The following is a 144,179-nucleotide window of genomic DNA, read 5'->3' as shown; positions in this document are numbered from 1 at the left end:
AGACTCCATTTTTTAAATTTTGCAGTTCTCTTCTGGTAGATGTGAGTCCGAATAAGCTTTAATTTTCAACATTTTTAAAAAAGCAATTTTATTGCAAAATGTTTGGAAGATTTGAATTGGCTTAAAGTGACGGGACTAGTGAAACCAATGGGTTCAAATATTTTACGTGTTAGAGAAAAAATAGTTTTTTGCAACAGTCGCATTTTCAAATTTGAAATTCCTGAAATCACATATCAATGCATTTTTATAGTATCTCACAATAAACCAAGTAGCGGAATTTTCTTTTTCACTCGAATCACCTTTCTTAATGTTTTCTGATAAGAACTCAACGAAATGAGTTAGACACCAGCTATAAAAATCAAATTTCGCTGATGCTAAAATGGCCGCGCTTCATTACGAAAATATTCCAGTTCGGTTGGTGATTCTATACATTTGCAACATAACAACACAATTCGTCGCTTTGAAACTAAACCGTAGTAGCTAAAAAAAAAATCGAAAAATGAGATATTTGGGTCATTTTGTGTAAAAAAAAATCACCCTTTTGGAAAAACAACGAGTTATCTTCATAAGTTCCATAAAATTAATTTAGAGAGCAGCTAAATCGTTATCGCATTGGCGCGATTCGCCATCTTGAAAAGTTAGAAATCGCTCTCCTGAAAAACTTGCTTTTTTGAGTTATCACGGTTTAGTTTCAAAGCGGCGAATTGTCAACATATTGTGATTTTTTAAGTTTTACACCGGCACCTTTATCATCAGGTGCCTAATCTATGTGGTGTGTAAGAATTGCGGTTACAAAAATGAACTACAACTTATTCCAAAAACAATCCGAGAGTGTTTCTTAGCTACAAGATTACCAGGACCCCATCTCGCCATTAGAAAAAAATCGTAAAGAATTCCTTTCTTTTTCATTCAAGGATACCTACAAAAAAGCTCAACAAATATCTGATACAAAGCCTATTTTCTCAACTCTAAATCTGAGAAATTAATTCAATTAAATTTGGTTCCTTCTCGATTAAGAAATTTATGAAAGTGAAACCCCTATCATAAGGGGAACCATCATATACTTGTCTAATTTTGATCGTAGTAATAGGTTTTATAACCGCTTGTGTGGAAGATGTGGACATTACCGGAGGATTGCTAATTTTCCTCCAATTTACCTTTTCTATTATCTCGGCTTCTTCTCGAAAACTTTCTCATAGATTTTTAAGAAGCCACTTGATATAATATTTTCAACATTGTTTATTAAGCGTTTTTCTGCTAAATCTTTTTTGTCCAGATTTGAAAGATGTCCATTTAAGCAAAGATGACAGTCTTTATATCGATTTTCATTTTTCTTTCTGTCTTTAAAATGTTCCGTAAAAGTTTAAATGTCTTCCTTAAATTTTTTTCTCTGCTGAATCTACTATGCCTAAAAATTCTAAGTTCCATAAATAGGTAATTTTTGCCTCATTTAACGAAAAAATCAGTTGAGAACTATCTCTTTCACTATCTTAAATTTTTCCCATAATAATCGCGACAAAAACACAAGAAATATTTTCCATTTTCTCCGGTAACAAATTTTCCACAACATCTGCTCAATAAAATATGAATTTCATTTGTCTCGTGCTCATGTAAACAAATTTTACTTTTGGAACATGTATCACTGAAAAAAATATTTTTATCTTTTTATTCCGCAATACAATTAATATCTTGAATTCTGAGGACAGTGGCACAGATTTTTTTTCTGAGCCAGAATCTCAATTTTTACATCCTTCCCTTCCTTAACCCTTATAAATTAAGAGAAAAACATTAATGATTAACTTTCCGCACCTCCAAAAACGCCCATGAATTTCGTATGTTATCACGTATCGTTTTTAAATTACATATTGTTCCCTGCGAATTTTAAAACGTAAGATTTCGAAGACGCGGTATCTAAAATAGCTCTCACGATATATTTGAAACCGTTATTCTATATAAACATACACTGAGTGGCCAAATTATTATGGCCACCTCAGAGTTTTATGCAAATGAGTTATTGCGTCACAGCGCTGCCGCTAGAGGGCAAGATAACTATAACACGGGAATGCTGGACAAGTGAGTCATCAGTTATACTGTGTTGCTTGCTCAGATAAGGGAAAGAAAAGTGATTTAACTAAATTTCAACGTGGAATGATTGTGGGTGCGAGATGTGTCGGAACGAGTATCAGCAAAACGACTGCACTTGTGGAGTATTCTAGAGCAGCAGTTGTTAATGTGTACAAAGAATGGACAATCAAGCAAAAAACCGGGTCTCAACGTCAGACTTATGGTCGTCACAGGGTACTGAATGCTCGATCGGAGAGAAGGCTGGCCAGGGTTGTGCAGCGCAACAGGATAGCAACAGTGTGACAAATTGCAAGTGATCTTAATCAAGGAGCAACTGTGAACGTCTCTGAATGGACTGTTCGACGCACATTGCGCCGTACTGAAGGGGTGGTCGTAATAATTTGGCCACTCAGTGTATAATATCTACAAGTAAATTTTTCGAGAGTTTGCTGTTCGCCAAAATAATGTTTTCCATTTCTTTGTTTTTTCCGACGAATTCTGATTCTTTTTTATGATTTGAAGGAAAACACGTGGCTGGAGAATGCCTCCTTCTGCAAAAATTACAAACAACTTTCACTTTGCAGAATCTCGATAAATGTCCTGGATTGAGACATAAATAAAAAATAAACAATTTTCCATTCATTAGAATTATGCAAGAAACCGCAGAAAATGCGCGATTTATTTTTATTTTTATTAAGCAGCAGAGAATACATTTTCTTTGACTTCTTTTTTTTTCTGTTTTGATTTTTCTACCAGCCGTTACATCTATAGTTATGCAAGTTAGAAAGATTATTAACTGAAGTGGCAGATGTGGTTAAATTAATTAATTTCTGTAATAATTTGTCTCTGACATTTTCAAAGTATTTAATTACTTGTTCAATAAACTGAGCAAATTATAAATAGTATAATTTCCCTCTACGAATTCTTTAGTTAAATCGAAAACCAAATCTCGTGAAAATAACTTTAAAAACATGGGGCACACTAAACTACTAAAACTGTCTGGAGACACACCCAATGCTTCTAGACTTCCTAATTGTGTCTGACAATTGTCAAAAAATTTACGAAAACTTTTAACATCAGTGGAACGTTTTAAAAGGTTGAGTTTGCATTAAATATTATAACATATCAAGTATTAAAAAGAACATCTTTACGGGCAAAACGATTTCTCAATAAATCGACAACTTTCTCATAATTTTCAGACGAAGCAGCAAAATCTTCAATTGTTGATAAACTTCCTCTCAAATGAGCTTTTAAATAAAGTAAATTATCAATTAGTTCTAAATGTTCATTTTTATGAATTGCCGTTTTCAAAGAGTTTCAAAATATAAACCGTTGAATTAAATCTCCATAGAATTTTGGAATAGTAAGTTTAAGTAACTTAACTTTCACCGAATCATTTGAATTATTTTCTGCAATAGTTTCAACATTGATTTCCAGGTTTGAATAGTTATTTAAGGTTTCTTATTTCGAATTTACAAGTAATAACAATTCTGCGTAAAGATAGCGAATTTCCTTATTTAGCCGCGAATTTCACTAAAAAAAAATTTCAATTGCTTCATGTTTTTTTTCTACCTCATCAGCTTTAATTAAGAGCTCAATTTGGTTACCAGTAATTTTTAATGATTTATATTTATCCTTTAATATCACAAGGATTTCTTCGGATTCTTCAATAATTACTTTATCCAACTTAAGGTGGCTTCTATTTTTGTCAAAAATTTAGTTTTTGTAGATCTTAAAATAGTTATGTTTTTTTCTTCAAAAAACATCTAATTTTTCATTAATGTCTTTCATATGCCTAATTAAATTCAGTAATAATAATTCTTAGTTCAAACAAAATTAATTAAGTTCAACAGATCATGGAATTTATCAATTCAGATACGCTGTATTTATATATAAACTGTTCATCCCGGTAGGGATGCCAGATTAATTTTTTGTTTTTCAAAACAATAAGAGGCTAAGCAAAACGCTTACCTTGCTTCTACCTCAGGGTTCGCTTGGTACGAACGGCTTTCTTGAAGACAAACTGCTTAAAAACATTCAAGAATAGAATGACTAGACAGCTAAAAACTATTTTTATTAATCATAAACAAATAAACACACATTTAAAACTACACATGGAATGAACAAGGATACAACTAGCACAACCAGATACAACTCTATGGCGCCACAAATCATACTGAAATGAAAAAAAAAATTTTTTTAATTATTTAATAATTTTTTATATGTTCCTTCATTTTTAACAATCAGAAATATGTAATCCTAATTTTATTTATGAAACATATATCAGAAATATATATATTATATAAAACGCTAATACGTACGTACGTATGTATGTATCAATAAAACCGATGATATTTCTTTTTTCGCGCTGGCAACAGTTTTCATTTTTAATTGATTGGATTCGGCGCGCAAGAGCACGTAGTGAGCAACCAGATAACAATAACCAGAGTGAGCATTATCAGGTTGTTCAATTCAGATTCATGCACTAAAAACAAGACAATATTTAATTTAAACTCGATTAGGAATTAATTAATTAATTGAAGTGAGAATGCTTTAAAAGGCCGCTGTTGAATTGATATTTTTCTACTGGGAGCTACCTAAACGTCTAAAAAACGCTTAAGTGTTTGTATTGAATGCATTGGATTTTTTTTATATTTCGCGTTTATTTATGCATTGAATTTTCACGCTTTAAAATGCAGAATATTAGTGAAGCAATATTTGATAATTTATTTTGCTAATATGTTTTTTATTTAGCTAATGTTTTGATTTTTTCACCATGTACAATCTAAATAGCTAATATACTTTTTTAAAAGCCAATAAGAACATTGGTAGAATTCTTCTACATAAGTACAATACTATGTCTTTGATGATAATATATTATGTCTTTGTGCTAGAACATTGTGTTCATTGGCGAGCGAGCGCAGCGAGCCATGGTTCACGGCGTGAACCACATAGGATTGCGTAGCAATTCTCGGAGGTTGGCGAGCGTTAGCGAGCAGGGGGTGGAGCCTCCTAGTATAACACTAATTCTTTTAATTAAAAATGTATCAGAAGTATGTAATACTAATTTTATTTACTAAATATGTATCAGAAATAAAAGCAAGTCTAATTTTATTTATTAAATGTGTAAATGAAAATATGTAATTAAAGAAAACCAAAACCGTCTTCCCTTTACATTTCTGAGAAATTCCATACGCATTGCAAAGACGTTTCGAATAATTTTAAATGTTAAATGGTAGTTTTGCTATCTATGTAATAGTGTAAAAACTAATTAGTTATCGAGTTAATAACACTGGAGAACTTTTTTTCTTCAGTTAAATGAGATTTTTAACTGATTTTGGATGCATTCACGTCAGTTATTTCAAGTCTGCAATCGGATTGTCTCTCCAATTTACAGTTTTTTAATGATGTTTTTAGTCTATTTTTGTCGAAATGTATGAGCTTAAAATTGTTCTATATAACAGGGGGTCGGGTAAATATTGCGTCAAACTTCTAAGAGTTTTAGAGCACATCATTAGAATTAAAATTGTCAGGGAACCCATGGCTGTAAATGTCGTCATATGCCGCTAGGAGCGCTTCTCTATTATAAAGAGTTTCTTCATGTTCTTCTAAATATGTAAATGCACCCTTTCTGGGAATGAGTTCCTATACGATTTTTGTCCTCATGATAGAGAATTTTTCTCCAATTTTTTATATTCCAGAAGTTTGCCGCAACATTTACGTGACCACTTGTTATATTACTAACTTGTACACTTCAAAAAAAAAACGAAGCTAAAAATGCTATTTTTTCAAAACAAATCTATAGCTTTAGAAGAAAAAACTAATATCAGATTTGAAATACTCACTCCAGAATAAAGCAAGATCAAATATTTACATAAATGCAACAAAAAAAAGTTTACCCAGTGTAATTTAATTAATCTATTATAAAGAATGAACATGAAATTTCAAGAAAAATTGCAATTAAATTCCGCTTTGTTAGATCCCAGAATGCATTTTACTAATGAAGAGATATGTTAACATCATAATTTTTCCTCAGCTTCAATTCAAAACCTTATCTCCAGGACCAAAGGGTAAGGTTCGAATCCCTAAAACATGTTAGACATAGATAAAATATTTCTTTAGAAATATTCAATTTTATATATAGATTATTACTTTCTACATACTTCGTCATCTTCAGCGTGCCTAACATCTCAGGAAAAAAAACGGTTCAGCTTTGAACCATAATGCGATAAAAATTTGCTACAACCTTATTAAGATGCTAAATTGAACCACATTTTCACTCTAGTGGAAACACAGTGTTTACACACAGTGTCATGTTATCAAATTTAAAAAGACGAATATGCATGATAATATGGTTTCATTTAGCAACATGATGTGGTTCCTCAAGACAGAGAGCACACGCCACCCAACCATAACCAAGTACCAGTCCCATTTTTACAGCTCTACATTTTAACAACAGGAATACAAAGTGATTTTGATCCTGATCAGATGACATGGGTAGCGCCTAAGCTGATACCTTTTTCTAATAACTTCAACAGCAAAAACAATGAGAGGATCTTGAGCTATGACAGATTTAACGTGTACCTTGTTGCATATACACGCTAGATGCTTAATTGGCTGCCAGGATCGAGCTCACGACCCTAGCTCGCACCAAAGAAGTGATAGTTACCTTTTCCAACTACGCCACCAAATCGTCATCGGATGGAGAGCATTTGCAACTAACTGCAAACACATTGAAAACATTAAAACAACTGTTTACAAAANTGTTCTCAATAAAGTTATATTTGTTTGTTTAAAAAAAAAAAAAAAAAAATACAGGCTGTTTTATACACTGTCAAAAAGTCAAATTCCAGAATATCATCAAAGAAATATTCGCATTATTTTTAAAAAATTATCATACATTTTTTTTAGAGATTGAAAATATCTGTCTAACATATAAATTCTCACTGATTTTGTTTGTTTTAAAACCACGTATAAGCAAAGTTATTTTCCGTGACAAATGTTGTGGTTTTATTATCACCATCGTATTCTGAAATTTACAGGAAATTCCTTTCTCTGAAAGGAATTTCGGTAAATTTAGAGATAATTAAAAGCCGCTTAGACAGAAAAATGATCAAAGAACAAAACAGGCTTGAGCAATAGTTGTAATTTCATTTACTGCCTAAATAGCTCGAAATGTGTCTGAAACAAAGAACGTATTTAATCTGCTGAGATCTTTTAGCCGATAAAATTGGAAAGTGGTGGAATATTTCGGTGACAGTTTCCCCCTAATGATTCTTTCTCATCTCTAACAAAATCCACAGATCTTGACAGTAATTAAAGCCCTAGCGGAAGCAAATATTTCTGTAGATTTTCCGCGATGACATAAAGTAAATGGCTTGCAACTAGTTTAAGCAATCTGAAACATTCTCTGGTCCATTGCGATTTAAATTCATCTTCCGGATCATGAATCTCTATATGGGGTTTAATATACACAACTCTACAATAATAAAATAGACACCTTAAGTTTAGAAATTTTTTTAAATTACTCAATAAATACTTAAAGTATTATTTTAAAATTTAACAAATGTTTAGTTCATGTTTCATACTTAGCAATAAGATTTAAAATTGAGGTTTGAAAGACGTACAAAAAATTACGAAAGGAAACAAGTATTTTTGAACACCCTATGCTAAAAAATATAGCAATAAGTTTATAATTTGTATTGAATGCTTTAGTTCTTATTTTTAATAACTGTATAAAATTTCGTAAACCTAGAATTAATATTTATAGAGGACCTAGAATTATATTATTATGGGCAATTTTATATAAAAAAAATATTTTTCTTGCCTTTTTTTGCTGTAACAGCAAAATATTACAGCAGAAACAGATAATTATTACTCTAAAGTATACGGTATAAAATTTTACGAAAAAATCGATTTTATAGATGATGCACCCCCGGTACCGGTGCTTTTTACAGTAATTTGAACCTGAATTCTTTACAGTATAAGAATTTTTCTGAGCTACATCAATAATGAAATATAGAACCACCTAGCGAAGAGAAATCCCTAATTGCTTTGAAGAAAACAGCAATTATTAAATCAAACGTACACATAGAAGTTAAAAAAAACCACCAGTTCAAAATTAAATCGACATTTTGAAAATAAAAGTAAATTGCATGTATATTGTGATTATTTAAAAGTAGTCTAGTCATGCTTACATAACTGTTAATACATTGTATTTAAAAATACCAAATATTTTAGTTTTTTCTTCACGAATATATTTTAATTTTGTTTCTTCGTGGAAAGAACATTTTAAACATTACTCTCAATATATCAGCTTCATAATTCCTTGCTGTAACAAGATCTTTCTTTGTCACTGAAAAAAATTATTATATCTAACCAAAATTAATCAAGTAAGCTATTTATTTAACAACTTTATATTTTTACCGTAACTATCAAAATACTTAAATGATGTTAATAATTCAGAATGAAAAGTGTTTGGATGAAGCTAACAGACCATGAATTAGTAATTCCAAAATCACAGACACAGTTGAAGTTTTCAAATTACCGTAAACCACAAAATGAGGCAGGTCTTTTGCAGATATGCTCAAACCATTTAACTGGTTGTAACTTAGAAATTAATAATGCGCCATTTCTACATCCGCCTGTATCATTTAGTTATTCCCACACTATTAAAACGTTCCACACTTAAGAGATAATCCTTATAAGAATATTGTAACCGAAATATTGCTGTAGTTTTCAATTTCATCGTTTGAAGTATCGGATTACAATTTATTTTTTAAGTGTATATATTACTGAGAATGACAGGAATTAGTCAGAGTCGACAATTGTCGTTGAATAATACTGACATCATCATTACCGCAACAGCAAATATCCGGAACATTTGTTATGCATCATTATGTAATGTAATGCTTTCTTTTCGAGTTTTTTTTGTAGTACTTTCGAGCCGAGTCTTTCATTTTATCATAATACGGTGAAAGTTCATTTTCTAACAATTATCCCTCCGATTGTTAATTTGCAGTCGTGTTTTGAAAGGATACATCCATCATAATAATTTTTATGAAGCATTTATCGAGGAAAAGAATAAAGAAAAGCTATTTACAAAATTTACATGGAGCAGAGCTCCTGGATACTTATTCACTTTACCATTTCCAAAAGACAGGTGCGCGCTTTTTCCGCATGTACCATATAGTTATTCTTTCATGCCACGTGATCTATAATATCCACCAGACATCTTTGTTAGAATTGACGCCGTAAGATGTAAATCATACGATCGGATGAAAATGAATTAATATCTCAAAATATTTATTAATTTGAATGATTTTCGGCGTCATAAAGTCATTTTACTACGCAGTATGGCCTTATTTTATAAATAAAGATTACATTTCTATTCAATTAACGTTAATATATTCGCGAAGAGCTAAGTTTATTATGTGAAAGAGATTATCTCATCAATCAGAAAGGCTAGTCTGCAATTAAGATATAAGTCTTTTTAAGTTTAGTTTTAAGATCCTTTAAATTTTATAAAGCCATTATTTTTAGATGTTACATATATAACGAGTAGATCAAGTTAACATCTTGCAATGGTCCTTAACCCTAAAAATACTCAGTGTAGGGAAATGCATGACACAATTTCATCTTTTAAAATATTGAATTATATTTTATGTGTCAAGTATATGCATTACTATTTAAGACGGAAGTTATTGAATATCGACTATCTCTGGAGAGCATCGATATGCATTTAGTCTCCTTGATGAATGTCGGGAATATCTCTATCCCCTGAGCCATCACGGCTCAGGGGATAGGGCGTTCGCTTTCTAATGAGGTGAACTGGGTTCGAATCTCAGCGATGACTGGTCGATACGAATTCCGCATCCGACTTCACTGACCACAGCTCTGACGTAAAATTGTCTCAGTGGTAGACGGATCATGAGTTTGAGTCCCTTTTTCGTCAGGCTAACCGTGGGAGGTTCTCGGGTCTTCCTCTCCATGTAACGCAATTGCGGGTTAGTTCCATCAAAAAGTCCTCCACGAAGGCAATAACATATGTATGGAAATAACATATTTAAAAAGTAGCTTAGTTGGCTGTCATAATTTATAACATAAATTGCATTAAAGAGGTAGTACTTAAATCACACAATTTTTTTAATTAAAAAATTATTAATTTAACAAAAAATATACCATATTAAAATAACATAATTAAATTAATGACATTCATTGCAAATTAATTAAAACATGTATTTTAATTTGTCAAGGTTGAATATATCTAAACATATTTATGTTATAAAACAAATATTTCATATGTGGCATAAAATAGTACAGGCATAGAGTCTCTTTGGTGAATGCCCCGATAATTAATTCTATTATTTATATACTATTATTTAGTGCATGCATAATTATATACTATTATTTAGTGCATGTTAAGCAAGAATATACCAGACAACGGTGCTTATCCTTAAAATAACATCAGTGACCTCAACCATAAAAACCTTACAATGGGAAATATCGGATAATGTGGAGAAACGATAATCATTATAGGAATATTGTAGCTAAAACATTGTAGTTTCGTTTGAAATATAAGCTTATATTTTACGTAATAAGTACATATGTTACTGTGAAAAAAACTAAAATTAATATTTCGACACTGAATGATAGACGATTTCTGTGAATATCGACATTTTTTATAGACATTTTTATTTAATGTATGCCGAGCTATAGTATTACGAAAAGGTAACTTCAAGAATTCATCAGTGTAGAAAAGAGATGTTAATGTGATAAATGAGCATTTTTATCCCATTTACCTAAATATATGGTTGTTATTCACAATAAACAGAGCAATAACCTGGCAAAGTTGTGTGGTCTGGTCATATTCTGGCTTTTTCACCCTATTCTAGCCCAATTAAATGTTGTTTATATCCAAATAAATTAATATCAAACGGGATGTAGTAAATTTTTTGGACGCTTACCAAAAACGACAATGTGAATTTTTATACTTACTGGAGAATTTCGACACCCATTGCGTTTCGGACTTTCAAGGCACGTTTGCGTTTAGTTATTGTAATAAAAATCATGTTTTAGAATGCTTCAATTTACCATCAATTTGATTAATATTAGATTGATGTGTTCATATAATTATCATAAATTATTCCATCAAATAATCTTTAGAATAAAAGCATAATAATAATGTGTTGTATGTGAAAGGATATATTAAATGACTTTTTGATTTGAACATATAAAAAATGAATTTAACTTTTTTCTCGCGAAAAAATAGTTAAAACTCTTAATATGTAAGTCGTTTCACATAGTTAGATTTTCAAAATTTTAGATATTCAAGTCAAGATATTGCAGCTTTCCAAGAAATGAAAAACATTTATGAATATTATCTTTTTCTTTCAGGAAAAGAAGCATATTTCTTTGTGTAATTTAACTTACAGACTAGAATTTTAACTTTAATGTCTTCTTGTTCAAAGAAGCTCCCTTAAGAAGCAATCATCATACCAAACATTTGTGGCATTTTATAGCTTCATTTGTCCAAAGTTTCGCATCAAATACTATTCCAATCGCACTGAATCACCCCTATCAATGATTTCGGCTAGTATATATTTGTATCTCTGATTAGCACTTATTTAAATTACTCATCTATCAACATAGGAATTTTTCATAAGATAGTGCAGGTATCAAAGCGTTCATACTTTGATAATGGGTTAAAAAGATATTATTTAAGCCGTTTTAGACCGGTGTTTGATATAGAAATGAATGAGAAAACTTTTACAAGCAGTAGTTACGAGCCTATTGCATTAAAGTGCCTTATTTTTCATTTTTTTTTTTTGAAGAAAAAATAAAAGAGTCGAAGTTTTATAGTGACAATCATTACAAAACATCCTGTATAATATCATTATCTATATCTATTTTATTTATTTTACTTTATTATTACTTACTTTTCATTAACAATTTTCAAGACAATTAACAATTTCATTAACAATTAAGAATTTTGTGAGCATTAAGTAAAGTTTTTTTTTAGCATGAAAATTTTTTAAAGCATAAAACGTACATATGTGTAGTAATAAATATTAAATGTGTTTTTATTTCGGCTTACTTTAAAAGCATATCCTCTAAAAATTTATACTTTTAAATTAGTTACACATTATTATTATTATTAACCATTGGGAAAGTGGATGTTGTTCCAGGATTTCATGCCTGAACACTTTTCTTCTAGATCAACATCAACACCATAACCACAAATAACGAGTAGTAAGAGTCATAAAAAAAAATTCAAGCTAACATAAGCATCAGTAAAAAAAGCAGCACAAGAAGATCAAATAAGTAAAAGCAGACGATAATGTTGGAACTTCTTGGAGTGCATTGTTTTGCTGACTGAGTTTTTTATTTTTGCTTTCACTAGCTAGCATTTTTTACTGTTTTTAACATAATATTAATTTAAATACTCTAATGTTCTTTTTAAGATTAACTTATTCATAACTACGGTCTTGGGATGATTTTAATATAAATATAAATAGAAAGGAAAAGAATTTTGGGTCGTCTTAAAGAAACAGATATTGGCTGGAATTGAAAACCAATCCAGAAGGCAGCAAAAGGGCAAGAATCAATTGATTCAGTTTTTACAAGCCATAACATAAAAAATGGTGGCATTTATAAACGTCTATCCAGATTTTTAAAAAATCACTAATGGATGACCAGTGATCTTAATAATGCGATCGCAATTTTATTTTCTTTTACTTTGTAATAAATCGTAGTGATAAATGATTTTTCTTTATTATTATTTTTATTTTATATCTTTATTACATTGTGTCAATTCGTACACAGCTTAAAGAATCATGAGCACAGATTCTTACTCCAATTGAATTCAATATCCCAGAAATGAATTTACTTTCTTAACACGTCTCAACAAAAAGAGATAAATTTGCACACGTGACTTGTAAGACACCGGATGCAATTGCTGGGTGTCTAGATTGTTGGGTTCTGTTTCAAGAAAAGGCTTATTGCAACTCATGTTTACAAATAGGATTCCTTTTTTTTTTTAATTTTTCCATCATACGACATATTGCTTACATAAATTGGGATAATATTTCACTGAACTATCATGGTGGCTACAAAATTTAATTATTTTTCTGAAAGATACAGAATTTATTACTTAATAACACTTTCAAATAAGATAAAATTAAATCCATACATTATTTTACCAATTAACTTATTTCTTGACAGTACAAGCTTATTTAAAAGATATTCTTCAAGAGTTCTGTTGTCAGAGGAAATAATGAATTTTAGAGAATAGCTTTATGTTATTATTAATAGAAAATTCGAAACAGCTAGACTGTTATTTTAGTTTTATCTACCTCAGCCCCTCAAGTTAATTATAAAAATAGCGTACAATATCATTATCCACAATTTGGTGAATATGAAAAGCTTTTTTATTTGAAAAATTGCTCTAACTTTGCAGTAAAACTCATGAAAGTAATGAAAATTGAATATATTTGCAATAATAAAATTGCAATAATAATCATGAAAATTGCAATTGTTCATGTTTTATGATCTTGATTTTATGATTTCAATTTTTCTCTTTTAAATTTAATATTTTTAATGTTTTATGTTGTAATTAATGTTTGTAAATGTAATTAATGTTTTATGATTTCATGATTTTAATTTTTTCAAAAAAGTTTCATATTTTTTCAAAAAATATTTAAGTGATTTGTAGACTCCAAAGTCCATATAATTCTTTACAGCAAAGCTCGTTTAAAATTGTAGTTTTGATCAAAATTTAAGACTTTTAAATTCTGCTTTTTTATATTCCTTGACGAACTTGAGAAAGAAAAAAACTTCATAATTTTCATCCAAGTAAAACAGCACCGCCAAAGTGGCGGGTTTTCAAAAAATTTATTTATTTATTTTTTAATTTTTAAGCTATTTGTCCACTTTTATGCCCAGACAATTCTTTTCACACAGATAGTATAAAAAGTTTTAAAATTAAAGCTTTGTTTTAAGTGTAAGTAACTCAAACTGTGGCTCTTAGTTTTCTTGGCAGAAAAGCTTCGAAAAACACATTTATAATTGATATATTATAGAGAAGACTCAAGTGAAGAAATGGTGATTTAAAATGAAGAAATGACGAGTGATTCAAATGAAGAAATATCTTTGATATGCACTGATTTTTTATGAGATAACTTGACAAAAATCTATTGTAAAGCCGCCAGTTTAACGTTTGAAAAAGCGATTATGAGTAATTAATGCTCATGGAATTAACTATGAAAAATTTCTTAATCTTTTAATATTGTTTGATGGATTTAAAGGTGATAATTAAAAGATATTTGGTAATATAAGAAGGAAATTTTGAAGGTACTTTGAAGGTAACAGCAAAAAAAAGAAAACGTTTTTAAAATTAAACACGAGGATAAAAACTTTATTTTTTCATAATAAATAATTGATGTTTTTTTTAAAATTATAAACACATACCTATTCTTAAATATAAAAGGCATAAATAAGTAATAAAAATGTCATTTGGAAATACAAATTGTTCTTGCAAATGAAGCATCGATTTAACACTAGGATTTACTGTATTCTCACTTTTAAACAAATTCATGAATATTTTATTTAAACTGTTTCAAATCGAAATTTTATTCCCGCAATTAGTTTCCGAACCTGTTCTATTTGAACGGGAATTAATAGCAGGCTTGAAATAAGCAGCATCAGGAATATTTCCAATTTGTTTCACTAAAATTGCACATTTACTTTCCGAAAGAAACATTACTATAATGTGTTTTTGTCCTATTGCTTAAAGACCCAAGAGATGAAATGGTAAAGCACAATTTGAAACTAAGCCTCGGCTTAAACAGTTTATTTGTGTTGTTATTGGAAAAAGATATTTATTTCGAGTTACAAATAACAAATGAGCCTTATCAGTTCTTGTTACATTTTAGATATTGCTCGTTTTTTTTTTCGTTGGGTTTTTTTTTTTCTGGCTCGTGACTGTATAGTTAATGAAGCTTCTATTTTCTCGTTGGTTGCAATAAAAACTGCATGCGATAAGAAATGCACCATAGAGAATGATTTGAAACAGCAAAATTATAGTTTTCTCTCGCGCTTGCGAGAAACTGTGTTTTGAATATAAAAAGTAATGAGTTTCACAATACGCTTCTATTGGTATTGGGGAAGAAAGATGAATAAAAAACAGTGAATTTTTGAAAGGAATTATTTCTTTTTTCATACTACACATCCAAACCGTAACAAAATGAAAATTTAAAATACAAACGGATTTTTGAATCATCTCCTGCAAAATTAATTACTTTTCTTGAAAAGTAATTTAGCACTGCTTCAGAAATGATTAATGATTATAAGTAAAAATGCTTATTTTTTCTGTCAATTTGAAGCAAATTTCTGAAAGGAATTGTCTAAAAACTATGACGCAAGACTTTGGTTTGAAAACCATCTTGATACTTTTTCAGAGTAGACAAAAATTTAACTTTCATATTAACTTAATACATCATAAATAGAAAATTCTTATCATACCGTTCTCATTCGTCAAAAAAAAATCACATGATATAGTCCGTAATCAACTAAGAAGACCCAGATAGTCTTCTCAGTTTATTATGTCTCATCAGTTCAGCATCACAGGCTACGGTCAGTGTGCGGGTGGGTGACCACCTGGATCAGTCTGCGTAGGGACCGAGGGAGTGCGGTATTGGTCCTCGTTAAACTGTGCTACCGTAAAGTGCTCGACTTCGCGCTCAGGTTGTCGGGCTACCGAAGCGGGAGTGCCATCCCCTCCGCGGAGGATCAAAATTGTGATGGCATGTCTTCGGATCATCCTCCGGGATGTTTCCCACACCGTCGCCAATAGCCCATTGGGCAGCTCTAGTGCGACGCAAATTAACAATAACAACAACAACAGTGCATTATGAACCGTCATCAACATAAAATTAAAAGTTAAAACGGTATTTATGTGTAAATTAGTTATTCATCCATTATTAACTGTAATTTGTACTATTAATATTTATTTATCATCCCATCTTGATATTATTCTCAGTAATTATTTCGGTATTGATTTTGATTGATATTAAAAATAAAATTCTAAAAATAAAATTCTTAAAAGTAAAAGTGTTATTGCTTTATCAGATAATATCAGTATCCCTTACTATGTAAAATTTTATGATACAAATATTTAGTTTTCGTTTTACAATTATCAAACGGTAAATAAGCTGTAAATGTTACAATAAATGTTGTTGTAAAATTCTGTTCAGTGAACTGATGTAATTAAAAACAAACAATGAAAAATAATAAGAAATATTTCAAAAGCAATATTAAGAATTAACTTCTCACACTTTTTCTAAATCATGGCTAACCGTCTGTATACACTAAATACATGCTTGCTCATTACATAACCTTAATTTGTTGCAATATCTCAACTCGATGGATCCTGTGGGTGCTACCAACCTTTAAAAACAAATTAATCTCTCACGTTACGTAACATGTTAATTTACGACAATAAGAAGTGTGCTCCAACGCACGAATTAGAGAAGAATTTAACTAGAACTAAGAATTTAACCTCGAATGCTACTATTAATTTAAATACTATTAATTTCACTTAGTTGATATTTTAATGTTGTGAAGAGAGTTGTTTTCATTGTATATTAGAGATGTTTTCACAGTGAAAAAAAAAAAGATCTGCAATTTGTTTTGTGTGTACTATGCGCTAGACTACATAATGATTCTATGTTAAACAGCATTAGTAGATTTGGATAGGCAAATCGAATATATATGTTGGAAAAAACATTTAAATTATTTATTTTTACTGTTCTTCTTTTTATATATGTTCTTCTTTTTATTTTACTTTTCTTCTTTCTATTTTACTTTTCTTCTTTTTATTTTACTGTTCTTCCTTTTACATTTATTTCAAATTCCTTTTATTATTTGAATTTTTTCATTGATTTTACAATTAAAATAGAGAAGTATAGATTCATAAGTGATTCTTAAGAACATCTCTAACTTATGAAAATGTTAATAGTTTAGATTAACTCTCCGGAGATTTCTTTAAGCTAAATTAAACTAATCTAATAATTCCTAAATATGATAAATTATATTGTATATTTTAAATCAAATGTCTCGTTTTATAAATAAGCTTTGAACAAATATGACCAGAAGTATTGACTAAGTGTAGACAGCTTCACCCACTATTTACATAGAGGGCTGTTGCCTGAGAGACATGGCTTTAGGGACAGTTCATTTTAGTATAATGAGATAACCGGATATGTAACAGTTAGATTGTTGATCTAGTTCTGCTGCCGTTTTACTTATTGCTTAATTATTATGTCTGATAAACTCGTGTTAAATCAACGTGTTTATCATACGAATACGACGTCACCATATTAATAAGTTTAAACCTATCTAAAACCAAGTGTTTTTTTTTATATTAACGACTTGGAAACGTGTTTCTATTGAGTATTTATAAACCACAGAGATGTCAAAGCTGACGTCACTTCACTTATCTGTCCATTGGCTGTCCATCAATAATCAATAAGTTACAGATAGCAACCAATAAGAATACATTTCAAGTGCTATGTTCTCATAAAAAGTATGCACAGCATATTTTCTAACATTTAAAAACTGAATTATTGTCTTATTTAATCCCTTTCTCAGTAAATAAAAATTGTTAATATAAGCGATAAACTTTTTGTTATTTCTCTTGAAAACACAGGATTCAAAACACGTATTGAAGCAGTGGACTGTTATTTTATTTAATTCACACATTTGCCTTTTTTGAGATTATTAATACACTAACTTGTTCTCGTTACTTACACAGAGGGCGCTGCTCGCATACAAAACTGAACATTCCACTCCACATTGCACTTAACACTCCATTGCAGTCATTGTTATACCCAATTAACACAAGTGACTCAATTAATATTCATTTAACACATTACAAAATTAACACTTGCTACTCTCAATTACATAAATCACTAAACGCAAATTAACAACACAGTTCATTATGCAGTAAATATAAAAGTTACTGCATAGTGAATCATTCGAAAGTTATAAATTTTTTTTAAAGAATTTTAGATACACATGATTAACTAACCAATTCCATATCAATAAAAACACCAAATATAACGCATTCAATTAATTATAAATTTAATGATCTGGCATTGACAAATACATATTTTAGTGATAGCTCTTTTATAAGTACTAAGTTGAGTTTTAACTTGAACAACACGATATTTTTTATCATCACCATAGTGCATGTCAACAATGATGCCCAATGTCCGTTTATAGGTTGATAGATTTTCTTCAATTATCATTACCAAATCTCCTATTTTAACATTATTTCTTGTTTGAACATCCATTTGATTCGTTGTTGCAATTGGCTCAGATAGACAATAGACATAGTTGCTGCAATTGACTATAAAATTTCCACATTAATTGAACTACTTTTGTTATTTTTTTCTTCATATTTTAAGATTACTATCCTTACATTTTGCTAATTCTGGCTCTCTTCAATAGAATTTAAAGATCTATGTAATGAAAAGTGTGCGAGGTAAGAACTTCAAAATCGTTATCATTGACTGACAAGGGACATTGCAGCTAGGAATTAATTCCTTTCATTCATACAGTAATCGTATTATGTTCTTCGTAAGTTAAGTTTATCTTATTTACAACTTTTTTTAAATGGTATTTACACGGTTTTATGGCTGCCTCCCAAAACCACCAAAATTGGGAGATATTGGCGGAATGAATTTCCTTCCAATCCCTTCTGCTGCTAAATAACCAGCTAAATGTTCGTCTGGTTTCCTAACCATTTCATGAAGTCTTTTATTCCCATTGCTAGCCCTTACAAAATTTTTAACATAGAACGAAAACAATATTGCACATTTTCCTCTTCGACCCGTAAACCTTTTCAACGTGGCAATGAATGCTTCCGATGTTAAATCAGAAATAACTCGATACTTACAGCCTTAAATACAAAACAAACAAATATACATACATGTATACAAATTTCCCTTACGTTGTCTTTTATTCTTGATGAAAAAAAGACCACTGAAATCAACACCTGAATAATTAAATGGATAATCAGATATAAGCCTTTCCTTGGGCAAGTTGCGCGTTATTTGAGTTGACACTATTGATTTTGCTTTAAGACAAGATGTACAACTGTAGACAATTTTTCTACAAATTGATCGACCTCTTAACGACCAAAATTTTTCACGAATATGATTAAGTAAAGATACAGCACCTACATGCAAATATTTCTTATGAAAATATTCTACTATTATGAAGGTTAATTTATTATTCTTAGGAAAATTACTTGATGCTTTTTATTGAAATTAAATTCTGTATTACTTAAGCGACCACCGCTCTTAGAATTTCATTGTCCTCCAAAAATGGACAATGAGTTTCAAACTTACTGTTTTTAACATGATGGTATACTTCCATATCGTTTAATACTATTTATTTCGAAAGAAAATTCTTGTTCCTGAACTTTTTGTACCTTGAAATTTGTTTATGTTGTACCTTATTTGTACCCTTGTTGTTTATGGATCCGATTATTTCTTCTACGTTTTTACTATTTCCACGAACCAAAAAAGAAAACTCACAACACTTAAGATAGTTGTATAATTATTGCTTAAATTAATTAAGTCATCAATAAAGTTATTAGTAAGGATATTGAGCACAGATGGATAGTCCTCAAATTTTTCACACCAAACGATTCTCTGAAGATTAAGCTAGTTTGGATTAATTAATTCGATACATCATTTTAATATCAGCAATAAAAGCGTATGTCTAAGTTCGAAATTTTAGCAATTGAGTGTATAAATCCTCCTGTATCTCTCCTCTGTTATATTGAATGTCATTAAGGGATATTCCATTATCAGTTACTGAAGAACAATTAAAGACAACACGAAATTTTGTCATAAACTTTTCTGGGCGATAAATTCCATGATCGTAGCATAATATATTACTTCCGGTTCAATTTCATTAGTTCATTTTTTCATATTCTTTTAAAAAATCGCTATATAAATTTAAATAAGTTTCATCTTCAGCTAATTGATTACACAGCGATCTGAGTCGTTGGAGGGCTAAACCTTTTGAATTTCCCAAACAAGAGGGATCTCCGTTTAAGGCATTGAAACAACATCCTTAGTTCTAAAATGCGTATGCGCAAAATGTTCCTCACGAATTAAATTTTCTTTACTTTTCGTTAGTGTTTCCTCTATATTCTCTAATTAATAGAATTTTTCTAACGTTATATTTAAGTTCTCATCTTGCACTAAATCGCAGTGAACCTTTGTTGCGTTTTATTGAAACTAAATTTCCAGGCACTACATACCCAAATACACTTCTGACCAAAAGCAATTGCGAATTTTTTGCTTTAATTCTTTCGGGTTTTAATAACTCAAAAAATATATTTGAACCCATAATAAATCTATTTTTCCCTGAATATTAAAAATATCATCAGCCAATTCCGCGATATTCGGAAAATCAACATATATATTTAAAGTTTTATTTGGAATAAAATCTATGATTTTTTTAACCATATCTAATACTCTTTCGAATGATTTATTTTTATTAGAAATCGCCACTTTAACATTCTTCATCAGAGAAGTATTATTTAAACAAGAGATCAATGTGTTTAGTTTTTCGCTCTCAAGTTGTAATTTATTAGCACATTCATTTGAAATCAGACAGGTTTCACTGTCAGAATCCAGTAACGCTCTCTCAGTATCAGCCATTCTGAATATTTATTCTTTACGAGAATTAATACTATATTTAATAAGCATGTCGCCACAATTTGAGTTGTGTCTACTCTGGGAACGAATGATTNGGGGGAGAGATGAGTGTCCCCGGCATTGCCCGAAAAAATCTGGTCACCCTATGTATAAATCCTCCTGTATCTCTCCTCTGTTATATTGAATGTCATTAAGGGATATTCCATTATCAGTTACTGAAGAACAATTAAATACAACACGAAGTTTTGTCATAGACTTTTCTGGACGATAAATTCCATAATGGATAGCATAATATATTACTTCCGGTTTAATTTCATTAGTTCATTTTTTCATATTCTTTTAAAAAAATCACTATATAAATTTAAATAAGTTTCATCTTTAGCTAAGAGATTCCACAGCGATCTGGGTCGTTAGAGGGCTAAACCTTTCGAATTTCCCAAACAAGAGGGATCTCCGTTTAGGGCATTGAAACAAAATCCGTAGTTCTAAAATGCGTATCCGCAAAATGTTCCTCACGAATTAAATTTTCTTTATTTTTCGTTAGTGTTTCCTCTATATTTTCAAATTAATAGAATTTTTCTAGCGTTTTATTTAAGTCCTCACATCTTGTACTAAACCGCAGTGAACCTTTCTTGTATTTATTGAAACTAAATTTCCGGTCACTACATACCCAAATACACTTCTGACAAAAAGCAATTGCGAATTTTTTATTTTAATTCTTTCGGGTTTTAATAACTCAAAAAATATATTTGCACCCATAATAAATATATTTTTCAGGGAATATTAAAAATATCATCAGCCAATTCCGCGATATTCGGAAAATCAACATATATATTTAAAGTTTTATTTGGAATAAAATCTATGATTTTTTTAACCATATCTAATACTCTTTCGAATGATTTATTTTTATTAGAAATCGCCACTTTAACATTCCCCATCAGAGAAGTATTATTTAAACAAGAGATCAATGTGTTTAGTTTTTCGCTCTCAAGTTGTAATTTATAAGCACATTCATTTGAAATCAGACAGGTTTCACTGTCAGAATCCAGTAACGCTCTCTCAGTATCAGCCATTCTGAATATTTATTCTTTACGAGAATTAATACTATATTTAATAAGCATGTCGCCACAATTTGAGTTGTGTCTACTCTGGGAACGAATGATTCAGCGCTTTTTTTATACATTAAACGCGATTTGTAATTTATTCTGATCTTTAATGGCTCATTGGGGGTGAAGGAATTGTTTTTCATTTCTCTCGGATAGCGTTGAAGTTTGTGATAGGCTTTTTTTTTTTACATCGAAAGCAGTTTTTTCATTCTACATACATTAACTTTACATCTGGGTGGAAAGCACTTAACAGAGTCTATTATTTTTAATAAACTCTAATCTATATTATACAGAAAATCTTTTTAATCGTGGGCAAAATTGTAACGCATGAGACTCAATATTTTTAAGTAATGCACAGTTATCATTTTTTAATTCAGATAATATTATAATAGATAATATTATTTTCTACAATGATTAATATTTCTTCCAGCACTGTTTCATACGAGCTACTAATTCTTTTTCAGTAAATCGTAATCATCAACATCTCAAACCAATTAAATTTTGCCATGATAGCTGTGAATAGAAATTGTGCAATAGGAATAGTGCAAATGATTATCTGTTGACCTCTTCTAATCATTCTGTGCTTTTGGCTTGGTTGCCTTTTTTTATTTTTTTATTTTTTATTTTTAATATACAACTCAACCTGTATGCTCTTGTAACTGTTAACCATATTTTTGTACTGGTTATCATAATCGAGAGAACAGGAAAACAGCGATCTTCTGTAAAAGAGTCTTATTTTTATTTTATTTTTTTCTATTTCATAATAAAATCCACAATGTTTTCTAGTACAACTGATTTTTAGTTCACTAAACAATTTAAAAACGATAGGAATAGGAATAAAAAATATAAATTCTATACAAAAGGGTAAAATCAATGGGGAGAATTATTTGACTGTGATAAACTTAGGCTATTATGATTCCGCCACTGTCAATATCATCAGTTTCGGTTTCCAATGATACTGAGTGTGGTTAATCTTTGCTTTCATGAAATGAACTTAAATTATAGAAAAAAAGGAATTATTTCAACTTTTTCAATTGTGTCGGTATATGCTTCATAATTTTGTACACGATTGCGTAGTGCTGCTATTGATAAACCGTAACGAAGATGTGTACCCTGTAATGTAGATGCGTACCCTGTGACGAAGAACGGATAGGCATCTAGTAATTCATGTAAAAGCCCTCCTGTGACACCGCTTTTCTCCATTTATCAGGAAACTTTAAAGTTCCATTCTTTTCATTAAAACAATTTTAAAATGCTAAAAATAGCGCGATGTAGAGATCATTAATCCTATTTCAAGTTATTTTGAGGAGTGATTGAAGTCTATGCATTAGAAGGCTGTGCAATTTTGAGGAGTTATTGAAGGCTATGCATTCACTCCTGCAGTTTCCTATAATTTTTCCAGATAACATATTTCCATTGCTTAAAAGATTTACTCTTGTCATTAACTTTCAATAATTTTCATATATTCATACCTATCTATTGGCTTCTTTTTTATAAAATCAGCAATGGTAGAAAAATTCAAGGCATATGCATTAAACCATAAGCATTAGTTCTTCAATTCTAAGTTTCTTCCTGTTGGGATAAACTGTTTCAGATCTTTTGAACGGAAGGAGGGATTGCCTGGATTTTTCCTGAAACATAATAACAGACGGAATTTATTTTCGATATCAAAGTTTTAAAACAAAAATGTAAACTTTACTTTTGTAGAAACAAAATGCATTTAAAAACATTTATATGCTTCCTATAAGTCAAACTTTTAAATTTTTTTATTTTTTTTTATTTCACGTTATATTATTAATTCATTTTTCTTCAGTAGTTGAATTCTGTCACTTTTTTGCCTAAAAGTGCCAACAAATTTATTTTAGAAAAAAAATGACATTGTTGGGAACATCAAACAATAGCCTTGGAATCTCATAAAATATCAATATGGAAAATTCCAGGCTATGGCCATTTGTCTTAAAAACAACAGTGTAAGGAAAACTAGGCAACGGCTCTTTAGCTAAAACTAAGTAATAAAAAAACAGTGTAGTAAAAACGATACATTCCCTACATTTCTCCACCTGCAAAAATTATAAAACAATCCACTCATACAAGAGAAGAAAGCTTGGAATTTAAAAACTATGTTACATGGTTGTTGTTTCGTTATTTTGCTTTTGGAAAACCCAATAATTTTTAATTGTTAAAGTGCATAGTGTTTCAATTTAATGCATATTCTAAAAATATATAATAAGAGTGGTCATTGGTCATTAGAAATACATAAGAAACATTATATTTAAAATAACCTCATATTTTTGTTGATCTGCCTTTTAGTAATGTTGTCCATATCGTATTTTTGTGATATTCCATATTATTTTCCCTTTGGCAACCNGAATGTGAAAGTGGCCCTCAAAGTGTTACTTCCCACCCTTATGACATTGGACTTTTTTCAGAAGATATTACATTATGTTTTTAAACTTAAAAATCAAATCAAAATTTAACTAAACAATGTTGTCTAAATAAAAAGTCAAAATTGTCTAACTGTCTAAATTACGGAAATAATAGTGCTTTATTACAGATTCGAATTTCTTTTAGTAGTTTCTGAACACCCCCCTTGAAAAAATTCTGCGTACGCCACTGGTTTCGATTCTGAATCGGCAACGTACACATATCATAAATCCTTCGGCAATAATTTTCACTTAATTTTTATAAAATTCACTCATCCATTGATCGCTCCGGCTCGACCGACCATGTAATTCCCTTTTGAAAACACAGGACTCAAAACACATATTGAAGCAATGGACTATTACTTTGTTTAACTCACACATGATTTCACACACTTGCCTCTTGCGAGATTATTAATGCAATAACTTGTTCTCGTTGCTTACACAGAGGGCGCTGCTCGCACACGAAAATGAACACTTTTGATACCACAACCATGATATGAATGAAGAATAATTCAGAAATTTTAACTACATCTGCCTAACGCATTTCCATAGAGTTCAAAAAATCGTTACATGGTTGGGCTAAGTTTGGATTTTATCAAAATTCGTCATTATTTCTCACACTTTCCTTTCCCCCAACACATTATTAAAGAATGATGAACTATGAGAGGAACGCTACAACTATGGCATTGAGGACTGGTTAGTTTTACATCTGTAAAAGCAGCAGTGTAAGGAAAACTAGGCAATGGCTCTTTAGCTAAAACAAAGTGATAAAAAAGCAGTGTAGTAAAAACGATACATTCCCTACATTTCTCCATCTACAAAAATTATAGAGCAATCCTCTCCGACAAGGGGAAGCTTGGAATTTAAAAACTATGTTGTAGGCTTGTTGTTTCGTTATCTTGCTTCTGGAAAGCCCAATAGTTTGTAATTCTTAAAGTGCATAGTGTTTTAATTTAGTGCATATTCTAAAAATATATAATAAGAGTGGCCATTAGAGATGCATATAAAACATTATATTTCAAATAACCTCACATTTTTGTTGATCTGCCTTTTAATAATGTTGTCCCTATCCTATTTTTGTGATATTCCATATTATTTTCCCTTCGGCAACCTAAAATATTTCTATTTACTATTTTGAATTTTTTAAGAAGAAAATTGAACACATAAGAAAATCTGCTCTACGGCAGAAAAAAGTACTTTTCAAAACTATTTCACAAAATCCATGGATGCTTAATATGTTCGAAAAGAAAATATGTCAACTGTATTTCGCAGGGACATGAAATAATCCTTTAAAAAGATGTTGTTACGACTAGAAGGGAGAAAAAAATAGCGTTTTTCCAATTTTATAAATCTCGAAAAGGAAAAGAAATAGAAGTATGTTGGTGTTAGAGAAATTCTCGCAAGATTTTCCAATCCTCCACAAAACTTCTGAAGGCTGCCGGATTACAAATAATATTTAAGTTGAAGTTAAAAAAAAAAGTTAAAGGTGTTTATGTTATTTTTTAAGTGTTCTCTCGATTTCCCCCCCTCCTTTTTCAATGATTCTTTTCAAAAATATACATTCATTTTAAAATAAGTAAATCAGTATTAAGATTCGACAATCGTAATTGAAGCTTGCATTTACATCTCAATTAGTGTAGAGTAACGTTTGATATTTTTGTCAAATTGTCAAAAAAGTGTATATTTTCCATAACATATTTAAAATCAAAATATTTTTTGTCTATCAGCTAAGTACGCAATGTTGTTAATATTTAACTCACATTTATTATTCTCTGTCCAACTTTCCTAATTAGTGAATTATAAAAACTGATAAATAGTAAAGAAAATTGGTAGGGAGACATGTTCTCTATGCTCGTGCAATTAAAATTCTCTTTAGGCTCTAACGCTAGCATTTTTTAAATTTCTTTTATTATTATTTTGCCAACTCTAAACAAAAAAGAATTAATGACAACAAATTGATAATTGATGCAATTTAAATTATCTTAGGGTTGATGCAATATCTTGTACAAATATAAGTTTCGAATCTTAAAGCAAAATTTGTTAAAATTACAAAGCAAAATTACCTGATACAGCGAGGTTAATTTTCTAACCTTTTGTGAGCTCAATATTCAAAGTTCTTTGAGAAAACAATTTATTTGCAATATTTAAATTAATTGATAAACATAAATTTTCCAGAGCTGAGAAACCTACCCTCTAATCATAATTTCTCTGCATATTTCTCTGTATATTCATAATTTCTCTGTATTTCTCTGTACATACATACAGTTTTATACAATTTTTTAAGTTTCAATATGATTCTGCGAAACAAGCTTTTCATGCTCTTTTTTTTGTAAATATCAATAAATAAAATATTAACACTATAAAGATAAAGTCTTATTCATACTAGCTAAATAAATGCCCATTTTTTATGGGTAGAAAAAATATCGGTTTTGATCAAGAATACGAAAGCTCACACAAAAATGAAATACATATCCCGACACAACTAGTATAGCTAGAACATATCCATTTCTTTTTATTGCATTGGTCTTTGCAGTGTCTACATTCTTAATTAAGCGAAACACGTTCTTAGCAATTCATTCAATCAAAATGAAGATTAACTATTTAGTTTCATTTGTCATGATGCTATTATTTGGAGGTCAAACAAACTCTCTTTAGTCTAAAATTACTATAATCAACTACTTCCTTTGGTACTTAAACTAAATTTGGTGTGGATCGTTTAAAAATTGCGCATTATTATACAACACAAACAAAATACATTTTGATTTATTTATATAGGTTACAGCTAAATAAAATATATCATGTTTTAAAAACATCAATTACATGTGAAGTAAGAATATTTTTAAGTATAAAGAAATAAACGCAATTTAAATTAATACTTTTTTAATTCAGAAAAATTAGTACTATCTAGATAAAATGTGAAATCAAAAAGAAATTTAAACATGGATTTTTCCTTTTAATTAGGTTAGATTACGTCCCAAAATTTAAAAATGTATTAAATTAGAAAACAATTAAGTATACTTTTACTACGATACAATATATCTTTTCATTTCATTCAATTAAAAAAAGAAGCACACAACAGTTGTTTATGCAAAATTAAAATAAATCATAGGTACTAATAATAAAAAGTAAAATTATTTTATGTTATAAAAATTCATATTTTAAAAAGATTGCATTCTTTTCTTATAAAAATGTTAACTAAAAATATAAAAACAAATAAATTTGAAATATAGAAATATGGAGAAATAATAAGTATTAAATGCTCGAATAAAAAGTTTAAAATATGTTTACAAGAAGGTGCGAAAATAATGTTCCCGTGACACCGTATGAGTTCACACCCCGCATGTTCTCTAGGTCAGTAGGTACAAGTTTCGTTAATTTTAATTTCCATTTATTTTCTGAAAAAAATTTATTCTGAAAATTCACACTATTGGTAATATGTATCTAAGTTTATTCGGCCTAAATAGTAACTACTTATTTTCCAAATGAACAAATTAAGCAGTGCTGGTTCCCATGTTAAGAATGGAAAAATTTCGTGAAAACTCAGCGTCTTTTTACTTGAGCCACGAGAGTAGTTTTAGGTTATTAATTAATTTATTTATAATTTTAATTATTATTTATTATTTTAATTTTTATTTATTACTTTAACTTTTATTTATTATTTTAATTTTTATTTATTATTTTGATTTTTATTTACTTATTTATAAAAATATTTTTAAAAAAATTTCTTGCTGTAATGTTTACTAAGAAAATTTTGGTTAGTTTAAGTTAAATCTAAGGCCCACTTCTCGTATCTTATTTGAACGAGGATCTAGAAATCGTGGTTTGTAATCATGCTACGAACAAAAGTGAATATCAATAAAATGTTCAAAATTGAATACGTTTCAATGTATAGTGATTAGTGCATAATTTTAACATGCACTGTATCTAAATAACATAACTCAACATTTAATTCGTTACATTAGCGATCAGTATATAATTTTAACATACACTGTATCGAACTGAAATAATTAAACATTTAGTTGGTTACATCTAAAAGACTTTAACTTGGACCTTACTTTCTGGGTATTTAAAATTTTCATACAAAATGACATATCCACCATACAATATTCTTCAAAAATTATAGAAAAACCCACTTGTTGTACATGTTAAAAAATTAGTAATTTGAATCGTTAACTAGTTAACTTGTTTTGAAATTGTTTGTTTTTTAATTTAGCAAGTAATTTCTGCAGCATCCACATTAAGTTAAAGGGCATTGTTTATTAAGTTATAAACCATTGGATTGGAATTAAAACTGTGCCCATTTAACTACTCAATAAACATCGGTCCTAATTCCTCCAAAACAAGTAATATACTCTTTGATTTATTCAAACACATTTTTTTTAATTAAAAAAGATGCAAAAATAATTTTTGGCCGGTAGTTTATTATATTTTTGCCTCACACTTTTTCCTTTACGTACTTCTGATTGTTTATCTGAATTGATTCTGAAATATGTTTGACTCAGTATTAGATGTATTAGAGAGCGCTGGTGACAGATTAAAAGTTGACTAGATTAGATTTTATTCTTGAATCACATCTCATTTTTTACTCATATATATAAAATATTAAACTGATGTTTAAAAAATAATATTTTATGGATTATTTAATTTAGATTAAAAAGTGAAAAAAAAATGAATTTATTTTTATTCAAACGCTTTTAAGTATAAGCTGTCTGTATAAAAACTGATAAAATTATTATTTCAGACATGAATGCATTAGACAATAGTAATTTTTAACAAATTGGGGATATAGTTAAAAGTGTATTGTACCGAAAATGTTAAATAAAATTTTGTAATGCTATGTAGGTGTTGATCCGAAAAAAGTTGGAAACTTATGATTTAAGAGATTAAATGAGACAGAAATACTAGTTTTCAATTTTATGCACAGGGAGCAAAATAAAAAACGAACCACCCTGAATAACTATTTATCTGTGACTTTTATTTTAAAAATTTTTTTGTTTGGGAATCGATTTCTTACTTCTTTTAGTGCTTTCCAGACTATTATATTGGCATATATAGTTTTGGCTATGCAAATACAGTATAAGAAAGCACTATTTTGGTGAATATAATCGTGTGAGCTATATACGTAAACTCACATTATTTATCCGCAAGACTACAAATTTGGAATCGTGATGGCATGATTATATATTTTCTAACATTCATTAACTTCTAATTTTCGTTTTAAAAATCATTTTCCCTTTTTCTTCTTATCTCTTTGCTTGTTTTCTTTATAGTTTTCTTATTTTAACAATTCCATGCACTTGCAGTTTATGCATAGTTAATCAAACTTAATAAATCTTAAATTCTTAACGTTACTTGAATCTTTTTTCTTTCTTTCTTAATTATTTCCTATATATATAAACACAAATAATAAAATAAAATAATACAAAGAGAAAAATATAATTGGGAACAAACCAATAGTCTTCTTCAAGACACATTTATTGCTATAATTTAATGCGATATTTCTGAATTATCCTAGGGTAATAATCATTTTTTATATGTGTAATTAATTTTATATTTTTTATTTAGACGTTTACAAGCTATCTAAATAAACTTCAGTTAAGTGTCTATGGTAAGGTCTATTTGGGAATTCAATTGATATATTAATTTCATGTGTTATTGCCAATACATAATAATAAAAATCCAGATCATTTTGCTTACTAAATAGATGTCAGTTTAAAAGGGGAAAGTTAAAAAAAAATTTTCCTTTTCCCCCCCAAAATCGTGTTGCAAACTTATTCATGGAACAAACTAATTCTTCCAAATCTTATTTTTACAGTTATTCATTTAATATAATATTACTCATTACATACGTGAATCTATCCGGTTGTGTCACTTAACTAAAAGAAATTTAAAAATAGAAAAAAGCTGAAATTATTGTATATTTTTTCCTTGTTTACTTCAGATAGTAAAGTGACGAAACACAGAAATAAAGACATATTTCTAGGAAGTTTTCTTCTTTCTGCGCTCAGCACATCACATGCAATGTAAGCTAAACATCACGCGCAAGATGGATATTTTTAAAACCTTGTTTGAGGTTTATAGAAAACCTTGAGTGAAACAGAAATAGGTAGCGAAAAGCTGATTTCATCGGCAAGTTTTGTTTATTTTTCATTTCATATTTTCTGCCGTAGATATGGCGCGTGACACAAACTGTGTAAATTTGCTATTCTAATGTTTTAGTTTATTTAAAATAGTATTGATTTCTTTTATGATGTCTGTAAGGAATTTTTATTCAATATTTTTTTAAAAATCTAAATATGATTCTGTTTCTCATAAAATTAGAAGCAACTGTATCTTTTCTCTTTCAGATTTCTAACTTTTGAAAAAGCATAAACTTTCATTCATCAGTGTTGCATATTGACCATTTATTCTCGTTCTTTTATTTATATTTTGTTCTACACTTAAATGCATTAACTTGAAAATTTTTTTGCTTTTCAAACCTACTACTTTCTTTTAACTGATTTTCGTTTATTTGTATGTTCTATAAAAAATTAATTTCATATTATAAATTCTTTAACTATTTATTTTCTAAAACATAAAATTGTACAGTCTCATTGTGAAATTATACTACTTTCTTCCCTATTTTGTTATATATTTGTTCTTCCTCTGGAAAATATATCGGAAATCAGTATTCCAATTATAATGAATTATTCTATTTTCAAAGTACCTTCTATTTGGAGAATTTATTTATTTTTTGAGACAATATACAGTGAAACCCCGATTTTACGTTTTCTGTCGGACTAGCGATAAAAAACGTTCGAAGCGGAATAACGTAAAATCGGGGTTAAGAAAAATCTATGCATATTTTTAAAAGTTGACACCTACCAGTTAAATTAATGGAAAAAATGAGTAATCTTTACTTGCTTTTCGTTTCTAGCTACAATTTCGTATACAGCTCGTTCAATACTAACAATTTTTTTGCAAATTTGCTTCTTGATTTACATTTGCAAGTAAAAATTGTTTTAGAGTTTTATACTTTGTATCGCTTGATCAGCTGTTGGCACGTTTTTCGCACGCATGTTTTTCAATTTAAGGTTTAAATGAGCAGTGCATTGGTCTAGGAATAAAATTATGTTGCGCTTTTGAAAATTCATTTTCTTATCCAGTTTTCGAAGAAAATTTTTAAATAATGCTTGCGTCATCCATGCTTTTTTGTTTGAAGTGTAATCGGTAGGAAAACTTTTGATATTTTTGAAACACCGTGGTTTCTCTGCTCTACCGATCACAAGAGGCGTTAACTTTTGGCTTCCATCGGCATTTGCACAGAGCAAAACAGTCAAGCGCATTTTTGAAAGCTTTCCTCCATGGCAATTTTCACCTTTAATTGTCAATGTCTTGTTTGGCAATGGGTTGAAAATCAATCCCGTTTCGTCCGCATTAAATATGTCACTTGGATTATAGCCCTTTAATAAATTTGGCAGAGTTTCTTCTTTCCACTGTTACACAATTGTCATATCCACACTATCGGATTCGCAACAGATAGATTTGAAGCATAAATTGTTCCCTTTTTTTTTTAATCGATCGATCCAGCCATTTGATGCACTGAAGCCTTGGAGTTTAAGCCTTTCAGCAATTTCAAGCGCCTTTTCTCTCAGGATGGATCCATTTATAGGAATCTTTGCTGCTCTGGCTTCCTTGAACCAGTTCATTAAAATGTTTTCTAACTCATCATACGGAGATGTTTAAAGGGTTTTTCTCATCTTGGCATATTTTCCGAGTTTTTCAGCGTTTAGTTCTACTGAAGCTTCTTGCTTTAAAATCATTTGTAAAGTTGAATAAGCAATACCCAAAGATTTAGCAAGATCAACTTTAGTGCCATGAAATTCTTTAGCTTTTTAGATGATTTCAGCCTTTTCGGCCAGAGAAAAGCATTTTAGTTTCGACATCTTCTTTCGAGAAAAGAACACGATGACTGAGGTTTCGAAAATGAGAAAAAATGCTATAGCTTTCAAACTCAAACAAAACCGACTGAAAATCTCATTTGGTATGCTAGCCCGGAAAAATGAGTAAAACCATTTCGAATAGAATAAAAAAAAAAATTTGATCTGTTTGTAGAAAAACGCATCAAACGGGATTTTCATAAGAGGAGTAACGCAAAATCCGGGATTTTTTAACATTATCGGTATAGACAATTTTCACGGATCAGCAGAAAATGACGTAAGAAGCGGGATAACGTACGAAACGGACAACGTAAAATCAGGGCTCCACTGTATATCCAACTCTTTTATCAATAAAATATTTTGTTTAAACTGTTAAAGAAAAAATATTTAAAAATCTGAGAATATGTAAACTGTGAATTCTTCAATATGTGTTCATTTAATTTTTGTCGTTATTGCTCATTACCTATACGTTACTCCATTAAAAATAAAATTCTGCATCAGTTTTTTTCAATCTGTATAGAGCTAGAGATTGTTCCAAGTGGGGAAGTTTAAAATTATGCTCTTGTTTAAATTGTTAAATTATTAAGTTTTCGGACCTCTCAGAACAAATACTCAAAAGAATTTTTTGTTGTTGTGAAACTAAGACATTAAATTTAAACATTTACTAATTGTTGGAAAATGAAAAGCAAAAAAATTCTTAGGAGCCGCAACATTATTTTTGGGCTTATTATCTACGCACATCAAAGTTTGGTCAAAAACATGTAAAAGTTCCTGCAATTAGAAAACTTTTTGATGAATATAATAATCCCCAGATATGCATAATTTATACAAACGCATGAATGCCACATAGGCAATAGCAGGTATCCTTAAAGTTGTTCTTTTGAAGTTCTTTCATCATATGAAATAAAATAAGGCTTTCTAGCTAATATGCTAGTTTGAAATGTTTTTGAGTTTGTAATAGTCATTCAGGGCTAAAACTTGCTATGTATAGAAATATGCAAAACACCAATATACAGTTAAGAAAAACACCAATATACAGAAAAGAAACAGTTTTTTATTTATTTTTACTAATATGAAAGTTACTCAGTCCTGCATTGTTTAAGCTCTTAAAAATGGTAAAAGGTAAGGGCTACTAATTAATTTTAAGCATTTTCATCGTGGTAGAAAGATCTTGCAAAATTGCCTAATTTTTAAAGGATAAAATAATTTTTTAAAATATGTTAGCTATTTGTCCATTTGAAAGTTTACATTATTCGTCAAGCAAGAAAATTACATATTACTGTTCAAAATTAGTCTTTTACTTCATGTTTAAGGTGCTTCCACTTCGACTTTTTATTTTCTCTTGCTAAAAAACTTTGTGAAAGACCTTTAATAATATTTTTGTATGCTTTTTTACTAAGAAAAGTAAAAGCAAAACAACCTTTAGGTGCCTTTTACTTGAGTTAAAGCTCTACACCATTATTATACAATCTTCCTGTAAAGAATTATCTGAGCTTTCGAATGAACAAATAGCTTAAATATTTTTAAAATTGCTTAGTTGGCAAGATTTTTCCTCCTAAATGATAATTGCCAATATCAATGATTAATTCTTTATTTTTGCAAATATTTATAGGCCTATATAAATATTAGAGTAACTTAACAGCATTAGAGTAACTTTTTTAATTTAGAATTCAATCACAAACCTTTTTCATCTTTTCAAAACTTTGGCTTTTATTCATGGTAGAGTTTTGCGCTTATGAACAGACTTTCAGAATTAGCTTGGACGGCAGGGGCTCAATATAGGTTACACTTGACTTAACAGTTATGCAAATTCGCAGCAGTTTTGAAAATAGCATGTTATTCCTCAAAAAGCATTAAGCTTTTACACCAGGAAAATGCCATGCATTAAGAATGCCAGATATAGCAAACTTTTAATTTTCTTTATGTGCTTTTCCAGTTAGTTTCTATGATATCTTTTTATTATATTAAATGAAAAAGTGTAATATATATTTAATTTCAAGGGATTAATAATTTTTTTTCCCCCTCAGATGCTTTAAAAAGTATGTTGAATTGGTATATTGAAAAGCAAGAGCTTAGATGCACACCATCAATTTTAGATGGATTCGATACTATTAAAGAAGCTAAATGTCGGAAAGAAGGAGCTCGCTTTATCCAGGAACTTGGGAAGCAAATGGGCCTGTATCTTTTTTATTGTTGTATAACTCTCTAGTTTTTATTAATTGCCTTTATTTTCTCGAAAATAAAAACTCTTTTTAAAATGTGTTTTCATGTGTAGTGTAAAGAACTGAATGTGTAGTAGAATGTCGAAACTAAAAAATAGAAACATATTTATTGAAAAGTAATTATAATATTAACTTAAAATAAGGTCTTCCATAAGATCTCAATGATTGCAATATAATTCACATATCAAATACAGCGTATCCGCGCACCTGGAAAGTCATGATTTTCGTTATAGAACAAAAATTTTCATTATTTTAACTATTTTTTTAAAAAAATTCATGGAAAGTCATGAATTTAGGTCGCCAAGAAATCTAATTTTTAAAATAAAATTTACCATTTCATGGTGTTCTGAATATCTGAATTTGTAACAAAATCCCCACTCACAGTCATATTTTATTAAAATATAATATGTTCTTATAATTTTCTTTAAAAAAAATGAAAGAAAAGCATCATTTTTAGAGCGAATTATCTTTTAAACTTATGTGATTTCGGAATTTTTGTTATTATTTTTTTTTATCGATTTAAAATTCTAGCTGAAGCAAGCCAGTCATTGGCAAATTTTTTTTATTCCGAAATGAGAACAGAAAAATCAGGAGTATTTCTTTCCTTTCCGATGAACATGAAAAGTATCTTTACAATATAATCCTGCAGAAAAAGAAAAATATTTGCTTATGCATTTTATTCAGCTATTTTATTGTTTCAATTCTTTCTTTACCCTGATTTTTAAATTTAAAATCTACAAATATGGAGATGCAGAGTATAACAGTTTTGGTTATACCTATCATTTCAATAATGTTGTTATGATGCTTTTTTAAATTTATTGTTGTGTTTTTGTCTGAGAAAATAGTAACTTTGTTAAGTCATGAAAAATTCTTGGAATTAGTTATGAAAAGTCATTAATTTAAAAATCTAAAATGTAGCAGATACCCTGTAAATAATCAGAAATGTCCCTATACTTTTCACTAGTGTTAAACCCTTAACTCTCTAGTGTTAAACCCTTAACTCTCAGACTTCATTACATTAGAGTCAAACTCTGTTAATTTAAAGGGCAATTCCAGGGTAAGGTCAACCAGATGACCATAATTTTAAATTTAATATTTTAAATTTAATATTTTTAACCTAACTGGGTATCTTTTTCAAGGTAAAAAACTAAAGTTTTGGAAACATTGACTTATTAATTTTAGTTTTCAATAAGTTATAGGCTGTTAAATGAACATCATTTGCAATTTTTAACCATTGTAGGGAATTTCTAACACTTACTGTTTCTTTGAAAAATTCAGTCAAATAATAGAAAATGGTTTAAATAATAATTAAAGTAAATTGTATCAAAACAGGTAATCTTGCACAAATGTGTAGAAACATTTCGCATTTCAGGGGTCTGTCCAGACCGAATTTACTACCGTTTAGCGGTAGTTTCACAAATTTAATTTTAGGAAAAATGGTAGTTTCACAAAATACTTTTTCTTAAAATTTTATTTTTTTATTCCTTAAGAAATGATAAATCCATATTCTTGCCATATTTTTGTGTTGGATTTTTAAACACAATTTTTAATTTTTCCCAAATTATGTCTAAATTTTCACAAAATAGGTACCTCTCAGAAAAACCTAGACAGACCCCTGCATTTTGATTTACCAAAAAATTTCCAAGATGTACTTTTGACATTTTACGTCCAACACCAAAATACGTAATTAATTGTAGTGTGCCATTAAGATTTAATATAATAAAATTATTTGTTATGTTTAAAGCAAGTTTCTAAGTCTCATTTCTATAGTCTATTTTAATTCGGGGCTCCTGTGGGTCAGAGAAAACCTGGTATAGTCAGAGAATTTTATTTTAAATTTATAAAATAGGGAAATTTGCAATTTTTTTAAAAAAAATGTGGAAAAATCCTATACTATACCTGGAAAATAACCAGTCTTAAAATTGTCAGTAACAGTAATCAGTTAGTGAGATTCAAGTTAAATGATTCCAATATCTATTACAATAATTTTATAAAATTCCTATTTTTAGAGAAACTTTTCCATCCTTCCGTTCACATTCTATTGTATATTCTTGCCCACAAAATCTAATATTTGACATTTCAATAAAATAAAAAAAATCAGACTTTTCTGATGAAAAATTTTATGGTATAGATAAAATATGGTATGGATTTCAATGCATACAATTCAGTTCATCACAATTCAACGCTTTCAATTCCATCACATGTTAATATTGGTGGCAACGACATAGCAGATAGAGGGCAGTGAGGAAGATATACCCGCTGAGTCATCGCTTACTTATCAGGAACTTTACTCCAATGAAAAATACAGACAAAAATCAATCTGGCAAACTCCACCTCAGCACCAATGGTACACTGCAACATCTCCTGTCACCCTTCTGGGAATCAATTGGGATCAAAGCTCCCAGACTGCCATGGCCAGATTCTCAACTGGTCATCTAAAATGTCTAACATTCAAACGTGGCACAAAAATTTACCCGACTTGTAAAAAATGCTGTATCCAACTAGCCTCGCTGAAACATATACTTGATTGTGTCGGACTGTCTGGGGTGGACTTAATTTCTGATCCCCTTCTCGTCATTGACTTTCTGGCTGTCAACAACTTTTTGGAGTTGATCTGACTGATGTCAGATCTATGAGGATAAGCAACAACATGGATTTCAGTTAAAAACATTAATTTTTGAAATAATCATTTTAGTTATAAGTAGTTTAATATAAGAGTAAAAGGTGTATATTTTTGTTGATTGATTTTTTGTATATATATACAGTTGCAGTTAATGTCTAGATAAAGAATAAACTTTTTGTTTGAATTATCTTATTTTCTGTTTTCTATTGTATGTTTTTAATTTTTTTAAAAAAAGTATCCTTAATTAATTATAAAGAGGGTGTGCCACTATTGCTACTGGTATTGTTTATTTTCAGAGATTTTATTTGTCCTACTCATTTAAAAGTATTTCAAAATATGTAAGTGTATAGCATTTATTTCCTTTTAAAATTATTTATCTAATTTTATGTTAGAATGCACTGAATTTTTGTTTTCTGTTTAAAACTCAGCAGTGCTGAATAAGTAGTTATTTGCTAGCTATATAGTTTCTAAATCTTTTTATTCTTTAATAAATTTATATGAACAAAAATGGAATGTAGATTAAAAATTTTAGAGCTTGTGAGTTTTTAGTTTAAACATGAAATGAAAGATAAAAACTTTTTTTTATCCTGTAATGTAATTTTTAATTAATATCAATCATGTTTCTTGATTGTAAAGCAACCTTCACTATAATTTATGTTTATCTCTTTAATCAGGCTGCTATGCTAACTGTTGTTGGAAACATATTAATTTTTAATCATTTAGTTTTTCAGTTATAAGTTCAAAACTATTTTGTTAACTGTAAAATGTAATGTAATTCCAAATATTTTTTTGATCATATCTTTTAAATTCAAATATAATGTAAATGAATAAAAAAAATGCTTAACTTGTTACTCTTAAATTATTAAAAATATATCTTTAATCTGATTTTAAAATCTTTCAATTTTTTAAAACTGTTTTGTCTTATTCTTGATACATTTCTGTCACACCTTTTAATTCACCTTTTTTTTTATTTACAAAATATCTTTTTTAATTGCTTATAATGAGAATAGAAAGATGATCAAGTTAGCCAATTTTTTATTAACGCATTATTTACCTTGTTATTTGTTGGTGTCAAAAGAAAATAATTATTTTTTGTCACATCATTAACATGAAGAGCATCACTTAATAAACTTCTATCACCACTGAAATTCCTCCCACGTCTTACAAAAGTAGTGTGTTCTATATTTTTTGTTTTAAGTGTAACACAAATGCAATTCTTTTCTCAGTTTTTTTTTAGTCCGCTGATAAAAATTGATTTTTAAAACCTTTTTTTCTTAATCCCAGAGAAGAATTTATATTAATTTAACAAAATTTAGTATAATAGATAGTTCATAAGAATTGAGGAATGTTCAAGATGTTATCAGTATTTTCTGTCATTGGTTACTTTATGTGTGGTTAAAAAAAGTGCTTTTTAGCTTTGTTAATTCAATTTGTTATACTTACTGGAATAGAGAGATTTTAACCATTTTATATTTAGCTAAAATTTACTAAGAAGTTCTAGAGCCTGTAGAATTTCCCATTTTAGTTGCCTTATGTTCTTTCTTTAAGGACTAGGTCAATATAATGCACATTTTTTATGGATGTGTGTAAGCATCCTTCTGTACTCAACTTTTCTTTTTTAAACTTGCTAATTTATATTTGGAAATTAAATTTAATAATTAAAACCTCTTTAATTTTTCATCAGTAGACTCAGTAAGTTTAATAATTTGTAGGTTATTAAACTTGTTAATTGATATTTTTACATTAAATTTAATTATTAAAATTCCTTTAATTTCTTCTTAGTAGCCACATGTCCTTATTCTTACATGCATTTGTAAATTAACCTTGAATGTAACATTTTTGGAACTGTTAATCATGTCAAAGTATTGTATGTTGTGTCTTTATGATAATTTCTTAGTATCCTCTGTTATTACTAATTTTCTTACATACAAAGATACAACTTATTACTTATACTTATTTATTTGCAATTTTTTTGCGTTCTTAGAAACCTTATTGAATTTACTTGAGCCTTGCTAACGAAAAAGTACCATTTAAGTAATAATTTGAGTTTTTTCCTTCTAGAAAATATGTATCTAGAAATAATTGTTTTATTTTAAAAAATGTACTTATTAATTTTTTTTCAAAAAAAAAAAACAGAAACTTATATTTTTATTAAAATTTCAACATAATAGAATTATTGGCAGTGTTCATAAAATTGATTTTTATCTTAAGTGTACATGTGTAATTTTCTTTTAATTATATCAAAATTATCTTTGTTTCAATTCTACCAGACATTTTAATTGAACTAAAAAATCAATTGTAATTTAAAAAATAAGGGAAAATTGTTTTTTTGTATATGGAAATTGTGTGTTTAGACTGAATTTAATATTAAGAATTGAAGAGTTTATAAAAAAAATTCAATGTTAAGTTATTAAATTAGGCTGTATAAGTTGTTAATTACGAAAAGCAATATTTTATTGCAAATCATTATTATATGTATATCATCAGTTAACTGATTGTTTTATTTATTTATTTTTGTTTAGAAAAATTATCAAAAAGTTTTTAATAATTTATTCAGAAAGTTGAATAATTTATTCAGCTGATCTTCCAAGTTTTTTTTAGGGTTTTAATAATTCTTTATTTTTTATTATTTGATAATCATAAGTAGGGTTGCAAGTTTGTCGCGGCACGAATTTTCGCGACCGTTTCCGCGAAATTGAAAGGTTTTTTCAAAAATTCGCGAATTTTTTGAAATTGCGCGATTTGAACGAAAGTTATTCAATTCGCGCGATTTAAATGAAAATTATTCACAATTTGAAGTTATTTTTTAATACCATTTCATCTTTCGTCACTGACAATGCGTCTTACATGAACAAAGCATGGGAAAAAAGTTTGAAAGCAGTTTTCTTGAATGCTGTTCATGTGACTTGCAATGCACATCTTTTAAATCTCCTAGGAGAAATATGGCAAAATCAATTTGAAAAAGTGAATTCTTTTATTGTGCATTTAAAGCGTGCATTCACTGCATGTCCTTCACGTAAGGGTCGATTTCGAGCCTTTTTAGTTGAAAAGGGTAAAAACGCCGCTCTACCACCGGTTCCTGTACAAACCAGATGGAATAGCTGGTTTAAGGCAGCTTTGTTTCACGTAAATTACTTAGCTGAATATGCAGAGTTCTTCGATAAAGAGCAACAAAATAGCAGTAGTTCTTTGATCAGCACGATTTCCGAAGAATGTTGTAACGCAGAATTGAGTGAAGATTCAAGAGAGATTGAAAAATATGCATCTTTAATTTTGAATCTATTAAATTTATATGAAAAACAAAGAATAAGTTTGCATGTTATTTTTAATGAAATGTCTGATCTTGCTGAAGATTTAAAAAGCAAATCTATAACCTGCCAGCACTTGAAATCTAAAAAAGCTTTAAAATCATGCCAGGAAAAAATTCAGGCATACTTTTTTGAAGGCAATATTACAACACACAGATTTCGTCAACCAGCATCAAGCTTTTTTAAAGCATGCAGAGCTTTTGATCCTAGTCAATTCAAATACTTAGATGTTTTCCAAGAAGATGATAGTTCTTTTATTTTTAACTCTATCCCCATGTTTGAGGATGAAGAAGAGTTGAAGAACGAATTTAATGCTTACAAAGCGACAGTTAATGAACTACACGTTGAAAGTAGACAATTAATTCAGTTTTGGAAATCGAAGATGGAACGCTATCCAAAACTGTCTAAAGTGGCAATTCGATGTTTGTCAGTACCAACTAATAGCGTGGATGCCGAACGATCTTTTTCAAAATACAAAAATGTATTGAGTGATGAAAGGAGAAACATTAGCGAGAATAACCTAACCATGTATAATATTTTGTATCAAAATTCTGTACATTTAAGTAACGGCATTAATATTGCTTAAAAATAAAATTTTGTAACTTTTTAATGTTTTTTATTATTTTTAAATTTATTTTCGGTGTAAATATCAGTGCATATGTTATCCGCGAAAATTTCGCGAATTTTTAAAACTTTTGCGCGAATCACCCGCGAATTTATGTCTTTTTTTCCCGCGACAAACTTGCAACCCTAATCATAAGCCATTAATCATTATTTTGTTTGCTTTTTATTATTTATGTGATCTACATATATTTCTTTAAATTGAAATTTTACATAAATAATGTTTTAATATATATTTCTTTTATATTTAATGTGCATGTAATAAATATTTCTTTTTTCTAGTTAGCTGCTTGTTGTTGTCTTTTTCTCTCTGGAAAAGTTGAAGAAACACCTAAAAGAGCCAAAGACATCATTAGAACTGCAAAAGAAATACTTACAGAAACGGAATTTAAAGAATTAGGTGAAAATCCTAAGGTAATGTTTCGGAAATGTTTTTCAAATAGCTAACTAGGCAGTTGACAGTAATGCTCATTGTATGTATTGTGTAATGACTTAGAAACATTTTTCATCAGCATCATCACTGGCATAACAGACCAGGGGGGGACCTGGCTTTTTCTAGAACATTTCTCCCTTTTTGGTTCTATTTGTTGCAAAGTCTTGCCACCACTTTGCAATTTTTTTTCATATGCGGATTACACCCCTGTGACCGTATTTTTTAATGCTTTCTGTCATAAAACTCTCTAGCTCTAATATCTTTTTGCAAGATGTTTTTAATGGTATCAAATATATGTGTTACTGATTTAAAATAACAGAAATGCTGTGTTTACAAAAAAAAAACTTTATTTTTTTAAATTTAATATGTAGTTTCTTTTATTCAAATATTGTGAGATAAAATAATATTGATGACGAAATCTCTTTAAGAAGGGATTACTAAAATGCGTGTTTTGTTTTGAGAGTCCGAAGTTACAATAAATAATGTTATATTAAAAATATCGGATTTTAAAGACTAAGTGGAAATTAATAGCAATAACTGCTATAAAATGGATATAATCATTGTTTTAAAAAGTAAATACTCAAATGAGTGATTCGAATTTCTCATATTGTCTGAAATGTATCGGAAAGTTTAAAAGCCATGTGAAAATCAAAGTGATTATTTAAATGGGAGATTCAAATTTTATGTGTAGAAATAAAATGAACCGATAAGCGGAATTTTAAAAACCCTGAGGAAATCGTTAGCACTAGCAATTAATGCCTGAATTTGCTGGTTTTCAGAGCTTTACTAGCAATAATTGTCAAAAAAGCAATGAAATCGTCACATTAAAAGTAAATAGGCGTTGTAAAATTGTGTAAAAAAACATCAAGATTTTATTTTTTAAAGAAAAAATTTGAAAATTTATATCAATAATTATTGAAAGAACGATTGCAACACATCATGGATTAACAATGATATTGACGCAAACCAAGTGTATCCAAGAGTAATTTATGGAATCTGCAATTATAACTTAGCATGCCATAATAATATCGGTATTTCGGTAAACAAAAATGTCAATAATAATAACTGAGCTATGTAAGACATTAAGATTTTTTTAAAAAACTAAAGATTCATAGTAATAATTAGACAAAAAAGATATAATCAAAATACCTTATATATTTATGATGGAATTGGCGTAAGCTGTGAGCGATAGTTTTAGGGAAGATTCAAATTTGTGTTAGAAAGTTTCATGTGTGTAATATATTAAAAATATTGGATCGATTTTACTTCAACCAAATTTGTAACCATATCCCTGCTCAGTCTAGTGTGAACTATCTTTTAGGCTTTCGCGATTTCAGCTTTTTTTTTTATGTATATTATTTATTTGTAATCCTAGCTGAAGCCAGTCATTAATGTACTTTTTTTATTTTCTAATGAGAATAGAAAAATCACGAGCATTCCTATCACCTTTTGAACGAAATTTTGCATAAAAAAATGTGAAAATTTATGCAAAAAAGAAAACCAAAATTCTTTAGTTTTCAAAAGAAAAATCTTTCAGCAAGAACCCTGTAACGTTTTGTGACAGTTTTGCCGTGATTATGCCACAGGGACCTACACAGTTATATATTTGGGAGTTCTGAGGTTCCACATTGACAGAATCGAAACTAAAAACGCTCCGTGAATCAATATTGCAAAAAAGATGGCCTTATCTGAAAAAGTCCAGTTTTTATTAAAAAGATTATCTTTAATTTATAAAAACAAGCCAGCCTTTATTGTCTATTCATACACAGAATTAAAGCAAAAAGTCTGAAAAAAATCATAAAAAAGCACTTAAATTTGCAATAACTTTTGAATAATTTGAAATTTCAAAACTATATTTGCATTAAGTTCCCAAATGGCTCATTTCAGCTTGTCAAATTTAATTTCATAGTTGCATTTCAGTGAGCTACAAATCTTCAGTGAGCAAAAAAACTCTGTATTTATTTCATAAACAAATATGGCCCGTTTAGCCTACCGAGTTTTAATTCTGAAGTTGTAATCCTGTGACCTGTTGAACTGATTGTCTGATGTTTTTTCCTACAAGTTTAATGGTTAATAATTCTCGAATTAGTTATCAAATTTTAAATTTTTTTTCTTCCATTGTACAGTACATTTTTGTTCCCTAAACATTTTTCGACTTGTGTGGTTTGTAATTTCAAGTTTTTAAGATTTATAGTTTTTGCACAACAACACAAAATGTAATGTTAGATTGAATACTCAAAACAATGCCAGCAGCCCTTACAATATTTTAATATGGAGAGATAATTAAAGCAAAAATGCTACGCAATTTATAGGAACAGTTCACTTTTTTTTCTTCATTAATACGTAGTTTATTCAGGGATGAGATTCTTCCGCGGATTCGCGGATTTCCGCTTTTTCTCAGATTTTTCCATTTTTTCCACTAATTTCCGCTGAAATTGTTATTTGCACAAGTTAAAATATTTTATGAGGAATTTAATTTTCCGCGGAGCGAAATTATTGAAGTCCTCATTCCTTCATCTGAAGTTTCTCTAAAAATCATTTCCTTGGGATAAAACTGGTTGAACTTTATACAGGGATGAGATTTTTTTCGCTTTTGTCTCTCGAATTTCAGCCTTNTCATCCCTGTTTATTGCTGAGTTTGTTTCTGCCCTTTGATGCCAACACAAGAGAAGAAACTTCATTGGTTTTGTGGTCACATAAAAGCATTTTAAATAATAATCAATAATTTTTAACATATGTGTGCATTTTATTAAATTTTATTCATTTTCTTTTATCAAACCATAATAAAAATTTCTGTCATTTTTCAGTTTATTTTACTTTTTATTCTTGATTAAATTTTTTAAGTATANTTTTTTTTTTTTATTTTTTTTTTTTTTTTTTTTTTTTTTAAGAAAACAAATTCACATTTGTTTGATTATTATTACACTGTAATGAAAATCCATTTAAATATTTATTATTTCCATGCTATATTGTTATTCACATAAAGTTTTGTTCTTTTTAGGGAGATATGATGAAGTTAGAAAATGTTTTACTCAAGTCTATTCAGTTTAATTTTAATGTTGCCCATCCATACAACTGTATACTAAAATATGCTAAACGTTTAAAAGGTATTACTCGAATTTTTTTTAAAAAAATTGTCTCTTATTTTATGTAAAATAATTCATTCCAACAAAGTGCATTTTAAAATCTTTGAAATTACTATTCTAATAATGTTTATAAATAACTTTGCAATTTAGGAGGGAAAATCTTTCATTTGTTTTGTTTGAATATTTAAAGCCTCTGAAATAATTACCATTAAATTGAGTAGACATTATAGAAGCCCAAGAATTTATATTTGTATTTATTTGTTTTTTAGAATAAGTAGAGTTAACATAATTGTTCATTTTCAACTCAATTGTTTAATAGTTTTATGTTTTTTTTTCTTTTTTTTTTTTTTTTTTTTTTTTTTTTTTTGTTTTTTTTTACATTTTACCAAAATAATTTTATATGTTTAGAAGTTTAATGTAATTTCGAACTTAAACAGAGCTTAGTTTATTTCATTTTACTTTTGCTTTTTTCACTTTGTTAGAAATTCAACTCTCAGATAAGCTCTTAAAAGTCTCAGATAAGCTCTTAAAAGTAGCATTTTGAGCTTTAGTGTTGAGTAGCATTTGAGTAAGTTTAAGGGCCTATTTTCTAAAGTAATTGGATCAAGTGTTCCCTAGGAACTTTATATAGTGAGCTTCATTCCTGATTGCAGTAAAATAACTGCTCTCTTAAAACTTGAGTAACAATTTGGTCAAAAGTAATGTTTCAGTTTTTAGTATTTTTTCGATTCAATAAAAAGTTGTGAAAATTTTGAATAAAAATAGTTTCCTGCATCCATAAACTAAATATATTAAATAAATTATTCAATTTACTTGACTGCATCAACAGCAGGAAGAAAAATGCAAGATTCAGCAGTTTTTAAAGAAAAAAGAATAATAAAAAAAGTTCTTAGTAAATTAAATATTAATTTAAATTATTGATATTTTTAATTTTGTACTAAATGTCAATAAAAAATTTTAATATTTAAAACTTAAAATTTTATTCAAATGTCAGAAAACAAATCTGTAGCTGCAATTTGAAGTATAAAGTAATTATTATTTAGATGGTTAAAAAATATATTTCTTTGGATTGTTCTAGAATATTTTTCATTTTATTCTTTAAATTTGTATGCTTATTACTTTTTATATCCTAGTTATGAAAGAATAAGGTTTTGTTTTCCTAATTTTTGCAGCATATTATAAGCAGTATTTTGAAATTAATTTAACCAGTTGATAATGCAAATTATAAGACTGTTTAATTTCGTGCTAAAGGTAACACTCTTCTTACTAAAATCAACATATTTTAATGATTGTCATCAAAGGAAGTAAAGTAATTTTTAACAACCTTTTTACTATCCCATTAATTTTATATTCCGAGAAACATTTGAAAAATTATTTAAACTCTATGTACAAATTACGTAATCTGTTAAATTATTTTGTACAAATTCAAATATCGGATGCTTTTCTGGTAGATTTCTTTTTATTATGTCACAATTAAAAGTGCATTTTTAATGCATCGCATACTTCTTCCCTTTTGCACTTTTTTAATTTGAATGTTTTTTAAGACAATTTAAATTATTCTAATTTAGTGAATGGAATGTATGTATACTTAGAGGATTTCAGTGTAAAAATCAGAACTCTCCAAGAAGTGTTTTTTCTTTTTTTTTCAATTTGAATTTTTTATTTGAGAATTTAGGCAATCAAGTTGAGATGTGGAAATTTATTTAATATTCTAAGTTGTAAAAAGATTGAGTATACTTAAATTTACACTTCATTTGGACTTAAAAATTTTTTTTTTATCAATGTTACAAATTGGTGGATAAATTAATTTTTATCCGTTCCTCTGCTTTATATATTCATTGTTGATTGTACCTGCAAATAACATTGAAAATGAAAAGACAAAATTATTTATCATAAACATTTGCTCTAAATGAGACATTTTCTGCAAATTTTATATAAAGGTATGAGATATCTTCGGTGGGGATCTAGATTTGTGATAATAGGTCAACTATATGAGCTTTGAAAAAAAAATTTGTGAATCATTATAAAGTTATCTCATTTAATAAGTATGTATTAAATGAGATTGAAATGCATAATCTATTTATATTATTATTTGTTACAGAAAAGAAAAAGTGATTCATTTTTTCTTATACTTGTTTTGCTTTTTTCCAGTTAGAGATTATATTTGTGTAAAATTAATGATAATCTATTAATAATATCTCATTAATAATATTCCCTAAATTCATTGCATTAGTAATTTTTTTAAAACCTCTGAAATATGTTGTTTTCGTGGATACTGAATAAAGGAAAAATTCTTCACTTGTACCTCATTTCTTTCTCTGGTATTTGCTTTCAGACAATAAAACCAAATCAATGATATAAAAATGGATTTAATTCATAAGCAATTTTGTTATAGCTGATCTTTGTTTTGCCATGAAAAATATTCAGTCTTTTTGTATGTTTGCTAGTCAGTATTGTTGAAAATGGTATAAATGCATATTTTGAAAACATTTTTTGATTTATTATATTACATTAAAATATTTATGAATGAGGAATGCTAAGTATATGTGATATGTATAAATCAAACTTGTGATGACTTGTGAAGTTTGGCACATAGCCAACTTTTTGCTCATTTTTTTATGACTATTCATGCTGTCTATTGTTGTTTTTTTCTGTGTTATACCAATCCCATGTATGTTTTTAGAATTTTGTGAATAATCAACATTTAAATCCATTTTAATTAATTAGATCTCCTTGGAATTAGTAATTAGATCTCCTCATAAATATTTAATTTCTACAATATATTTTTTACCTTATTTATTTTAAGGAAGAAAAGAAGATTTAGAAAAATTGGTTCAGAGTGCTTGGATATTTGTAAACGACAGGTTAGTTACAATATTGCTCTAAATATGTATTTTTATTAAATGAAAACATAATTTTATTCAAACTTAATTTTTTTTATTTTAAATATTCTGTAATAGTTTGTGCACAACGATTTGCATTCAGTGGCAGCCAGAAGTAATTGCTGTCGCATCTCTTCATTTAGCATCAAAAATAAACAGATTTGAAATAGATGATTGGGAAAATCGCAAAATAAACCAATGTTATTGGTGGGAGGCCTATGCTGAAGGATTTTCAATAAAGATGATAGAAGGTAACTTTTTTTATACCTTTTACAGTGCACAAAATAAAAAATGGATGATCTACAGATTTTCACGTTCTAGAACTCAATCTTAAAGGTCCGAAGGGGTTATCTCAAATATGCTAATAAATGGGTCCAGGGGATATTTTGTTAAATATTACTTAACCAATGTCATTTCTATAATGAACTAATTATAAGTGTGAAATAATTTCACTTACCTTGAGCCGGTTCTTTGGAAATATATTTTTATTAATAACATAGACGGCACGAAACACTTAAGAAAACAGGGAAGAATATGTAACAACAAGAGTTCATGGGTCTCTGGTCCCACGCAAACATTCATCAACGCCACCAGCGGAATATTTCTTAATTATCATTAAATTACAACATATTTTAAGTTACAAACTTGGACACAAAACTAACTTTTGTGAATAAACATACCTTTTATATGACAGATATGAATTTCCGACCAAAGTATAGCTGCTACCAATAGAATGTTTTGTGAATATAACTTTTTATTTAATACTCAAAAAATTTTGAGTTGTGAGGTACACAATTCTTTATATCATTTTAAAAAATGACAAAACACAAAATTTGGGCAAAGCTGGTCAAATAGTTCCTGAGAAATCAAAATTTTAAAACTCAACTCTTTCAAAATTTCTTGGCTGCTATTTGACCGATTTTGCACAAATTTTGTATGTTTGCCATTTAAAATTCCATTCTTTGAAACGATGTAAAATATTTTCATTTTCAATTGCAGTACAAAAGTTTTTCAACTATTATTAAATGAAATTTAAGAAATTAATATTTACTAAAAGTTATATTTTCCATTGCTTTAACGAAATGAATTCTATGATTTTGTGCAATTTTTTTGTTGATTCCCTTAACCCCTTAACGATTGGTTAATTTTGAAGAAAACAGCCATAAAAGTGCCTATTTTTTTGGCTTTTGTATTTGTATTACGTATTTGATTAGTGCTGAAATCTAGTTTAAAATAAACTAACTATCTACAATTACCTTAAAAAATATCCTGGTACTGCTATCTGGTGTGTAAAATGAGAAATAAAATGTTTTACGGGCAAAAGAAATGAATTAGTTTTATTCTTATTGGCACTTTACTACTGAACACTCCAGCCCTAAAACATCACGGGAGCAAGAAATAGCGGGTGAAAACTCACCCCGTCATTTTCATGGGAGTGAGAAGGAAGGGGTTAAAAGGATTTTGTGATATGGTGAAATACGCAAAAAGTAAAATGAACATTAAGGGGTCTAAACTGTGAGTCGCTGTCATGACCAAACTATTAAGATTATATTTCAGCGATTCTGTTTATCCCTGGTATCTTGGAGATCAGAAATCTGAATCTGTTTGGAAAAAAGGTGTGTTTACTCAGAGAGAGTACATTTTTATGTGTGATTTCATAAATTTCTATCTATCAAAAATTTTGAAAAAATTCCAGAATGAAATTTATTAGGGTTTTGATTGCTGACAGAATTAAAATTTTATTGCTTTAAAAGGCATTAATTCTAAGATGTGTTCTTTTACTTTAAAATAAAAAAGGAACTTGTTAATACCGGCAGTGGACAAAATAATGGAGACACTTCTGTGCTTATACATTTTTTCATATTTCTCAGGAAAAAATTAAATAATATTTTATAACTTCAGAAGTGTTTAGTTTATGCAATTTCTCATGCTAACCAATAAACTTAAAAGCTTTTTAAAGGTTTGAGGGACTGAAAATAGATTACAAACAGAAAATATTGTTTTTAAACACTACGTCAGAAAATGTATCTATAAATTTTTAACTTGTAATTATTTAGGTCATTAAATGTAATAATTGCACAAAATTTTGTATATGTAACTTAAATATTTATGGAGATTTTTATTTACAAATTTTTTGTCCTAGATTTATTTGCTGTAACTTTAAAAAAACTTGATAAAATTAAACATCATTTTTAGAGCAATTTAAAATTAATTACAAAATTTTTACTTTAAAATTTGAAAATAATTCATTGAAAACTGTGCAATATATACATAAGTAGTTATTTGATACTGTGCATGTGCAGAAAAAATTAACACTTTTTTTGCATAATTTTGTAGTAAATTGTATTTTGCAACTAATGAAAAAAGTCTGATTTTAATATCTTAAAAATTAAAAAAATTTCAAACTATTTTCTCAGTAGTTCTTGCATTTTTTGAAAGAAACTCAAAATGATATTTTCTATCATAAGATAAAATTATATAACGAATGATAATACCTCATAATGTTCATGCACCGAAATGTGATTGTACAAGGAAAGAAAACATGCAGAAGTAATAGAAAATCTCGAAAGCTACCTAGGAAATGGCTTTAAACTTTTTAAATATTTAAGATATTCAAATCGGACTTCTTTTTATTAGTTGCCGAATACAATTCTCTACAAAACTAAGAAAAAGCAAACAATTTATTTTTACTCATGTCTTGCACAGTTTACACATGAATTTAAAATTTGGGGAAAATAATTTTGTTACTTATTTTGAATTGCTCCAAAAATTCTGTTGAATTTTTTTTAAGTTATAGCAAAAAAATGTCCATATTGCCATACATATTTAGCTACCTTTAAGAAATTCTCTGTAATTATTACATTTGATGACCATAATAATTGTTACTAGTTACAAATTTATTGCTATATTTTTTTGGCATAGGGTGTTTAAAAACGCTATTTTCGGTATGTAATAATAAAAGCTTTGGTAAATGTAATAATAAGCTGATATAATAAGCTTATAATAGCTTATGAAAATAATTATTTCCCCAAAAATATTTTTTTATATATATATTAAGCTCTATTCTTTTCTTCATTTAGGCATATGTCATGAACTTTTAGACATGTATACATCTGGGTTTGATTCATCGCAAGAAGCTGTAAGAGAAGCAGTAAGTTAGAGAGACCCAATTCCTAGTATATTTTCCATGTAATTAATTGGAAAACAGTGTATCAAGGAAAAATGCCCCACATTTACAAATTGACCAAAGAGTTAAAGTTAACAAAGAATTTTTTAGTGAGATTTGAATGCGAAACAGTACCCAGTATAATAAATAACTTATTGCTTTTTATTATACTGCCGTGCGAACGAAAAATCAACGTAAGCAACAAAAAGTTTAGATACATATTTCGCATCTCTGTACAATAAACTTCATGTTGCAAAAAAAAAAAAATACAGTAGGGAACCGATTATCCGGAACGATCGGGACCNACTTCATGTTGCAAAAAAAAAAAATATTCAAAAATGAGTTTTGCTTTTTCATTTTTCTGAAATTCTATGTTAGCGTTCATAACATTTGCAATAGAATCAAAAAAATTGTCGAGCTACTTTTCTCGGAATCTATCGAGAGTTACTTACATTGTTTGTCAATTGCACTGCAGTATTATTATAAGGTCATTTATAATATATATTAGGTTGGTGCGTATAAAATGTCGAATTTTCTTTATATATGAAAGTTTGATTCCCTGTTTACGTCTCATTTTGATATAATCATTGCCATAGCTACTTTGCGAAGAAGAAGATTTTTTCATTTAGTATTCCATTTTGTTACTTGTTTTTAAATTTGTTAGGATATGAATTGAACTGATATTCGTCACGGTTGCCACTCCACAGTCAGAACAGGGAAAACCTGGAAAATACAAGAAATTTAAAAATCTCCTGAAATAACAGGGAGAATGCAGAGAATTTTGATTTTTTTCTTTACAAACTGGGGAAATACAGGGAATTCTGTTTCTTATTTTTGTCTTTTAAAAAATGGTGACCACTCAAGGCTTAATCTATGGGATATCTGACCATGATATTTCAGCTATACTAAACTATTTCATTTATGATAGCATTATTTAAGTATGTTCAGCTGTTTTTCCAGTCATTAAAACTAATAAATATAGTTAGCCCAATATATCTCACACAAGAGCACATCATTTGTTGCTTCCTCTTAATATAGTGTTTATAATATGTACAGGGAAAACACAGGGAATTTTTTTTCCAGATCTGAGTGGCAACCCTGTTATGTAAGTAGGAATGTTGCTGCGAGCAATAATGCTGCAAAAGCTGCTTGCAATATAAACCAGGCATTGGGAGAGAATACTGTTAGCCATCAAAAATTGCTTCATTGGTTTGATAAATTTTGGTCAGATGATTTCTCCTTACAAAATTGTTCTCCAAACATTGGTGGAAACAAATTTACCTGAATATAAAAAGAAGTATACTTCTAGAACAAAAATTGACCATACAACAGTATTGTAAAACTTTTTTAAAACCAACATGTTGAAAAGTACTAATCCAAAACAATGATCTGTAGCATACGTCAAACAACAGAATTAAAATATGAAATTTCAAAGCACTCTGCTTACTCACTGAACCTTTCTCCTACTAACTTATCAGTAGAAAAACGAAGACAGTCTGAAAAATTCCGTGTCAGAGTTTATTGATTCTAAAAACTGGAAGGTATGTATTAAAATATTCTTGAAAAAAGTATACTGCAGCAAAAGTATTGATTAAATAAACAACTTTTAGAATAGACATGCAGTTTTATATGTTCACTTAAAAATTCGACATTTTATGCATACCTAATAATAACACTATTGTTTTATAATTATGTTGAAATGTATTTATTTTATTTTTTTGTACTTTTTTCTTTTTTGATATGTTGTGGCTGAAAACATAAACTTATTTAGGTTTTTTAAAATTTGTAAGATGATTATTTAAAACTTATTAGTTTTTGGACAACTTTAGAATTTAACCCTTTGCTTACAACGTTTAGCATGATATTACAACAAGTGGAGCCTGTCATTGGCCCACTTGTTGGCTAAATGTGATTCTGTTAATAACAAGATAAAACAATGAGTAAAAAAACTACAGAAACTTAAATTATTAAAAAATCAATACTTTTTACTTTAAAAAACAATGTTATTTGTATTTTGAATACATTGGGTATTCGTAAAGTGTAATTAAAACACAATCGTTAAATTCAGCTACCCAATTTATAATAATGTGATATTTATTTGGTTATATATTTCTGTTCATTATTTAACTGCAAAATTTTATGTAATAAATTCAAAATCTTGAAAAAAATTAGTTGAATACTATAAAGAAACACCAGTTTTTTCTGTCATTGTTATTAACTGCTTGTTGAAGGAAGGTACATCTTTTCTGGGATTCACAGTTTTATTTATTCTACAATATTTTGTCTTAAGATGAATAAATATTCATGTGTTTTACACCAGTTTAGAATTCTTCAAATCTTTTGTTTATAAGCTGTCTAAGTAAATGCACCTAAAAAGCATGCCAAGTGAAAAACTGTTAGTTAGTTTTCATTTAGTTTAAAAACATTTCTATAATCAAAATAATTTCTTCATATTTCATTTTTAAGTAAACAAGTTTTAGAATTGTGTATGAAAAGCACGATGGGATTGGAAGCACGATCAATGTCAAAATTGTCTGTCATTGTGGAATAATTGTCGACATATCGTTGATAAAAAGGGAACTTTAATAAGTCAAAGAGTTTCCCCTCAAAGTAGTGCACGTACAGGTCACTTAAAAAGAGGATAAGAGAATTACCCGTTGCTAATCTAACAATTGTTTGGTAAAATTTGTAGTTAAAAGTGATGGTGTACTGTTTTAAGCTAATGCAAGTAAGATTGACTTGAAATCAACATAAGTTGAAATTGATTTACATTTGAAAGCACTTATTACAAGAACAAAGGGTCAGAGAAATGAATTCTTTAACCTTCCAGCACAGGTGCTCAGCAATTTTACATGAGCGTGCATGTTCTATTTTATAAAGACAGCTGTTATTTTACCTTCTTTGGCATGGAAAACTACATAAATAATACTGATTATTAATAATAAATTTGTCAAGAAATAAAAAACTAACCTTATTGTTTCAAAATACAAATGATGTCATATTCTAATATTTTTAAGTGCTTGTATTAGCAGGTAGAAAAGCAATACTGTATTTTATTAAAGATGATTTAAAATTTATTAGTTAATAACAATATTTTAAAATTGAAGATACTTTTAATATTCATCAAAGGAAAAAAAACAACTTTGGTTGGAAAAATCTAAGTTTAACATAAGTTTAACTTATTTCTACAAACAATTTTACTTTTAGGAAATAAAAGAAAACAAACGACTAGTTACAAAGACTAATTTTAAACTAATTCCAATTTTAATTCTTTTATTTATTTTTAAAAATTAGAAATAAGAGAAAATAATGGAATAGTAATAATACAGAGTAGAATTGCCTAATAATAAAAAAAAATAGAATTCTGAAAAGATTTCTCAGTGTTTCAAGTTCACATTGCATTCCATGCAAATAACTTCGATATCCAAATGACATTTGCATGGGTATCTATAGCATATCTTGTATTTCATTAATGCTGAGAATTTTTGTTTTTCGGACACACAAACCGCACATTCCTTGTTTACATGTGGATTGTTTTATCATTAGATGAAAATAAAGGAACAGGAAACCAGGGCTCAAAAAACCGCTCGTCCTCGGCGGTCAAAAATTCCACACGGACAACAAATTTCTCGAATACAGCGTCCGTAAATCATTGGCTTGATTGTGGAACTGGCAAGCGTCATATTTGATTCATTTAAAAACAACAGTACCATCAGATAAATTTACATCATAATTGACAGATAACTTAACCTTTGTTATTTAAATTATTTCATCAAAGAAATAAATTATTTCATAATAGAAATACTAGGTTTTACTATTAGTAACCTAGTATTTCTTTTATTACTGTATAATGTAATCCTAGTAACTACTAATTCATTGTGCAATTTATATAAATGTTTGTAATAAATAAGAGAAAATTATATTTTTATTTATTTAGAAGCGACGGATTAGTTTCAAAGAGGATGCGTACATTGTTGGGCAAGCCGTCCTCGGGGACGGGTAAAATTTCTGAGTTTTTTCGAGCCCTGCAGGAAACCACGTAGCACAAAACCATTATTAAAAATAAAAATTGTCTCGTGATCTGTTGGCACATTTCATGATGTGGGTAAAGGGTTGAAAGAAATAATAGAAATGACCATTAGCAACCCATCTGCAGTATGCGAAAAGTGCAATAAAAACTGAATTTTTCATACAATTTGCGCTAACGCACATGCTGGAAGGTTAATTCAGAGTTAGTCAAACTTTCACAAAATAATTTAGTTACATAGAAAGGAAAAAGCATACAATATATTTTTTGGAATTTTCTCTACTTTTAGTTAGTAATTTTACAAACAAATCAAAAGTACTTTCGTCAATTTATAGCATTAATGATTTCTAAGCTGTAAGAACTAATGATATAAAAACATTTTGATAGCAAATGCAAGTTTAATGAAATGGCATCACATACCTGTTAATATAAAAATATATATTAAATTTATATCTTTTTATATTTATTTTATTACTCTTGAAAGGTTATAATATCTTTTATTATACTACTGAAAATCTATTAAAAATTAAAATTTTTGCTAAATGTTTTAAATCTTACTCTTTTTAAGAGAATGGATGTTATTGAATCATGATCTGAGGATTAGTGGTTACATCATCAAAAGTTACAATAATTTGAATGATTGTAACTTATACTAAAATGTTATATTTTTCTCCAGCACTTACACAAAATATTTTTCTATCATTACACATAATGACACTCATATATATTATAAAATCCTTGAGTCCAGCAGTCATTTTGTTCACTCTTTTTATTTAATTGCTTAAAAAATCTGATATTAATATATATTTTCATTTTTAAAAATATATTTTGCTACATATAAAAAGGGAATGTAAAAAAAAATTCCCATACGTAACAAAAGTGTATCTCACAATTTTATTGGAAATTTTCTAAACAAAAGTAAGAGAATTTTATTTTTTGATATTGAGTTAAATTTAATTTAAATAACAAAGAAATATTTCTTCTGATTAAGAAATACTGATGTCATGAAACAAATTTATGTATAACAAATAATTTGTTAAGCGTGAAGAATAATTTTTATTAGTACCATATTAAAATCACTTTCTACTTATTCATGGTGTGTAGCATTTTTAAAAAGTGCTTATTTTCGATTTTTTTTTATAAGCCCCTAAGGGTGCTTTTTTTATTGGGTGTTTCTTAAATAGTGCTTAATTTTCCCTTTTCGAACATGAGATTTTTTCTTCACCATGTCTATTTTCGCCTTGTATTATACAAAAGCGTGGTTTTTCACATTGTTCTATTCAATGTTTTTACAATTCATTCAAACACAATAAATACAATTTGGCGTACCGTCGGTTCGCAGCATATGAAAGAGCCAATCATTTCACATGTTTGCTGAAATACTCATGGGCCGGCATGTGCATATACTGAGATGGGTTCTGTGAGATTCTTGCACTCTCATGTGCAACTCTGCTGCATTTTGCAAAATATTCTCAATTTCAGGCTTCATTTTCCACCCTCTGAAATTGAACCAAAAAATCTCTCTATATTTTTATGATGGCTAATATATATATTCAGGAAAAGAGTTCTATGTCGGAAATAAGTTATTTTATCATGATCATATTAAGTCTGAAAATTATTTTGTTTATTGTATATAGTGCTGAAAAATATTTTTAGTGCTTGAAAAGTACTTAAAAGGTGTTTATTTTTCTTTGAAAAGATTTGGCTATGAACCCTGTTATTTATTTATAAATCTTTTATCCCTAGCTTAGCAGCCCATGGTTTTATCCCACCTGGCTTAGATAAGTTCAATTACCAAACATGGAAGGTTATATCCTGCATAAGGATTATTGCCTCATCTTACACAAACAAGTCCCTTTCTTACAGCTCTGTGAGCTGGTGATCAACTAGAAATTAGGATTGAAACCAGGTCATAACACCATTTTCGTTCAGCCAATTGGTTTTACACAACACAACTGTACAAGTTTTTAGGTAAAAGCATTAATTCAGTAACTATGTTATTTTACCTTAGCAGAATTAAAAATTTTTACTTTGCATTATTGGTAACTAATGCTATAATTATAAATTATTCTTGTTTATCACATAGACCCTTTAATGATCTACATTTAAATGCATGAAAATTTTCATTTTTAAATTTTTGTATATTTTATCTAGTTGTAAATATAAATCATGCAAGGTGAACACTAAGTCATTTGATCTATGTTATAAAGTCTGAGTAAATTTTATATTTTAACTACATAATACAATTGTAAAGATAATTTTAAAAAAAGTAATTTTCAGAATTATTCCTTTATATGTATTCATTGCATCTATTTTTTCCTACACATAATCATGGTTCCTTGCATTGCATGTAATTATGTTTATGTTGCTAACTACAATTTATTGCATAAACCTTTTTTTCTTCTCTTTTTTTTTTTAGGAAACAGGTAGTAATGACAAATCAGAAACCAATACTGTCTGCTGTGTTGAGTCTGAAACTTTTGAGAATGAAAATTTTGAAACAGAAACTTTAGGTTTTGTAAACGAATTACAAAATAAACATGGAGATGAAACCATTGATTCAATTCTTAACATTGATGTTCCATCTAGGGAAAGAAAAATTCCTTCCAATTACAATAATATATTGTACAAGCCAACTACTGCAACTTCTTCTTTAAAGCTAAATGAGGATGTATGGAATATTTTAAAGAAAATTCAAGTAACTGACACAACTCCTGCGAACATTGTTTTACAACAAAACATACTTTCTACTTCCTGCTACTACAACATGTCTTTATTGAATTCAAAAGATATAGATTCTAAATTGGGTAGATCAAATAATAATTCCTATAATACAACTGATCTCCCTGTTTCTCAAAGCAACACCAACCACACGATTTGTAACAACAGTAACAGTTTCTCATACAATCCATTACCATCATTAAAACATTCAGTTTCAATTCAAGAATTTGATTTGAAATCAAATAAACTATGCGTTCTTCCGACATCAGATACACCAATGTTTTCGAAAGCTTCATACCAGAATGTTATAAAAGAAATTAATAACAGTAATATGCATCTCAGGCCTTTATTACCTAATAAGCTACATCCTGCTTTGTCTATTCACAGAGCTAATAATTTGTTTCCTTTTCGTAATTCGAATGTAATTCCTCCTGATCTTCCCATTGATCGCAATAGTAGTTTAGCTTTCTCTAACTACTCCTTACTCCAAACTGTTACAATACCACAACACGAACATAGTGATGAAAAACTACCGCCATCAAGTGTGTCACAACCATTTTGCCTTCCTCAGAACTTGCACTCAGTGTCTAACACAGTTTTTCAAAATGAAGATTTTGCTTGGGAGGAAAATAATTTAAATAAAAGTGATTTCAATGCACCGTCTGCATCAACAGAGGTATTATATTCACAAAAAGAAATTTCCTATTTACCAGAAGATCCTCCACGGCTCGAAGAAGAATCTCCTTATATGGAAGGTCCAGCTTATTTACCAGAGGAAGCATCTTATTTGCAGAATAGGCCATCTTATTTACTTGAAAAGCTTACTCATTCACCAGTGGTTCCAGCTTTTTTATCAACGCCCCCTTCTGGTTCTCCAAAAGGACTATCTTATAAGGCAGCTGGATCATCATTTCAATTTGCAATTCCAAAAGTCAGAAACAAAAAATTCAAAACAAAACGAAATTTTTCTAAGGTTAGACCACATGTGTATCATCAAAAACTTCAGCCCTGAACTTTTTGCATTATGTTGATGAAGAAATGTTTATTGCTTAAACTTCCAAATATTTTTTGAAACTCTTATTTCCATGCTTACTATGTGCATGTACAGTGCACACAAAAAAGGACTATCCTGTATAACTATTGATCTAATGAATAGATTTTCACTTTCTGGGACTCTATGGTTCAAGAGGGTGACTTTAAATATGCTAATTCATTAGTGTAAATGATATTTTAAGTTACGGAATCTGACACAAAATCGTATTTTTTCTGAATAAACATTACTTTTTTTAGATGGATTCTGATTTTTGACCCTCAAAATATAGGTGAAGCGGCATTTTGGGTCAGGGGAGTAATCCAAAGTTGGAACCTCTTAATGTTAATTTTACTTATTGCATACTTTGTACATTTCGAACTTTTTAAGCGAATTGAATATTTTTTGCTCAAAATTATGAAATTCGCTTATCCATAGATAATTTCCATTAAAAGAATTAATTATTGTTAATATTTCTTATTTTATTTAATAATAGTCTGAAAATTTTGAATTGTTAAGTATACCAATTTTTACACCATTTTAAAGTATCTAATTTTGTGTGAAATAATACGAAATTTGAGCTAAATTAGTTGAACAATTCCTGAGAAATCTAATTTTAAATATATGACTTTTTGTAAATTAGATTTCTCTGACACTATTCTACCAATTTTGCTCAAATTTTGTATTTTGCCCTGTAAAATTACATATTTAAAATGACGTAAAAAAAAATGTTATCCTTTACAATTCAAAATTTTGTACACTTATTAAATAAAAAATATTTACTAAAATTTATTTTTGCGTGGAATTATCTTTGGATAAGCGGATTTTATAATCGCATGCAAAATTTTAATTCGCTTAAAAAGTTCTTTAGATCTGGTAAAATATGCAAAAAGTAAAATTAACATTAAGGGGTCCAAACTTAGGACAGCTCTCCCGACCAAACTTTTGGGACCATATTTCCCAGATTGCAGCTACCCCCTCTATTTTGGATCTCAAAGTACTGAAGGTATGTTTATTCACATAAATTATGTTTTTGTGTCTGATTTTGTAACTTATAATAACGCTATTACTAAATTATATTAATGCTAATTAATTTAATTAGCATATTTGAGGTCACCCCCCTCGAGCTATTAAGATTTAGTCCTAAAACGTGAGGATCCCATCATAGGAACAAAAATAATTCAAGATGGTCCTTTTTTTGGCGCATCATATTCCATTAAATTTCTACTTTCACGTTTGTATACATAGAAAAAAGATATTTTCTTGTGAGAAATTAATTTTTAGTTTTTGTTGAAACAAAATTTGTTTATTAAATGAGTACGAATTGGTTTCCTTGAACTGTCTTTTACCCTTAATTTTAATATTGCATTTTGTACCACTTTTTAACCACTATTGAAACCCAAGTTTCTAGATATTAAATTGTTGAATTAAATACATTTAATTCGTGGATGCATTTAAGGATAGGAAATCAAAACCAGTGTGAAAAAAACAGCAGAGTGTTGCTAAATGATAATTTAAGACAGAATTTCAAAAAATTCATTGTCTTTTAAATAATTTAAAAGTATTTTGTAGAATAAATTGTTAAAATTTATTCGGGTTTTCATGTTTACGTTTTTGTGGCTGAGTGGCGCAGTTGGTTTGTCGTCGGCCTTCTGAGCCCAGGTCTGCTGGTTCGATCCCCGTCCCAGACACCGGATTTTAAGATGCAGAAAATCCTCAGCGGCCATGCGGCATGTAAAAGATCCCTGGAGTGCCTTGTTGGCTCTTGGCATTTCCGGCAAAATTAAATTTCTATTCCACTTTAGCATCCAAATAGAGTCTCAGTGCTGCCATCTAGTGTGGCAGAAGCTAGACGTCCAAATTAAGATGAGCTACGGTATCTCACCCATTGTGGTGGTCCTGAGAGAGTGGATACCACTTCTGGAGAACTCACTAGGTCTGCTCATCGGGAAGACTGATTGTGCAGCTCGTAGGAAATAAAAATGTTTACATTTTAAAAAGAATTTGCTTCCTAAAAAACTCAATAGAACTTATTTTTTTCTGACTATGTATCACAAACTTAACAGTTGGCTAAAATTTTCTGATAGTCATTTAAAAAATACTGTACTTTAAACAAAATGAAAAAATAAGGCGAAAAGTAGACTTAAAGCTATATGTCTTGATTGATCCAGTGGCATTTCGCCAATGAAGACTTACAATGAGAATGATCTTCACGAAACTAATTTTTAGAGAATTTAACTAAAATCCATTATCTGCATAAAATAGAGAAGTCGCGAAATTTAAACAATCATGACTCATAACTTGGCAGAACCAAAAACTTTTTCTATAGTACTTATAGAAAAACTTCAGCTTTTTTTAAAGAATAGATTTTCAGGAAGAAAACTTAAGTTTGTAATTTCTGAATTAATAGCGAAGACATGAACAATAAGTTGCTGGCCAAATGGTTCTTAAGGGTGAGGGAGGAAGCACAATTTGAGATGGAGATCTGAGAAATCCAATTAACTTTAAAATTTCAGCTTATCCTGACTGTTCAGACATACGCTCATTTTCAACTTTACTAGACTAGGCTGTAAAGAGGCTTTTGAAAAATAAATGTATTTAATCGCTTGAAAGGCTAGGGTGAAAATATCAAAACCCGTTAGAATACCCGAAGAAACTTCACTGTTTCTGACTGCCTTTCAACTTTCTTCAGCAATTAAATGAAATTTAATATTTTAATTCCACCTGCTTCAGTAGAAAGTTTAATTTTGATGGTTTGTTTCTTTACTGAACAGTTTGAATTTTAATCAAAATACATAAGTATTGAGAGTACTAAAAGCCTAGCTTTAAAGCATATTCTGTTAGGACAAAATTTAAGCGATGGAATATTAATTTACTACAATTAGTGTCACAACGGAAAATTATATCCAAGTCTATGTAAAATCCTTGCCGCAGGTTTGCAATCAAGAACTAATCAAATTCATATTTATCGCTGTTAAGAAAAATGGCCAGTTTACATTTTTATCCTGTGTCCTCTTTAGTCTGTATAGCATGTCTAATTTCCCAACAAGTTAGTTAAAGTCATGTTAAGGTAACTTTATGTAATGCCAATAATTTTTATAGTAAATTATTCATTTGTACAAAAAAAAATCCTGTATAACTTGTGGATCTGTAAAATAACCGCAATGTGAAAATATAGTCACAATAGTTTTGTGAGAAAATTTTTCAGATCTTTCAAATTCTCTAAAGAGATTTATTAATGTGTCCGTTGTAGCATCACATCTTGGTTACATATCTAAGAACTGTTTTTGAATGACTGAAGTTGGTCTCAAAGGGTTAAAACAGCTCTTTAAAAACTTTAAAATTACAATTTGATTTTTAATGTATGTTCAATTGAAAAACTACTGTTTCTTTAACAAATATTTATTAAACAAGATTTAAAATTGCAAGCAAACAAAAACAGAAAAAAATTTCTAACAAACATTATACTGTAGATTTCTGCACCAAGTCTTTAACACTCTTGCCTTCTTTTGTTCCACGAATGTTGTTCAGCCAAGGATACTTCTCAGGACATTTACCACAAAGTTGCAAATAACGTACATCTGAGCGCAAACCGTCATTCAGTTTAACTCTGCACGTGCGAGGATTATTGCAACCCGGCATTCTTGTTCTTGGACATTTCCAGGCCTCAAAACTTTTAACCATCTCTGTTGGAATTGGATTCCTCAGCCACTGTATTGCTTGCTGCATAGTGACAAACCAGACGTCAGGATAGGTTTCAAGAACATGATCCAAGAAAACATCTAAAGCTGCAACCTTGGTGTCATCTGTAACCCAGTTAACGTGGAAATTCATGACGAATGGGGCTTTATTGGAAGTGTAATGTCGTAAGAAATTAAAGCTCAAAAACTCAAAGATGGCTTCTGGATCATCAGGAAAAACGCATTGGTCTAAAAATGCGCAAGTAGCTCCAGTTTCGTCACCAGCAGTGTAGGTATTTAGCGGAAACTCCCATATTCCGGGGAAAGATCTTGTTGGACAATTATCTGAAATGCATTTGTGCGGAATCTGGAAGTCTAATGTGTATGGCCATAAAGGAACTTCTGACAATGGTGTTGCAATGGACGAGTCGTAATCTAATCCATAATCGTAGATCATACCAAGCATGTTATTTCCTCCAGGTTTCAGGAAAGGTGCCCTCATACCAAGTATTTCATCTCTGGAGACATTGGCAAAGCGGTTTAAAATTTCTTTCTGGCCAATTACTTCTTCCACCCATTCATCTACAGAAGCTTTAGACCAGAATTGTTCAGGTTCACGGTTCCTGAAAAGAAATTTAATTTCTGGTCAAGTGCTATGATAAAAAATTCACAACTCCAGGAGTCCATAAAACAAAAACGCAAGTCTTAATATGGAAGCCCTTAGTCTCACTTTAATTGAACGCTCGGTTTTTAACTTAAAAAACTAATAAACTTTGACATTTCAAATGGTTATAACCAGTTACGGTAAACTCTAATTTCAAATTTTATCAACGATTTAAAATTTAATGATTCATAATTTAACAAAAAGCTAAATATATTAACCCAAAACAAGCGAACTTAGTATTAATACTGTTTGTTTCAATAGTGCTAAAATTCATAGACATTAATCTCAGAATGTATACAATGGAGTGAATATATAACCACACTAAATCTTTACAATCCAACCTAGGGCCTATTATGCACCAATTTGATACCGGCAAGTGACCTCATAGGTGAATTTTGGAATTTGTCAATTCAGAAAACATTGGTTAAACACACGCGCGACGTCGCTTACAGGCATCCGATTAAATAGTTAGGCTTAATCACTTGTCTAGTTTCACGTACCCAACTTTTTTTTTTTATCTACGTTTAGAAGATTGTTGAAAACTGGAACATATGCAGGTATTAGTGTCCAAGAAGCGGGTATTAAAAAGTGAAGCTTTCCGCTTCTATCATCTACTGCTTCTATGTTCATAACGTTTACATTTATTGAATGTTTTCAAATGAAAAATTCTCCCGAGTCCAAAATATTACCTTTTCAAATTAAAAACAGACCATATTAATACCTTAATTTCTTAACGAACCATATTTAACAGTTTAGCAAATCTGACAATACTTTGTTTGAAGCTAAAAGTACTTTAAAAACTAGACTATTCTAATAGACAATGTTCGAAAATAGAGGAATTACTCAAATCCCTGTTCAGTCTCTTAAACCTCAAACAATGATAGTTTTAGATTGATTTAAGGGAACAAAAACCGGGTGCGTCGATACTACGCTAAACCAGATTAAAATAATACAATAATTCATGCACAAGGGGCAAAACCCTGGTGAAAAGTAAACTGCATTAGACTTTCTAGAAAGCACGACAGGGCTCCTGGGAATTTAAAATTAGAAGATTTCTTTCGATAAAATAAGATATTTGAGAAATTAATGTTTAAAACCGAAGTAATCTTAATTGTGTTTTACTCTTTAATGACTTAAAAGCTGGAATATTCCATATTATGGCAAACTGACTCCAGGTTTCTTTATAATAGTTTATAATTTTTATAACATAAGTCTTCTATTGTTATAAAAGTGGGATAAGAGAGTCCAATATTAAATTTGATGCGCTCGTTTTGTCTCCAACGCTACATGGATATATTAGATATATATTAAAATGAAAAAAAAATAAAGATACAACTGTTATACAAGTCTTGCCCAAGCGGTTAAATACCATGATCTTGGATCATGGTTATAGACTAATTTTATGACAGGTATAAAAGTAACCTAGCAATTTGCTAAAATACCCTGCATTTAAAAAAAAAGCTATTTTCCAATAATTTATTCTCGCATTGCAGCCAATAGAAGTAATAAGTAATAGTAATTTCATAGTAATTTCCGTAAGGGCAGGCCCCAGTTATTCTACATTTTCCCTATATTTGATAAAATGTTCTAGTGTATCATGAAAAGTTAGTTGTTGGAATTTCTGTTCGTTGAGGAGGTTCGACGAATTACCATTAGTTGAAAACGTTGATGTATTTTCACGTATCCATATATTTTCCAGAGTGATACGGACGAGCAAATTGCATAATAAGTCATAAACTGCACCAATGAGGAATCATATGAAGGGGAGAAGAAATTTAAAATTATGGAATCGTATGGAGCTCCAAAGTTAAAGTATTCATTTTTGTGTGCATTTAAAATAATTTAGAAAATGGTTTGGAGGGTGTGGCTGCAGAGTTTAGCCCCCACAGGACACCTTCATCCTACAAGAAATCAAAAATGACTCATATTTTAATTTTCGAAAAATGAAACTTTTTGAAAAAATGAAAAATTTAAGAACTAGTTGTTAATTGATTTACTTTATTGCCAAGGCTTTTTCGTAGCCTTACGAATTCAAATGTGTTGGCGGAAGAGAAAGCGTGAGTGATAACTAATTTTAATTCAAAACATTAGCAACCATATAACGGTTTTCAAATTCTATGTTGAAATATTAGAGGCAGATGTAGAGATTCTCTAAAGAGATTTTATTCTGCACTCTATTCAGGCTGTGGTATAAAAAGACTGCAAATTATATTGATGATTTTTAATTGTTAGGAAATATGTTAAGCTTATTTCAGCGTGATAGTGACATAACAGACCTACATTCAAAAGCTAAGACATGGTCAACAAGAAAAAACTTACTAGTATAAGACACGGTTTACTGCAATATAGATTTTAGATGTCCTGAAATCTGACGAGAAAGTTTTATGCCACAGAAAAATCAAGTATTACTGAAATTTAGAGACTTTAAAATTAGAGAGTTTTGCGATTTATATTTAGGTTTTGTTATTAAAAAACATTGTGCACAACTTTCATACACAGTTTTCAAATTTATTGAATTTGTCATGAAGTAGTTCAATTGAGTTTGAGACAAATTTTGTTGTACAATATAAATTTTACAGATTGAGATAATAGAAACCTAAAGCTCCACTTTAAATATGTCAAGAATTTGTACTTACGTGATAGTTTGAGCTGCTATTTCATGACCAAGTCCATAAAGCTTCTGAACGTAGTAATAACTTGTATATTCATGTGGAACAAAGAATGTTGCCTTAATTGGACATCCATTTGGGTTGTGGCGGGATTCGTTAAGTAGAAGGCTGAAAGGCTCGGCGTTCAAGACATTCAAAGCTCCACTGAAAGTCAGGATTATCATTTGAGGAGTTTCTTTGGGTAAGAAGTTTCCTGGGATGAGGGTGCCATCCTCACTGCAAAAGCAATCTGGAAGTTGACAGGATTCCGGATGACAACTTGGGGAGGCGTTAGGATCAGGAGTAGTTGGAACAGGTGTAGCTGTAAAAGATAGTCAAAATATAGAAGTGTAGAAATAAGTGCTATCATATTATTAAATATATAGTTTCACTAGACATTAGAAAATAAAGAACAAAGAACAGTCAAATTAAACTAGTGAAGTACAAATTAAAATAAGGATGCTGAGATGGCTCAGGGAATGCTAGTCTCAAAATAAGGTCGCCAGAATTCGGATCACAGGCTATGGTTGGTCGACAAGAATTTCGAACCTATCTCGCACCGACCACAATGCTGTAGTGAAATATCCCCAGTGGTATGGGTTAGAGTTTTTTTGCTAACTGTGGGTAGTTTTACTCTCCATGCAACGCAAATTCAGGTTAGTTCCATCAAAAAGTTCTGCACGAAGGCAAATTTCTCTCGAATATTTTATCAACGAGTTCCCGTGTCTTCTGGATTAGGTTCTAAATTACAAAGCTACGGAGTTGAAGTTGGTAGTCGTAAACTCAGAATTGAGTCTACTATTCAACGACAGTGATAATGTAAAATTGGATGACAATGGAGAATAAGAGGAATTTTTCGAACAAAATTAATAGTGCAGACATGAACTGCCATTAATGGTAATTTTAAAATTCTGCAAGACTAGCTTCTGTTACAAGCTAGTCCAGTAATGACAATGAAATTTGTCTAATTGTCCAATGTTGAAAGAAAATGTTAAAAGTTCGAAAGGTTTGTATAGTTTAAATGCAAAATTAAGCATTATCCACTACCGTCGTATCGGATTTTTAACTTTCGTTTTTAGGCAGATACAAAAATTTTCAAACTGACATAGTACCGTCTCTAAATGTACACTTCTAATGTGAAGTAAACAGAGAAATTTATATTAGCTTACCTTTTTTGTTAAATAAGATTTCAAAATGTAGTGCTTTAAAGTAAAAGCAAAGAGTCCCGTATAGGAATAAGCTGTGAAATTCATGAGTATTAACGAGCAAGAATTCTGACACTTTGGTGGCCACATAAAACTTCTTTCAGTGTTAAAAGCAACCAAAAATCAATTACAAATCATTTGAACTAATTCAGAAAGATATTTGCTCAGTTTATGTAGCAAAAATATGTTAATTATAAAACATACTAGACATGACTTTAGAGTGCTGAACAGCAAACTCGGGATTGTCAAGCTATTTTAACTCTTGCCACGAGTGCAGTAGTGTTTTATTAAAACAGAAACTGAATGCACGATGACATAAATGACATGGGTTATCAGAGTAATCTGCTGCATTTTAATTTAAACTTACTCTTACAAAAAGTTACAGCTTTTAAAATTAACCTTACAGAGAGTTCTGTACTCTCATGTGGTCAACACCACTGTACAAACACTTTATTAAGAATTACACAGAAAATTAAAATTTCATTGCAAGCTCTAGTTACTGAAGCCCCCACTCTTACAAAATTAACTGCAATACAAAACATAATACACATTTGATGTTTTAAAAAAGGGCCAGTTTCGAAATTTAAAAGTAACAACGGTTGACGAAAGTGAACTCAAAACACCTCTGCCCATTTTTTAAGTTTATCTTATACGGCTTAAAAGAACAAGAAATTCAACTACTTATAAAAATTCAAATGGCTATATTTCGTTACGGATAAAATTATAGAAATATTAAATTTCAAAAAAAGGCATACTAATAATTTCTAAATGTTAAGCCACGCTGCAGAAACAGTACGTTGGAATTAAAGTGCAATTAAAAGTGGAAAAAAACTTGCGATTCAGATATTTCATCAGAACAGTAAAAATATCAAACCGAAGCAATCATTAAGTCACTTCTACGCCGCAAAACTTGCCCAACGCTGGAGATCTTTTGTAATTAATTTTATTAGGTTCATAAGTAAAGTGCTAAATAAATCTGAAGTTCTGAAAAAATTCAGAATAAAAAAGGAAGAGTGATTGTATAGCTTTAAATAAGCCATAATTTAAGCCTCCAACAAAACTAGACAGGTTAATTAAATAATCACAATCTTAGATATAAATTCTATACTATTAAAAACCTAATAACTGCATACAATCTACTTTTAATCTCAATTTATCGAACAACACTAAAGAACTTAAAAATTAAACATTCAAATGCTTTTATCAATGTAAATCTAGTTTACTTGCATTAAAATAATTTTAGATTTAAGCAAACTCCTGAAGACTAATGAGTTTCTAAATTTTTATGTTAATTACATCTAAAATTATTGAAAATTTGTGGAATTAGGATATATGCTGAGAGTTAATATTTTTGAACTGCATTTTAAAAACGCAGTTTGCTTATAAGAATTGTTACCGGAAGAATTTCAAAATACAGTTAATTAAATATAAGTCAACTATTAGAAGCAATGAGCATAATTAACTAGAGTTTACTATTACATCCTACCTCACGATCTGAAACTAATCGAAAGTTTAATAAGTTGAATAATCCTGGGAATCATATCTTACAAAATAGTGCAGCACGAGAAATTTCTAAAGTTAAAGTTGCTTTGCAATTTGCTGTGTACTACATGAAAAAGGAAAGTTTAAACTCTGCAGACTTATTCATAATTTAAGATTCAAACCTGACAAATTATAGCTCGTAAGTTTGCTAGCTATTTTGCAAAATGTGAAACTAAAAAGTTTTAACACTTACTCATTGGAACAGGTCCACACTGTAGGTCTTTAGACTTGTAAACACAAAGCTTTTTAGCATCATCAAAATAGAGTGGTGTTGGACAAGGAGTGTCATACGCAACGTCTCCATTGCACGTATAAAATCTTCTACAATCGTTAGGATTTGCGAAAACACCATATTCCATTGGACATTCGAATACATGCTTCTTTTTGAATTTTTCGGAACCTCTAGAAGCTATAATAAATGATAAAATGTTTTACAAATGCAATTTGTTTTAATAAAACTGATAATGGAATTAAAAAGTAATTATATTAATATTTACCTCCAACAACTATCAGCAAGAAGCATCCCAAGAAAATTAAAACCTCTTGTAACAAGGCCATAGTGACTTAGGACAATGTGTACAGCTAGCTACCGAGCACCCTCTTAAATAATGAAAAGGAAGAGAGTTGAGTAGTTTCACTTCACAAAGTATAGTGGGCCTCTGTTAAAGCCGAGCAGTTTCGCCGTTTTATTGGAATATTTGCATTTGCTGGCCGAGCGGTTTCGCTCGCCAAACGCTCTGTTAAGCGTGGAGGTGGCGTGTTCGAATCCCTCCGTAACCCTGGATGTATTTTTTGTGATGTCCTTCTCTGTATTGTGCTATATGTGTCTTTCTACTTGACAAAGGTTTATAAGTCTTAATTGAGTGCTCAATTTAGGCTTATAAACCTTAGTCAAATAGAAGGACAGATAGCACAATACAAAGAAGAACAGCACGAAGATACATCTAGGGAAACAGCGCGAAGCAGGGGAGTCATCCCCTCTACTGAGGATCAAAATTGGATGGCATGTCTTCGGGTCATCCTCAGGGATGTTTCTCAGACCACCGCCAATAACCCATTGTGTAGCTCTAGTGCAGCGTAAATAAAGTACTACCCACTTACCTACGGGCAACAGCGGGATTCGAACCCGCTACCTCCAAGCTCTGCACAGCATTTGGATGGCATACCATTAGGCTTGGCAGGCTCAGCCTAACAGTCTCGCCGTCATTTAAAATCTCTGCAACGTGGAGGAAGCCAGTTCGAATACCGCCGTTACCGGGATCTGTTTTTGTGATATCCCTCTCTAATTTGTACTATCTGTTGTTCAACTCGATAAATTCTTAAGCGCTGCCTGCATATATATGTGTAACAATGAATAAATAAAATAAGGCTTCGTTCGCAGGGATATTGTCCTTCCAAATGTCCACAATTTGAAAGTGACTAGTTCGACTCCAGCTGAAACTCAGAATACCCCTTTGAATTATCCATCTCTAATCTGTGCTCTCTGTTCGATATTGATTTGCCGTGCAAAGTCTTTATGTGCAAAGCTAAATAAATAAATGAACGTAATATGTTGAGGGACTTGCTTGACCGAAGGGTATATCCTTTCACCAAACTTTCCGAAGCATCCAGATAGCGGTGTTTGTTTAGTATATTTTCTGATCATCTTCAGTGATGTTTCTGATACCGTCACCAATAGCCTATTGTGTCGTTCTAGTGAGTAGCAAATAAAGTATTCCTACTACATATATGAGTAACAATAAATGAATAGGAAAGTACTTTTTATTTACGACGCACAAAAACTGCACAATGGGCTATGGACGGCGCACTGGAAAACATCCCTGGGAATGATCCGAAGACGTACTATCACACGTGAGGCCACTTTCTCAATTTAGACAGCAATCTGAAGGGGAAGGAAATTTTCCTTGCTTAGTGACTGACCACGGGACTTTCTGATAACAAATCTATTCCTCTAAGAGAGTCGTAGTGGCTCATAGGATAAATTGCCTGCCTCCCAATGAGGTGAACCGATATCGAATCCCGGCAATGGCTGGTTGATTCGAATTCCGCACCAGGCTCGCACCTACCACAGTTCTAACGCAAAATATCCTTAGGCTAATAGCTGGTCCTCATCCTTTATAAATTTTATTGGTAATTTTTATAGTCTTCTCCTGAGAACCACGATGAATCAGGGGATTGAGGGTTCGCCTTATAATGAGGTGAACCGGTTTCGAATCCCAGTCGATACAAATTCCGTTTCCGGCTTGCACCGATGACAGTGCTGACGTGAAATATCCACAGTGGTAGATGAATCAGGGGTTAGAGTCCCCTTGCCGTCAGGCTAACCGTGGGAGGTTCTCGTGGTCTTCCTCTTCAAGTAACGCAAATGCGGGCTAGCTCCATCAAAAAGTCCTCCGCGAAGGCAAATTACTACCAATACTCAATCCAGGAGTTCCCTTGTCTTCTGGATTGGGTTCAAAATTACTAGGACACGGAGTTGACCATTAGTAATAGTAAACCCATAAAATTGGGTCGGCTGTTCAACGACGGTTATAAAATAAAATATAAAATCTTCTCCTGAATACAAAGGAAACAAAATACAGTAAATAAATTTCTGAAACTTAAATTTCAATTTGTTTATTGCTAGTAGCAAAAAAAAAAAAAATGAAATGAATACAATTGTTGACTACAATTACTATAGCCATTGCTTTTATTTTCTGTGATACTACAACTATTACTATTGCTACTGGTGTTACAACTACTATTATAGTACTTCTATTGATGATACTACTACGCTATTACTACTACAAGTGCTACAAAAGCAGTAATTGTAAGTAAAACCATGAATTGTAAATCAGTCCCTTTTGTACTTTTGTTCGCAATGATAGCTCTGCACAGATTGTCAGTTCAAAAATGAAATACAGTTATAAAATTGAAATGAGTGAAGGTCGAAAAAAAGTTCGCTAAGCATATTCACTGCTCTTTTTAACCTCTTCTTTACGTAATTAGTATATTTTGGTAGCCACGTTCTTTCGTTTCTAATAACACCACTCTTCTCCTTTCTGTTTTCTCCAATAGTCAAACTGATTTGTATGTTTTTATCCACTTCACCTCGATAATGGTCCGTCACATTTTTGATAACTTTTTTCTGTCTCAAATGTAACTTTTTGACCTTTAATGTAATTTTTTAAATATTTTTTTAGAATGACTCCGATTAAAAGACTAAAATGACTCAGATTGCGATCAAATGTTAAGAAACACGATTCATAAACTATTACCCGTTTTAAGTTAGATTTCATTCTATCAGCCCTCAATAAAATATAAAAAGCCATATCATTAACCAAATGTGTATTTTATAAAGTTATAATGAAATGAATGCTGGCTACCCAATTTACTGAGCACGCATACTAGATACGAGGGAAATAGCATTCATTAGAAGCATGCATTTAAGTTTACAATAAGTGAAGGCATGAGGAATGCACCAGATGCTCGTATGCAACTCATTAAGGACTTCGCATGCAAGCATTTACAGTGGATATGACGTCATGTTAACATGGATTTTCGAAGGAAAATAAATAAATCACAGTTTAAGTGTCTCGTACTTGAAGCAAATATATACTTTTAAACTATACATACATGCCATCTTGCAGGAAAAAATTGTCCCCGCTTTAGAGTAAATAAATAAATTAAATATTTAAAAAATAATAAAACTTTTTTTTTAAAAAAAATCACCAATTTGGCCACTTTTTTTCATTTGGATGAAAAATTGCAAAATCAATACCATATTCTCATTTTTTTTNTTTTTTTTTTTTTTTTTTTTTTTTTTGTAGATTTTTATAAGCCCAAATAATGCAGCTGCAACATTGGAGTAAATTTTTAAACATTAATAAACTAAAACACAAATGCTATTAATTTTCTCAAAACTGTGCCTTTTCTCCCATACTGACGTCCTGCATTGTTCTCAGAATAAATATAGAGGATGCTGGCTAGAAAAAGGCTAAACTTGACTTAATAGTTATGAGTAACTGTTGCAAACTCTCAGTAACTATGAAAATTACATATTATTCGCTAAAATGAGTCATTTTATATGACGACAGAACCATCGAACAATAATAAAAAGTCATAAAGTTGTATCTGTCTAGAACAGAACAGTGCCCAGTAGTAGGATTTTTAGTAGAAAAAAGGTGCTTGTATTATGTTGGTCACTAAGAAACGCCCCAAGATAAACTTTTATAATTCAATGAAAATTTTACAAGTATTAGAAAAACTAATTGATTGTGGTATTGGGAGGGGTATTGAGAGAGCATTGGAAAAGGATAACAATCCAATTATTGATTTCAAAATTAAAAATTGAAAGTTTATTTTTAGTAGTAAGAAATTTCTAGCTGCATTTCCCTAATGGACGGCTCGCTGTGCATTTAAGATTCTACTTATATACGACTGAATAACTCAATTGACAACAGTTAGCCATCTGGAATGGAACAAAGGAAGAGGATTCCAATTTGTCAGTTCTTATGGATCATGCCCCGAGGAATTTGCAGTCAAAATGCCCAAAATATATTTTTAATTGACAGGACTTAGTTGAGTAAATATCGAATTTTGGAATATATTAACTGATTTAAAAACATTTATGCCATTTTTTTCTTATTAACCTAGGCAACTTTACCACACTAATGCGTTCCAAAACATTATTTTTGATCCACTCACCCATCTCTATTGAGTAGGTCTTTGCCGATCCGATAATCCGATCCTTCTCACGAAAAATATATTCGACCACTTGCTCACTTCCGTTTTTCCTATACAGTGCCTGCCATGAACAGCCACCACTTTTACAATGAACACTTGTACTCGACTGTTCAGCTCACCTTCTAGCTATAAATATTCTATCGACTGTACATTGTTTTATTCTGCACGCACAAAATTTTAGAACGACTTTAAATTCACTTTAAATGCATTCATACGACTAGTCAATCAGATGCATGCAATCGGCGATGCAGTCCTAATCTCGTCTCGTAACCACGTCTCGTACTTTCCCTTATTACCCAGAATGATTGAGCTCTGTTATTACTATCGTTTTTCTGACGTGATCTCACGTGTTCAATTTACCTTTGGTAGACCCTTGTACTGCGGTGCAACACAAGGGTTTATGTTGCACGGTGAAAAAACAACGTAAGTGCTCCACGACGGATTCCGAGAAAAGTGACTTGACAACTTCTTTCTTTCTATTACTAATGCTATGAACGCTAAAATGGAATTTCAGAAAACTGATAAAAAAAACATTTATTTTTTGAAGAAAAAAAATTTTTTTTTTGCAACATGTAGTTTATAAAAATCTCACTTTTGAATTTTTTGTCGATTACGTTGATTTTTATTTTACCCGGCAGTATAAACGGTTGATTAAATATAAACAATAACAAACTTCCTAAAACCAGAAAAAAATATAGAAAAATCCGGTGAATCCCTTTGCTATGTTACGTTTATAAGGCGTTGCGGGAACAGGTTGGGAGGTTTTATTATTGCGATATAAACTTAAATTTAAGCGTAATTTTATCATTCATAAGTGTTTTCTGTAATATATAAATTCTATAAGGTCCTGATCCTTAAATTTGTTCTGAGAAATAAATATCTTAACATAAGCCGTAATTTGATCCCCCCCCCCTTTAGAAACAGGGTATGCGGGAGTAAATTTGATGAGCTCGTCGCAAGGACAGTCCCCCAACTCAGCGAGGGAGCATGTTTTCACCGTCACAAGTCCCGGTTGAAGGGTCCGGCGGAGCCTCGCCATAACATTTCTTAAAAGATAAAGATACAGTGTACATTCTATGGCATCATCTCTAAATACATTTCTTAATACATTACAAAAATTAGAATGATTTTAAACAACTGAAAAGAGAGATCTGATGACAAAAGGCTCTTATAAAGTTTTAACGGAATATCAATTTTTATCAAAATTGTGAGATTTGATACACCAATATTTCATATTAAAAATCTACAAGATGACCCGTAAGTCAGAGGTGACGATGAGCTTGAACAATGGCCATGAAGAGCATATAAAGTTTAAAACTCGTGATTATTAAAAATTTAAAAAAAACAATCAAAGAGCGAATTAAAAGGTAAATGGTAAAAAGTCAAGAAGTTAAAAAAAAAATCAAAAAAAAAGCTAAGAGTTAAAATAAGATAGCCAAGAGATCGAAAAGAGTCACCTAAATCGTAAAGACGGTATGGTACATTTTTCGAACCACTACTAAAAATGCAATTTTTCCTTAAGTAATCGATAAATTTTTTTAAAACCATCTCTATAATCTTTACGCAAAATTCCATAAATGAAAGGGTTGGTGGCTGAAGAAATAAACATCATTAACGTAGAAACATAATTCAACCACGGTGGGGCATCAATATCAGATATAGACTTTCCTTGTTTTGTGAAGGTATATGGTGCAAAGTATATAAAATAAACTATAATTACTACCATCATACTGTAAACAGATTTACGCATTTCAACATCTTTTCTTCGTCTCATATTATAGTCAAAATCATTAGTTCCCTTTGAGATTATTTGCCGTGGCGTCACCGAGGAGGACTTCCTTATTTGCCTCAGAATTATAGTGTTGCAAATGACGATTATTGTCGCTGGTAAAACGAAGCAAGAGGATGATGCAACATAGAAGAAGAGCTTAGTTTTATATTCTGAAAAAGCGCCAGCACAGATAGCTTCATTGTAATCATAAGTGATCGTATATAACAGTGACAGAGCAAGCACCATGCAGAATGCGGTATTACTTAATACCCAGGTGAAAATACCAATCATAACCTTAGATGTCATGATAGTTTGGTACTTTAAAGGGTAGACAATGGCTAATGCTCTGTCTAAGCTTATCATAGCTGCAGTATGGGACGATGCACAGGAAAGCCCATAGTTGAATGTAGCGTTTACTTTGCAAATAAACACACCAAAAGGCCAGGCATCTGCAGCCATTGCGATAGCAGATGGGATCATGACAAATATGGAGGTCACAACGTCTACGCTTGATAAGAAGACAATGAGGAAATTGCCAATTTGAGTTCGGAGTTTTTCTTCCCTGAACGACACGACTATAACTGCTAGATTGCCAAAGAATGCTACCATTGCTATCAATATAGTCGTCAAGCAACCCCAAATTTGGAATATATATCCATGGCGATATACTTTGAATTCTGGGAAAGCAACAAAATTGGTTGAATTGGTGTAATTCATTGTCAATACTTGGATATCTTCAATTACAATTGTTGGTTCTATGAATCTGAAAAAAAAATTAAGCAATGATAATACAATAGATTTTATAAAAAAATAATTGGAGTAAAATCGTAAATGTGACATAGTGAGATATCAGCTATAAAGTGGATAAAAAAAAAGATCTTAAATGTAACTAGTTTTATAGACTTATAATATTAGGTTGGATAGAGGAAAAATATTTTTCAACACCTGGTGGAAATGAAAGACATTATATTAAACAGGTTTTAATCAACTTCCCGAATAAACTAATTAGTACTTTAATTTATTTATTGCAGACGTTATCAATATAATAAATTGTAAAGATATTTAAGGTTATGAAGCAAGCAGCCGATACTTTTTGTAACCGAAATGGTTTCGAAAATAGAAAATAACAGAGCAACTTGGGTGTCTAAATCTTTCAAAAAACCTAATTAATTGATTGAATTCAATACTATTTCTAATTGTTAATTAAAAAAATTCATAAACATATTATTAAGAAAGTAATTTAAATTTTTATATTTAATTGTTAAATAATGTCTGTTTCTCCAACCAAGAAAGTGGATTAAAGCAAGGTACAGAGATTAAAAGAGTGGATAAAACAATAAAACATGGTACTGAGATAGGAGAAGCGGATTAAAACATGGTACTGAAATAGGAGAAGCGGATTAAAACATGGTACTGAGATAGGAGAAGCGGATTAAAACATGGTGAGAAGATAGAAGGAGTGGTTTGAAACATGGTATTGGTATTGGAGTAATGAATAAAACACGGTATTGAGATTGGGGGAGTGGATTAAAACATGGTATTGGAATTAGAGGAGTGGATTAAAACATGGTATTGGAATTGGAGGATTGAATAAAACATGGTACTGAGATTGGAGGAGTGGATTAAAACATGGTATTGGAATTAGAGGAGTGGATAAAACGTGGTATTGAGATTGGAGGAGGGGATTAAACCGTACTGTTATTAAAACAATATTTATGGGCTTAGCCAACGAGAGTCAAGGATTTTCGATAAGTTTTTGGCATCATCCTTGGAATTTCTCGGGTACGCGGTTATCAGATTTGTAAGATAAAACAATAATAAATAGTTTTAATATTTTTGAGCAAAGTAAACTATTTTTGCTTTAGCTTATTTACGAGAACTTATAATGCTTAAGGTGAGAATGTTTAATTTCTTATTAGAATAAATCAATGTTATTTGACTCGCTGTAACTCAATAAAATGAACATGTAGGACTATTTTATGTTTTTAAGAAGCAATATTATTTGCATTTTATAATAGGAAATAATTTAATGAGAATTTAATTTTTAATTTTAAATTATAATTTATCATAACTAATTCTAATATCGAATGAATAAACTTCATTTAAATGTATCATTTAAATTTTATAATATATATAAAGAAATATTGGATTTATTTAGATATTAGAAATTAAGAAATGATAGATTTGTACAGGAAAACAATTACGAGACTAAGAAAAATATGTCATACAATGTAAGAAAAAAGACAAAAAAATTTTTTTTTTAATATGTTGTCATATTTATGAAATTGTTATTTTAAAATAGGTTCTGAGGAGTTCTTTCAGAACCGTAAGACAAAGATTTAATTTCCAAGTAGAAATGCTATAAACACAAACACTGCATTTATTCACGGATATTTTTTTAATGGCGGGCACTTGGGATGTATTGTCCCATTGGCTAGGAGTGCCAGAATAGCTACTCTCTTCTCGTTACCCAGTGGGCACCTGTGGAAGCCACGGTGGTGGAACAGCGTCCCCCACGTCACACAACCACAAACCCGTTTATAGGGCTAGTCACATTCACACAAAGGAGAAAGGACATAGAACACAGAGAGAAAAAAACATCCTTGCCTTGAGCGGGATTCGAAACCGCAACCATCGGCTCTGCAATCAGGCACGCTAACCACTCGGCCACCCGGTCGGCTATTCACAGATATAATATGCATATAATATAATAGCGAGGCAAAATGATTTAGCAAAGTGCGTTTACATGTAAGATTTTAAGATTGCAAAACTTTAAAATAGCATTTATTAACAAATTAAGTTGTTATTTACTTTGAATTTATTTTTTAAAAAAAGTAAAATATTTTCATATGTACTAACATATAAATTGTTTTAACAACTATATTACTCTTCAGACTTCTAAAAAAAATAGTGATTCCTTTAGTAATTATTGGTCATTTAATTTTTGTTTCTTTCAGATATAAAACTGTGTTGTCTCTTTTACTTCTTTTCAAAATAATACAAAATTTCAGCCCCTTAATTTTATCTTGTATTTATTTGCGATGATAGTTTTATATTCGCTATGAACTCATTGTAATTTACTCAAGAGAAATGGTGTTTAAAATGTGCTTTATTTCACGACCATAAGTTTTACAAAAGTACGAATGTTTTGCTAATTTTATATTATAATAGTCGCCAACAAACAATAAACAGTACCCAAAACATTGTAATTCTTAAATACGACTTATTTTATAACTGCTTAACCCATGAACTTAACAATCATCTCCGACAGAATTGCAGGATTCGCATGGTCTTTTGAAAATTTAAAAAATGATGTTATTTTTCTAATACCGAAATACCAATTTTCTCTCTGCTAGATTTCTCTTTAAAATTATAAATTCTTTTAAATAAAAGGCGGTACTTACGTTTTTTATTGTAGAAAAGTTCTTCAGTTAATATTAGTTCTTACGCATAGATAACAGAGTCATAAAGCTTATGCTTTTACTTCACATATTTAAAAACTATCTTCTTATAACATCTCTGACGTCAGTCACTTAATCATTTCGCTTAAAGAGCTTCTGTTTATTGCTATTAGGATTATATTGTGGCAATCAGAGTCCTCGCATGATTAGAACGAGTTATAATTTGCAGTAAGATCAATACAATCATGTTTACAGATTCTTTTTTAAATCTTCCTTTATTGAGTAACAGGTGCATTTGGAATTATAGCATAGCTCTTAGAAAAAAAAAGATAGATTGCTGAAGTATAATATACCAATGTAATGTTTTATGCACTCAGGAAGGACATATCGAAATATACTTCCTTCAGGGTCACTAAATTGGCCTCATTTCATTATATGCGATGCGAACAGTTATTTTGTAACCAATCACGAAATATACACTTCTTTCGTAATATCCTTCATTTTTAATTCATAAACGAGGGAATAAATCAAGGATAAAATTATATATTTTGTGATAAATTTATTTTTGAAAATCTCTGAAATATTCTATATATTCCCTTGGGCAGAGATTTGCAATCAAAATATGGATCACCAAGACGTTTATAAAAATCTGTTTAAATTAATAAATTTTTATAAATTCGCTTCTGTTAAAATGTCCGGCAGTGTGTTAGAAGGCAAAGGCAAAGTGTTAGAAGGATTGATTCTGCTTGTATCAGTCAAACAATGATTGGTACTTGCATGCACATGTAGAGCAGAGCTTCAGTTGATGTTTGAATGCTCTAACTGGTCAAAAAATTGCCAAAACTCTGATTACAAATAAATTCGCTTTGATAACGATAATTTCTCTTGCTGCGTATGATCGTAAAGACACGGTTCTCAGTAGAACACCGAAATCAAGTATCACTGACTGCCGTCGGTAAGCGGGAGGGTGACCACTTTGATAAGCCTGCTTAGGGACAGAGGGTGTGTGGTATCGGTCCTCGTTAAACTGTTCTACCAAAACTTCGCGTTAAGGTCGTCAGGCTACCTAAGCAGGGGAACCATTCCCTTTGCAGAGAATCAAAATTGCGATGGCATGTCTTCGGATCAACCTCAGGGATGTTTCTCAGACCATCACCTACAGCCCATTGTGCAGCTCTAGTGCGATGTGAATAAAGTACCTACCAACCTACTTTTTGTGTAAATGAATGTGAAATATTGCAGTCAAAATTTTAACCATTTTACTATTAGCTAAAGCACTCAAATCTCTACTGAAGCTCTGTGCTAAATGACATCACAATCATTTTCTCAACGATCAAGTAAAAATTATCGTAATAGGGTTTGCAATGCTCTGTAATGTGGAGGTAGTTCCCGTTCATGTATTTTCGTGCTCACTTTCTCTGAATTCATCTGCTCTTCTACTTGACAAAGGATTATAAGCCGTACTTATGTAATTGAAAGTACAAGCCTGCAAATATATACGCTGCAGCAAGAGAAATTATCGTTATCAAAGCGAATTTATTTGTAATCAGAGTTTTGGCAATTTTTTGACCAGTTAGAGCATTCAAACATCAACTGAAGCTCTGCTCTACATGTGAATGCAAGTACCAATCATTGTTTGACTGATACAAGCAGAATCAATCCTTCTAACACTTTGCCAATAACCGATCGGAGAAATCTATCCAATTGGCAATTACTGCTTTCTTTTGAGAAGCATAATTTAAATGCTTTATGTTTGGGAACTTATTAAACTTCTTTCAAAAGAAGGTACGTTTTTCAATAGAGGGTTTCATCTAATGCAATATAACATACTACTGTATACATGATTTTCAAAATTTTTCCAACATATCTGATGGTCTTCGCATCTTTACTGGCACTAAATTATTACCACTACTATTTAAAAATAACTCAAAGTGTAAGAATATTATATAAAAGCATGTTATTACATCCAGTGGTGTTGATAAACGTTTCGTGCAAGGGAGCATGTCTCTGCAGAAAATATGGAAGGGAAAAAGAACAACTACCAAAATTTATATGTTTCCATCGATACAACAGGTCCCGCTGTGGACTGATCGTTAAGACACGGTTCCCAGCAGATCACCGAAGTCAAGCATCACTGGCTGCTGTCAGTGTGCAGGTGGGTGACCACTTGGATCAGTCTGCGTAGGGACCGAGGGTGTGCGGTATTGGTCCTCGTTAAACTGTGCTACCGTAAAGTGCTCGACTTCGCGTGCAGGTCGTCGGGCTACCGAAGCGGGGGTGCCATCCCCTCCGCAGAGGATCAAAATTGTGAGGATTCGTGAGAAGCTCATCATCAGGGATGTTTCCCAGACCGTCGCCAATAGCCCATTGTGCAGCTCTAGTGCGACGTAAATTAACAACAACAACGATACAACATTGCAAAGAATTACTTAACATTATTGAATCTAATTTATGACATTCAAATAAAAATTAATGATTTCTAATTATATCATCATTATTTTTTCTTTCCAAATTTTTATCAAAGCTTTATTGTTGCCACCAATTAAAAATTTTTACCCGTTAAAAAAATATCTACTGGCTAGCTTTTACTCGAGCACAATACACAACTAGAATGGGGCTGAGTCCCTTAACTGTTTCGTTTTCAATGTAATTGTGTGCCTCATAGAAGATCTCAGAAGACAGGAAAGAAGTTCAACCGGTTCTATTACGTAACAAGCGCCGCGTTGAGTAAGTTTGAGGAAAAGAGAAACCATCTCGTATGCTTCAGAACCGGGTTTTGTTCTGTATGAGGCCTGGATGTGTAGCAAATATGAGTACTAGATGAAGCTAATATTTCCGTTTTGACCACAAGCGTGGTCAACAGTTAATTTAGCCACGTCACAAAATGAAAAGTTGACTATTTCTCCATTTGTTCGGTCGGCAAAATGTATAGACAAATTCATATTAATTTCTTATTACAATAATAATCTAATATATATTCGTATTATGGAACAATAAAAAAAAATTTCTGGAGCTCTGTATTAGAAGAAACACAATGCGTATTTTTAGTCTTTCTGCCCTATTATCTCAAAAGAATTTTATTGTAAATTCAAATTTTGATGAAGCTTGGACGACTTAGTAAAATATTCAAAACCGGACTGAACTTCTGTGATCGATAATACAAGTTTCAACCGAATTTACCATAATTCTATCGATGAATAGAATTTATCACAGTGCGATATTTTGGCTGCTTTATATGAGAAAAAAAAATTAAGCAAGAATATTTTAGATATAGGGAAGAGTGGAGTAAGATCGGGTAAATCGATTGGGTGGAAATTAGCTTTTTCCTAGCTGACTAACTCTGAATTACACTTTACTAGTCAAGGAGAAGGGCCTACATTATTGGCTTGTGGTTGTTAATTCATGGTGTCTGTGTAGATAAGTTTTACTATGTCAACTCTCTATATTCTCTTATTTTTAAGCTATCCTTACTTATTGGCCATTAGAGTCTTAAAAAAAACATCTTTAGTCCTGCTTATTATACGTTTTCTAAAGATAAACAAACAATGCGGATTTCGTTCACTAGTAGTACTGTTCTGTTTTGTTTCAATAATCTCAACTTTCAAGGTTAGGTCGCATACCCCCTGAGCTCACACAAGCTGCGATGCCAAGAAAGAAGACAACTACAATGAATTCTGAACAATAGTTATACGAGTTTATGATTTATTGCGGGCCTGTTCTTCAAAGCAAAAAAAGCCTTACTTTCATATTTAATAAAATTTTCGAACACCTTTTATACAAAATCGTAGTTTTTATATGGATATGAAGTAATTCTCTGAAATTCTCTTTAAAAAAAAAGAAGAAAAACGAAAAATTAATAAATAATCAGTATATTTTTAAGGAATTGTGGTCAGGCCTTCATCAGTCTCTTTCTGTTTTCTTTGAATACGACCTTAACTACATCACGTGTAAATTACGCACATATTTTTTTTAATTATCATATGAAACAGAAATGTTCATTTTTTATAAGAAATTTTAATATTTCTAAATTTCTCATCGAGTTAACATGTGTACCCAGTTTTGCTCCACTGGAGGGTTATGACCGGATGATTCGACTTTTTCTAGAAAAAAATCATTTATGAAAAAGTAGTACATCAATGACTTTTCGAGAATGATATATTGTACACAACTTAAACAAGGGATATTTTGATCAAATTTCAGAGTTTAAATAGTTTAGCTCCCACAGGCCTTCGAATCTTAGCTACCCGGAATTTACCCACTTTCCCCAATTCATAAATATGAATCATAGAGAAAAAAAAAAGAGTGAAAACCATTGAGTAGCAAATTCATTTAATTTCTATGTTTCTTAAAAATTAAATTGAAAGCTTTTTCGATTTTTAATTACGAACTATCCACTACCATTTACTTTTTCTCAAATAAGAAACATCTCTATACAGTTTGTGTAAAGTAAGAACTCCCCTAGCCGTTTGTCTGAACCCGTGGCGGTGACTATGGTAACAAGGTATAACTATTTCAAGTAGGGGTGAGGGCTCACTGTTTAGGGCAGGTTTAGGCTCGAGTCGGCGAGAGAATGGAAATCTTTTTTCTTTTGCGTTAGCCCTAGAGTGAAGAGAAGCTACCCTCCCTGAAATGCGCTATTCTTGTTTCTAAAGCAGCAGACGGCCTCAGACTTTGTGGAGGGGGGGGGGAGTTCTTACCGTAGACAATAGATATATAGGTTATATTTGTAATAAATCTTGGTAATCAGGATACTCCCTCAAAACAAGGTAGCCGTGAACAGGTTTTACAACCATTTTTTCCCGAGGTAAAACAAACCTACAGAACTAAACGTTGCATAGTTTGAAAACCACTGTTTTAGTCAGTTTCTGCGTGAATTAATATTCATAAAATGAAAAACAAAATCGTAGAATCCGCGATCATATTTCGACCACAGGAAAACAAAAGCAAGATCGCGTAAGCTTAATATAATGTTTTAAGAAAAAATTACTTGTATATAAATGTCACAGGCTGTAAATTTAAGCAAAAATGAGTACAAATAGTAACTGAAGTAAATTTTGGTAAGTTAAATTTTAAACATGATATATTTAATATTTATGCTACAAAATAAGAAATCTTAAAGATTAATCACTCCAAAATCTATAAAGTACTATTTTTATTGATAACATAACTCATATAGCAGCAAAAAAAAATTACAAAAGAATGCAATATAAAAATATGTGCGTTGGATAATACAAAAGGTATTAAAATATATAGAAAAATATAACATCAGATCAATATAATACATGCATTATTTTGATATTCTATGAATGGTTTTATTTTATTATACAAAGTTAAAGCACTTTATTAAAAATAAAAAGTCATAAAAAAATAATTACACAATACCAATTTTTATAAAATGTATGAAAAACAAATTTCACAAAATGATCGAGCTGTAGCATTTATACTAGATTTCTAGTCTCAAAATTAAAATTAAGTATTTATCTAATATGCCCTGTCACACTCTCTTTCTCTAATATTGCTTCATGAAAGATAAGAAAACAATCACTCAATCAAATATAAACATCAAAGCTGTAAAAATTTATATTCGATCCTGTAAAATTTTCCCTAGAACTGAAGCTCACTAAAAGCATCACTGGCAGCGGTGAGTGAGTGGGTGGGTGAGTGATGACTTTGATCAGACTGTGAAGGGAGCAGGGGTGGGCGGTATCGGATTTCGCTAAACTGTTCCACTTCGCCGAAGTGGGGAAGCCCTCTCCATTGCAGAATATCGAAACTGTAATTATTTTCGGATCATTCTCAGCAATTTTATAGAAAGTACCTACTTGAATCCTCAGGGATGTTTTCCAGACTATCGCCAATAACCCATTACGCTGCTCTAGAGCATTTTAAATAAAGTACTACTACATTACAAAGAGCTGCTCAAAAGTCCTGCGAAAATAGAAAACAGCAAAAATTAGAGCAGGCAATATTTAGATACACCCCAGGGTTACGGCGGTATTCAAACCCGCTACCTTCTTGTTTCAGAGCACTGGCGGTACTTAGATACTATTCTGTCAAGAAGGTACTCACTATTTTTTGAAACAATGCAAAATTGAACAAGTTTAAACAAGTTAAGTACAAAACTTGCTAACTAAATTTTATGAGAGTAGAAATAATAGCTAATTTTTATAAAAATTCATTAGTAATTAGCGAGAAAAGAGGAAAGTAAAAGTTTACACATTGTGCAGCTTTATATCTGGGGAACAAATTCTAAGGAATATTTTCCTAGGGAACCAGATAGCAATATTCATAGACAAGAGTTTTCGATGAATAGTGTGGTTTCTGAAATACTGCTGATGATACTGAAAAGTGTGGTTATAGTTTCTTACAAGAGACAATGTAAATTTGACTGCTTATTTATTTCGATTTATTTTTTTGGAAGAATATTTTACGTAACACATAGGGGCACAATACTTTATTTTTGGTTGTACGCTATCTGTCTGTAAACGTTAAGGCTCTTTGGGATACAAATTTGCCACCTTTTATGCCCCGTTTTAGAAACTTAAGGCATCAAAAATCTTATCCGCTACCATATATATAAGCAATATGGTTTTATGTACACATAATTATTTTTTAAAACTGCATAGAGAGGTATGGCTCTCTGTATTTTCGTTGCATTTAGCAATAGCAATTTGTTCATTCTATACTTACAAAAGTTCGATTTTATGTTTAACGCTTGACTGCCATACTCATTTACAGTGAAATCTCCTTCAAGGCACGAGTACCGCTCTACGAAGAGTATTCCGCTAAAAACTCCCACCGATATTTTAATGATGCGAGTCTCTGGTGTTCACAAGAATATCTCGCTCTGTTTGTTTCCGTGGTATCTCTGTTCTCTGTATCATGTCTTCGCACCTGTTTCTCATCTAGCTACTTTATTCGATCAGTTTGAATCTTTGCCGAGTAAAGAGGAGTATAACTTAAAATAATTAAACTATATTACATTGAAATTCCGAAAAGAAAAACTTATTTCTCGGTGAGTCAAATAGCAGTGAACAATAAAGCTTTCACGAGACTCACAACAATTTTCTTAATAAATCATTTTTGTATTACTTTTATAACCATTCAATAGATTCATTACTTACCGTGAAATATATTTTCAAATACATACGAATATCCTCTGCAAGTAGTCAAATAAGCGTCACCCCAATACGGGTAACGTGGCCCTATCAGAAACTTTGCTGTCACCCGAATATAGGTATGTTAATATATTAAAATATTAACATTATACCCATATTCGGGTGAATATGTAACTCCGAATATGTTAAAATATTAACGCGCCACCAGCAAAGTTTTTCCTCATAAATTTTTTTTCAGCCAGTAGAATATGTGAACAAAAATATAAAAGTATTGAAATAACAGACATATTCAAAATACTGCCCCATGAACTCATATTCTTAAAACGATATCACCTTGGCTATAAGGCAGCAAATTCGCACTTTTATTCGTTTTTCTGATAGCACAGTAACTTGTCAAAAGTATATGAAGTGTAGATGATTTAGATGTAAAAACATTTTAACTAATTTAATGAGTCTTTGTTTTGTGCGTTAATGTTTCCACAAAACATGAATCGCAAAAACAGATAAGCAAATACAAGTCATTTGTAAATTATTAGTGAGAGAATATCCACTACTTTTACTCAAAAATTTTGGACAACTTGATTTTTCTTTAAACGGCTCGAAGTTTGATGGGTAAGAAACTGAATCTTTCGTCTGAAATGAAAAAAAAATTTAAATAATAAAATTCTTTTGCAAAGGTATATTTTTTAAGAAACAAATGTATCTTTACTATTACTAAAATAAAGTATAAATAAGTAACATATATCCTCTAACTTATATAGTTTAACATGCAATTTTATAAAATAAAATAAAGTGTATCTCTACACATTAATGCCATAATATATATATATATATATATATATATATATTATAAGCTAATNTTATAATTAGAGATGCTAATGGTAGCAAAAAGAAAGTACAAGCATGGCATCTTCTTCATTCCGTTCGAGAAATGCACCAAATGCTTATGGAAGAAAATCCAGAATGCAAAATTGGAAAAACTAAATTTTTTGAGCTCCGTTCAAAGCATGTCTTGCTTAGTAGCAAATTTCCGAGAAATGTTTGTTTTTGTAAGTATCATGAAAAGTTCGGAATGACTAAGGAAGCCTTTAGCAAAATCCATAATGTTCCATCTTTCGAAATTCTTTCGAAATTTATTTTATGTTTAGAAAAAAACAGATGATGCGAGTCTCTAGAATGAGAGGAGTGTTTAGTCTATTCTCAAAAGCTCCACTGGTTAAAAACATTAAGCAGATCCACCGTTTAAGAGTATAAGAAGGCATACCAGAAGGGTTTTTTTTGTGAAAGACATTGAAAAAGAAAATGATGAACCCAAGACAAAAGCTGGAGGTTGGAATATGGTTAGATACGAGTTATATCCTGGTGTGGTAATGTCTGTTGAAGGGCAAGAATTTAAAGTAAATGTAATGGCTGCTGTGGGAATCTATTGTAAATGACCAGAAAAAGGAGATGAAATATTCTACCAGCAGGAAAACATGGTGAAAGGAATTGAGCCCCCTATACTAGTTAATAACTGAAGACTTAATAAGTTTGCAGTTATATGTGTGAATCAAGTGTGTAAATCAAAAGTTTCTGAGTTTACTTCATGTACACTTTTTCTCCCTTGCACTATACTGTTTAAATATCTTAATTTGCATTTGATCATTATTGGAATAAAAGTTTGAAACAAAGTGAATTTCGTATTTAAATTACTGTAACGTAAGTTACCCATTTAAAAAATTATATTCAATTTACTTTTTGAAACAAAATCTTAAATCTAGGCATAAAAAATATTTAAACATGTCAGAAAAATGATACATATAATCTTAATCATGCAGCATTTGTATAAGAACAGAATTTTGCCTTCAAGCATATTGCAAATTTATGCCATTCCTTTTCTGGTAACGTAAGTTACCACACTAATTTTAGATTTTTACACTGTTTAAATTGAAAAATATTAATTATTTTAATAAGATTCCTTTTGGTTTTGATTGTAATTATAAGAAATCACTTCATTTTAATACGTGTATTAGTATTATTTGTTTGCTTTTAAGTTCTCAGTGCAATAAAGTTTATGTGAATGTAATGTAAGTTGCCGTGGAATAGCCCGGAAAATAAAATGTAAAGAGATTAGAGAACAGTACACGAAAGGAAATCTACATAGTGAGGAGCGAATTAAAATGAACTTACGCGTACCGGAATCTTTCAAGAATGATTTGAAATATTTTCGTAATAAGATTGCCAGATTACAAAATATGAAAACAGAAGCATAAATAAAGTGATATCTTATGGCACGTTCTTACTGCAATACTGAAGCACGTTTAATTTGTTAGTTACCTTGGATGGGCCAGAAAATGGATGTGAGCAAGGTAATAATATTAAACAGGATAATTTAAAGTTTGTAATTAATAAGTTTGATAATTAAAATAATTTTAAAAAATTAATAATTATTTCAAAGAAAAAAAAAAGAAATGGGATTTGCTCGTTTTGAATTGTTTTTTTAGCAGGCGCCAAATTATTATTATTGCTGAAATCCAAAGAGAGGAGTTGAAAGGGGATTGTTAGAACCACTTCTAGGCTTCATCAGGCAATCAAACTGGCTATCTCATCTTCTACTGGTCATCTTCATCTCGAATATTAATTTTCGATCATTAATGTGTATCCTTCTTAACTTCATTTTTGACAAGGATTTCATAAACATATACGTTTATTTTAAACTACAGTATTATTTTTTTTAGCTTTCGAATCCTTGCTACATATAAGCTTTCTTTTTCAATCTGAGTTCGAACACCTTGAAATCAATGTAAAAAATTCCACAAACCAATAAAGTTGCATAAAACTTAAGGTGGCGGAATTTTGGCCTAAAATAAATAAATTGAGGGGGCACTATAAATTATTTTTGATTTTCAAAATTCGATCTAAATTTAAAATACTTAATTAAATAAAAAAAGTTATTCAATTACATTATTCATGATTATTGAATTAATTGTTAATGATGTTCAATTATAACTATGTTAAAATGCTGGCAATTGAGAAATTGACATTGAAAATAACCACTGAAGGTGGCAAAAATAAAGTTTCATTGAAGGAAGAAATAACGCTTGGGAATCATCAAACTAACTTCTAAACTGTACTTATCTAACAGCATGATTAAATGACTCACAAACTTTTACTTTGACTCCACTACAATGATAATGACTCCATGAGGTTGACCTCCACTCAAAGATCTGTTTCAATACAAGCACTATTTTTTTATCCTCTAACTCCTTTTTTAACGTCTCAATTTTTTCCCGTTTAGAATTAATTCTGTCTGCGCACTGAGAAAGAGAGTTTTGAATGTGGTAAAATTTACCGTGTTTCTGGCTTTATGGATAGAACAAAAAGGTCGGTAATGTTACCGAAGTGTTCCGATAATAATTTGGGCAAAATTAACCTAGTAATGATAGATGAACCATTTATTTAGTTAAATTTACTTATAAGATTTACATTTCTTACTAAATGAATGGTAATAAGAACTACAGTTTTAAAAGCCAGAATTTCCTGTAAATCATGGGTCGCCAAACTTTTTTGATCATCGACCCCTATATAATTTTTCGAAATCACCATCGACCCCCATAAAAGTAATTTTCTGTTAATTAAAATAAAACTCTGTTAGATACTGTGCTTGTACATTTATTTTATGATTTTAAGCATTTATTAAAGTAATAGTACATTGTGTAACAATAGTTTTATGAAAAATATATTTATATTGAAATTTAAATACCTTAATATTTATTAAATAATAAGTAATTATAAATAAGAAGTAATAAGTAAAGTAACTACAGATTTATTGCTTCTTAATCAATGAGATGGGTGTGCCTGATGTTTTTTTGCAAGGTTCGCTATATGGGGTTCAAAATTGGCCAATTTTTTTATCTTAAATCCCCTCGAAACTCCACATTTAATTTATTTCTGTACTTAGTTGTGCTAAATTTACGTGACTGAAACCGGCTTCAACCATATATGAACTTGGAAATGCTAGCATAAATGACTGAGCTATTTCGTAAAGTTTTACATATTTCTGCATTATATTTATATTTGTCCAAAATTTGCTTATTGTTAAATTTTTAAAAAGCGTCTTTGCTTCAAGATCCTATAATAATTCAGCAAGCTCATCTTGCAGTTTTGTCGAGGGCTGTACTAATCCATATTATTAATGCTTACCTTCTTTTTTACATGTATTGATAATTAAAATTGATATCTAAACTAAACGAATGATATCGATAAGTTATGATATAAACGAATGATATAAATGAATGATATCCAAAACTATAAAAGTTTTAATAATGACGCTGCAAATATTCAAAACTGTTCACAGTTTGCAAAGAGAGCTGAAACTGCGTATGATATTTACGTTTGTAACGCTGATACGTAAATACCTGTTTCACCTGAATAAATATGTTTATTAATTTATGATCTATAAGGAACTGATATTAAGTCAATTATAAAAAAAAATCACAAATTTTACATACTCAATTAGGTATGTGTGATTTGCGTATTAGGAACTGTTTTTACTTCGACACCCAATTGACACTTCCGATTCGGATCGACCCCCTGGATCAGATCGTCCCCCGCTTTCGTTAAATAGACCCCTGGGGGTCTATATAGACCACTTTGGCAACCTTTGCTGTAAACCGTTACGGGACGGAAAAATTACCAAATGAATGATTTTTAGTACCAAAATTATGTTTTTTTTTTCTCCTTTTACCAGAAATGTCATTTCTGTACAGTACGGTAACTTTACTAGAATTTTTCTCCGTATAGACAAAAATAACAAAAAATTTCAGTGATTAAATAAAGTAATTTTTTTGTCACTTACATTTCCCCTTTGTCCGTTTCCATTATAACATAAAGACTGCTTTTGTTCGTTATATCTCATATCGTTCTCTAATTTTTGCATGTCTATTGACTTCCAATCGACATTAAGTAAAAACTCCTTCAAATGGCCAGTTTCCTCATCTTCGTCTTTCAAACTGTAAAAGAAATGTGTTTTTTTTAAAAATAAATAAATATATTTCTTTAGTTTATGTACTAATATCCAAAGCTAAAATTTTAAATTGTTGAAAATTGTTTTTTCGATTTCTTGAAAATTAAACATTCTGGTTCACTGACTTTATACTGGCTTGATATAAGTAGTATTTTATGAGTCGTGGTTTAGTCTAATAAAACAATAAAACTCAAAAGTAATTTTAGGTTATCCTGTAACATTCTGCTAAATATTGTCACTGATTGATTACTGTGCCTCTAGCTGCGTATGATTACATTCCTTTTACTCCTCAAGAACTTTTATATGACACTTTAAAACTACTCGTTAATTAACTTTTCGTGTCATTTTCGTTGTTAAAATTCAAAATTTTATTATGAGTCGCATTAAAAGAAGGAACTTACGTTCCATTTAGTAGAGAGATAACTTGTTGAACAGAAGGAGCACTCACAGATCCAAATCTTTCTACTTTTGGATAGAAAACTTTTCTCCCATAAAAATGCTTAGATTTATTCTTGTTGTATTAATCGAACTTTTAAAGTATTATTAATTGAATTTTTTTTAAAATTACTCGTTAATTAACTTTTCGATTTATTTTCGTTGAAAAATTCAAAATTTTATTATGAGTCGCATTAAAAGAAGGAACTTACGTTCCATTTAGTAGAGAGTTAACTTGTTGAACAGAAGGAGCACTTACAGATCCAAATCTTTCTACTTTTGGATAGAAAACTTTTCCCCCATAAAAATTCTTAGTTTTATTCTTGTTGTATTAATCGAACTGTTAAAGTGTTATTAATTGAAATTTTTTTAAAACTGCTCGTTAATTAACTTCTCGATTTATTTTCGTTGAAAAATTCAAAATTTTATTATGATTCGCATTAAAAGAAGGAACTTACTTTCCATTTAGTAGAGAGTTAACTTGTTGAACAGAAGGAGCACTCACAGATCCAAATCTTTCTATTTTTGGATAGTAAAGCAAAAAAGCTAGGCACATTTCTTCTCTTGTACTTTCCCCTCCCTAAAATATTAATCATTATTTTTATTTGGTGTTGAATAATTATTTAAGGGTATACTAAGTCAGATTATACTAGGTAGAACATGACAAAGGGATGTTTTGAAGTACAATATATTACACGAATTAAAAATAGGACAACAAAAAAAAAATTTTTGTTGACGAAATTATACATTTGCAGGTTGCATTTAATTTCTCATCACAAAATATCTCATATTGTCTTCTTCTGAAAAATGACCTGAGAAAGAAATGCTCCATACTGGTGTCCATATTCTTATATCTGATTATGAATACCCCAAAATACTTGGTGTCACCTATCTTTTCGATAACTTTCGTTAAAACTGCCAGTATAACAATATTTGTTATAGCAACACTTTTCTAACGCTATTCGTTCGTTCGTTAAATCAGTGTTCGTAATGGAAGTATTCGTTATAGCAATATTCGCTATAACGGTAATCGTTATAACGGTATTTGTTGTAACAGCATCTGTTATAAGAGAATGCATACACTTTTGTCAATAAAAATATGCTTTTGCAGTTTTTATTTGCACAAATTATACTCAAAAATTTCTGTTTTTCGGTGCAACGCTGTATTTCTTCATTTGTTATGTTACTCTAATGAGAATTGAATAGATACCAAATTACTGCATATTTAAGTCTCTAATTAATATTTGGAATAGTTTTTGCTTCATTTTATTCATTCTTCTTTTATTCTTGGATTTTAAGTATTTTTAAAATACATTTATATATGTCAAAAATGAAACAAAAATATTGCTAAATTTTTAATTAGTTACTCAATAAATGAGAAAATTGCTTTCATATAATTAACCAGGGGTAAACATGGTGAAAGTAGAGTTTCTTTTTTAGGTGATAGGAACACTTGTGCGACGGCAGAAATTTAAATACATTTTCAGGATTCTTTTTCGATCAATCAAATTAATATAATGATTAATTTCAATGCTTTAAGAGAAATATAAATTACATATTGAAAGAAAAAAAACAATTTATTAAAAAACACGAAACTAAACTAAACACAGTGACGCGACAGCCCATAGAGGGCCAAGACCTACTGTGTCTATCTCAGTTTTCTTGACCTTGGGCTCTGGGGTGCAGGAGCAGATGTTCCGGTCAGGTGGTCAGCCGAACGCAGAACCCCCAGTGTTTAGTTCCCAAGCATGCTTGGTTCTCATTTATCGACCCACTGAAGGGATGAAAGACTGAGTCAACCTTGCGTGGCCCAAGGATCGAACCAGGGACCTGTGGCACGACAGCGCGAAGCGCTGCCGCTCAGACACCTGGTGTCATTAAAATTATAATGATTAATATAATGATTAATTTCAATGCTTTAAGACAAATATAAATTACATAGTGAAAGAAGAAAACAATTTATTGAAAAACACAACATGTTTTAAAATTATGGTAAACAAATAAAATGCGTTCTTCCAAAAACATTTTAGCAAGCACTGGTGAATATTTTTTAAGTCTGAATTAAAGAAGGTAGTATTATTTCAATAAAACAAAATAATAATATGTTTTATTAATGTTTTATGTTTTATTTAATAATTTTAGTATCTTAGGGTAAGGGGAAAAAAAGCAAATTACCAAACATAATTTTCAGAATTTTAGGGAATAATAAAAAAAAAGTTTTAAATCTGTAATAGTTATGATCTGGTAATTGAAAGCTAAAAAAAAACATTAATAATAATTAAATTGTGAAAATACAAGAATAAACAAAGATCTAACTTACGAAAGTTGGTTCCATTCTGTCTGAAGAATCATATGTGCATTCCACAGTTATTTGATCACCCTGAATCGAAAGAATAAATAATTTTTAAAAAAGAAATTCAGAGACTAATTCTTACTTTGATATTAAATTTATGATTAAATATTATAATTTTTTTTATTATTTGATTATATTTAGTTATTTATTGTTTTTTGAAGATTTATTGTTTTAGTCATAATTTAATTATTGAACTCAAAATAAAATGCATTAAACGGATTAAACAAATAATATTTTTAAATCAATTTATGTAATAGCTCTTAGTTAAATAGCTTCAAATAAATAATTATTTACATAGACTAGAAAAAAGTGCTCTAGTTGTTCTTCACCGCTATAACAAACTTCGGTAGTTTAGACCTTATTTTTTTGTTGAGTTGATTGTTTTTGCCTGTCATCAATGCAATGAAACCAAATCTAGTGAAACAACTATTGTAACGTGACTGTTACCACTTCTGATATAAATTTTTTGTTAGGATTTTAATAAACACGACGTGTAGTGGCCCAGCTGTGTGTTGTGCCGGACCTGGGTTTCCTCATTTGGGAGATATCGTGACGACAAACTTAACTTTTCTGAATACCCCTAAATCTAGTGAAACAACTATTGAAACGTGACTGTTGTTACTTATGATATACATTTTTTATTTAGATTTTAATAAACACCACGGGTGGTGGCCCGTTTGAATACGCCTGAGGGGTGGGTTAGAAGACTAACTCTTTACATAGATTAAAAGGTCCAGCCCTTGTTCGCTTAGCTCCCCACTTTCCATGATTGCTTCTTTATTTTTAATAACCGTCGTTGAACAGCCGACCCAATTTTGAGTTTACTTATTTTGAGAGTTCAACTCCGTAGCCTTGGAATTTTGAACACAATCCAGAAGACAAGGGAACTCCTGGATCAAGTATATGTAACTTTTATTTGAGATGTAATGACTTCTCAAATTTATTTTTGTAATTTCAAATGCAAGCTAGAAAACAACTATTGACAGAGAAAGGACTTGTTTTCGATTAATGCTTTTCCAGCGAATTTAACAAGCTAAATACGTTAAAAGAAAGACGATGAAAACCTCTCAATTTTGCATATTGACAATAGGATTCTTACAAGTACTTCAACAAAGTACTTTATTTTTTTCACACTTGAGTCGTATAATCATTATAAATTTTGAAAGAATAGAGGAAGGCTCACTTGTGAAAAAATTCCTTAACTTCGCCGATATATAATATCAAATATAGAACGTGAAAAGCACCAGTATATTTTTTTTTACTATCGAAGAGGTAAAAATGTTTTTCACGCTAAAAATTTTTTTATCAAATGCGTTGAAAATGAGATGGAGCCAAAACTGGTTGGCAAAATTTCGATTAAGATACATGGAGATGCACAACGCCAATTTATTCTGAAGAAGAAACAATAAGGATATTTTTATTTTATTTTATAACCGTTGTTGAACTGTCTACCCAATTTTCGGGTTTACGATTACTAATGTTCAACACCGTAGTCTTGAAATTTTGAAATCAATCCAGAAGACAACGGAACTGCTGGATCAGGTATTGGGAGAAATTTGCCTTCGTTGAGATCTTTTTGACGGAACTATCCCGCATTTGCGTTGTATGGAGAAAAAAAACCCCACAAAAGCACCCATTGTTAGCCTGGTGGCAAGGGGACTCTAATCCATGATCCGTCTACCACTGGGGATAGTTTACATCAGCACTGTGGTCGGGGTGAACCGGGTGCGGAATTCGTATCAACCCGACATCGCTGGGAATCGAAACCGGTTCACCTAATTGAAAAGCGAATGCTCTGTCCCCTGAGCCACCATGATCCTAATCAAGACATTATTTGATGCAAACTGTCGATTAACAACTCGTGAGATCACTGAGAGTTAAAATTTGTCGAATTATACAATTCATGATCATTTGAAACGTTTAGGTTTATTCTCAAAGCTCGACATATGGATTCCTCAGGTTCTTACGGAAAGAAATTTGTGTCATCGCATTCGACGTCTGTGATTTGCTTCTCAAACTTGAAGAAAAATGTCCATTTTTGAATCACTAGGGAGGAGAAATAGGACATTTTCATCATCAGTAGGGAGGAGAAATGGGTGGTCTACAATAATTGTTTGGGTCTCTTCAACAAATTTTAGACGGTTATACCTTTGTTTTAAATGAGGAGGTCAAAAATTTCCTGGATAATTTTTTTGCCAGTAATACGCAAAATGTTTATGAGCTAGGAATCATGCTACTGCCAGAAAGATGACAAAATGGTATTGGACTAGAATGGACAATATGTAATTCAATAAAATATTTATTCACTCTAAGAAAAACGTCTTTCATTTTCATATGGGCAAAACGAGACTTTCCGAACAACCCAATATTTTTGGCAACTTTTTAAAACATTTATCTTCTATATTCTATAATTTCTGTTCTTCCGAAAACAAAATTCAGACTAATTAATTTTTAGCTAATTGACAAGGTCTAATTAAAAATGCAAAAATATATCATTCTTTAACTGGAATTAGGTTTTTATGCATAATATTAGGGTTAAAACGTATAGAAAATTCGATTGTTACAAAATAGTCTATAGGTATTTCTGACAATATCTGTAAGATACTCTTGATAATACAGCACCATATGTCATTAGAAAAATTATGACAAATGATTAGATTGGATTGAAGTACTGATTGCGACTGCACTGTGACACGCTCGTGATAAAAAGGCTCTAGATACTCACTTAGTGGTTATTATATTCGATGACTCATATGTCTGACTCAATGTCAAGGATGATATATGACTAGGAGTTGTTTAGCCCTTGTTTGAAGATGACAAACTACCTAAGAAGCGTTATAATAATAGTTGCATAAGTACAAATAATCTTTCGCGTTCCTGAGGAGCAAAAACGGACGAGTAAAAAAAAAATATTCAGATAAAATCTATCTTTTATATATGCTGTTATGAGTTTATTAGCACTATGTTTAAACTTATACATTTCGCAATGCCGTTGAATATCAAAATAATTGAATAATTTAGATCCTGCGATAAGTATTCAGATTAAAGAAGAGTAAATACTATATAAGAGAATATTTACTTACTGGCAAAATGGTAACTTCTTCATTATAATACCGGTATTCCTAAGTCAGAAAAAAAACATAAAATAAGAATTTCGAAATCTATTAAAAAGATTATATACATTGTTAAAAAAATTCGGAGTATGTTGAACAATACAATTGCTCAAATTTGTTACAGCCTAAAAATGATACTGATTACGCATTATCATAAAGTTGTACCAAATTATAGTACTTCTTATACTTAATTACAACTCAGGTTGAGTATGAAAGGAAAGTCAATTCAAGAAACAAAACATAAATTAAGAATTTAAAAATCTTCTAAAAAGAATATTACATTGTAATATACTTCAGATGGGCCAAGATAGTTTGGTTGGTAGGGTGCTGGACTCATATTCGTCTGGACAGGAGTTCAAATCTAGCCGGCCGAAGACCCCCCGTGTAGTAAATGGTGACTGGTACACGTTAAATCTGTCGGATCACTAAGTCCTCCATGTTCCCATAACAAATTATGCCTCTGGGGGTACTGGATTGAAGATTGATGGTTCTATGGTTCAGGTTAAAATTAGGATATGTGGATGAATGACTGTATGTATGAATGTATCCGCCCTATAAATGGGTTAAACGTATGGATGTGGCCGAAATCTAATTCTTGGTCATAGATGGAGTCACTGGAAAGCAAGAACAATCACACCCCTTATGCCTTAATAGCCTAGGACAACAATATATTTAGGATTGTGTTGAACCATAAAATTTTTCTAACTTGCTACAACCTGAATATTGTATCAAATACTGTGCCTGAATTGTTCTAACTTGCTACAACCTAAAAGTTGTATCGAATTCTAATATTTCTTTAACTTTATTCCATGATACTATGATTGAGTTTGAATGGAAACTTGATACACGTTAACATTACATTAAAGTTGAATCAAGTTTATACCAAAGTATCGATATTGTAATTTGACGTTGAGAATTTATTTTTTTACTTATAAACATGTTGTTAGTATACATACATTCCTTTTCCCTCCGAATTGAAGCATAGGCTTTCTATCATAACCTTCCATCTCACTCTTTTTTGTGGCCAGATATTTTGCCTCTCTTCATGTCTTTCCTATTGTTCTCAATTCGTTTGCAATCATCCTGCGCCAAGCATTTTTAGGTCTTCCTCTTTTTCTATTGCCCTGAGGGTGCCAATCAAAAATTTTTGCTTTACTTTAAATTTTTTAGGTTTGCGTAGAACATGACCAATCTATTTCCATTCATGTTTTTTTAATTTTCCGATCAATTGGTTCATTAAAGTATACTCTATATTTTTAATACTTATACAGTTGCTAATTTAAAACTATGATACTCAAAAATTTGTGGATAATGCCTAGTTTCAACTGATTATCGTGCTACCAGATTATTAATTATTCCTACAATTAATTACATAATACATAAGCTTATAACCTTTTAAGCTTAAAGCAAACTTTCATGGTAAATATGGTTCAAGGCAGACATATCGTCTCATTTTTCTTGAAATATGTAAAGCGAATTTTCAGATTTTACGTAATTCTTAAGCCATTCCAGTAGAATAATTTGCAACAAAAAATGCGTCCTTATCGAGCATTTTTATTCTATGACAGCAAATAACATGAAGAACTATAGCAACGAATCGTTTATATGCATACATAAAGAAATTTCTCAGACCGTTTATCTACTTGTTCAAATTCACTGCTATATAAATTAGGTATTGAGTCGTTGGGAGTTAAGGTATTAACCATATTAAAGTTTAAGTTTAATCACAGTATTGGGCAATGAAGTTTAAAATTATTTAATTCGTAGTTATCTATTGCGAGTATCTCGTGAGGATACTGACGTTGGGGATACACATTATACACATTATAGTGCATCACACAACAAAGAAAATGACCTGAAAAATCATTCTGTCTATTAGACTAATGATGTTAGAGTAATTTAACATCCATATATATTTTATGTAATTTCGTTTTTCTCACATAAAATATTTATATTCATTAGAATTCCATTTCAAGATATATTTAAAAAATTCCATTCATGCAATAATTTTATTTTTCACTCATAAAATATTCATCTTTATAATAATTCAATTTCCAGATATATTTATAAAATTCTACTCATACCATTTTATTTCATGATATATTCATGAAGCATTCATTTCAGATTATATATAAAATAAATTGATTTTTAAGATATATATTCAATAAAAGTTTCATTTCAAAGCATAGTTATAAAACTTATTTCATTTAACCAAAAATTTACCTGATAGTTAAAATCATAATTTTTATCATCACCAAGTGGAATAAGCTCAGTTCCATTTCTGAAATGCCTTGCTTTTAAATGGCGACCTGAAAATAACATTAAATTTAGTTACAGGTGCAAAAACGTATTTCAAATTAAATACCTAGTTCAGAATTGATTATTTTAACCATTAAAACTTAGCTGTACAACTAACTTTCTCTTATATACATGCAGGATGTACAATATATATTATACAAATATCGTCTTATCTAATTAACACTAGAAAAACGAATTGGGCTAATTGATTCTTCTCGATTTTTGTTGCTCTGTAATTCGAAAAACAGCTTACTGAAAGCTCTGAGTATTTCTGACTAAACATAATTTGATTCAATGCAAGTGCTTGAGCAACGAGGGCTCAGGGGATAGAGCGTTTGCCTTCCAATGAAGTGACCGGGTTTGAATCCCAGTGATGGTTGGTGGATACGAATCAGCATCCGGTTTGCACCGACCACGTGCAAGCCAGACGTATACTATCCTCAGTGGTAGACGGATCATGCCCTTTGCAATCAGGCTAACCGTGGGAGGTTCTCGTGGTCTGCCTCTCCATGTAACGCAAATGCGGGTTAGTTCCATCAAAAGTCCTCCACGAAAACAAATTTCTTCCAATACCTGATACAGGAGTTCCCTTGTCTTCTGGATTGGGTACAAAACTACAAGGCTACGGAATTGAACATGAGTCGTAAACCCAAAAATTCGGTCGACTGTTAAACGACGGTTATAAAATAAAATATTATTATATTTTGGTAGGTATTTGGTTGAACGGGTATCTTGGTAGGTATCCCATAAACCAAGGTAGTTTTGGGTATAAGGATTCCTTTCGTACACGTAAAGTACTCCAATTCCATTAAAAAAAAGAAAAGAAAAAAAAGGAGTATTTCAACATATCTATAATTATTATTTATAGAGAAAGGGAAGCTCAATTATCTAAGAAACTATGCTGTCGCCGACCAGGTCACCGAGTGGTTAGCGTGCCTGACTGCGGAGCCGATGTTGCGGGTTCGAATCCCGCTTAGGACATAGATGTTTCTTTCTCTCTGTGTTCTATGTCCTTTCTCCTTTGTGTGATTGTGTGAGTGTGACCCCTCCCTATAAAGGTGTTTGTGGCTGTGTGACGTGGGCGACGCTGCTCCACAGCCGTGGCTTCGCCAAAGGTGCCCACCGGGTACCGAGGAGAGAGTAACAGTTCTGGCACTCCTGGCCAATGGGACAATACATCCCAAGTGCCCGCCATTAAAAAAAAATTTAAAAAAAATTATACTGTAAAAGTATAATTGAGAAGCAAGTGTCCCCATTTGATCAAGTATTTTCGTTACCCAAATCGAATAAAATGCCATAGAAATTTGATGATCAAGTCTAATATGTTTATATTAAATTAATTATGAATGTATTTTAAGATTTCGGATGTTTAATCGATCTACACACAAACAATCTGGGAAAGACCAACCTTTCTCTTTCACTCTTCCTAGGTATTGAGCAATGTTAAGTCTTTCTAGTATTAAATGATCTCCATCTTACCTAATAAATGAGCGTGAAGAAGTATTCCAAGAAGTTTGACTCCGTCTTTAGGCATAACCTGAAATCATTTTATGCATAAAATTAATATTTGAAAAATATATATATAAATATATCCCCATTTTAAAGGATTACAGTTTAGAAGCAATTTTAAAAGTATTTTATATTTGTTAACTAATGCATAAGTAATTTATAACAAGTATTTCTGGCAACAGGTATTTGACTAGTACAAAACTAACTCACAAAATAATAGTGATTATCGACTAAATTTGACATTAATTGAAATCTTTAATCTGAAGAGGCTTACAATATTAAATGGCGAGATGACCAAACTTAAAAATGGTGATTGTTAGATTTACTGAAAAGCTGAATTGTTAGCTTTATGAACGGGAATAAAGAGACTAAAAGAAAATAGAAAAATGAAAGAGAATGCATTATAGAGTGAAGACATTGATGTTAAATTATAGTATCAACTAATATGATGCAGGCACCTATATTTTCCACAAAATGAATATGATAATATTTCGTACAATTTATTTATATGGCATAAAAATTCCAAAATGGCCAAAAAAAATAGCTTTTATTTAAAAATTGTCTTAATTATGGTAAATAAAAAATTGTAATTAAGATATTTCGAAATGTTTCTGAAGGAACTTTCTTAACCGCATGGAAAGAAAAATCGCATTTATACAAAAAAAGCATACCAACCGAAAACCGAAAATTTTCGGTCTGTTTGAGTTAATTACATTTTTTAAAAAAATATTTAAGTATAAAATTTTTGAAGATCTAAAATAAATCTAACAACAGGAGTGAATAAATATTATTGCTGTTGTAGCAAAATGTACATGCCAAATAACTCGAAATCAGCCAAAAGCATGCATTCGTAAATAATAACATTTTATAATTCTATAGTAGATTTTGTACATGCTGTAAGGTATTCAAAAAAGAAAATCAATCCTCTAATTTCATGCAAATATACGAATCATAACAATTATCTAGTTCAGATTTCGTTACTTGTTCCCAACAATATACAAGTTAATAAATATTGTGTTGATAGAAAAATTTAGTCCCGAAAAAAAAACCCTGTAAGATTTGGGAGACAGTATCGGAAATGTAGCTCTGGCTAACGATTATCAAAGTTCAAAAATAATCAGTTAGTAGTGCCCAGCGTTATCCAGTTAGTAGGAGATTAAGATAAAAACTTCCCAACAAAGTCTAGGACGCTTTCGCTGTAACGTAGTCTATTGTTGTTTTGAATAAAAATCACCGCTGTTCACTAAGTTAAACTGTAATCCTTCAAAATGGGGTGGATTGTAATAGTTTTGCCTTTATTTGGAAATTGTTTTGGAGTGTTTGCCTTCCAAACACTCAGAGAAACAATTTTTTTGGATACTTGATACAGCTAAATATATTATAACGTGTATCAATTTCGTTTTTTAATTTTTTTTTCTAAGTTAGGTGAAAAACATTTAAGCATTAATTTATCATAAAATTTTGTCCTAATTTTTTGAAAGGAATGTGTATAAAGTTTGTGTATGAGTATGCGCGTGAGTATGTAAATGTGTCTGAGTACGCATGAGTATGAGTATGTGTGTGAAAGGAATGTGTATGAGTAAGTGTGTGAAAGGAATGCGTATGAGTTTGTTTTCATTTAAAGTTTGTGAAAAAGAATTAGATCTAATTAAAATCTAATATCTTAAAAATCCGTACCGGATCAATGCACATGGAATCGCTGTGACCAGCTAGAACGAATTCTTTCTGTCCTGGTGGTATGAATGCCAAAGGAGAAACTGACGATCCAAAACATAGTGTAGCTGCATCATATTTCCTCAATTTTGATGTATAATACATTCTTAATCCAGAATGGTCAAAAATACCTTAAAGCGAAGAGTATTTGATTAGTTTAAAGCGTTTAATAATATTGATAACAATTATTCCTTAAAATACAAAAATCGATAGTATTCATTCAGAAGTACAATGAATTAGAATACAAGGTAATAAGCACAAATTAACAATAAATTTTATTTCAAAAACTCAATTTTAACTTGAAGAATTTTCCGATCTCTTGAACAAAAATAATTCTCTTCAAATTTCTTAGTCACTTAATGTTAAAATAATTTTTTTCTTAAAAAAAATATTTTTCGCTCTTTTTCTCACAAATTAAAAGAAAACTTTTCTAAAAATAAAGAAATATTACTTTAACGAAATATTTTTTCCCTGAAAATAAAATATCTTTAGTTCGAGAACATATTTAAAAGTATGGTATACATTATTTATCAATCATTTTCATTATCAATCTTACTTTTAAATAATATTTTCTTGTGCATAGCGTTACTCAATTTAAAGTAAGAAAGATTTTTTAAAAAAAGGCAAGAACAAGAACAAAAAGAATGAGCTATGTCAAGTAAGACGCAAAATAATCAAGGTGTTCCATAATAATGATCTTAATTATATATATATTATATATTTAAACTGTTATTTGTTATTTTTTTACTTATTATTTCCCCCCCTTTATTTCATATGTCTATAATTTTTCTTTGTTTTATTCTTCTTTTTGAACTTATCTAATGAGTTCTGTTTACTTGCAGCTTAAGCGCAATAAATGAAACTTATTGTTTTTCTTAACTTTCTTCGTGTTTTCTTGTATTTATTTATTCATCATATATATATATATTATAGTTTCTTGTCCAGTCTTTATTGTAATTGACATAGAAATTGGTTTATCAGATTCCAATAATAAACATTTTTTTCACATTATTTTGTTTCCCTCATGTGTATATTTTTTATTTCACTTTCGACGAGAAATCTAAAAATATATCTTAAGGGTGGTGATTATGAAACACTTTGCATAGAAAAACTATTATGTATACATAAATCTATACCATTATGACGTTGTGGATTGTCGTAATGAAATTCCAGTAAGTAGTATTTGGGATTTCCAGGATCAATAGGCAGTCCAACATGTTCAGGAAATATCAAGCTCTGCGCAAAAATTATTTATTATGAATATTTAGTCATTATTTCGAAGTAAATTACAAAATTAATTAAGAGTTATTACACTAATAATGAAAAACTTTTTGTAAATTTCATTATATCTTTAGGTCAAATTTAAAAAAATGAAACTAAGGAAATATTTAAAAAAAAATTATCATAAATCAAATTAATTGTGTGAGATCGAGATTAATATTTAGAAAATTTTTGCATTGCATAGCAAAATTTAGTTATATTTTATTTATTGAAAACATTAAAGTAATTATAGAGTGATAACTGTAATAAGAGAGTAATTATAGAGTAATAGAGTGATAACTGTAATAAGAGAGTAATTATAGAGTAATAGAGTAGTAACTATAGAGTAGTAATTTAGAGTAATTAATTAAATCTCAAAATTAGATAAATAATCAAATTCACCCTTTCAAGAACCATTGTGAAAGGGTGTAACATCATGAGTGTACATCATGGTATACTTTAGTGTATTTTCAGTGTAAGTCACATTTCAAAATTGCTTAAGAAAGCATTTTTTTTTTTTTTTTTTTTTTTTTTTTTTTTTTTTTTTTTGGAAAAAAGAATACGATTTCCGTGTAAGCATTAGGATTATGGTCCTGCGTCTTGTACTGTTATCTAAAACTTTAAAAGTATTTATCCTACTAAACAGAGAAGGTAAATAAAACTATGGAAAATGTTTCCTTCTTATAAAAAGAGGAGCGGATTAATACATTTCAACAATACCTTCAATTTAGTAAAACAATATCTCACTTCCGTTATTAAAAGCAATGGAATTAAATATTTAAATGTAATTTAAATTAAAATTAGTATCCTTACTTCTCCTCCGATTGCCCATGCTACGGCAACACCATCACATTTGTTGAACTGATCTGGCATGTTAGGTGTGCGACACTCATGTCCTCTTTGTTGAACATGTGGATCGAATTCATCGGGATCTGCTCCCACGCACTCATACAAAACAAGATGGTGGACATACTGCTCGTTTCCTTCTTCTACTATTGGCTCTACCTAATGTAAACATAAGGACAATTAGCACTAAAAAGTACTGAGCTTAAAAGTTCTGATTTAAAAGTATTTAACATTTGAAGTTGAACAAAGATAATTGATATAAAAATGTTACTTAGTGACTGAAAAAGAAAATAATTTAAAGCATGCGGACTAGTTTAGAAGTAGTTTTAAAAATAGTTTGAAAAGACCGTAGAAAAATTCCTTTGAAATATTGCCTATTCCCATTATTTAAGCCCCCAATTTTTTTTAAAAAAATATCTCTCTTTTCGTGAAAATTCGATTGAGTAAAATTAATTTTCAAGTTTTAGAAAAAATTCACTACTCTAAAATACTTAGATGTGATAAATTCTGTGAGTGAATATGNTATTATTCGTAAATATTACATACAAATAATGCCAATATTGATCAAATTCACTCGTCTGAGTCCAGTTATGAATATAATATCGATAAATTTTACTAAAGTTTGAATTAACATAGTTTTTTTACATGTCAAAGTTCAAAAACTGCGAAATCCTGCACAAAGTAGCCCCGAATGACGGTAACTGTAATAAGAGAGTAATTATAGAGTAATAGAGTAGTAATTTAGAGTAATTAATTAAATCTAAAATTAGATACATAATCAAATTCACCCTTTCAAAATCCATTTTGAAAGGGAGTGTAGTACATTATGGTATACTTTAATGTGTAGAGTTCGCTAGATCAGACCTGCGGATCAGAATACCGAACCTGCGACCTCTCATCTTGATATTCTTTCTGCTGTCAGAAATTAACTGCAACTGACTGCAGGATACTGATGTCGTAATTATTCATCGCACATTTTCTCCAGTCTATATATGCATCTGTAAAACCACAAAACTACTACTACTCTGTTATACTCTATTTTGAATTTTAATTCATTTTTAAGTTAGTCACGCAGCTTTTGTGACTCTATCATTTTCCCGGAAAATAAAAGTGTTTATTTTTATCTTGTGATTGTTTTGATGTTGTCTCTGGTTCTGTAAAAATGTAGGAACGCTATGCCTCGTTCCCACAAATGTATTTTCAGTGTAAGTCACATTTTAAAATTGCTTAAGAGAGCATTTTTTTTTTTTTTGGAAAAAAGAATACGATTTCCGTGTAAGCAATAGGATTGTGGTCCTGTGTCTTGTACTGCTATCTAGAACTTTAAAAGTATTTATCCTACTAAACAGAAGAAGTAAATGAAACTATGGGAAATGTTTCCTTCTTATAAAAAGACGGGTGGATCAATACATTTCAACAATACCTTCAATTTACTAAAACAATATCTCACTTCCGTTATTAAAAGCAATGGAATTAAATATTTAAATGTAATTTAAATTAAAATTAGTATCCTTACTTCTCCTCCGATTGCCCATGCTACGGCAACACCATCACATTTGTTGAACTGATCTGGCATGTTAGGTGTGCGACACTCATGTCCTCTTTGTTGAACATGTGGATCGAATTCATCGGGATCTGCTCCCACGCACTCATACAAAACAAGATGGTGGACATACTGCTCGTTTCCTTCTTCTACTATTGGCTCTACCTAATGTAAACATAAGGACAATTAGCACTAAAAAGTACTGAGCTTAAAAGTTCTGATTTAAAAGTATTTAACATTTGAAGTTGAACAAAGATAATTGATATAAAAATGTTACTTAGTGACTGAAAAAGAAAATAATTTAAAGCATGCGGACTAGTTTAGAAGTAGTTTTAAAAATAGTTTGAAAAGACCGTAGAAAAATTCCTTTGAAATATTGCCTATTCCCATTATTTAAGCCCCCAATTTTTTTTAAAAAAATATCTCTCTTTTCGTGAAAATTCGATTGAGTAAAATTAATTTTCAAGTTTTAGAAAAAATTCACTACTCTAAAATACTTAGATGTGATAAATTCTGTGAGTGAATATGTTATTTTATTCAAGCAAAGATACCTGCTTAATTACATTTTTTAACGCACACACCGGGATTTGTTTTCTCCTCAATGAAAGTAATCCCCTTTAAAAAACGACAGCCACGTCCCACTTTGCCCAGAAATTTTGGATCTAATTTTTATTCCGATTGCACTGCAATACTAATGTAATGTGGATTTAAATCTCTGATGCGCTTGGCCAACGCATTCATCTAATATCATGCATATTTTGCAATATCTGATGAGGTGGACGAATTTTTGCTCTAAAATTGCTCTAATATTTACATTTTTTTATTATTGTGCTAAGAAGGTACTTTCCCAATCACCGTTTGATAGAGAAATAAAGAGAACCAGTTTTGCAAGCAACTCCTATGTGAATATTGCTAAAGCTGTGTCTGCTTAAGCGAGACATATCATTTTATGCATAGTTATCCTTTTGTATGGTTTAAAAATAACAATATTTTTTTTTATTAAGAAACATATTTAAAAAAAATATTAATAAGAAACTGACTTGTTTTGAAATTAATCAACAGCATATATGTGTAATCAATGAAAAATAATAAAAAATTCTTTTCACATGTGAATTTTTTTTCTTTCAAGAGAGTAGTATTTAAAGAGTATTAGGATTGTTAATCGAACAATCATGCAATCAAGTATTCTATTTTCAGAAATTCGTGTTTATTTGTGTAAACGCCTGATGCAATGTTCATCCACCGTAAGAAGACGTTAAATCTTCAGAAAGTTACTTCTATGCGAGGGTGTCATTTTGCTGGAAAATCATCATTCGCTTGAAACTTTCTCTCCACAAGACACACAGAAAAATTTGTTTATTAAATGCTAAGTAATCATTAAACTTTTATGAAATTATTCATACTAAAATAAAAATGAACATACAGAGAGATATAAGTAAAGCACCCACTCAAAAATTTGATCTTACCATGACAATGTGATGTTTTTCATTCACCCTAGGTGCCTTGTAAATTTTGCACCAATACATAGTATGGAAATCTGATTTAATCTCGAACTAAAACAGAATATAAAAAGCATAAATAAACAGTAAAGTTATTTTAAGCAACTGAATATCTAAGTGATGTAGTTATTTTAAATTATTAAAAAATAAGAATATCATAAATTAAGTATTTTCTGCATAAATAAAATTTAACAAAACAATTGTACATCAAAGAGCAAGAAATCCAATTTTTAAGAAGTCGTATTTTTAAAATTCGATTTCTCATTAACTATACGGTTTCGCTCAAATTTTATGTTTTTCCATGCGAAATTACGTTCTTTAAAATTATGTAACCTTACAATTCAAATATTTTTCTACAATTAAAAAATATAGTACTCATAAATTACAAATTTGGAGTTCTTTTTTTTTAAATCTTTGGATAAACGAATTTTTTTAGTTATAAGCAAAAAAAATTTCAATTCTCGAGATAAGGCGAAATACGCAAAAAATAAAATTAACATTAAGAATTCTAACTTTGAAACGCTCTCCTGACCAAACTATTGGGACCATATTTCGCAGATTGTGGCTACCCCCTATACTTCGGATATCAGAAATCCGAATCCGTAGGAAAACAAGGTATGTTTATTCAGAGAAAATGAGTTTTTGCGTGTTTGATTTCGTAACTTAGAATATCATCTATAGTAATTGATTAGCATGTTTGAAGGTTAACCGTCGAACTATCAACATCCTTGAATGCGAAGATTCGATCATTAAATCAATAGTTATTCAGGGGGTCAAAGCTTAACCCTTGTTTCATATTTTTGCTCTTATTTTCCTCTAAACTTTTATTTTATAATGTACAGAAATATATTAACTTACATTTTGTGAAAATAAATCCCAATGGTAGTATTTAGATGTATCCATGGGCTGCAATCTTTCCTTATTTGGTTGAAGTAGCAAAACACTTTTGGCGCCTCTTTTATTTTGGTGATATTGTAAATCATGCTCAGAAGAGGGATCAACGTCAGAATAGGCATATATTAAACGAATGGTACTGTCCTGCAATGAATTAATACACACATTATTAAGAAAGATTTTATTTACATGGTGTTCTGTAAATACTCCAACTTAATATGCATTTTTAGAATTCTGGTCGAAAATAAGATTGAAAAAATGCACATTAGAAGTTGCAAATAATTATTAAAGTGACAGAAAAACAGAAGACGATTTCAATATGCAACAAATTTTATTGAGGAAAAAAGTTGAGTTCCCGGAGAAAGCTTGAAATGTGTATAAACAGTTCTTTTAGGTGTATCCAAACAGGTTCCAATTTCATTAATATTGTCTACGCCGCTAATAATTCGTCACAAGTTGATAATATTTTTAATTTTTTCTAGTTTGAATATTGATTTGAAGTCTTTCGCTACAGCTATTTCTTTTGTTTTCAAGGCGTTCTGTAAAGACTCGAACTTAATATGCATTTTTAGAATTCTGGTCGAAAATAAGATTGAATAAATGCACATTAGAAGTCGCAAATAATTGTTAAAGTAAAGGAAAAACAGAAGACGATTTAAAAATCTAACAAATTTCATTGAGGAAAAAAGTTGAGTTCCCGGAGAAAGCTTGAAAGGTGTAAAAACAGTTCTTTTAGGTGTATCCAAACAGGTTCCAGTTTCATTAATATTGTCTACGTCGCTAATAATTCGTCAAGTTCGTCCTCGTAAATCGCAGCAGTTTCTTTTGTTTTCTATATTTGTTCTTTATATTGTTCGTTATTTTTGTTACTGTAATTACCTTTAAATCTTGCCGTTAGAAATGTAAAAAAATATTGATTTGTGCTACCTATATAGATTTTTTCACATTCTTTTTGACAAAGATTATGAAATTATTGATTAATGGCGCGGATAAAGAGGCAATCTGTATACATATTAAAATCTCAGTGTAACAAGCAAAACAAAAATTTCAACAATTCTTGCAAATAACTTTTTAATATGAATTTCATATAGTAATACATGTATTCGTAGGCAGAAGGAAATGTTTCTTAAAAATATAAATTCAAGAAAAGTCATATAATTAAAACGTAAATTTTTCTAACAATTGTTAATAAAAATTACTTTAATTTAATCTAATAAATGCTTACTTAGTTTTAATCTAATGAACATTTTTCGAAATTCCATATTAAGTTTCAATACTTTCGCAATAGCTAAGATAGAAAACCTGATTTTTTTTCCCCTTCTAGACATTTATTGGTAAAAAAATAATGAAAGTAAAATAATTTCAAGAGTAGGAAACTATCTTTGTCCAATTTATTGTGTCAAAGTCTTAAATTATTACTTACATCAATTTTCATGTCTTCGTAGTCACAAGTATCCAGTTTTCGCTTAATTGTCAAAGAAGTATGAGTATCATTTTCACTTCCACTAAGTAGTGTCCAATCAGCACGTGAATCTATAATGGGCATTGAGTTGCCCAGGGCAAATCTGTCCTAAATTAAAAAAAAATAAATTAAAATGGTAGTTAACCGAGCAAGTCAAATAGAAAATAATTCAAATAAATAATACTTTCACATTTAATTGATGAACAAATTTCAAATTCAGTATTTAATAAAAATCATTTTCGAATTAGAAGTTTTTCCTTTCTTTCTTGACTGTAATTGTTTCGCCAAAGCAGAATATTTTTGAAAATGATTCTTAAAATTTTAATTAATGTTATAGAGTTAATATTTTTATTAGTTATTTAATTTTGTCCATCTTTCTTAATTATCTTAATTTTAATTTTTCTTAAGTCAAAGAAAGAAGATTTGTGAGTCAGCAAATTATTTTACGGAAGAATTAAGCAAAAGAAAATTTAAAAAATATATATAATTCCGACATTCTTATAATGTTCAGCTAACTGTCTTAATATGCTTTATTCCACATTGCATTAGTACTATATTGTGTTAAAAGAGCCCAAAAAAATTCTAAGATATCGCATGCTTCATCGACGTCCGATTTCATCAATTTCAATTCATCGACGAACCTATAGTTCGTATGTTTGAAAATGTCAGAAGAAATAATAATATTTGGTTTATTTGTGAAAATTAAATAAGGATTTTTAAAAACGTATTTAGCGTTTCCCTTAGCCTTTACAAATTTGAGTTCCCGTCTAATTTAAAAAAAAAGGCGTCTAAAAAAGCTTAATTTATTTAGTTTGATTTAGTTAGTGGGGTTACAAACGTAACGGCAGTTAAACTTTAAAAATTTTTCTGATTTGAATAATTTGATTTTTTCCAAATATTTATTTTAAGTTTATGTCTCATAATTTAAATCGTTTGGATCATAAAAAGTGAATACTTATTTTTTTTTATCATTTAAAAGTACCTTGAAATTTTACTGAATTTACTTGAATTTAAATAGCAAATTAATGTAGTTTCCATTTGACGTACAGTGTTCTTTTATTGCTTTTATAGTTTTAAATTATTTTAAAGTTGAACATTGAGCATTCTGTATTATTAAAACAACGTTTTGTGAAAGAAAAAATATTTCTTACATGCTAAGTGAACTAGGTCAATTATATTCAAATTGCTGCCCTTACTATTGATGGAATAAAATTAAAGTGATTTTTTTTGTTAGAGATTCGCAGAGAAAACTAAATAAAAAAAACTAAATAATAAAATTTAAATCTTAATTCTTGAATAAGCAGATATATAACTCACAAATCGATAAATAAGCAACACTATTGTGAGGAAAAAGGACAAATAAGAATTAACAAAAATGTTAACTTCTTAATCCTAACACTGAGATCCTGAGAAAAAGCCACGCAATTATGTCATATCCAGAAAAAGATGGGGGAAAAAAACATTAACCCTTTCACACTTTTCTTTTTAGAAACAACAAAATATCTATAAATAGGCTCGTCCAGCCAATGAACAATTGGTAAAAAGTTTTCAGTACTCCCTATTTTAAAACGCTACACACGTAAATCCGTCACGATAACGAAAAAAAAAAAGAAAAAGAAAGAAAGAAAGAAAAAAAAAGAAGAAGAAGCAGAATTGTGAATAAACATAAAATAAATTTTTTGCTTGCTTACTATAATTAAGTTACATAATCTGACCTCACTCAGACCTCAAACGATTGTTTTTAAGTTTCAACACCCATATTAATAAATAGAAAGCACTTAAAGTAGCGTGCATTATGAAACAAGATTAAATAATACGTAATATTTAACTTTATTCCATGGTCAGTGCGTCCTTGAGACTTGTCTACTCTACTCACCCTCCCCCTACACTGCTGAATCTGCGGGGGTGTCATTTACGTCGTTGAATCCACAATACAAACCAGTGGTTACCAACTGGCGGCCCCCGGGCCGCATCCGGCCCACGAAGCCTTTTTTTTGGCCCGCGAGCTAAAATATATTAGTTGTCATTTTTCTGAGGACAATTTTCGTAAAAAATCTATATGGGTTTTAAATACTTTTAAGTTTTATATCTTAACAATTTGATATCTGTTGCACATTAATTGTTTAATACATAGGTGCACAGTTAAAGTTATTGTAGCCAGAATTTTTTAATATGCAATTAAATATTTTTGAAAATATACTTCTTAATTTGTAATTCAATACTTTTGTTTTGTAAAACTTGATAAATATTTGACAGTAATACTCTGGTGGACAAAATTAAGAGATGGAAGACATTTTCCCAAATATCTCAAAAAATACTGAATATAAATAAATGAAATTTGGTATGGATATAGCTTATTCCATGATAATAAAGTATGCAAAACAAAAATGAAAGTGCCATTCACTGGCAAGACCTATTGCCAATAAATCCAATGTAGTCTGAACTTAAGGATAAAAGATGACAATAAAAGTGAGGCTTGTACAGTGTGTGTTGCCTCTAGTATGGTGTATGGTCACCCCTGACAGACAGACAGCATGCACAACGAGTATGCATGCTGTTAATAAGGGAGTTAAGGAGGACTTGTGGAAGACCCTCCCATTCTTCCACCAGAGCAATTTTTAACTCCAGAATGGTTCTGGGGGGAGGTTGGCGCATCGCAATAGCTCTCCCAAGAGCATCCCAAGCATGTTCAGTAGGATTCAGGTATGGAGATTTGGCTGGCCAATCAATCCGTTGAATATCCTCGCTTTCCAGATACTCATCAACCATGAGAGCCCTATGTGGTCGCGCATTGTCGTCCGTAAAAATGAACTCAGGGCCAACCGCTCCCCTGAAAAGACGCACATAGGGCTGTAGGACCTCCTGCCTGTACCTCTGGGCATTCACGGAACAATTGCCAAACACATGGAGCGGTGTGCGGGTATGTTGCATGATCCCTGCCCAAACCATGAGTCCTCCACCAGCATAATGGTCTCTTTCGATCATGTTGCTGGGATGGTATCGGGTTTCAGGCTCCGTCCATATCTATAATCGTCCAGAATTAGGTTGCAGACTGAATCTGGACTCATCGGTGAAGGGAACATTGGCCCATTGAAGCTGTGTCCAATTCTGATGTTGTCTTAATTTTGTCCACCAGTGCATTTAATGTTCCTTCAAACATGAAAAATTCCTATATAAAGTTTTGATTAAGTTGCGGCCCGCCATTTGACTGAAGTTTTTAATTGCGGCCCCCGGCCTCATGTAAGTTGGAAACCCCTGATATAAACGCTACTTAGCTTGCGATTTTGCGTTAAAAAAATTAAAAAAGAAACATGTTAACTAATCGAACGTGCATGAGAAAATTTAAATTATCACAGAATTCTGCACTAATTAAAAATGTAGGAAGCACAGACTTTTTAATTTAATAAATTAAATTTTAAACATATTGTAACCAATATAAATTATTGGATGATTGAAAAAATAATCAAAATTGAAACAAAAGGAATGTGAGTGAACACAGCTAATTTTCACGGGTTGAAGAGTTGAAAAATATATTAATATATTTCAATACACTCAATTATGGTCTTAAAATATGACTAACTACAAAAGGTAAAGATAAAAAGTTGTTATTGCAAATAACCATACATTATAAGTTAGTAAAGTAAAATATTAATGGAGACCACTTCCTTTCCTTTCACACCATTTACAACTAGTATGTTTAGAAAACCAGAAATACAAAACTAAACTGTTTTCAACCATTTACAACTGGCATGGTTTCAGAACCGTAAAAAAAAGAAATTTAACTGAGCGATTTAATTAGCATTGAAGTTCAGTTGAGTCTTCTCAAATGAACTGTGAAATGTTGTTTAAGTAGCTTATCTGGTTGTTTCACCTATCTTAAGAGATGGGAAATGCTAGACTTTTTTGTGTTAAGCAGCTTTATAGTGCTGCCATCTATGCGTGAATATGAATATCGTATTCCAATTTTCCAGGGCGACAAATAGGTGAGTGCAGGATACGGGAACTCTTTAAGTGTTGAAGGGAATGGAGGAAATATTGTGGTCATAGGATGGGAGGTTTCTGGGACTTCCCAAAGGTTTTTACTATTCGGCAAATATTGTCTGGCCATTAGGCATAATTATAAAAATTAATTTCACAAAAAATTAAGACTTTCAAAAAATATTTTTATGTATTTTTTTAAATTTAGTTATAATTGCCTATAACCAATCATAAAAAATTAGTTTTTACAAAAATTAAACATATATTTAAGAAATTATTTTCCAAATACATGACTAAATATGTAGGTATCTATACAAGTAACATATAACTACTTTTTTATTATTTTTTTTATTTCTTAATTTTGGAAAAATAATAAACAAAATTCTTTGCTAAACTCTTAATATTTTTTAAACAAATTTAAATTTTAAGATATATTTTCTTTAAATAATAATTTATAACATTTTGCGTCAGTTGCTCTTACTAGTGACCGGAAACCAGATATTTGCGTAAAACTGTTTAAGATGTTACTCAAATAAAAAGCAATTTTTTTATGAAAAATTAATACTATAAAAAAATATTTGAATAATTTTTTTTCAAAATTTAGTTATAATTGCATATAATTAATTATAAAATAACTATTCTTTATAAATAATTAATTAAATATTTTAAAAAAATTATAAAAATCCATAGCTAAATATTTAAATGTGTATGTAACTAATATTGGGCAATTTTTTTAATATTAAAACATTTGTTTTCAAAAACTTTTTTTTTCATTTTGGAAAAAGTATAAACAAAATTCTTCATTAATTTTTAGTACTTTTTTTAAAAAAAAAACTAAGATTTTATAATATAATTTCTTTAAATAATAACTTATAAATATTTCTTTAAATTATAACTTTATGACAACTATTATAAAACGATAATCCTTATAAAAAAAAGGGGTCTCAATTTCATTTTTTTTTTCGAAAAACAAATTCAAGTATTACATTTAAAAAAAGTGTTTCAACTTTTAACTTCAAATAAAACTATTATAAAAAAATGATTCTTAAAAAGGAAAAAAGTATCCTAATTTGAATATTTTTCGAAAAACAAATTTAAAAAGTAAATATAAAAGAAAAGTATATTTTTACCTGAAAATAAGTATTTCCATTCTTCACCCATCCAGTAACAATATCACTTCCGGCCATCCCGCCATTAGGGGACAAACCTAATCCTACATAGCCGTGTGCCCTTACATCAACTCCAAATACAATTTCCGTATCTCCTTCACTATTCACGAAAGTCTTCCAACAAATATGATATCTACCATCTCCATCCAATACTGTACAATGAAACCAATCTGCATCTCCGGTAACAATCAGGATCGGGAGAAATACTAATAAGGAGCAGAATAACTTTAGATTTCGCGCCATTTTCGCGCCTACTGTTGATCGCGAACTAAAACAACAGTTGTGTTATTCTTTTCTTCTTTTTATTTTTGACAGGGCCGGCCCCTCACGTGAGATCAGGTTGTTTTGAATCTAACGCTTTTTATAATGGAAACCAGTTTTGAGTTTTTTTTAGACAGGGAGTAATTTTGATGTTGCGTCATTCAGAAAGAAAGAAAGCTATCACAACTAACCTTGGTTATCACTTTGTTTCGAATTGTGGACGTTATTTCCCATCGCTGTATTTCCTTTCTAAACAAATTATATGTTTTAGCCTTTTATTTGCTGTTATATTAGCAGGGTTATGGGTTAGCTACATTCGTTTGAACAAAAGTTTTTGATTCCTCCTGCAAATAAGTTTGAAGTGGGCAAGCAGGTAAAATGTTAGTTAAGAAAATTCAAGAGCAAAACAAGCTCGCGCAAATTTCCTCTTAACCTTTGCACATCAAAGCGAAGATCAGTTATGGATAATTTTCTACTTATGTTCCTTGAAATTTTTTTTAGTTGACCTTCCAACTAAGTGTTATTAACCATAATATTTAATTATTCCGAGAATTATCATTACAGCCCCAAAAATATTTCAAAATTTTGCACTTTGATTTCCGTGAAGTTAATAATAAACTCAACTTCGTTATTCGTGTAAACTGTTTGCTGGTCAGAAAATCTTAATTAAAAAATTTAGGCGAGAAATCTAGGAAGATTAGGCGAACAACTTAGGAAGATAATCGTGTACATATTCACAGTGAAACTATTTTCTCCATCTTTACAGTTTTCAAAAGTGGCTAATTAAAAATAGCGCTGTGTAATTATTACAACTTTAGTGGTTAATAATTTTGCTTCCAAAAGGTATCAAAAAAAGGTAATTGAAAGTGGCAAAAATATAAACCACTTTTCAAATCTCTCGCTAAGATCACAAGAAAGACTCGCCCACTTTTCAGAACTCTCGCCGAGAAAAATTAAAAATAAATAAATAATTAAATAAAACATACTTTGCTTGCCTGAAGCCTGAAACAAAGCTAGAATATTAAGCGATGTATATCATCTTTTTGTAACGAGCTATCTGAGCTTTGGAACGAGCAGTTTAATTATTCAAGTGATTTATTCTACGTTTTTTAAAAATCATCTATTCATGAAGATTTATTCTCATAGCGACTGAGTGATCAGCAAACTCTCTAGGCCAAAATCCAAATGTTGGTATTTTTTTGTCACAAAAGCATCGTTATGAATTAAAAAGAAGAGGGACATTTTGTTGGAGGAAACTTTAATCGCTATGCCAAACACTCTGTAGCCTTGAGTTAACGGGCTCGAATCCCGCCGTAACTCTGGGGGTATCGTCGAGCTATCTTTTTCTGAATTGTACTGTCTCTCTTTCTTCTTGACAAAGGCTTGTAAACTAAGCGTATGTAATTGAGCACTCAAGACTGCATGTGTGTGTACCAAAAAATAAAATAAATTTTATTCGTTGCTAGGCGACTGAGAAGAAATCAAGGTTGGCAACTGATTTTTTTCGTCTGAATCAGATTTTTCCCTACCATGATTAATAATTAAGGGACTTGAGAATATTTTTTTATTATTATTAATTTTTTTAGTATGTGTGCAATAAATGTGTAGAATTTCCCAACATATGAAACTAAACTAAATTCTCAACATCTGAAGTACGTGGTGTGATGGCAATTTATGTATGGGGCTATCTATGAATGATGTCACGAATAGGAGAAAGGGGGCTCTTTAAATGGTGACAATTTGTGACAAGAGGGAGGAACGGGTGCCAAGAAGTGAGACGTCACAAATTTTGGTTAAAATTGAACATTCAAAATGAGTTTATTGAACAAATTTACATAATTGTTTACAACATTTTTTGATATTTATCAGCAAAATAAGAACGCATATAACCATTATTGTTGTTTTGCTCAAAACGACATTAAAACACTTAGCTGAAGTTTAAAAATAAAATTTGAAATATGTTCTGAACTTTTAGAATATCTTTATTAAATATAACGTGACTAGTGACAACAGGGAAGGGTAGGGAGGTTGAAGTGTGACACAGGAAAGGAGGCGGTCAAAAATACTAAAAAAAAGGTAGAGAATCACAGTTTTTCCAATATTTAGTAGATCATTAAATTTTGTGTAAAACTTGACGGGAAGAAATCAATAAAAGACACAAGATTATATTTTTCCATCTCGGTAATTCGAGAAATCTGATGCTATTGCTGCTGAAAAAATCTTCCTCTGAAATGCAAGACAGTTTTTCTTCGTGAAGTTGTAGGTTATCTGGATAAGAAATTGTAGCTCGGATCTGAAAAAAAAATATACTTAATCCAAGAGGTGTTGATAAAGCCGATTAAAAAACTGCAGAGTATCCAAAACTTAACAGGCGGTTTTCAAAAATTTCATATAAGAGGCAGTTTAAAAATTAAAAGAGGTTTTTGCAGCAAATTCATATGACGTGCCATAAGTATTTCCTATCAAAGTTTCTGGCTTTAGTTCAAACATTTTTAGACCATGTCGTTCCAAATAAAAATGAGTAAATCGTAAAAAAAGAATTGCTGAAAATAATACAATGAAAAAAAAATACGAAAGGTTTTTCTTCTTCCATAAAGAGTTGATTGTATTCCGAACTATCAATTAACAACCTCCAGTAATAGGATACACGTAACAATATTTTTAAAATACAGTAAAACCTGTCGAGTTCACCATCTTTTAAGTTGATCACCAGTATCAGTTGACTTATTTTATCAAGAATCGAATTGATTCTACGAAATAAAGGGGGACAAAACATTTGCATCTTAGGAATTGCTATTATAAAAAGATAATTTATTGCAAATAACTGTCATAAATAACCAAAAAATATGCATATTTCTTATTTTCAAATTAGTCAGTGTCTATGTACATTAAAAAATCGTAAGGGCCGCTGCGCTGTTTTCTCGTAACAAATTTATCTGAACAGAAAGTGTTCGGATAAAATGTAAATTCTTGTTAAATTAATCAACATTACAATCAAAAAAGTCAATTAAAATTGAGATTTCTTTTTTATAAATGTTATTTTAAAATCCTGTTTTTTAACCCCGTTTATCAAGTTATTTTTTGGTGTCTTTTTATTTTACTTATTTTTTGCTATTCGAATAAATAGATGTTTTTCAAATTTGTAAGATAAGATTTTTGAATATGTAAACTAAGAATGTGAACAAAAACTATTTTTTTTAAAAATATATTTTTCATAAATATGCAGCTACTTTTTTAAATATGTAAATTTTTTTAGATGCGTAAACTTTTTTAAATATGTAGACTAAATTTTTTATATATGTATGCTTTTAAGTACTGACAATGTTATTTTGTCAAGATTGTATTTGTGGGGAGAGAAGTTATAGACCAGTGGTTTCCAACTGGCGGCCCGCGAACTAAAATATATTAGTTGTCATTTTTTGCTGACAATTTTCGTAAAAAATCTGTATGGGTTTAAAATACTTTTTTCGTTAATAAAAAACTTAATTTCTTCCTTTCTGTTAAAATTTTGCATACCAATGGTGCAAAAAAATTTATTTCTCAGGTTTTGCATTCAAGAAAATATTTATTCAAATACAAAAATAATCGTTTATGTTACTTTTTTTATTTCATTTTTTTGTATTTTGTNTTTCTGTGAAATTTTGCATACCAATGGTGCAAAAAAATTTATTTCTCAGGTTTTGCATTCAAGAAAATATTTATTCAAATACAAAAATAATCGTTTACGTTACTTTTTTTTATTTCATTTTTTTGTATTTTGTGAACATAATTTAGCATGTGTGTATCAGAAATTTTCTCGAAGAAATTCTCCGATTTAACTTTTTGAACCGATTTAACTTTTTGATTTTGGACGAAAATATTAACACACACATTTGTAAATTTTAAATTTAAAATGTAAATATCTATTCTCTGGTGGTTACAGCAGATAAACCTCAATTTTCTCATTGAACATTTTGTGTGCTACTATGTAAGTTTTAATACCAACCTTTTTAAAGTTTTATCTCTAAACAATTCGATATCTGTTGCACTTTAATTGTTTAATACATAGATGCACATTAAAGTAATTGTAGCATGAATTTTTTAATATGCAATTAAATATTTTTAAAAATCTACTTCTTATTTTAAGTTGTAATTCAATACTTTTGTTTTGTACAACTTGATAAAAATCTGACAGTAATATTCAATGTTCCTTCAAACATAAAAGAGTCGTACATAACATTTTGATAAAGTTTCGGCCTGCCATTTGATTTGTGTTTTTAATTGTGGCCCCCGGCTTCATGTAAGTTGGAAACCCCTGTTATAGACAATATCAACTTTCAACTATTAAAATGTATCTCAACGTAGAATCTAGTTAACATGTCTTATATACTAGTGAATTGTAATTGTATTTTTTTGTAGTGGTAGATACACTACAGTAGCTGTGGGGAGAGTTGTTATCGACAATGTCAACTGCCATGTATGTAAAGGTAGAATATGTATGTAAAGGTACCGTAGAATCGAGTTAACATGTCTTATAGACTAGCGAATTAGAATTGTAATTTTTTTTTTGTAGTGGTAGATACTCCACATATTCATAGTTCAAAAATAGAGTTTTGCCTAGAGATAAAGGCACTTAAAATCTGTTGTTTTGCACTTAAAATCATTGAATTAAAGAGAAAGCTTCTTTGGACACTTTTAATTGTAAGGTAAGAATGAACCATCGAGTTTCAATAATTTACCTCTTGAAAATACCTTCAAGTTTTATTCCATTTGCTAATAAACAACATCTTTAATAAATATTTAATGAAAAACAGAATAGACTTCTTTAAGCTATCCAGTTTGTTATTTTAAGTGTGGACAAGTTTGATTGAAAGGAAAAGTTATTCAAAGTGGTTATTTTTTTTTCATTCGAAGGTTATTATTGGAATATTAATCAAGGCCTTTTTGCTAATTTAAACTCAGTATACTTACGGAGTTCTTATTTCCGTCACCCAAATAGCAATGAGTATCTTGATGCGAGTATCTCAAGTTGTTCTCCAATTTCTCAAAATCAATTTTGTTCCAATCGTATTCTATAAGAAACCGATACATCATTCCATTTATATTATTCCTTCCAAGACTGAAAAAAGTAACAAAAATAAAAAACTTTTAAATTGATAGTTTTCGATTTAAAAAAATTCAAAATAATTTTATTTTGTAACTAACATAATTTTATTAAAATAGTTTAGCTTGTTAAGATATAGTTGCATCACAGGCAGTGAAAAATTCCACTTCGGGAATTATTTAATTCTAATGAATAGTACTTTCAATATTTTATTCTTGCAATAATTAAATTAATTAATTTCAAAAAATAAAAACAATTATTTATTTCAAATTGAAAATAAATTATTAATAAGCAGTATACTTTCAAAAATAGTTGATAAAAGAACTACAAATATTTTCGGATAAAAAGATCTTGATATTTATATTAGTTTTAATAATAATTCCACTTTGTAATAATTCACAATAAATTTATAACAATTTATGAGCAATTAGTTCTTCCAAAACTAAAAAAAAGGGCAACAATAATCGCTTGGCAAATTATAATGTATGATAAATAGTTCTTAATAGTTTGTAATAATTATAGAAGTGCAATAATTCCAGTTTATAACTATTTATAATAAGAGCATAATAAAAAAAATAATTACTCTCTCTTTTATGACCATTAAGAAATAATAACTTCTAATATAAATAGTTTCTAAAAGTTTCTAATAATAATTGAAATATTTCATGATAATTTAAATTTATAATATTTTATGCTAGATAAGTAAATTAATAGCATACAGTGTTAGTACTGAGACTTAAAAGAATTTGACAACAAAATGTATTGTTAAAATTCAATAGAATTTGAATTTTCAGAAACTGCTTTTAAGAGAAATGCCATTATATAAAAAAAAATTTAATCACATAGTGAGAAAAGAAAAGTTTAAAGCTGTCATGGAATTGAAAAATATAATAAACGTAATTCACTTTTCCTTAAAATAACTATTTTATTATTAAATGATTACTCTTTAACTTTTTAATTGACTAAGATAAATAACATATATAAAGGTAGCTTACTTTCCTCCTAAAGCTGCGTTAAGTTCAACTATTGTTGGCACACTTACAGATGCATATTTTTCAATTTTTGGGTAATAAAGAAGAAATCCCAAACACATTTCTTCATCGGTACCTTCACCACCCTGAAAACATTTTAGGCAACCTTTTAATTTTTTTATTATATCTGGTAAAATATATACTATTTTTAAACAGAACAGGCACTTCAAAGTAACGTGATTTCCTCACTCTATACCGATTTCTCCCTCTCTGTTGCCATGGTATCCGCAAGTCTTACTTTTTCTCCACGCGAAGTTATTCCCACTACTTACAAAAACGTATTGTCACAGGCGAAAATGGAAGATTTTAAGTAACCATGGTAACTGAGCAATACAAGAGAGAAGACCTCAGCACGGCTAACCATAAACAAAAAATTTGATCAAAACGTAATGACATCTTTCGTATTTTTCCCCACTGTGTAGCTTAGTAGCCCGAAAATAGTGACATTTTTCTTATTTTTTCTCCCCTACAAGAGTTCATCAACGGACAGCAAAATTGATCCGTGCGGAGGCCTTCTCCTTACCAAGAGGTAATTAAAGGAGACGAAAAATGTGCGGAGAGTGGGAAAATCGCGTACTCTTGTGACTGTTATTTTGTTTACAAAGAGTACATACCGTGTGAGAATTACTGAGCAATAAGAAGAAAAAGCATTCATAATTATTGAGGCTTTGGCGAAACACAACACAAACAAGAGCATATTTCTATTAAGGGGAAGTATATTTTGCTGTTATATTTATAAATACGCAAATTTGAAATGAATATTCATAAATTGAGTAAATTAAATTTGCATTGCAAACAATTTAACTAGAGAGCATTTAAATCAGGGCTTACAAATGTTACTTTAGTTTTTTCAGAAGAATCATAAGTGCATTCCATTGTTGCTTGATCACCCTAAATATTAAAAATAAAAATATTGTATGCCATGCAATAAACAAAAGAAAATAGCATTTCGAATAAATATACAGTGTTTAAAATAAAAAACGGATCCCCCTGAAAAACTTTTCATCTGATCTTCAGGTTCTAGGACTCAATCTTAATGGTTCGAGGGAGTGACCTGATATATTCTAATTAGTCAGTGCAGAATATATTTTAAATTACGAAATCAGACACAAAAATTCCCTTTCTCAGAATAAACATACACTTTTTTCGAGCGGATTCGGATTTCAGACCCCCAAAATATAGGGGGTAGCCGCAATCTGGGAAACATGGTCCCCATAGTTTGGTCAGGAAAGCAGTCTTAAGTTTGGACCCTTAATGTTAACTTTATTTTTTACGTATTTCGCTATATCTCTTGATCTTTTCAAGCAAAATGAAAAACCTTCGCACACAATTGTAGAATTCGTTTATCTAAAGATAATTCCACGCAAAAATTAACGATTAGTAAATATTTATTACTTTTAGCTGTTTTATTTAATGATGGTTGAAAAAGTTTTGAGTTGTAAGGAATACAATGTTTTACACCATTTTAAAGTATGTAATTACACATGGAAAAATACGAAATTTAAGCAAAATTGGTTGAATAGTTCACGGGCAATCGGATTTTTAATATACGATATTTTTTAAATTCGATCTCTCAGAAACTATTCAACCGATTTTGCTCAAAATTTGAGTCTCGTCATGCAAAATTACATATTTTAAAATGATGTAAAAATTGCATGTCTTACAATTAAAATAATTCAAGCGTATCGAAGTTGTTTAATTGTAGGCTTAATTCCAGATTTAAGTTTACATCCTGAAGACAAAAATTTATACTTACTCTGCGAATTAGACTCTTAAGAATTTTTGATCTGATGTGAACTCATTTTAATCGTTTAAGCCCATGTGAATTAAATCCTTTTTGAATGTTCCTCTGCCCATCCCGAGATTGTGAATAAAAAATGTTTAATAAATGTTACTTCAATGTAATTTGATAAAAGTTCAATTGTGGTTTAGGAGAGCTTTTAAAATCGATCACAATCTAGCACTGATTATTTTAGTTATTTTGTGTAGTATTTGAATTTCGTGCAATTGTGGAAAATGTTTTAATAACAAATTTTGACAACTACATGCTTGAAGCATCTAACTCAGGCAATGTCACATGAAAACATTCTACGACTTTCCCAGTTCGCGATATTCCCTTGCATCTCTTAATAGCGTAAAGAAGTTGCTTGATTGTGCCCATACTTCCTAACTTTAGTTGCACACTTCATCGAAAATTGATTCCAAGTTTAAATTATATTGTATAATGAGCCAAGGAAAAAAAAGGGAGAAAAAACGAACCACTTTGAATACTTCTCGTTCTAGGACTAAATTTAAATGGTTCTAGGGGTGAACCTTGATGGCTCGAGGGACAGAGCACTTGCTCCCAATGAGGTGAATCGGGTTCGAATCCCATCGAAGACTGGTTCATTCGAATTCTGCACCCGACTCGCATCGACTACAGTGTTGACGTAAAATATCCTCAGTGGTAGACGGATCAGGGGTTAGAGTCCTCTTGCCGTCAGGCTAACCATGGGAGATCTTCACGGTTTTCCTCTCCATGTAACGCAAATGCGAGTTAATTCCATCAAAAAGTAATCCACGAAGGCAAATGCACAAAATCGTAGTTTCAGTGAATAAACATACCTATTTTCCGACGGATTCGGATTTCTCACTCCCAAATATATAAGCTGTAGCCGCAATCTGGAAAATATGGTCCAAATAATGTGGTCGGGAGAACGATCCAAAGTTTGGGTCAATAAATAATAATTTTACTTTTTGCATATTTCACCGTTTCTCTTTATAGATAACTGCAGTCAAAATTCTTAACCAAATATAGATGCCTCATGCTGTAGAAAATGTAAATATTCATATAAATTTACTGCATGAAATAAATTAACGCTACTTTCTTTACCGGTAAAAATTCAATTTCTTCGGAGTAATATCTGTATTCCTGAAAGTAGAAATAAAAACGTGTAAAACTTTATTGTAAAAAATGTAATACAATCAGTGATACTTGAAAATGCATGTGACATGTATCAAATTCATTACAAATGTTATGAATTTTAATTTAATTATTAATTAAAGAAAAAAAATGTTTTGTATAGTTTTTTTTTACTTTTCCAGGTATATGGCTCATTCCCTATTATTTAAGATGTTTGATTTCCTTTATAATATCTGTTTCTACTGGTTTAATTTTCGAGTAAATTCTAAATTAAATAGCTGTTTTATTATATAAAATGTAGCTACTCCTCTGGCTACGATAATCAGCCCTTATTATATTGTTGTCTATTGTTGGAAAATATATTATTGCATCCAAACCAAATATTATTCAAAATTATCCCTAAATCTTAATTTTATTGTTTTAGCACATATTTTGCACAGACAGAGTTTCAATTTTGTTGGCATAAAATTTATCAGAATAATCCGTCTGCTTGGTTAGCATTGCAAAACAATCTGCAAATTTAATTTTTAAATTTTTTAATCCTGGTTGCTATAGAAACTCATAAATATGCTTTGACAAAATATACTATTTAACGATAATACTCATGGAAATAAATTTGTCTTTTGATAAACTCTTATTTTAAATTATGTCTAAAAAGGGATAAATCTTTAAGCCATAATTATAAATTATTTAAAAAATTTTGAAATTAGTTAAAAATTTACTTTTTTTTACTTCTCTCTGACATTATTTCAAGCATTTCAACTATTATTCAATGTTAAATAAAACATTAATGTTTATATAAAAATAAATTTTATTTTTTCAAACATAACTTATGTATTTTATACACAATCGATTTCAAATAATACAAAGAAGTGAAAGATATTACAATTCTTTAGAGCGAATCAGTACACTTTAATTGTTTACATATTAAATGTAAAACTCATAAGAAAAGTATAAAAACAGTAAATAAAGGAAATAATATTGCATACTTGATAGTTAAAATCATAATTTCTATCATCAGCTAAAGGTTGAAGTTCGGTGTTGTTTCTGAAATGTCGAGCTTTCACATGACGTGCTATCAAACAATAAATAATACAAAATCTTTTCTCTTAACACAAAGCATAAATTTTGAGTTTCATTTCATAAAAACGTTACCTTTTTTAATTTTCTTAAGATTTTGCTGTCTTTATTTGATTTAGAATTATACTTTCAATTAGTACACCAATAGGACAACTAAAATCTAGATAAAAATGAAAAATGTTTATTTGTAAGGTATTGTATACTTACCTAATAAATGAGCATGTAGAAATATTCCCAAAATTTTGATTCCTTCTTCTGACATTGACTGAAATTGAAAAAACTAAATAAATTAAAAACTAAAATAAAGAAAAAAGTATTAAAAACCAGAAAAACAACAAGATCATTGTAAAAAAATAATACTCAAAATTTTCGTCGTTTAAGATGAAATCACTTCTAGCGAAATGTTCCGAAAATACATTTCCCACGAAGACAATAAGACCTAGGGAACATTTTAGAATTTAGGAATTTACTGTCTTTATTTATTCAACAATACGAATTTCGTCTAAAGCATTAGGCACTGTGTTACATATTGATTGGAATAAGAGCCGCGGTATCTCAAGAAATAGTGCGTTCGCCTTCCAATGAGGTGACGGAGGTTCAAATCACGGCGGTGGCAAATTGATACGAATTCCGCTCCCAGCTCGCATCGACCACAGTGCTGACGTAAAATATCCTCAGTCGTAGACAGATCATGAGTCAGAATCCCCTCTCCATCGAGCTAACTGTGAGAGGTTCTCATGGTTTTCCCCCACACGTAACTCAAATGCAGGCTAGTTCGATCAAAACGTTATTCACGACGGAAAGTTTTTCCCATTGCTTGATCTAGGAGTTCCCTTGTCTTCTGGGTTGGGTTCAAAATTATAAGGCTACGGGGTTGAGAGTCGTAAACTCAATGTCAGCTTTTTAATTGCTATTTATAAAATAAAATAAAAAATCCCAAAATTTTCCCAAGCCATTTTGGATATTTAGTTATATGTTTGGTTTTAATTTTCTCGATGCTTTTTTTCTTTAACATTTAACGATATTTTTTTTCTGTACTACTGTGTGTGATTAAATTTTTTAAAAAACTACTTTTATTTTTGTTTAAACTGACAAAAATAGATTTGGAGGACGAAGAAGAAAAAAAAAGCTTTTAACGAAAATTTAATTCTAACAAAGAAGTCACAGTCATACTTGACTATATTTTTAATAATGTTGACTGCAGTAATATATGAATTTAATTTTCCAAAAGAGATCTTATGGGATTCTAAAATAACACGCACTATTTTTCCAATTGCGAATAGGCAATGACCTTGCGTTTTACATGTTTGAAAAGATGCTGTCAAGCAATAAATAACAACTCTCAATTTATTCATAAAATTCAAATATGTTTAAAAACATCATTAACATTTTCCTGTCCACACCCTCTTGACGGCTGAGTTAAGTCCCTAGTGATGAGGTTTTTTAAAAGTATCCATTGGATACTTTCGGCTTCAGAAGATTATGCCTAGTCATGTGATTTAAATCAGATTTAATTGGATAACTGCAAACGACGTAAGACGTGTGCGTCGAACCTGATTGGCCTCCGAATCGAAAAATGTCACGATTTACATAAGAGGATATCATTTGCAGTATACAATTCGCAAAATGTAAACAAAAAATAAATGTTTTACCGGATCCAAGCACAAAGGGTTGCTGTGTCCAGATATTGTGTATTCCTTTTGCTTTGGAGGAATAAATAACCTTCTTGATACAGTTGATCCAAACATCAATGAACCGGCATCATATTCTCGTAATTTATTGGTATAATAAATCCGAAATCCAGAATTATCGACAATACCTAAAATGAAAATGTAGTACTGATATAGGATGCTTCTATTACTTTATTTGTATTATTTTTAATCCTAAAAGGTTTCATGAAAGAAATGTATTAAGCTTTTATACTTGTCTTACTTGCCTTTTCAACCATTCGTGAAATGTAAAATATCAACGCAGAAAATTAGTGAGCGCTTTATGTGAAATCAAAGTTTGTTGAAGAATTTATTGATAAATATAAGGTGAGGAAAAATTGTTTTTTGCAGAATAAAAGGGTAATACTACCCATCAAGATAGGTTGTATTTACTACGGAAAGTAGACACTGTGAGAATTGAACTCTGTAAGGCAGAAAAGAATAAAATTCCGGTGGGCTTGTGGCTTGCTCTCCTTGTTCACCAGATCTCAACCCCGTGAACTTTTCTTTAAGGGACATCTGAAATATTTTGAGACGCTTACGGCTGCAAATCTTGAAGCTAGAATCAGTGCGCGGTAGTGCAATAGGGTGCACAAATTCAGGTTCTCTGGAATACCACCGCTTTGAATACTTGCCGCGATCTATAAATCAGATCGAGCAATTTTGGTATCATTCTTTCTCTTTCCCCTATGGATATAAGTGCATGCTGATACTCTAATTCGACTCTTATCTGAGTGGATTGCTGTTCTGTAATCCATAGCAAATACTGCTAGCTTGGATGAGTACTATTGCATATCTTATTTATTAAGGACAACTTAAACTCCTGTATGTAAAAAAAAAAAAATTAAAAATTCTAAACAATATTTAAACGAATAATAAAAATACGTTTGATTCAATCTTAATCTGTAGCGTCTTTAATTTTTATTAACAATTACGTATGACTTAACTTTTGAAGATCATTGACCCATGGAAGTATTTTCAGAACTCTTGAAGACCATAGTTCTTGAAGACTTTTTGAACAGATAAATTAACAAGTCAATCTCTTGCCGCTCGAATTCTGTGAGTAAAGTCGTCGTCAACCACTAAAGCCCGTTATTTTCTGTTATCAAAATATCAACATTCAAGCGTGTCTTAACAGTCTTAAATATCGCAGGGGATTTTAGTACGTGATTGACTCTATAGAATACAATATGTTCATTTGTGAAATAATTCGTGGCTAAATCGTTTTAGTTAGGGCAATATGCATTTTTTTAACAGGAGATTTTAAGAAAATAACATCAAATATGACAGGTATTCACGTTAACTAAGCAGCAAACTTCGTGCCATTTGCTCAGAAATAATGCGAGTATACAATGTTACAAAACTGGTTTATTGAAGTATTTTCAATTAAATGTGAAGCAAGCAAATAGGATTTCATATGACTTGGAAGGAGATCGGTGGCGTTTTTAATGCAAAACCATTATCTATGACTGCAAATACGAGTTTCTTCACCGACAAAGTAAAATAGAGAAAAATTGACTTTAATTTTAGTGTGAAAAATTGCTATTAAACTTGTTTCAAACAATTTTAGACGCACATTTTTAGGAGAAGCTTATAACTCAAACATATTAAATGCATTGTTCAATTAATAAAACTAGTACAGAAAAGCCAAATTATTCCGAAATTGACTATTTTTTGATGAAATCAATATACATACCATCATGACGAAATGGATTATCATAGTGAATTTCCAACATATAATATCTGGAAATGCCAGATTCAAGAGGAAGACCTACATGATCCGGAAGTAAGAGATCCTAATTTTGAAAAAATATATATTAAAATAAAATAAAAGATTCAAAAAGTTAAGTTCTACAAAGAACTTTAAATTTTACTAAAAAAATTTTCTATCACAGGCTAAAAAGTTACCTCTCCCCCAATCGCCCAAGCAAGCGTTATTCCTTCACATCTGGACATAACATCTGGCATATTCGGTCGATAACACTGATGTCCTGTTTTGTCCAAATGAGGATCGTATTCTTCAGGATTTGCTCCCACACATTCATACAGCAATAGATGGTGAACATACGGTTCATGTCCTTTTTGAATAAGCGGTTCTACCTAGTTAAGAAACAATAGCAGAACATGTTAAATTATTGAAGTTTAACACTGGTTTGTAAATTGTTGCTTACTGTGCAAAAGTAATTTTATAAAAACCTTAAAAAACAATAAAATTTTTTCGCTACTGTTACAAATAATGTAAACTTTAGTTTTTTTATAGTTGGAGAGATACACTTTCCCAAAAGAAGGTTAAATTTCGAACTTGCTATGAACCACAATACAGCGAGAATTTTCTAAAAACTGTACAAGATGTAAAATTGAATAATTTTTCTGTTCGAATTATACCCTAATATCGAGGAATGAAATTTGATATGTGCGATAATACGGTTCAAGTTAGCTCTATATTTGACCAATATTATGGTTGAACTAACTCAAAAATAATTTTTGCATATACTCTGGGATTTTTTGCTGTCTTCCCCTGTAGAAAATTTCATTCCCTGTAGAAAATTTTAAGAGCTTAAAATTGCACAATATTCATTTTTCATGGCCTACCTTCAATATTACTAGAAATGAAGCCAATCGAAAAATACAGTTGTCAAAATTTTAAATTCTGTCTGTTATTCAAAATAATGGCTCTTAAAGATTAAAATACAAACTCTTTGTGATTATACTAGCCGACAAATCAATTGTAAAGTTTAAAAAAAAACATTTTTTTTTTGAAGACCAATTAAGAAATAAGTAAAAAAATACCAATATGAAATAACAAAAATTAAATAAGAAATTAAAATTCCATTTAATCGAATATTTAGTCAAGCCTACGTTTATTTTGAATGACTAAATTTTTCTTTACCACAGTTGGAGAAGCATAATGTCAATTTCTTTCCATGATTTACACTATTGTTGATCTGCTAAAGATTAAAATAATTTTGAAAATTCTCCTTATTAATTTTCAAGGCACAGCAGCTAGAATTAGCAGACTAACATGAATAGTNAAATATGTGAACTGTTTGCAATTTCAAATTAATATTGAAATGCACAGGCTTAGAATTTTCTACAGTGATAAGTTTTTGGAACTTCAGTGTTCAAAAAAGTATACAAAAGCTAGACGTTAAGAACGTATCCAATGAGCGAGCAAAGCGATAATCGGATTGCGAAGCAATCCGAAATGAACTGCGAAAGCAGTTCCGGTGGTTGGCGAGCGCCAGCGATCAGGGGGCGAAGCCTCCTAGTATATATTAACGGAATAATCAATGAAAGTAATGAACACTCGTTTTTCTCCTCGGAAGATGCAGACAGTGCTATTCTTTAATGTCACCCGGTGGCGAGCGACATTACCCACGCCACGCTGATACAGACACCCGTTTGTAGGGTGGGCCACATTGCAGATTACACAACAGATAACAACACAGAAGCATCCATGCCCTGAGCAAGATTCGAACATACAACCATTGGCTTTAAAGTCAGGCACGCTGACCACACGACCACCTAGCAACAGATGGACATATATAATTCGATTACAATGCTACAAGTATATTGAATACAAAAAGTAAATAGAACAGAAACGAACAAATTTTTAAAAAGGATATTAGTCGTTATTGTAATATTTATATACTTTAACACAAATTAAAAGGTTATTTTTATATAAATTGATTAATTTAATAAATAAGAATTTGCACTCTTATTATGATGAAACAATTATTAATAAAAAGGGCAGCATTGCTGATTTTTTTCCATTCAAAATAATTACAAATAAATATATAGCTTGAAAAGTTTACAAATTTAGGAAAAAATTCGTTAAATTACGTACCAAAACAATATGGTGCTTAACTGGTAGCGCTGGAGCTCTGTAAATCTTACACCAATACAGTGTGTTGAATTCGGAAGAAATGGTAAACTGGAGTAAGAAAGAAAAGATATATTTAATTTAATCACGTGAATAATTAATAATTAAAATAATAATTATTTGTTCTCATTATAAAAGGATCAGTTGGAATAAATTTGTCTTAGAAAAAGTCATTTTTATAAGGGTTACCTAGAAAGTCATGGAGCCCATAATAAGAAACTAAACAAAGTAACCTGGAAAAGATTTATTGCAACTGGTCAAACATTTCACACAACTTTCACCCACTTACGAGAAATTTAACAACAAAGAAATTTGTATAAAAAATTTCGCAAGGAGGTGTTTGACCATTCACCCTATAGTCCCAAGATTGTTCCCAGAGTTCTTGGACATGAAGAATTTCTCGTCTTGGTATTATTTTTTCTCAAATATACAGACAGCTCTGACACACTGGCTCTATTGCTCAGAGACAGACTTCTCTATGCTACTGAACCATTGGAACTGTAACACTTGTGCCACGATGTATTACAGTTCCATTGGTTTCTACGTTAAAATGTTGCTAAAATATTACTGCATCTTTTGCAATAAGTGTTTCTTTAGGTAATTGTGTTTTGTTTCGTTTTCCCCCTAAAATTCATTTTAGAGGGAAATTTACTTTCTGGGTATTTCTTGTATTTTGCTAGATTGTTTTTACTCATTATTAAAATTTTGTAAAATTTAATAATGAGTAGTAGCAAAGTGAGTAGTAACTCTACGAAAGTCCTCGGGGTTGACCGGTGCTAAGATGGATCAACTGTGTTGAGAATGAACGAAATATTCTCAAGAAAAACTGGAAAGTTGTCGCCAAATGTAAAACTACCTGGAGAAACTTCTGGAAAAGGCCAGAGCCCTTCCAATCCATTGAAGAAGAAAGTACAAGAGTTACTACTTTATTAGAGGAATCAATCGATGTCAAACAAAAGTTCCATTCCAGATAGCTTTTTTGTCTTGGACAAGCGCACATATTTGTAGAATGATAAAAATTAATATTCCGTTATAATAAAATAATTAAATTATGAAAATCGAGAAGAAAGACTCAAAGAAAGGATAATTATAGTTTTTCTTAATTTTTTTTTATCTCATATCTTTCTTATTAGTTATTATTTCTCTTATTGCTAATCTAACTGTCAAGTTGCAATGTATTCAATGTGTTTTACAATTTTTTTGTGTGCTTTTCGTTGTTCTGTGATAGTTAATATTTTGCAGTAAGAAAAGAAGCTCATAACCGATTTTACTTTTGCTAAGCCTAAAGAACAACACTTCGATGTTTCCTTTTTTGAAAAAAAAAAAAACTTAAACCATATAATGTCTTTTTAAGCATCTTGGTTACCTTTTATACCGCTGGTGTCTCCATCTTTATCTCATTCATATTTTTAAATTAAAAAACTCGCTAAGATATCCAATTAAATAACACAAATATTATAATCAATATTCCAAATAAATAAACGTTTGCATTAAAAAAAACTTAATAGTTAACACTGAGGAAAAAATTTTTGCTGCGTTTATACAAGTACAAATATTTAATCTTGCCTCGTTCGGACGTGGGTATTTTAAATCTGAAATTACTTTCGCTCCTAAATCTACAGATTTATTTTAAATGTCATATTTTACTTCATTTTTTAACTTTTTATATAACTTTTAATCTTTTTTAAACTGTTTAAACTTATTATATATAACAGAGGGTCGAGTAAAAGCTGAGACAAACTTTCAGAGAGTTTCGGAACTTCATCAGGTTTAAAACAGAATAGGAAACCATGCCCTGAAAATATCATCTTACACAAATTAAAGGCGCTTCTCTATTTTGACCTTTTCGGAAGCACATAATAAAACAGTTTATAATAGGAAAGCGTCTCTAGAGGAGCATTATGACATTTCCGGGCAAAGTTTCCTGTGCAGTTTTAATCCTAACGATGTGCTCTAACTCCCAAAAAAGTTTGTCGCAACATTTATGCGAACCCCTGTTATATAAAACGTTTTTAAACTTGCACATTTCGGCAAAAGTTAGACTAAAAAGATAATTTGCAAGAAAAAAAAATGTTGCTTGGAGAGAGAAATAGAGTGAAGATTTGAAATCAGCAATTCGAAAGTATCTCAAATCTGATAAAAAAAATCTCATGCAACAAAAAAAAGCAAAATAATTTGTTCCCCAGTATAACTAATGTTTCTATGAATTATTCAGCAAAAAACATAAGGATTACTTCGTTAAAAAAAACCAAGAAAATCATCAAATGATTACTCACATTTGGTGAAAGGACATCCCAGTGTGATAGTTCTGACTTATCTATAAATAGTTTAGCATTTCTTTTGGGTTGCAACAAAAGAACACTTTTGGCTCCTCTATTTTTCATGTGATAATCAAGATCATTTTCATCCAACGGATCAATATCCGAGTAGGCATAAATTAACCGAATAGTACTGTCCTGAAATTCATTTATATTCATTAAATAATACTCGGGCTAAAAGCTAGAAGTGATGCGAAAGCAGAAAACGAAAAGAAACAAAAAAAAAATTATGTTTCACAGTTTAAAAAGAAAAAAGCACTGCAAAATAAATGTAACTGTAAGTAATTAAAGTTTCTGAGAGAACCAATAGTTCAAATAAGCGTGTAAAGTAAGCACTGGTATGAATGCTACTACCATTATAACGCATTTCATCTTGAAAATGTATTTACTACGTTCCTTCTGTATCATTTCAACTGTGTAAAAACATTTTTTAAAGTCTCAAAAGTATTCTTATTTACTGACTGGAATATAAAAATTTTACGCTTTCTTGCAACCCTAAATAAAGTATTAAATGTTTCTGATGTATCTCTTAAATGTTTCAAGTAAAGAAGCCTGTAACATTGTATTTTACCGAGCAGAGGGGTTCGTTTTGATTGGAGATGAATGTAACAGTCCGTAAAACTTAAATTTTTTTAGCAGGAACTTCCAGAAAATATACTCATTTCTAGCACTTATTTACAGCTCAAATAACAACGTAGTACAATAAAACACAGGCTTCACAACCTGAAGCGGGTCAATGAATTAACTCGGGTCAGAACACTGCTATAGTCACAAGCAGACTCTACCTTGGGATTCAAGCTCCCTTTTATGTAGGCTTGAAATACAAAACATCAGAACTTTTGACATGGTTTTAGTCGATTCTCGTATAACTCCGTAAATATGGGTCCTATTGCTTTGAAACTCGAAGTTTCGAGAACAATCATTTTGTTTCCATAATAGTCTCCAAGTCGGTAAAAATGTCGTGAAACCTACAATATGTTAGTAATTTTGAAAAATAAAATTCATCTAAAAATATTTAAAAAATAATAATAAATACATAAAATAACTCAATGTTCTGTATTTACAGTCGATCACACCGAAAACTTGAATACAGACATCTGTTTACCATTTCTGTTGTTATTTGTGTTTGGGAGAAATTTCTTCTCATGCAATTTCGTTGTCTAGCAACCATACGGTTTATTGTAATTACATACATTTGCAGGCTTGAGTGCTCAATTTAGGCTTATAAACATTTGCCAAATAGAAGGACAGATAGCACAATAGGATGGACAGCACGAAGATACATCCAGGGTAACAACGGGATTCGAACCCGCTACCTCTACGCTTTGCACATTGTTTGGCGGGCGATACCGCTCTGCCAGGGAGGCCCCCAATCATAGGGAAAATAATGTATTGAAAGAAAATTTTGCTATCAATTTGCTTTCTGTTGCCCAGCAACAAAATTGAATAGCTAAAAATTCCCCTTGATTAGTGGATTATTTTTTTCAAAATTACACCTAAAACTTCGTAGTTGTTCTGTAATCATTGTAAGTTCTTATCTTTTTGAAAGATTTAAGTTTTTAATTTTTCTGAATAAATGACAAAAGCCTGAATAAATTAATTTTGTTTTAGAATGCAATTGGATTAACTATTATATGAAACTAAATAAAAAGAAGAAGAAAACAATTAGATTTTTTAAATTTTTATGCTCGAAAAAATAAATTATTGAAAATAATTTAATATTGTTTCTAATTTTAATCTAATTTAACTTACGTCAATTTTTAGGTCCTCTTCATCACAAGTGTCCAACTTCCGCCGGAAAACAAGTGAGGTGTGTGTATCATTCTCACTTCCGCTTAAACATTCCCAGTCCATGCTTATATCAATTATTGGTAAAGTATTTCCTATACCATGTCTGTCCTAAAAATAACTTCAAATTTTAATTCATAAAAGATATTTAAGCATAAAATTTTGCAGAATTACACACAAGCCATTGCTATTAGTTCAGCTATATTTAATGCATGCATACAAGAAGAAAAAAATATATATATAAATCTCAAATGCTTTTACAGTTTAACATGCTGACTGCCGCGTCACCCATATGCGGGTGACAGCAAAGTTTCTGATCTGGCCTCGTCACCAGTATTGGGGTGACGCTTATTTGACTACTTGAGATGGGTATTCGTAAGTATTTGAAAAAAATATTTCACAGAAAGTAGCAAAACTATTGAATTGTAATAAAAGTAATACGAAAATGATTTAATAAGAAAATTATTATGAGACTCCTAAAAGTTTTCGTGTTCACTGCTATTTTACTCACTAAGAAATAAGTTTTACAATTTTCGTTACGGAATTTCAACTAATTAGGGTAAAGATTTTATGTTATACTCTTCTTTACTTGGCAAAGATTCAAACTAAAGGTGCAAAGTGGCGGGATGAGAAACAGATGCGAAGCAACGGATACACATAAACCGACATGATACCATGAAAACAAACAGAGCGATATATTATTCTTGTGACTACCAGAGACTCGCATTATTAAAATATCTTAGGTAGTACTTAGCAGAATACGCTTCACAGAATGGTAATCGTTTCCTGAAGGAGATTTCACTGTGAACGCGTGCAGCAGTCAGCGTGCTATATAAGTGCAATTTATTTACCCTTATTAAATACAAAACAATAACATGCAATTCCTTATTTATTATAGAATGATATAGAAGTTAATTGCTGGAAGATAAAAGGTTGAGTTCTTACCTCATATTTATAATATACAGGTTGTAAGAATTAAAGAGGAACAACACGGTAAATTTTTCAAAACATTTAAAAAAATTCTTTTTCTATAGTTTATCTTTTTAAAATTAATGTACCAAAATATTGAATTGATTTTCTTAAAAATGTAAAAATTACAGTATAATATGTTGAGCTTGAAGCCAGCCGAACTGTGACATGCATGAACAAGTGCACTTGTGGGTTCAGTTGTTGAGTGGATTTGCTCTCTCCTATCAAAATATTTTAGTAAAATACTATTATTTTATCTATTTTATTGTAATAATTTTTTTAAATTACATAGGAAAAGAGATGTTGTAGTTGTAGTTTTCTTACGTTGCACAGGAGCTGCACAATGAGCTATTGGCGATGGCCAGAGGAAACATCCCTTAGGATGACCCAAAGACATACCATTACAATTTTGATCCTCTGCAGAGGGGATGGTACCCCTGCTTCGGCAGCCCAATGACCTGCGCGCGAAATCGAGCACTTTACGGTAGAACAGTTTAACAAGGACCACAATCTCTGAGGATAATCCGAAGGCATGTTGTCACAATTTTGCAGAGAAGATATTCTGTCTTTGATATTCTCTCCCGTTTTTTTACCCCTACGAGCGAAGTCGAGCACTTTACGGTGGAATAGTTTAACAAGAACCAATATCACACACCCTCGGTTCCTTCACAGGCTGATCAACGAGGTCATTCACCCGTTTACTGACTGCTGCCAGTAATGCTTGACTTTACGATCTATCTAATTTGGGACTAATTGTAATAAAAGAAATGATAAAAGTATAGTAAACGAGTTCTTTTATTCCGGTTCTGAAAGTAACGCGCAGTCAATTGAGCATAGCATAGGACAACTTCTTATCAAGTTTCTAAGGATGGGGAGCAAGGTTCAATAATGAGCGTTATTTAAAAACGATGACAAATCTCAGAAAATCATTGAAATCTAAACGTTCGAACTTTTTCTCGTGGCATTCGTTTTCCACAACAGCCCACAACCGAAGCAACAAACGAACTTCAGCGGAAATTCAAATGTGAAATCTTTACCCATCTCCTTTATACCTGACCCCAATTGACACCTTCAATGCGCAACTGATTCGAACCAAGGACTTTTCACACGAGACTTTTCAACGAATTGCGTCACAATAAGACAAAACTTCTTAAGAATCGTAGGCAATGCTTGTGAGTGTCATTAAATAAACCGCAATAAATATGCTAACTCGTTATGCATTGATTAACTATTAATAGAATTTACTAGCCATCTCTAAGATATTCTTACCTTTCCACATTTGGCGGAAATATATTTCAAGCATAAGTACATACATCATTACTTTTTTGTCAGAAATAACAATTTACTTGAATTTCTTAAGGCGGAATAAAATGTGAAATCGCTCTACGGCTCAAAGTTACCATAGTTATATAAACAATACACCTTTCTTAAATACTATACTCATAGGAAAGGTACAAAGTATAAGAAAATAATGAAGTTTTCTGAAAAAATAAGTTCATAACTATACGTGCAATTACTTATATGTATTGCCCAATAAATTTCAGAAGGAAAAATTACGTGACCTTGAAAAACATCACAAGCTAAACTCCTCCTAGTCGAGCAAACTGCTAATATATTTTAGCAGTTTCATGCAAAAATAAATAAATTTACCAAGAAAAGTTAAATTTCAAATCTTAAATTTACCTGGCAATAAATTTTTCCATCTTTAATCCAACCGGTAATAATATCACTACCTGCCATGCCACCATTATAAGACAAGCCAAATCCAACATAACCATGAGTTTGAACGTCAACACCAAACACAATCTCTGCTTGACCAGCGCCGGACACTGTTGTCAACCAACAAACTTGATATTTGTTTTCACTGTCCAGAACACTGCAATGCAGCCATTCTTCATGTTCTGCCGTAACTAAAACTGTTGTCAGTAATAAAGAACAAAACAAAATTTGATTGACCATATTAGTAGGTTGAGCTTATTAGGAAAAACAATTCGTCTGAGTGTTTCCTATTTGTTTTAAAAAAAAAATTTAAAAACCCTTAGAAACTTTTGAATTTTGTTTAGTTCATATAATAATACGAATAAAACATCTAATTTTTTCAATAAATTGTTAGTATAATTGATTCACAATTGCATTATGACGCGACTACATGCCTGGACTCAGCTGTGTTGCTACGGCAATGTTTACAAATGGCTTTAAAAGGATTTATAAATAAAGTTTAGAATTCTACACGCCAAAATTTATTTGTTCGTCATTTCCTGGTGCGATATTTGCATAAACTAAAACCCGGATGATAAGAATGTTAAGAGTCCGGATGTTAAAGTTTTCATTCGATTGTCTTAGAACGATTTTTAAAATTATTCTTAAAACTATATTTTCACTTTTATACTGAAGTTTCAATTATAAGTTTCAATTCTCGTTTAATTCTTGAAGTTTCAATTCTTGAATTCAATTCTTGAAGTTTTCAATTCTTGAAGATGATCTTGTTCAATTCTTGAAGAGGAAATTTCAATTCTTGAAGTTTCAATTCTTGTTGAATAAAATGGCTAATTTCATGGTTATAAGTAGTTTCTAGAGAAATTTCTTTTATTTATGTAAAATATGATTTTTCACTTTATTTTATATAAAATTTAAGAAAATATTTCTTTGATTTATTAAGAAATATTTCTTGCACCCGATGAACTCTTTAAAAAACTGCTCTCTCAGAAAAAAAAATGGTTTGAAGTTCAATGATAATATTGGTATCCTGAAGCCTAATACAGTGCAAATTTGCTGAAAAACTAAATTGCTATATTTACCCATCTTCCCGAACATGTTGAACCATAATGTTGTGTAATCTAGCTTTAGTGAAATATTATGGTTCAATTTAACACTATTTTAAATTGGCAGCAAATTTGAACGATATTTGGGTTCTAACAGTATGTAGAATAAAGAGTACTTTGAACGTCTAATTAAAATAACAACTCAATAGTTTGGATTGAATTGGGTTAATAGTATCATTGTGGCTGGAAGCGGCTACACTGGCTCAAACACAAATAACATAACGTACTCAAAGAACATTGAAATCAAGCTGTGTTACAAGAGGGATTTAGCTCAAAACGAACAGATGAAGAAACAAACGAAATAAATAATATTCTTGCATAGCAAGGAAATGTATTTTTAAGGAATCCTCACATAGTAAGTACATCTTATTAAGGAAGTGGTTATTACTTACAAAAATAGTGCTATGAAAGTTTCGTTTCTTGGTTACAGCTTCTTATTTTTTAATTTTTCTAATTGAAATATAAATAAATTTCAGATTATTTTTTACCTAAATATCTGAATTTGAAAATAATAAATTATTACTTTGCTTTTTCAATGTAATTATCAATCCCATTGTAGTACATAATTTTCGCTTTTTTCTCTCCTCTCTCTTTTTTTTAAATTTTTTTTACTTTTATTTTACTAAGAGGCTTCGCTCACAACGCACTCCACTCAGTTTAATCAACATTATTATTTTATTTCTTAAGAGTCGATTAAAAAAAATTAAAGATATAGAATGACTGGGGCTTAAAAAATAGAGTATTCACCTCCCAGCGATTTTAACCAGGGTAGAATACGTTCTGTTGCTGATTGCAACGAATTATGCTCCCGGCTCGCAACAATCACAGTGCTGACGTAAAATATCTTTTTAGATAGATAACATAATAGGCTCCATATTTCCCCATAACACCTTTTTTATACTATAATCTCTTTTTATATATATTTAAATCCTTGTATTAATAACTTATTAACCAAAACAAATGCATAAAATATTTAAATTTAGAATATCCAAAAATTTAAATTGATATCCAAATATTATATTTGGTGACATTTCCTTAATTTACGCAATACTGAATACACAAATATAAATTAATTTAATTAATATACACAAAAGTGCTTCACTCACTAACCCCCACTATTGCTTCGCAATATTTTTTGTGTCTTGATGATATACATAGATAACGACGCCAGATTTAAAAAGTAATAAATTAAAAGACCTCAAAAATTTTCATTGTTGGGTACACTGTAAAAAATGGTTTCTCATAATTGAACAAATATAAATCAAAATAACTACGAAACCAATAATAATCGAGCCTTAATGGCCTGCGGAATACGAAACAACGACGGAGAAATGTATGGGAGAGTTGCTTGTTGATGGCCTGCGGAATACGAAACAACGACGGAGAAATGTGTGGGAGAGTTGCTTGATGGTGGCCTGCGGAATACGAAGCAACGACCTCTGGTTTCGTAATAGAATGTTCAGTAGTGGTAAGCTTTGATTAGTTAGTTTAATTTAAATTTTACAATAAGAATCATTTTAGAGCCGTGAGGGCTCACGGATGGAGCGTTTGCCCTTCAATGAGGTGAAACGGGTTCGAATCGCAGCGATGGCTGGTTGATACGAATTCCGCAACCGGCTCTCCCCGACCACAGTGCTGACGTAAAATAACATCAGTGGTAGTCGGATCATGAGTTAGAGTCCCCTTGCCATCAACCAAGTCATGGGAAACTTCCGTGGTTTTTCTCTCCGTGTAATTCGAGTTAGTTTCATCTAAGAAAAAGGCTAGTTTATCCCAATGCTTGATCCAGGAGTACTCATGCCATCTGGAGAGAGTTCAAAATAACATTATTGAGTTTAAGTGTTACATTATTGATTGTCATAAACTCAGAATTGAATCGGTTGCTCAACGTCGGTTATAAAATGAAATACTATCGGACTTCAATTTAACGAACTTCCATTTTGTGAATTTCTCTATTTTGTGATTTTTTTTCGAGGAACCAAGAACATTTTGGAAATTTTTCTCAATTCTTTTCTCTTAATAACTACAAGCAAGTCTGCTTGTGATTTAGTTAAAGACCATGTAAAGACTATATTCTATTGATCATTAAAATTATGTAATTTTATATTTGATATCCGAAAGATCGAATGCCAGACCTGAAAAGAATATACTGATAATATATCTGAATAACACGAGACAAAAGAATTCTTTAACTGCTAAAATTTGTAATCTAAGCTCAGAACAATACACGATTAATAATACCCTTTTAATTAAATTATATTTGAAAACCTCATGTTACAATAGTTGACAAAATAATATTTAGCAAATGAATATATTTCGAGCGTGTTTAGCACAGGTATTTCATTATTTAACATAAGAAAAAAAAATCATTTCTTTTTTTTTATTTTTATTTTAAATGTCATGTTTTATTGCTTATATCTATTTGACATAATAATATGCTATTGTATTTTTGAAAAGAGGAAAGTAATTTTTTTTCAAGGCTAACATAAGTTGTCAAGCAAGTTCATTTGAAAGACCCGGGAGAGAGAAAAATAACTACATTGAGCATAAGAATTAAGAGAAACTAATTACATTAAGTATAAACAATTTGAGAATTCCAAGCATTAAAATAATGTATTTGTTACTAGTATAGTAGTGAATTGTTTTATGTTCGCAATTACTCGTTATATAATAACACATCATAAACAAAAGAATAGTTAATATATAAGTATAAAATGTCAGGTTACCTTTGTGTTGGAGGAGAAAGCTCAATTAAAAAAGTTAAAAAAGAAGATTATAATAGAATTTAATGGCCAAAAGCGTAGTAAGTATCCAAATAAAGTATAGTCATCTTCGTACTGGTGCAGAAAGCGCAAATAAAAGAGTTAGAATAAATATTATAGAAATTTTTTTAATTTAATAGTATTAATTAAGTTAAAAAGAAGATTGTAATAGAACTTAATGTCCGAAAGAGAGGTTAATATCCAATTAAAGTGTAATGGCTTTGTACTCGATCAGAAAGCTCAAATAAAAGAATTACATAAAATATTTTGGAAGATTTAATAATCTTTTTTTGGAATTTAATGACCAAACAAATTGTTAATATCCAAATAAAGTATAGTTGTCTGTTTGGAGTTTAATGACAAAAAAAATTGTTAATATCCAAGTAAAGTATAGTTGTCTTCGTACTGGAGCAGAAAACACAAATAAAAGAGCTAGAAAAAATATTATATGAAACTTATAACCTTTTTAATTTAATAATATTAATTAATTAAATAAAAAAAGATTACAATATAATGAAATCACTAAAGGAGTAGTTAATATCCAAGTGTAAAATGTTGGGTTACCTTTGTATTAGAAGAGAATGCGCAATTAAAAAAATTAAAAAGAATATTATAATAGAATTTAATGTCCTAAAGAATGGTTAATATCCAAATAAAGTATAGTTGTCTTCGTATTGAAGCAGAAAACACAAATAAAAGAGTTATTATAAATATTATAAAAAATTAGAAGAGAGCCTAATTAAAAAAGTTTAAAAGACGATTATAGTAGAATTTAATGTCCAAAAGAGTTGTTAATAGCCAAATAAAGTATAGTTGCCTTCATACTGGAGCAGAAAGCACGAATGAAAGAGTTACAATAAGTATTCTAGAAAATGTATAAACCTTTTTAATATAATAATTAAATTTAAAGAGAAGGATTAAAAAATTAAATTAAAGTAATTAAATAAATTAAATTTGACGTAAAATATCCTTCGTGGTAGACGGATCATGGGTTAGAGTCCTCTTGCAGTCAGGCTAACCGTGAAAGGTTTTCGTGCCTTTCCTCTCCATGTAACGCAAATGCGGATTAGTTGCATCAAAAAGTCCCCTAAGAAGGCAAATTTCTCCCAATCCAGGAGTTCCCTTGTCTCCTAGATTGTGTTCAAAATTACAGGGCTAGGGAGTAGAACATTAGTAGCTGTAAATCCTAAAATTTGTCGGTTGCTCAACGACAGTTATGAAATGGTGGTTAAGTACAAAAATTATTGCGAAAACATGTAAATTTGACGTAAAATCCAAGATGGTAAAGACCTTATAACCACCTTGTCTCCGGTAATTGTGATTAATAAATAATCAGTTTATGTAATGTCGGATAAATGCCATCCTTGATCTAAATAATTATTGCAACCCGAGTAGAAAAATTCCTCCTGCAGCAGGAGAAAGAAGATAATTTTGATAGTTAAGATTATTCTGATATTTTTCAAATAATTTTATTACATTTTATATTTATTATATTTATCTTATTTCATTATGTTATGGTATGCCTTTTTGCAGATAATAATTTTTGATTTTTATGACAATGAATGCAATCATTTAAACTGGTGCAGCCCTCCGCTAACCTTCATCTTAACTATGAGACCCCAAGTTGATAACTATATCAACTATGTGACCCAAATATCTTGTGACCCAAAAGTGTGACCTATGAAAAGAAGAGTGTTATACTATGAGAAAGGAAGTGAGATACTAAGTGACCAAAGTTGATAATTGTCAACTATGAAACCCAAATATTTTGCTTAATACGTCAATTACTCTGCGTTATAACCGAATAAATCACTTAAATAGTTAGTATAAAATTTTCCAGTTTGTAATTATAAAAAAGAAGAATATGGTGAAAGTGATTTCAATTAAGGGTTAATTAAAAGCTTGACATGCTTCTTTCAATAAAAGTTTTACCCAATATATATTTTATGCTTGCGCATTTATAAGTAATTAATTTCTTACACAATCATTGAATGAAATGGTGTTTATGCATAACTCTCTGACCATACGTTTATTCCGTTGTTGTGTAATAATTTACAAATGTGAATTTTGCATAAAAATCCCTCATTTCTAAAACTTCTTACTCTTCACAGATATTGCGTTATTTTACAAGTTTTCCAAAAAAATTTATAGTAATAATGAAATGAATGATAACAAAATGAAAAAGAAAAGAAAGATGTTAAGAAAATTAAGATTCTTAAATTGAAGAGAGCGCGACAACATTGTGATGTAACTTTTTTTAAATTGGTGTCATTCTTAGATCAAACTATTCCTTAATATCATTACCAGGAATTGGACAAATTTGAGGCACACTGCACAAAAAAGGTCTTATTTCAAATACCTAAATAGACAACGTGGTGTTTTCCCCCAAAACACTGTTGAAAGAAGCCCCCTCCCCCCTTAATTTAACAATTTTCGTTTTTCTATTGCCCACACTCTTCAAATAAATCTATGATCTAACTTTAGTGCTGCCATCTGTAAAAATAATATAAAACTAAATTTTATCTTTACATGTATGCATTTGCATTGATTTATTCCACGGAAATCAGAATGCCAATTAATATATTATTATTTTCGAATGTCTAGGTTCAAGCGGATTACAAAATGTATTAAATAAATCCTAAGAGAATCTTAATAATACTTCTAAATAATACTTTCTCTTAAATTGAGAAAAGTCCAAATTTCATAAAATTTTAGGAATCTAAAATTAAACGTAATCCCTGAAACCAACAAAAAAATGAATAAATAAATTTTTAAAAAAATAATTAATAAATAAAATTTAATAATGATATTAAAAATATTTTTCTAAGAAGTTTTTTTGAATATAACGGTACCTCTATCGGAAGTATGAAGTTATATTAAGCATTAACTATATTTGTTAGTAGTAGATTTGTATTTAATACTTATGTAACAAAGCAAATTTAACACTGGCCTTCACAGTCAATGCATATCAATGTCACGTAAGGATGGAATAATTGCTAATAACAAAGTTGAGGTAATTACTAATAACCACGCAATGTAATCCAGTTGCTTATGTTTTTTGATTACAAAGGATAAATTATGCTGTTTCGCATAAGTACGTTCAAATGACAATGAGCATTCGTGCAAGAAAACATTTTATGTGATTGCATGTATATTGATCATAATTCATTCCAAATATACATATTAAGTTTCCATCGCAAATACAATCACTACATCTTAGTAAACAATGAAGGATGATGTAGCAAAGTTATATGACGCAAAATAAAAGAAATAGAATACTCCTTTAGGGAAATACCAAAACTACATTTTAAAGTGTGACGTTAAAAATTAGAAAGAAAACAAAACGTTAAAAAAAACTGACTATTTTTTGCCATC

At 30.2% G+C, this 144,179-nt stretch overlaps 5 protein-coding genes across 9 annotated transcripts; 1 reads left to right on the top strand and 4 right to left on the bottom strand.

The window, feature by feature from the left end:
• The first annotated feature begins 30,432 nt into the window (after positions 1 to 30,432).
• LOC107450740 (uncharacterized) lies at positions 30,433 to 59,694 on the top strand. Of its 3 annotated transcripts, none has more exons than XM_016066619.3 (9): positions 30,433 to 30,583; positions 34,274 to 34,424; positions 37,348 to 37,429; positions 41,303 to 41,434; positions 44,455 to 44,560; positions 47,346 to 47,403; positions 47,500 to 47,672; positions 50,502 to 50,572; positions 57,034 to 59,694. In XM_016066619.3, the coding sequence occupies exons 2-9, from the start codon at positions 34,288 to 34,290 to the stop codon at positions 58,345 to 58,347; spliced, it is 2,073 nt and encodes a 690-aa protein (XP_015922105.2). In that variant the 5' UTR covers positions 30,433 to 30,583; positions 34,274 to 34,287; the 3' UTR covers positions 58,348 to 59,694. The 3 variants fall into 3 exon arrangements, with proteins under 3 accessions (XP_015922105.2, XP_015922106.2, XP_015922107.2); XM_016066620.3 differs by having other exon boundaries at positions 30,461 to 30,520; XM_016066621.3 differs by lacking the exon at positions 30,433 to 30,583 and having other exon boundaries at positions 34,385 to 34,424; positions 41,307 to 41,434.
• Positions 59,695 to 61,751: 2,057 nt separating this feature from the next.
• LOC107450739 (chitin deacetylase 7) lies at positions 61,752 to 68,760 on the bottom strand. Its single transcript, XM_016066618.3, has 4 exons — positions 68,602 to 68,760; positions 68,298 to 68,513; positions 65,346 to 65,679; positions 61,752 to 62,668 (listed from the first exon to the last, which is right to left on the bottom strand). The coding sequence occupies exons 1-4, from the start codon at positions 68,660 to 68,662 to the stop codon at positions 61,828 to 61,830; spliced, it is 1,452 nt and encodes a 483-aa protein (XP_015922104.1). The 5' UTR covers positions 68,663 to 68,760; the 3' UTR covers positions 61,752 to 61,827.
• A 4,688-nt stretch (positions 68,761 to 73,448) lies between these two features.
• On the bottom strand, positions 73,449 to 78,124 carry LOC107450732 (octopamine receptor beta-1R-like). The gene is made up of 2 exons (XM_016066604.3): positions 78,005 to 78,124; positions 73,449 to 75,363 (listed from the first exon to the last, which is right to left on the bottom strand). Exon 2 carries the CDS (start codon positions 75,315 to 75,317, stop codon positions 74,328 to 74,330), a length of 990 nt encoding a protein of 329 aa, XP_015922090.2. The 5' UTR covers positions 75,318 to 75,363; positions 78,005 to 78,124; the 3' UTR covers positions 73,449 to 74,327.
• Positions 78,125 to 83,138: 5,014 nt separating this feature from the next.
• Positions 83,139 to 114,673, bottom strand: LOC107450738 (DBH-like monooxygenase protein 1). The gene is made up of 14 exons (XM_016066614.4): positions 114,158 to 114,673; positions 109,011 to 109,157; positions 107,552 to 107,731; positions 106,661 to 106,747; positions 105,168 to 105,359; positions 102,682 to 102,781; positions 101,510 to 101,676; positions 99,803 to 99,860; positions 98,249 to 98,334; positions 95,996 to 96,034; positions 92,880 to 92,939; positions 91,018 to 91,139; positions 89,957 to 90,110; positions 83,139 to 85,752 (listed from the first exon to the last, which is right to left on the bottom strand). Exons 1-14 carry the CDS (start codon positions 114,437 to 114,439, stop codon positions 85,588 to 85,590), a joined length of 1,839 nt encoding a protein of 612 aa, XP_015922100.2. The 5' UTR covers positions 114,440 to 114,673; the 3' UTR covers positions 83,139 to 85,587.
• Positions 114,674 to 116,250: 1,577 nt separating this feature from the next.
• On the bottom strand, positions 116,251 to 137,420 carry LOC107450731 (DBH-like monooxygenase protein 1). Of its 3 annotated transcripts, none has more exons than XM_043053583.2 (14): positions 136,904 to 137,420; positions 134,216 to 134,362; positions 132,422 to 132,601; positions 130,110 to 130,196; positions 128,171 to 128,362; positions 127,959 to 128,058; positions 126,206 to 126,372; positions 124,761 to 124,818; positions 124,463 to 124,548; positions 123,444 to 123,482; positions 121,403 to 121,462; positions 120,536 to 120,657; positions 119,408 to 119,555; positions 116,251 to 116,750 (listed from the first exon to the last, which is right to left on the bottom strand). In XM_043053583.2, the coding sequence occupies exons 1-14, from the start codon at positions 137,177 to 137,179 to the stop codon at positions 116,571 to 116,573; spliced, it is 1,842 nt and encodes a 613-aa protein (XP_042909517.1). In that variant the 5' UTR covers positions 137,180 to 137,420; the 3' UTR covers positions 116,251 to 116,570. The 3 variants fall into 3 exon arrangements, with proteins under 3 accessions (XP_042909517.1, XP_071040365.1, XP_071040364.1); XM_071184264.1 differs by lacking the exon at positions 136,904 to 137,420 and adding an exon at positions 134,513 to 134,803; XM_071184263.1 differs by having other exon boundaries at positions 116,419 to 116,750; positions 124,761 to 124,833.
• Between the last annotated feature and the right edge of the window lie 6,759 nt (positions 137,421 to 144,179).

Source organism: Parasteatoda tepidariorum, chromosome 8 (assembly GCF_043381705.1).
Source record: "Parasteatoda tepidariorum isolate YZ-2023 chromosome 8, CAS_Ptep_4.0, whole genome shotgun sequence".
Taxonomy (NCBI): domain Eukaryota; kingdom Metazoa; phylum Arthropoda; class Arachnida; order Araneae; family Theridiidae; genus Parasteatoda; species Parasteatoda tepidariorum.
The sequence above is the reverse complement of the archived record's forward strand: the minus strand, read 5'-3'. Positions and strand labels throughout refer to the sequence as shown.

Excerpts from the sequence above, each read along its gene's own strand:
- LOC107450731 (XM_071184263.1), bottom strand. The coding sequence starts at position 137,179 with ATGGTCAATCAAATTTTGTTTTGTTCTTTATTACTGACAACAGTTTTA. Across the intron at positions 121,463-123,443 it reads AAGAAATTGAATTTTTACCG|GGTGATCAAGCAACAATGGA; the intron begins GTAAAGAAAGTA and ends TTTAATATTTAG. Across the intron at positions 120,658-121,402 it reads AAAAAACTAAAGTAACATTT|GGTGGTGAAGGTACCGATGA; the intron begins GTAAGCCCTGAT and ends AAATGTTTTCAG.
- LOC107450738 (XM_016066614.4), bottom strand. The coding sequence starts at position 114,439 with ATGGCGCGAAATCTAAAGTTATTCTGCTCCTTATTAGTATTTCTCCCG. Across the intron at positions 109,158-114,157 it reads ATGGAAATACTTATTTTCAG|GACAGATTTGCCCTGGGCAA; the intron begins GTAAAAATATAC and ends TTTTTAATTTAG. Across the intron at positions 105,360-106,660 it reads AAAAACATCACATTGTCATG|GTAGAGCCAATAGTAGAAGA; the intron begins GTAAGATCAAAT and ends TGTTTACATTAG.
- LOC107450732 (XM_016066604.3), bottom strand. The coding sequence starts at position 75,317 with ATGAATTACACCAATTCAACCAATTTTGTTGCTTTCCCAGAATTCAAA.
- LOC107450740 (XM_016066619.3), top strand. The coding sequence starts at position 34,288 with ATGTTGAATTGGTATATTGAAAAGCAAGAGCTTAGATGCACACCATCA. Across the intron at positions 41,435-44,454 it reads AATTAGGTGAAAATCCTAAG|GGAGATATGATGAAGTTAGA; the intron begins GTAATGTTTCGG and ends TGTTCTTTTTAG. Across the intron at positions 44,561-47,345 it reads ATATGCTAAACGTTTAAAAG|GAAGAAAAGAAGATTTAGAA; the intron begins GTATTACTCGAA and ends ATTTATTTTAAG.
- LOC107450739 (XM_016066618.3), bottom strand. The coding sequence starts at position 68,662 with ATGGCCTTGTTACAAGAGGTTTTAATTTTCTTGGGATGCTTCTTGCTG. Across the intron at positions 65,680-68,297 it reads GTGTGGACCTGTTCCAATGA|CTACACCTGTTCCAACTACT; the intron begins GTAAGTGTTAAA and ends TATCTTTTACAG. Across the intron at positions 62,669-65,345 it reads ATAGCAGCTCAAACTATCAC|GAACCGTGAACCTGAACAAT; the intron begins GTAAGTACAAAT and ends ATTTCTTTTCAG.